Raw genomic sequence first — 139,982 nt, forward strand, 5'->3', positions numbered from 1 at the left:
ACTTACTGTAGGTATAAGAGCTAGAGGCTGTTATTCACTAATAGCATTGGAACAAATACAGCTTTGCATGGAGATGGGTCAGATTTTTGTTCATTTTTCTTTTTATATCTGTGGTCTTTAGTTGTAGCCAGTGTGCTGGGCTGCCTATGGCTGCCTATCGTTCAGAGAGGGGGAATATTGCCTTGGATGTGTGAGCAGCTTCTATTTCTAAACCGCAGCAGTGGTCTTAGCATCTTAGTGTGATTTACTGTAGTGCATGAAGGAGAAATAAAAATGTCAGACAAGATCGAGCTCTTGTCACATCCCATCCCAACACAAGGATGTAGATGAGGGTGTCTGCACAGTGGAAGGGAGTTGTGGGGTCAGGCAGTGGCTGAACCTTGCTTGCCTTCCTCCCCAGCACTGGGACCTGCTCTTGCCCCACTTGGAGTAGTTCAGCAGTACTCTGGCCCTCCTTGCACTTGCAGAGAGTTTTCTTGTCTCCTCCATGGAACTTTGGATGTGGGAACACCTTAATCCTGCTCTGTTTGTCCATCCATCTCTCAGTCCTTTTTTTTTTTTTTTTGGCTGGCCTGGTACTTCTGAGCTTCTATCCAAGGGATTTACTTGATTTCTTAGGAAAACCTGTTTCAACATCCCATGACTCATAACGATTGTACTCACAAACTACTTTCATTTCTTCACTTTTCTGTTTAATCCTTCTTAAGTAGTGACCTTTCCTTGGCTGCCCCTGGAGAGCAGACCAAGAAGGTGTGTTCCTCCCTGTCTCAGTGAATATTGCTGGTTTCTTGGGAGTTTTTTTTTTTTTTTCTTTTCTTTTCTCCATCCGACTTCAGGGAGTTTGCTGTTTGCTCCTGCAGTAAAGGTAAAAGTACTGAGGCAGGCTGGACTGTGTGACAGTGTAACGCTGAGGGCAGGGAAGCCTGCCTTGGGCATGCCCTGGGTGCAAGGGCATTTCTAGCCCCTTGGGCTCTGAGAATACATCTGTCCGGACAGAATCGACCCTAAAGCGCTCCCTCTCTTGAGCCTGAGCCTGGAACCTGTGTACCTTCTCCTGCCGGGGCTGAGGAGCTGGTCCCTCTGCCGCCGACGGCTGGCGGACGCTGGGAAGAGCCTCTTCCCCTGGCTGCAGCTGGATGCGTCCCGGTGCTCCGCAGCTGCACGCCCGCAGCCCGGATCGGCAGCGCTGCGGCTTGGCGGGCGTGCCGGGGAACGAACAGGCTCGGCAAAGCCACCGTGACACAATAGCCGCGCTTGTGCTCGAAATGCTGTGTAGATGACACGGATTAACCCTTTGCTAATGCTCTTAAGAGCTAGCCTGCGGCTGAGGGAGATAAAGGGGCTTATTATTTACAAAATCGATATCCTGCTGGAGTGGGATTTCAGTGCTGCTCCCAGTTCCTGCTTTCCAGAGGCAGACATCTGCATCGAGCTGGGAACCAGAGCAGAGCACCAGGCTGTTCCTGCAGGGAGTGACCCTGGGCTCTGGAGAGGAGCATGTCCATGCCCCAGGTCAGTCCTTTGCTTGTGAGGAAGGCTAAGAGGAAAGAGGAGCTAGTGGGGAAGCTGTCATGGCCATGAGGCTGCAGCTCTCCTGGCTCCACAGTCTTGGCTGGGGTTGTCCACCTTTGTGGTATATTCCCTGTGTGCAATCTCCTTCAAGGGCTGCTCTTCCATCACAGCAGCCTGCAAGGCAATGCTCAGCTGATGGTTTTCAAACTAGCTCAAGTGTCTCTTCTGTTTGCACTCAGATCTCCCTCTGGCTGGTGGGGATGCACTGAGGGATAAAGCTTTCCTGAACAAGACGTGTTTCTCCCTACCTTCACTTGTGCCCCTTTGAACCTTTTAAATTTTCCCTCTGCAAAAGTGTCCCTCTCCCACACTCCCACTACTGAATTCTGAACTACATAGAAATTGTGGATGCCCAGAGAAATTGTGAATGCTCTGTCCCAGGAAGTGTTCAAGGTCAAGTTGCATGGGGTTTGAAGCAACCTGATCTAGTGAAAGGTGTCCCTCTCCATGGGAGGGGGCTTGGAACTAAGTGACACTGAAGGTCCTTTCCAACTCAAATTACTCTATAATTCAATGAACACACAGGTACTAATTTAAAGTCAGTGACCATGGGTAATGCTCTTTGCTTGCAGAAGGTTTTGCAGACAGGATGTAGAGGTGTTTTGTAACTAAATTAGTAATTGCAAGACAGTTGCTTAGTCCTCTTGCTAGTCCATCCTTCATGCAAACCACTAGGGCTAGAGCTATTGAAGAACAAACTGTTCTTCAGAAAGGTGATTGTAGTATTTGGTGTTTTGTTGGGGTTTTTTGCACAAAGTGTCCATGACATGCCTCATCTATACTGCACCGCTTTTATTTCGTAGCCATGAGTTCCCTGTTAACACACCTTTGTTCAACCCCAGTAGCTGGGATTCAGTGCCACAGGTTTGTGGGAGCACTGTGGATAAACCTGCTCTCTCAGCAAGGGGCTTGGCACACCTCAGCAAATCTGCATCTCCCTGGTTAGATGTGCACAGCTCTACATGGAGGGATGCCTCTCATTCAGCTTTAGACATCTTCATCTGCCAGTCACTCTCGCCTGGTTTATAATTTGGGGAAGAATGTGGTGCTAATAACACCAAGACTGTGGGTTAAATCTCTGTATGGGCCATTTACTTAAGAGTTGGACTCGATGATGCTTGTGGGTCCCTTCTAATTCAGAATACTCGGTGAATCTGTCCCACTTAAGACTCCAAATTTAAGGTGCACTGGAGGTTTTGGAGGTACTCACTGAAGACAAAGGGATCTCCTGTATCATTGCAGAATCATAAAGTCAGTTATGTCCCCCTCAGGGGCAAAAACTCACCGAACCTTTACTGTCCATGAGCATTTGGCCAGGTCACTTAACTGACAGCAAGAGATATACCAGACACACAAGGCTAAAGGCAATTGGGATTTTTTTGTTTATTTCCAAAGGCAGGATATTCTAGGCTGAGGCATTTCACATGGACCCCATGAATTTCTACTTTGATATACACATTGTGCTATTTCTTAATCTTCATCTAGGTTCCAGATTATTAACCTTCTGTTGGCCAGAGGTTGGTATTGTTAAACTTTTCATTCCTAACAGGCTTAATGTTCAGGTTTTTGGCTATGTAGGACTTCCCTTCTTGTGTTTTTTATTAAAATCTACAATCTCTTGATACTTTAAAAAGTGAAGTTTTGCAGTGCAGGATTTCCCAGGGGGAGAATATAGTTGTCTGACCATCTTTTTTTGAGGAAAAGGATTGTTGTTGTTTTTATTATAATTTTGTTCCTCTCATCCTGTTCACCTAACACTCTTTTGTGGGGGCAGTTTCACATGCTAGTCTAGGTGACACAGGTGTTGTTATGCACCCATACCTTTTGGATGTTAAACAAGTTTAAATTGTTTAAGAAGCCTTGGTTACTGACTACCTGGGTATCATCTGAAAACAAGGTTATGGCAGGACTGAGGAGTCATTGAACAGATGCTGGGCTGAAATTTGCAGGAAGGAGACTGTATCCTTCATGGAAACCAGGAGATATTGCCAGTGGCTGGTCACTAAGTGTAGGTGATAACATGTTCCTCTCCAAAGGAGTTCTTTGCAATTGTTCTGGAAAGCTCACTGCCTTAGGAAGCCATTAAACAAAATTTAATCTAAGTGGGGGTGGGGTGGCTGGAATGGTTTGATGGAGCATTAGCACCATTAGCTACTTTAATAAAAAGGTAATTATCCTTTGGGCCATCTGATGGTCGTGAGCTAGGATCCTTAGCTATATGGGGATAATCAGATGACCTGAAGTCATCTTCTTTCAATCTTATGTTTTCTATACCTCTTTGGTGTCTTGTTCTGATGACTTGTGTGAAAGGAGAAGCTGCTGCCTTAGTGTTCCAGGAGTCACACCCCCACCCACACAACCCCCCAAGACTACACCAGCAGAGACCAAAATCCCTTCACAGGAAGCAGCTCCATCTGCCAGTGGGTGTTTCTTTCCTCACTCACACACACACACTCTCAGGTGTACTTCCTCCTCATTTGGGCTCAACCATAGGTTTCCTACAAAAGAGTCTGTTCTGGTTTGAAAGCAAAACCAGTGAGAGACTCCAAGACAGAAATACAATTTATTGGGGAAAAAAAAAAGAGACAAAAAAGAGACCACCAACAAAGTCAGAATACAACCTGACACCCCTTTGGCCAGCGTGTTGGTAGCAGTCCAAATTGGAGTGGCTGCAGTCCTCCTGGAGTGGCAGATACGGTTTCTGTTTGAGCAGTGGTCCTGTAGAAAAGGTGTAGTCGGTCCAGTGGAAAACCCCAGCTATGTCCCCTTGGAAACCTGTGGGAAGGCTGCCACCCTACCTAGAAATCCCAGGATAGATCTAGGTGGGAATGCTTAGCTCCTCCCCCCTGGGCGGAGCATCTCACCATGGGCTGATGTCATTCTGAGTCACAGGTGTGTCCTTGATTACAAAACTGGCTCCTGGAGAGTGTTGTCTTTGAGTCATGTGGTAAAGCATTGATGGACCCATTAACAGGAGAGAAGGAAAGCTGCCCAGAGGGCAACTGCTACACAGATGGTACTAGAAACCATCTTGCCTCTCAATCTCGGACAGTCTCAGGCATCAGAATGTATAAAAATAAAGAATTTAATAGAGTGGTACAGCAGCACGTCAGCTTGAGCTGGATGCCTTCAGAGAAGGACCATGAACAAAGAAATCCCCAGGCAATTAAATGCTTAAGATTACACACCTGCCCTTCATGTGCTCTTAATGCAGTGTTTTAGTCCAATGGTGATTTTCAGTCTGGGTCCTTTAATATCTTATTGGACTCTGTCTTCATGCATGTAGGCCATTGCCTTATTTTATTGAGTTGATGGTTTTAGCATTCTTATCTTCTGTTTTGCATTTCTTGTGTACCTGTTCACTGTCAAACATAGGAAACTAAATAAGTGTTAGACTCAGGATAAATATTACAACTAAATAATCAGTGTATTTGCAATATTCTTCTCATCCTAAAGACAAAACACATCACTGTACCAGTCACTAGGAAAATTAACTGTATTTCAGCCAAAAGCATATCTCTATAAAAGTCCACAGCTTGTGGCTCCAGGCTTCAGGAAATCCAGCTGCTCATGCTAAGCAACTAAAGCTAAGCAAGCAGTATTCTAAATCACACAATATTACACCTATAACTCATTCTAGTTCAAATTTATTTAAGCTAAACAACAATATGTCAACACTTGGTGCTTTGTTGCTGCCATAAATAAATTCAGAGTGAAAGCTTCATTCTTTTCAGGCTGTAATCGGAGTATCCTGCAACATGACAATGTTTGTACGTCAGCCAAAATATACAGTAGTTGACATACGAAACAAGTGAAACTATTTAGTAATTGAATGTCCCAAAGATGATGACAAAAATCTTCAAACAGGCCCAACCCACACAAAAAATGCAAGTTGCTGTTGAAACAGTAATGAAGCAACAATTTCCAAGGCTTTGTGGGATGCCTCTCTGATATCTTCCAGCCTCCTTATGGGTAGATGAAGTTCTTCTGACAAGAGTTACTGATTCTCTCATTCCAGGGAAGGGCTGCTTTCCAGATTGATTTGAATGCCGGTCCTCTAATCAGCTGGAGAAAAGGAGTCACTTATATAAGCCAAAGAAAAGGAAATATTTCTGCAGTACAGCTCACATGAACAGCTAGGACTGAGCGTTGTTTGCCTCCTGAAATCCAGCTTCTGCATATTCTCACCCCATTTATTTGGGGCTGTTTTGACTGAAAGGAGTGGCAATTTGGGAGGCTTTCCTCTTTGGACTGGTTCATTTTCAAGGCAGTCAGTGAAGGCAAGCGGGAGGCATGACACCCTCTTCAGACAAAGATATCAACAGGCTAGGTAACCCCAGCTTTGCGGTGAGTCTGCCCTCTGAAGGGTAATTCCTGCAGAAACAGGTGCAAACCCTGTGGAAAGAAGAGAAGGGGAAAGCTGGGGGCTCGGGCTGCTGCAATGATTCTGGTGTGTAGTAAACTTCTATCTCAGCTCTTATTGACAAGACTCTGAGGAATTATTTCCTCGCTATAGCCCCTGCTGCTGCTGCAGGCTCAGCATCCTTTCTGCTCTCTGCCACCCTTTAACTTCTTTTCCCTCCACTATTTCTAAAATGATAATGTGGATGAATGGCAGTGCACGTGTATCTGTACTGAAAAACAGGTGGGCTTATGCCTGTGTTCCTGGGTAAAGCATTTTATGAAATTATTAGAAAAATTACAATAGAATTTTAGCCTAGTAAGGACTCTTTCTTTGTCTTTTTGACCTATTTCCAGTGAGGTGAATTGTTAGAATGGTGGGTGAAGAAGGGATTTGTGTATCAGCTGAGGAGGGCACCCTGTAGAATTATAGACATGTAGTAAAAGCTGTAAATGATGTCGCAGTCCAGGGGTGTGTGGTAGTCTGAGAATGCTGCTAGCTAAAACAGCCATGGGAAAGGTCCTGGGACATGACAGCCCTCTTCCTATCCCAAAGCAGGGGTCACCTCCATTAGAAACTTAAAACTTTGCTTATTTTCTGTCAGCAAGTGTGAAGGAGTGGGGTCCTGCAAACATCTTGCTACCTTGATACAGAAAACCTGTCTGTGCTACCTTGGAGGAAGCATTTAACCTCCTAGTGTACAAGTCCCACATTTCTTGGGTAGCTCTGGGTGAGCTTGCTATCTGCAGTGGAGGTGCTGTGCTAGCTGTGGGCAGAGCCTCAGAGAAGGGCTCAGAGTTAGTTTTCTTTCATTATTTTTAACAGGCTCTCCATTTTAACTTGTTCTGCCATAACACATAATCAGAGTTGTGAATTTTTATGGTTTGAATCACCCAAAAGAAGGTAGAAGACAAAGGTCTTCCACCTGTAGTTCAAGCAGTTCAGTTCCTGACTGCCTTCCTGGTATTTAAGATATGACTGAGGGCCCTTGTGCTGTGTCTGGAGCCTGATACACATGGAAAGTGTACTGGTCCCCTGGATTCATGGGAGCAGTTGGGGGGAGAACCCCCAGCAGTGGTTTCTCTTCCCTGCTCCAGACTGCTCCTGCCTTGTCCTCTCCTGCCAGCATCTCAGCCTCACAGGCTGGCTGAGGTTGGAATGCAGCTCTGCAGATCACCTTCTCCAGAACCCCTCAAGCAGGGTTGTTCAGAGCCAGCTGCCTAGGGCTGTGGCTAGGCAATTTTTTAATATCTCTGAGGATGGAGAATCCACAACCTCTCTAGACGACCTGTGCAGTGCTTGGTCAGTCTTATAGCAAAAAAATGTTTTCAGATTTTAAGATGGTACCTCCTGCATTTCAGTTTGAGTCCGGTGCCTCTGCTCCTTTCTCATCCTGATATCCCCACTCCATCCTTTTCCTGATGAGCCTGAGGGTCAGGCGCTCATGTGATGATCATGAGGGGCTGTTACTGGCACAGGCTCTGCCTGGCTGGAATATGCCTCCTGGTTAATACAGGGAAAATTGCAATGAAAAGAAAGGAGCTTACTGCTGTCTGCCTAGCTTAGCGTTTGTCTACCCATGGTGTTATTCAGGAGTAGTTGTCTCCAAATAACTTTATGCATGGGCAGTCTTAAGTACCTTGCTGTACATTTGTTAATCCATGGCTCAGGCTCTCTTGTTCTGAAATGAAAATATCTGCACAGGGACAACTTTTGCTCTTGAAATTAATGCCTGAGTCCAGTTTGAATTAACTCTGCCTTCACCTATCTATTTTGAAGTATCTGTAATGCTCCCAGTTAGCCTAGGCTGGATAAATACGATGTGTTTGTTAAAGAGGCTTCTCCATTGTAGGAATCCAAGAGCAGGGTCTCAGGCTATAAGCTGATTAAAGTAGTTTATTTGAGGGGTACTGCAGTACAAACAACTTGAGCTGGGTGCCCAGCTTGAGCTGGGAGGGCCCTTGAACAAAGAAATTAATGAGCAATTAATTATACCCTTGGGGAACCTGAGTTCCCCACCCCTCACACAATAGTTCAGATCAATAACAATATTAGGGTCTGGGGTCTTAGGGATTATATGGCCTGTTTTCAACAGTGTCACCTAAAATGGGACTTTGGAGACTCAACCAAGAGAATGCAAACCTGGAGGTTTCAGGCAAATGATTTTGGTAATAATCTGCCACACCTGCAAAATTTACAACAGAATGTGACATTGATTTTATTTTTATATCTCTGTTCCTGACCACAGCACTATCTGTTTGCCTCCACAAGTATGTAGGCCAGGAGTGTTTGCTATTGTGTTGGGTATTTTGGTGTCTTCAGGATCCTGCAGGACTTGAAGGATAAAAAAACAAAACCAAAAAGAAGTTTGGTGGAGACAAACTGATTAAGCTTCTCCAGACAGCAGGTTTCTGTCCCTGCCTGATAGAGCAAGACATCTCAGCCCAGAAAAGCCCTCTGCTGCCAGGGTGCTGAGGACTTGCTGGTTGGAGATGGGCCAATGAAATAAATGCTTTGGGATCTTACTTAGCTTTTGCATCTGGCTTTAAGTGTTGTAGTTTCCCAAGCAGCCTCCTTCCACCCTGTGTGTGTGTGTGTGTGTGTGTGTGTGTGTGTGCGCGTGTGCACAGGGGTCAGAATTGGCTGGAAGAAGACACAGACAACCAGGAAAATTTGTTCAACTTAAAAGCTGTGGCAAATGAAGCAAAACACTACTTTGCTTTCTTTGGCAAAATAAATCTTTATATAAATAAACTCTGAAAGGTATTGAGCTCTCTGGGAGGAGACCTGAGCTTTCCTGGGTAGCAGTTTCAGCCAGATTGTTTGGCATGGATGCTGGGGTTTCCCATCTACTGGTGTCCCTGTGCTTCACCCAGCTCCTCTGGAGGAGCAGGGTTTGCTAGTAGGACAAAAGGCAGATGTCTTTATTGAGGCAGAACCCTGGTAAAGGTGAGCATAAGGAGATTGAAAGAGAAGACCCAGGAAATTAAACATAAAATGTGCTTCTACTCAGTAATTAGTGGTAGCCAGGTGTTTTAGCATATTTTATAAAAATGCTGTTTGGGTGGGCTTGCCGGAAAGTACAGTGACCAGAGGACAGTGCAGCTTTCACTGATAAGCCCACTGCACAATCTTCCTTGCTTCTGGTTGCAGTTTCTTTATCCTTACCTAGATTTTAATGATACTAACACACTTTGGATGTCCCTTTGAGATTGAGACACCCTCTAGCATTTCCTCCTAGACACACCAGCACATACAAAAATTTTCCATATATGTTCTGTGCCTCTGTTTTAATTTCCCTTCCTTGTTTGTTTGTTTGTTTGTTTTTCTGGGTGGCTTTTTTTTTTTTTTTTTTTTTTTTTTTTTTTTTTTTTTTTAATCCATTGCATTGTTGAAAGCTACACAGGAGGTTTTCCTGCCAAACGTGGAGCATGGCTGCAAGAGAAGCAGCTGCTGGGCATCTGCAGGGCCGGGCTGTGGCTAACAAAGTGTCTCTCCTGCTGTCCAGGGTAAACATGGGAGCCACTGCCATTCCTCACCAGCTCAGGCTGCCTGGGGCCCAGAGGAAGGTGGAGGCACTGGCCACAGTGGCACCAAGCTTGGCTACAGTGTCACAGATGTGCCTCCCTGGTATCTGTGCATCCTGCTGGGCATTCAGGTGAGACGGGAAAGCAGGTGGAGGCTGGGAGTAGGTGAAAGTTACATGACTGTTCAGCCACTTAATTGGGGTGAAACATGAATTTGGGAGTGTTTTACTTTAACAGGGCCTGAATGGAGCTCTGAGGCTGGATCTTAGTGAGCTCAAGTCCTTTGGTTCAGATCCTGAGCACTGACTATTATCATCATGGCCACAGCTACACTGCACCCTTTGAAGTGCCAATGGTCACACAGGGTCCTGGGGCTGGGGTCAAGCAGTTAATGAGAACGTTTGGCACCTTGGCTGAAGGTAGCCAGACCTGTAAGGGCTCCTCTGAACTCCTGCCTTCCCATGGCAACAAAAACTCAGCAGCAGGCCACACGCTGTTTTGGGTGGTGTCTGTGCCCAGGTGTGTTAAACGACCCAGTGCCACCAATGCCATGCTGGGTAGGGAGCCTGTGGGAAAAGAGACCTCAGAGTCATTAAGATAAGGATGGACTGTGCTTGGAGGTTGGTGGAATTTTGTACTCTGTTTTCTTAAATGGAAATTTAGAGTGCATAAGCCCAACACATCTGCATCATAATTTTAATAAAACATGCCTGTAATTAATAAAGTGTGTTTCTGAGTGCCACCAGTTCCACCACTGCAGTGCTCTGCTCCAAAGTGAGAGTGAACAACATACATTAATAATTAAAACAAAAAGAGGTTTTAAAAACCGTTTTCAGATTTGGTCATTAGCAACAGGTCATTATAGAAATACGTCTGTGACTCTTCTGACAAGTACAATGCCTAATTCTTCCATTCTTTGGCACTCACCTTTTATAGTTATCCATAATTGTGCTGTGTGAGAAAAGCGACTGATGGCAAAAACGTGTAGCTCCAACTTGCCAGCTTTTTGTCATCCTTTGTGGTGCAAATAAGATAGACTGAAATATTTGCATTCACTTTGCCTGATTGCTCGTTCCCTGTACCTTGGGAGGTCCCCAGCTTCCTGGAGAAGTATGTCCAGCAGTGGCCTGGGAAGTCCACAGCACTACAAAAGGTCTTTGGACACGTAAAGGAGGAGACATTTCAATTGGGTGCATTGCAATTCTTGTAGGTGCTTAGGAATAGCCCCTAACAGAGCATTAAGGCTGCCAAAAAAAAAAAAAAAAAAAAAAAAAAAAAAAAAAAAAAAAAAGAGAGAGAGAGAGAATGGGTAATGCTACTATCACCTAAGCAGAAATCTGTGAGTTCTCTCAACAGCATGGTAATAACACAGAGCCAGTTCTGTGTCCTTCTTCACTCAGTCTTTCTCTGTGGCTCCTAGCACTTCTTGACAGCCATGGGAGGTCTTGTAGCCGTCCCACTGATGCTCTCCGAAGGCCTTTGCCTCCAGCATGATCTACTGACCCAGAGCCACCTGATCAGCACCATCATCTTTGTCTCAGGAATTTGCACCCTGCTGCAAGTCCTCTTTGGAGTAAGGTAGGCCAAATGCAAGAACTGAGGATGGGAGCTAGGCTACCACCCTGTTGTAGAGTTTATCAGTGAGTTATTTGTTACCCTTGGGCAATCAGGGTCCATGCCAAAGCACCCTGAAACTGCTGAGAGCTTTGCAGGGTTACCTTGCTGAATTTTGCATCTCCTGATACTTCATTTAGCTTTTGTTGGGCTTATAAGGAATCTGTCCTCAAAATAATAGAGCATTACAACTTGCAGTAAAAAGTACCTGCTTGACGCTTACTCCAGGGATCTTCCAGCTGAGGCAGGAGCCTTCTGAGTTGGGCCCAGGGTCAAGAGAGCACAAATTCCACAGGAAACTCTAGAGGTGAAGTCAATCTACCACCACTTAGGGACTCAGGGAAGAGTTCAGCAGCACACCCTGTTAGGTGGTGCTACTTCCCATGTTCAGGGATTTGTGGCATAAAAGGTAAATCCTTTGCTGAGGAGCAGCTAGCAGTTAGATGAGCATGGAGTTGCCATTCAGTACCCAGAAAAGGAAGTATTTAATGAGAGAGATGACTGCAAGTACTCACCCTTTCTAGAAAGATCCTATATCTTTGCTGATCTTGAAAAATTTCTTCTGTTCCCCTTGTCATAACTCTGGACTGTCTCTCTCTTTCCACAGGCCATTTTTTCCTCCAGTATGGTGGGAACCCATGTTTTTGCTTCAAAGACAAGTTATGCATTCTTTGGCTTCTGAATCTGAGGGACTCTGGTTAATCACTGGTCAACTGCCAGCTCCACAAAATACTTTTCCTCCTCCTGCTTCATTCACTACTGAAACTTTTCTATCTCTCTCAGTCTTAAAAAGTGTCTGTAGACAAACTTCTTGAAGAGTACTCCCCTTCTCCTACATTGTTACAGGATTAGTGGAGGAAGGAGGAGCACCTTGACCATAAGAAAACAGAGAAACTGGTTTACCAGCTAAATTCAGGCTGGAGTGCATGACCATCACTGCTGGTACAGTTCAGGCATTCTGAGTTCTCCCAGGCACCCTCCAAATGCCACAGTGCATTCCCGAGAGCTGTAATGTCCCCTGCTCTCTGTTAACTGGGGATTAAAGAGTAGCAGAGAGCCTCTCTCCCCCATGGCTGAGCAGCTAACTGAGGTACAACAGATCAAATTAAGTGGCAAGGAGTTGTTCCCATGGGATAAACTTAAAATGGCTTTTGCCGTGCTGAGGGTGCAATTGCCTTATTGCTGACCCCAGCCATAAGGCATGAGGACATTCGTGAAGCAATAGCCAAGGGAAAAGCTGACCCACTGCAACCTGCAGCTCAGTCATGTTACAGAGCATGAAAAAGCAGCAGTGGGTCCCAGACAGTCGCTGGAGGCACTATCAGAGGCGCCTGAGCAGAGACACGGGTCATTTCCCGTTATGGTGAGTCCTGCTTAGTAAATGCTTGGACGTCATATACTGATTATCAAAATCATGGTGTTGCCTTCCCTATTTCTGAAGCTTTCCCTCTTGCAAACCCCACAGGAAAGAATTCAGTGTTCCCCATAAACATCCTCTTGGCACCTCATTTTGCTCTGAGCCTACTTGTGGCAACACTGAGCCCATCCATGCCAACACTGGCTGTGAAATATCTTAGGGACCAACACACCAGGAACTATAAATCTATTGTTAGATTCTAAGTCATGGCCCTGGGCCTTCTTTGTTTCTTTTTGGGTTTTTTTTTTTTTTTTGTGCCTTGCCCAGCAAAATTGTTTCAAAGCTTTGACAGTTGTGCATGACTAGTATAAATATTTTGTTTAGGTGACAGAGACATGGCCTGTTACAGCTACACCATCTCTCATTTCAAGAATGTTAGAAATTCCTCTGTTTCAGGGAAAGCTGTGCCCTGCAAAATCAGTCACCTGAATTGCTGTCCCATGGCTTTTCTGAACAGGTGCCATGAGAGCTCCTGGCACAAGAAGAGGTTACTTTGGGGATTCCTCCAAGGGGTGCTCCCTAAAGGGAGGAAAACAGAGGCACCTTGAAAATTTCCCTTGGCCATTTCAGGGATGTTGTGCACACCCTCAGGCAGTTTAGGATTTTTCAAGCACACAGGAGAACTTGCACTGCAATGGGGGCTTATGTGAGGCTTTGAGGAACCAGTCAGGCCTTTTAGGTGTCTGCCTTCATTTTCTCATGCATGGAAAAGAGGCTGGTGCAGCTCAAAGGAGCATTGCTCTGGTGTATAAATCTCTGGATGAAGCCAGTGCTGAACTCCTCTGGAAATGCAAGCTCCTTGCTAGCCCAAGGGATTCCCAGAGGGAGAGATACTCTAAGCCAGGAGGTGTGTGGTGTGGCAGGAGAGCCAAGGTCTCACCCAGTCAGTGCCCATAGACCCCTCCATGCAGGTTTCCTTTCTAGTTTCAGTGGAAATGCAGAAGAGTAATTGGCATTAAAACTTGGTATATTAAAAGCCAAGTCACTTTTTCTGTCACCCTCAGACTGAGGATTGTTGTGACATGGAGAGTAGTTAGTGCATGCCTTTGTGTGCATGAGCACCTTGTGAAGAAAACCAAAGCAGCCAGAGGGGAGAGAGGAAGCAGCTGGATATTGGCAAGACTGATGCTGAGCTTTTCTTCAGTGTCTCATTGTCTTTCTTCCTTGGTCTTCTTCCCTCCGCCAGAATTTTCCTACTCTGTGCAGGTCTGTGGTCTCATCAGCCATTAGAAGCACTACATTTTTCCTTAACATGGGGTAGCAGGCTTGGACTGTAGCAGCAATGTGCCCCTCCATTGCTGGTATTTGAACCTCAGCTCTTACCCCATGTCATTGCTCTTTCATGCAATGAGCAATTCCTACCCATGGTCAGTGATGGTGACCTGCAACAACAATTCAAAAGATGCTGTCAGAGGCCATGGGCAGACTGATTTTTAAATTTATTTTGCTTTCCTTTCTCTCACCTTTATGGAGAAGAGTTTCCAGCACTCTCACTTTTTATTTTCTCCCTCTGCTTTCCTTCCAGGCTGCCTATTATTCAAGGAGGCACTTTAACATTCCTGACCCCCACCTTGGCAATGCTGTCTCTCCCCAACTGGAAGTGCCCTGCCTGGACAAACAACGCCACCCTGGTGAATACCTCTTCACCAGAATTCATCCAAGTCTGGCAGACACGGATGCGAGAGGTATATTGCATTTTCAGCAGCACCTGCTCTGTATCAGGGCTGTTTGCTTTTAGTAAAGTGCCTGACCATGCCACAGCCATCACAGCTGGAGAAACTTCTATTCCCAGTGAACCTTGCCCTCAAGCTGTTGCAGCGTTCTAAGCATCTATTCTCTATCAAAAAAGTAGGTGCTTCACTGCTGCTGTACAGGGGACATGCAGACCTCCTCATGTGATTTATGGTCCCTGCAAAGTCTCCAATGGTCCAGTCAGATCCCTTCTCTATAAAGTGTGGTTAGCCTAGAAGAAGAAAGGGAGGGAAAATATTTTTGAGGAAAGAACCCTGTCTAAGCACAGGAAACCTAGTAAAAAAATGCTAGGCAAAACCTACTGTAAATATTAAGGAAATGGACATTCTTAGGTAATCAGAAGGGAGGAGGAAAGGTCAGGAGCCTCACTGCCTTATTCTATATTGATTGCCTTTATCAGAGCAAGTGACTAAACTTGCCTCTGTGGATCCATTTGTTGGTGTGTTTTCCAAACCTCTTGGGAAATGTTGAAAGCTCACGTGTGCAGCACAGGTTGCTCTCTGCTGATACACATAAATCTATCACAAGGGCACTGCTGACATCTCAATTCAGCCTGGGTCATTCACCCAGCCCCTCCCTGTGTTTCTCTTCCCTTTGGAGCTGGGGGAAGGAAGGTGCTCAGCATCACAGAGGTTCCAGCCTGAGCTTGTCACCAAATCTGAGGAGGCAGAGAGCAGCTTCGCCCCTGCCTGAAGCTGACACGGAGGTGAGCAGCATTTCAGAATGTAATTGCTGGCTCCTTGGCAGTGATTGTCAAACACTGGGAATTTCAGGATGATAAATGTATTCACAGGGTAAAACTGATAGGGAAAAAAAAGAGGCTGTGATGAGTCACTTGCCTCAGCAGTGTGCTGAAGAGACCCAAGCCCTTCCCAAGGAAGATCAGTGGAGATCATGGTCCTGCTCCTGTTTTTGGGGCAAGAGCTTTTTCCTTCTCTTGGGGGAGCAGGCAGGAGAGTGCAGGGCAGATGATGCATGCTTGGGTGGCCCAAGGGGGCAGGGAGGGGGTTATCTCTGGAACAAAATACACCCTGGTGAGGACTAAATCCATCAGCCAAGGGGGGAGTTGCTGTGCTCCTGCTTTGGTGGTCCTTCCCACATATAATTCTGAGCTAGGTTTTACTCTTGTCAGCAGGAGGCCTCTATGCCAGTCTGTCACTAGAGACTGAGCCTGGCTCTCATACTGGATTTGCACTGACATGAAGAAAAGGCTCAACAGCTGGAGCTCCTTCCAACCTCTGTTTTCATCCTCCATTTTTCCAGGTGCAAGGAACTATCATTGTAACTTCTTGCTTTCAAATTTTTGTTGGATTTTCTGGCCTGCTTGGATTTCTGATGAGGTTCATCGGCCCCCTGACAATTGCCCCCACGATCACCTTGGTTGCACTACCTCTGTTTGAGTCAGCTGGAAATATGGCTGGGCAGCACTGGGGCATAGCATTCCTGTAAGTCTCACATCTCTGTGGAAAAGATGAGAGTACACAAATCACCTGCCTCTAATATGAAACCAAATGTCACAGTCTGTAGCAGAGTTCCCCTGGGTTCAAGGTTTATTTGTTGAGCACCAACATGTGACAGGCTTGTGCAAGGAAGCCATGTGACACAGTCATTCTCCTCCAACCCCCAGGAGGCTAAGCCCTCAGCAACAAAGCAAAACTCAAAAATGAGTTAAAAAACACTGATTTTTGTAAAAATACGGAGTTCATAGGTCAGTAGAAGTACAAGCCTTTCCCATGTGTGTGCAGTCTCTGTTACAGTTGTCTATATACACTGTTTTACACACCCATTATATAAGTTTAAAACACATTCCTAAAATGACCAAGTTGAGCATTCAGGTATTCTATGTTGAAATAGCTGGTGTTTTATGTATTGTCTTCACATGAGTAGGAGGAATTGTTCTCTTCAGAGCTCTAAGGTTGCTGAGCATCTTTGTTTATGCAAATAGACAAAGTGTGCACTCACACAGTCTATCTGGACTCTGTACCATTAGACACCACTAATAGAAACCACTTCCTCCTCAGACTTTCTCCCTCCAGTCATCCAGTGCTTTGAACTGTGTATGTCATGGAGTATTTTTGCAGAGAAGTGAGGATAGAGTTTTCTTTGCACTGTTGAAATTCTGCCTGTCCCTGACTATTGACAAACCTACACTTTGTCACCTTTTCACATGGGGAAAACTAACAGTTTTCCAGTAAAGTCAGTGCACTTCAGCTGGTGCAATTGATTTATCACAATTCCTATCCAGATTAATTCACTCAATGTATAAAATTTAGATTTTTTGTAAAACAATGAGGAGCCCTTCAGAGGCGTGGCTAACCCAAGAAATGTCTATGGTCTTCTACCAGCTCAGCAGTCCAAGTGGGATGCCCAGTTCCTGCCCTCTCTCCACATGTGGTAGCCTCCAGTTTCATCTGGTTGGCTTCTTTGGGCAGAAGGCACATGGGGGGCAGGCTGTGAGTGCACTCAGATGTGCTGCTGTTCCCAGATGTGTCCTACACGAGGGATGGGAGAGGAGCTGCAGCTGCAGTTTCTTCCATCAGTGCAAGCCCTGGGTGCTCCCAGGGACACACTGGAACACCCCTGCCGTGGAGGGCCCCTCCATCACGCAGCCCTCGCAGACAGAGAGCCATGTTCTCCTCTTCTTTGCTGGCTCTGAGGGCACCATGTGCAGCCTTACCATGTTTGTTTATTTTCAAAGCAGGGATTTGCACAATCAAACCAAATCCTCTTCTTTTACTCTGTGTTACAGGAGCTTTTTGCCCCTTGAAGAGCAGCATAGGTAAACCTGAAACCAGGAAACAATAAATCCTGTATTTCTAGTGTATCTGAATGACACAGGCAGAACCTGAACCTTGCATATCTGTCAGGTCTTTCTTCCACTTAGGAGGCATTTTTAACCTTTCTGCGACTGTGTCATGCTCACAGATGCACTGCCTGGGGTGTCAGTCTTGAAACAATAAGGGTAAAAGAGTTATTATGCAGAGCTATCAGTAGAATATGATGGAAAGCTTGTCCCATGTCTGGCTTGGTGGAGTGTGGAGCCACCCTCTACTGCTGAGAACCTGTTTTTATGGGTCCTTTGGAGTCCTGGGTTCTTGGGTAGCAGGTCTTCACTTAATGTTTGGACAGGTGGGCAGCTGGACACCCATTTTGTTTATGGTCTCGTTTTCCCTCCTTCTAGGACTATTTTTTTCATAGTTCTGTTCTCTCAGTACTTGAAAAATGTTGCTGTGCCGCTGCCATCTTATGAGAGAGGCAAGAAGTGCCACTTCCTTCCAATCTACCTCTTCCAGATCTTCCCGGTACGTTTGGGTTCCTGGATAACAGGGAATTGTGTCAGGGACTGGCTCACCCACCCTGGGCTGCCTGGGCTCTTTCCACTCGTGTCCAGATGAGTGAGTGCTTCCCAGCTGAGCCTGTGTAGTAAGGGGTGGAGGGGGAAAAGCTCCCCATGGCCCTGATTATTGGGAGGGAGGGAGAGAAGAAGAGAGGACCACCAGGAGCTCCTGTTGCCTCTCTGCCTCCCTTCCGTGTGCAGGGAAAAGGGTCGGGCGGGGACACATTGTCCACCCCAGCCGTGCTGGAGACGCAGCCATACCCTAACCAGACCCCATGCTGCTTGTGATGGGCAGGTGCTGCTGGGGCTCTCCCTGAGCTGGCTGCTCTGCTACGTGCTGACAGTGACCAGCGTTCTCCCTGAGGCCCCCAGTGCCTACGGCCACCTGGCCCGGACAGACAGCCGTGGGGACGTTCTGTCACAGGCTCCCTGGTTTCGGCTGCCTTACCCAGGTACCACTGCCTCCCCTTCCCCATCCTGCTTGCACCTCCACCTATGGCTTCCAGGAGGAGATGAAAGGTCAAAAATCAGGCGAACACCCACAGGCATTCCTGCTGTTCTTCCTCCCCCGGGGCAGATTTCAGGGCAAATGAAACCCTGAACTTCCACCTAAACCGAGCTCTTTACTTGCAGGCCAGTGGGGAACGCCAACGGTGAGCCTGGCTGGGGTCTTTGGCATCCTAGCCGGGGTGATTTCGTCCATGCTGGAGTCCGTGGGAGATTACTACGCCTGTGCCCGCCTGTGCGGGGCCCCGCCGCCGCCCAAGCACGCCATCAGCCGCGGGATCGGCATGGAGGGCATCGGCTGCCTCCTGGCCGGGGCCTGGGGCACGGGCAGCGGCACCACATCCTACAGCGAGAATGTGGGCGCCCTGGGCATCACCAAGGTGAGCCTCGCTGCAGCGGGCGGCTGCGCTGCTCCCGGAGGGCTCCCCGGCACGGGTGTGTACGGGAGAGCGCTGTGCGCGGGACCTGGGGGGTGATCTCAGCCACCTCCCCAAAGTTTTGTAACTCATTTATAACTTACAGCACGGGAAAATTGTGCCTTGGCACGTTGGGGACCAGCTCAGCGGCACTACAGATGGTTTAACAGAGGTGGGCAGTGCTGCCCTTTCTCTGCTTCTGCCTGCACAGGGAATTAGTGCACTCACTCGTGGCACCTGGCCTAGGTAAGGCTGAAGAGACAATGCCACATCTGAGCTAACCCATACGGGTGAGGAGAGGGAGGGGACAGAAAGGGAAAGGGTGAATATTTAACAGGGCTTCAAATTCCACAACTTCTATAACCCAAGGATGGCAATCATGTGAAAGGTAGATTATTTCTTCAGGATTATAAAATGTGATTGCAAAGGTTTGTGTGTGAGTCCCTTGAGTATATTAATTGCACTTATCAGGGAAAGAAATTTCCAGAGATAAGCTTGCCAATCAGATAAAAGATTTTCACTGAGCTTTGCAACCATAGGATAGGCTGACAGACACTTAGGCTAACTGAACAACATTTTCAAATCATTGCCAATAAGCAATATCATGCCAGAAGAGCTGTGAGTCAGTAAATAAATGCAGCTTCCTTACAGCTTCCACTCTAAAATATTGTTTATTTCACTGGATTTTATAAACTTCACTCACAATAACCATTTTTCACACATTGCTGAGGTTTGGCTGAGGTGGCTGCCTCAAGCACCAAGGGCTGTCTGGATGTCTGCTTGGAGTCCAGTTTAGCCTATCATCCTGTGTGCATTGTCACTAGGAAGTCTGTGCATACTAACCAGCTACCTGGGCCAGTTCTTTCCTGATGTGTAGTTTGCTGCATGCATTGTATGTATGGGATGCTGCCCAAATTCATAATTACCAGATTATAGGACATGTATTCTCACAATGTATGCTAAGTCCTTCAGGAGGACATGCCATCCTTGCTGATTCAGGAGAGATATTTCCCTTGGATCTCATCTCTGCCCACTCTGTCCACACTTGTAAGAGCTGAAAATAGAGTGTCATCTCAGTCAATTTAAATCAGTGTAAACACTCTGGCTGGGACAGATGGGGATGCTGAGAGCACAAGGCAGATTTAATTTATTTTTTTATGTGGGAAACATATTTTTCCATAACAAATGGAAACACAAGGGACTTGTTTCCTCTCTTAAACACAGATGTCCAGCACCACTGGAGAGGTCTTTGGAGATCTGTTACATACAGGAGCAGAAAAGGAGAAGCTGCTATAAGCTGCCAAAATGCAACATCTTACATGGCACCAGGCACCAATGTTTAAACTGCTTGATCAGGCCCAGTATACCAGTACTGAGAACTCCTTTCCAAGAAAAGGTGGATTTTTAAAGAGAAGCAAAGGCCTCAGAGTCACCCCATGTTAGGGAGAACCCTGCAGTTTCTTCAGCCTTAAGAAAGAGAACTGATTTTATTTTTTTCCTGACATAACTGAAACAAACTCCAAACTAGTGGCTTTTAGCAGAATATGGTCACAGTGCTTTCACTGGATTAGGTCTTTTGTCCTTAAGGCCAACTCCATATACATCGTAATTCAACATTTTGGCAAATCGAGACTTTGAATCTTTGTTCTTAATCCTGGAACAAATAGATCTGTTGACTTTTATTAATTAACATTTAGGTGGTAATAGTGTCCCAAGGTTTTAAGCCGAAGAGCATAAAAAGCTATTAAGCACCTGAAGGCAATGCATGATTTTATGCACATAAAGTCCACACCATATCTTTTAAATTTATATTTCTCAATAAAGAAAGACTTAAAATATTTTAAATGGACATGTTTTAAAAATACTTAAAAAGAGACACTATTAGTTACTGAGAATGTTTTTTTTGAAAGCATTCACAAAAAGCCTGTCCTGTAATTAGACATTCTTCAGAGAGTTAAAGGGAGGGATTAAAATATTTAATTGAATTATAAAATGTTTGCAGAGGATTACAGAGCTTCCCTGACACAAATATTGTAAGTTTAGCATCATTCTCTAGGCAGTTCAGGTTTTGGTGTGGGCAAGGCATATCTTGACTTGGAAGTTTAATGAATATTGCTGCTTTCCTTTTCACTTTCCATATAAATGTCTCTTTCAACCCTTTGTTTGGCAGATACTCTTTTTCTTTCCTATTCATATGCTCTAGCAGATGTGAATAAAGGGCATGACTTGGTGCTTCATCCCATCTTTGTTGTAGTGCTCAACCACCCTGACTCATCCTAGCGGAAAAAATGAGAAAAAAAATGTTTTACTGAAGATAGATGGGTGGTGAGAGATAGGATCAGAGCAAAAGACTTCCTTACTAATGATTTATTGACCATAGAAAGAATATATCAGATCCCAGAGTTTAGGATGGAGCAACCAGCCAGCTCTGGTCTCTGAAATCTTGGTCTCCAGGAAATGGAGGGATCATTGTGGGATACATAATTGAAAGCCACTTTTGGATGTCAATCCAAACCCTGGTGGAAGGATTGTCCAGTGAAGTGGCTGGAGGGTTGCAATACCAGGCTTGTATGTATGCCAAGATATTTCTAGGCTAAAGCAAGAACAAGTGGGTATTACTATGCTCCTATTTTTTTTTTTAATTTCAGTTTAATAGCAAACTGTTGAAGTTCTGTCAATAGTAGGAGAGAGGCTAACACTGAGTAAATAGGTGTGGTGCTTTCGGAGTGCTTTTCATGATAAATATTTATGGTGTACAAATACTGATACTTCCCATTCAGTGTCAGCATCCCAGCTCACCAGCAGCTGGATCCAAACCTGTTCCTGAACATGCCATGGAGTGCTAGGGCCAGAGCTGCAACACCTACCTGCAGGTTGGCACTGGTGCCCGCCACCCCTCGCGTTTCTCTGCCGGTCAGTGCATGACTGCCTCCTCTTCCTCTTGCCCCAGGTAGGGAGTCGAATGGTGATCATTGCTGCTGCCTGTGCCATGCTCCTGAGCGGCATCTTCGGGAAGGTTGGGGCAATGCTTGCCAGCATTCCCATCCCTGTGATTGGAGGCATGTTCCTTGTGATGTTCGGAGTTATCGTGGCAGTGGGGATTTCCAATTTACAGGTAACAGCTGTGTGAGCACTGCTTCATCCCTGGTGAAGGGGACTTGATTTCATTGAAACAGAGAATCATAGAATAAGCTGAGCTGGAAGGGACCATCGAGTCCAACTTCTGGCCCTGAGCAGGGCACCCCAAGAGTCACACCCTGTGCCTGAGAACATTGTTCAGACACTTCTTGAGCTTTGTCAATCTGGTGCTGTGACCACTTTCCTGGAGAGTCTGTTCCAGAGCCCAGCCACCCTCTGGGTGAAAAACTTTTTCCTGATACCCAACCTCAACCTCCCCTGAATCATCTTTGTGCCATTTGCTGTCACAGGTCATGAGAGTTAAGAGATCAGTTCTTGCCCCTCTGCTTCCCATCATATGGAAGTTGCAGACTGCAGTGAGGTCTCCCCTCAGCCTCCTTTTCTCCAGGCTGAACAGGCTAAGTGACCTCAGCTGCTCCTCATACAGCTTCTCCTCAAGGTCCTTCACCATCCTTGTGGCCCTCCTTTGGAAACTCACTAATAGCTTTATATCTTATATTGTGGTGCCCAAAACTGCACACAGATCCCTCAGTTTCAAGTCAGTTTCTTACAGACTGTGTCAGCTATAATCACACTGCAGCAAATGGAAACATTTATGTTGGCAGTTCCTCAGGTAAAGATAAGGGGCTGTACCCAGAGGGGCTAAATCACAGTGGGCTGCCCTTACTGGTATGGGCAGGGCTGGCTGGCACTGGGGACTGCAGGCTCACAAATGGCCCCCAGCAGCACCAGGGCTGGGTCCATTCCTGATTTCAGTGTTTGCATACCAACATGTTTAATGAACACAACAGTAATCCACAGTTTTATTAATGTATTTTATGGAATTTCTCTGTGCAGTATACAGATATGAACTCCTCAAGAAACATCTTTATCTTTGGATTTTCTCTATTTGCTGGCCTCACAATTCCCAACTGGGCAAGCAAAAATAGTGCTCTGCTGGAAACAGGTAAGAAGTGACATCAGATGCATTTTCTGTAGCATAAAACTGAAGGAAAGGCTGACCAGAGAAATCTTTTAAAATATAATTTTTCCTGATAAAATGCTGAAACCTGTGCATTGACTATTGTCTGTTTCTTTCTGTGAGGGCTATTTTTGCCTTTTGCTCTGATGCATAGTTCTGGTACAGAAATCTCTGCTTTTGGTCAGTGACTGGGTTCTCAATGAATGAGGCTTTCTTATGTGCTCATACACAATAAAATGCTGTGCTTTCAAAATGCAAGAGCATATTCCTCTGCTAAATTCCATCCAGTTCACTTTATTGAAATTTTCAGTTCCCCAACAGCTGGCCCTTCACTGTGTCTTGTGTGACTAATGTCTTCATCACAAAGGCCAGAGTGTCCTCTCTTAAAGCATACGTGGTGTGCTGGGTGGGCTGATTAAAGAGCTGGGACCACAAACCACATGTTCTATAGATACTCTATCAGATGCTCAGTGCCACTGGGCTTTGCTCATGGCCATCAGCCCTCAAGAGGAAACATCACACCTGATGACCTTGAGGTGAAATCCCATGCTAAATACATTCATATTTCTCTGGGAGCTGAAGCTCATGTTCCTGTAGGCAGCTGTTAGGTGTTATGTTGTGGAAGTGCTGAATGTGTTTGGAGCAGAAAGTGGCTTTTTGTCAGACAGTGCTGGGGTCTGCACTGTTAATAAGCTCTTAGTGTATTTATGAGCCATCTCCTGCCCACTGTGGGTCTGTGAAACTGTAGGTCTGAAACTGGCTGTGAGATCATTCTCCCTTCCACTGCCAAATCTTACGCTCCGCTTTGGATTTGCAAGTCTTGTCCAAGCAAGCATGCAGCTTGCAGCCTCTTGGCACCAGAAATGTTGCTGGTAAGACAGGTAAAATGCTCTTCCTGTGCCATGATCTAAAGTTTTATTTTTCTGCTAGGAATCATCCAGCTTGACCAAGTGATCTTGGTGCTTCTCACCACTGGCATGTTTGTGGGTGGACTTTTGGGCTTTATCCTGGATAACACCATTCCAGGTAAGATTTACTGAAATGAGCTGCTAGTTTGTGCCTGTCCTAGGGTTTGATCCCTGGTACTTTTTGTCTTCATAACTCCTGTTCTGTGGATAGGAGTTGTTCTAGCAACCATGTGTGTGACTGCACTCCTCCTAGAGAGGGGTGAGGAACAGGAGACATCACTGAAATGGTCTCTGGCTGGTAAACAGCAGCTTATCAAAAAATTAAATAATTTTTCAGGAACAACCCAGGCTGAGGAAAAGGTTTATTTAGCAAATATGTCTTTCAGGGAAAATGCCAGCCTAAAACCATATTGCTAGTTAAAAGAAGAGAGGAAAGCAGCTCTAAGAAGTGGAAGGAGCCAATGTGTGCCAGTATGGGAGCTGCTAAAACTGAGGCTGAACTAAAGCCACAGCAGTGGAAAGCAGTAGGAAAGGCTGGTGCTGGCCCTCACAGGCAGCAAAGAGCCTTGGAGTTTCATCTAGCATGGAAAGGGAGAGCATAAGAATAGGAGAGGAGACCCTCTTTTCTGCTGCAGGAAAAGGGTAGGAAGAAAGGATACTCTGTTAACCAGATTCTGTTACTGTCTGAGGCTTCTCAGAAAGCCAGTCTCCTTTTGGCTCATTAATTTTCCTGCAGCCTTCAATCATCAGTTCCTCTGGGCTGAATTTACAGGTGCTCACTCCCTTTCCCAAGAGAGATTTCACTGCCACAGCAGTTACAGGCAGTTAGGAATTCCTTTGGCTAGGGTAAATATCTGTGACTGACTAGTAACTGCTAGCTAAATCTGCTCTGAAGTGTCTGGGCAGTTACCATCCAGCCTTGCTTTCCCAGCACTGCATGAACCTCCCCTTTGAGCAGGTCTTGGATCTCCTATAGCAGGTGTAAACTTCTTGGTATACATGATTCCTGTGGAAAGCACTGGAGAAGGCTGCTTATCTGGAAGCTGTTGCAGGAAAAAGGGTATTGTCTGGAAGCTTATTAGTATTTGTAGAACTCTTTGGAGCTGGAAGGATTTAAGTAGAAGGGATTTGTATTTTGTGCTGGGTCTGCTGGGATTTGAGCAGTGGGTGTGAGGCACACAAAGCAGTCCTATGCTCAAACACCTGCTGTTATAAACACAACAACCTCACTTTGCTGTTGCAGGAACACAGGAGGAGCGGGGGCTCCTGGCATGGAAGCAAAGTCACAAGGGAGGGACGGAGAGCTCTCAGCTCATTTCCAAGGTCTATGATCTTCCATTTGGCGTAGGCACCAGATATTGCAATGTCTCTTGGTTTCGCTATCTCCCTGCTTGCCCCAGAAGACTGTCTTGTGACAAGAGAATGGATGAAATGAAGGTTGCTGGGCAGAAAATCAATGTTAAAGCAAGCTTAGAAAGAAACTCTGAGATTGGTGATGATACAAGGATATAAGCACCTCGCCTGCAAGAGAATTAATCTTAGAAATAGAGGTCTGAAATTGTGTCTGCAGCCCCTATCATCTGAACATGAGCTGGCAGCTGTCAGAGGGGGGAGCAGGAAAAGGATAATGTCTCCCTCTTCCCAGGTCTGCTGACTTGATGGCCTTGAGGAAGTAACTTTTTCCTTCTCTCGACCTGCCTGTTCACTTCTGGGAAGAACCTAATCCCTACTCGGGGAACACCAAAGCCCAAGAAATGCCTAGGAAAGATGTTCCGTTTCCTTCCTTGCACTGACCTGTGGGCACCCTAAGGGGCAGCTGCTCAGCTCAGGCAGAAGGGTTTCCTGTTCCCTGATCTGGCAGCTGAAGGAACTTCCATGTACCACTCTCAGGCATTTCTTGGGTTGGGGTTAATCCTCAGCACCTTTAAGCAGCACTCACCTGTCACCTTGTGTTGTATACCTCATCCTGGCCAAGGTGCCTCTAGGGCATGATTCATCTCATTCCAAATTCCCATAGTTTAGCCAGTTGAATGAATGTTGTTGTAACAGAGGCATCTAAAGTTAATGGGATGGATTGTCTTCTGAACCTGTCTCTTCTGCCTCAAACCACAAAGGGACTCTAGAGACCTTAGGTTCTTGACGTAACAGAAAAAAAACCAGCTTCACTGAAATGTATCCCACCTTTGGAGTGCTGGAGGAGTCTCAGGAGAAACTGTAGGGCACACAACCCTACAAAGATGAAGGAATCCTCATCAAAAATAATGGAAAAAACAGTTCTGGTCACAATCTTACACATCCCTGTGCTACTGCTGTGTCCTGTGTACCCTTGCTGTGTACCTGTTTGGTCTAGTGTGGTGATAAGCACTTCTCTGGAAAACAGGTGTGCAGGTTACTGCTCCTTATTCCCTGTTTTCTTCAACCTGTAGGGCCACATGCAATGTGATCACATGTGGTCCTGTGGTTGCTGGTGATGTGTAATAAAACTGTTGCTGTAGCATAACCTTGTGTTTCCTTCATTGAGATTAATACTTGCTTTTTGTAAGTATAATAAATAATAACATGTACACTCTAATGGTATTTCTCAAGGTGGTTGCTGGAGCGAGTGGTAGGTGCTATTCAAAGAATCACTTGCAGGCCTGCACTCCTGTGAACTATGATCATGCAAGAGGAGGGCCCAAAGTAACATGTTCTTCATCTTCTCCTTAACATCATTACAATGCTTCTAGTCTCAAAGCAATGCCAGCACGTATAAATGAAGCACACTGGAAAGGCCAGGGAATGGCAAGGCTGCACCCTGGAGAACTCTGAGGGCCTCTTAAACCCAAACAGAACCCCTGAAACCCCACTTTCAAGCACAGCAGTGTCAGACATTCATCTGGGGGTGCTACCACAGCCTCAACTGCAGGGACAGAAAGGGCACTGTAGTGTTTGTTCTTCCCTTGTACTTCAGTACTCAGCTCCACGTGTTTCTGCCTGAATGTATCATGCTTTTATACACCAAGGCAATCTGGGCCACAGTCCAAGCCTCTTGGACTCAGTCTAAAAGCTGGCTGCTGAAGTTGGATAGCTAGGCACACCAGCTTTAGTTTAGGTTTTAAAATAAAACTTCCATCCTTTCTGTTTGTGATGGTTGGTAGCATGACCTCAACATAACCAGTCTCAGAATACAATTTGTTCAGGTCTGCAGAGAGTCTTTAATGGCAACTCAGAGATGTGAGGACTTTATTCAATTTCACAGCACTTTTAATTCCAAGACACTATCTGAGCAGTGTTATTCATCCAAGAATGAGATGTGGAAGAAGAGCACAGGGCTGGTCACTTGGCTTTACACACTTTACAAAAGTAAATAATCCAAAGTGAATTACTGTGCCTGCACTTTTCTGGGTGACTGGGGAGTGGGTCACTCCCCAGAAGCTCACTGCTGCTGTACTCATATACAGAAGCCCAAGATGAAAAATTGCAGCAGAAAAGTAATCAATGCCAGGGTGTGACTTTTGCAGGTTGCAGTTTGAGACCTGCATCCTGTGAGAGTGTGCAGATTGCCACTGATCTGGCCTCCCTGCTGCTCTTCCCACACCTTATGCTAGGCAAGGTCACTTAACTGTACAAGCCTCTGTTTCTTTTTGAAGCAAGGCTAAACATTAAATAGCAATAGGTAAAAAGATTAATAAATAAATAACCAAGACCTTAAAAACCTTTACAAAGTATAAATTACTCAACTGATATGTCAAGAAGTACTAATGAGGGAAGGAGAAGTCAATGGTAACAAACCAACACAGTGTCTCCACACTCTGCTTAGAGAGGCTGCTCACTGAAAGAGGTGAAGCCTCCTCCCATGCCTGGTAAAACATTAGTGGAGACACTGTTTAGAAATCTTCATCATCGAAGGTCTCAGTGCACTGCAGCATCACAGTCTCATGATCATAGTGAAGATCTTCTTCCTGAAAGCCCCCCCAAAGTCAAGCAGGATTAAAAAACAGAGGACTTCACTGATTTTCAAATATACAGCGAGTTGGTCAAGAGCTGATGTACCAGAAAATGCAGCATGAGCCCTCCCGCCTCTCTGAGTCAACCATCAGCACTTGGTGAGTTCCTGAGGTGCCTGATGAAGAATAGCTCAAATTTTCTGCCAATTTCCTTCTAAAATCACAGGGCTCCACCCTGTGTCTATTTACATAATCTAGATAGCTATTACTGACTGTGGTAGCAAGTATGTCACATAACAGGCTCTGAAGGTATGAGAGTTTCCTTAACTGCTACCAACTTCAGGCTTTGCTCCACTTTTAGCAACAGAAGGAAAAGGTCTTCTCTTTCACCAGTTAACAGAGAACAAGTGGCTCTTGAGAAATCAAAGTCTGAAAGATAAAAGTATTCATGCCTGCAGTCCATCTATTCCACCTTCTGCATTGATGCAAGACTCCTCAGTGAAATACTGCTTTTAAAAATAGGTGCTGTTTGAAAATATATAGCTTAAGAAGCACTAAATACCACTTGCTTGTCAAGTGACTCATCTAAAACCCATAATTTTAAAAGAAAGTGTGCCTTTGAAGACACAAAGGTGCTCAGTACTATTTAGAAAAAAAAAAAACCCACTGAGTTTCATTTAGGTAAAAACCTTTGGATCTCAGTCTAAATTAACTCTTTACTGCCTTTGCTGCTAAGCTTCTCTTATAATGTGACATTAAGACAACAGCTCTTGAAAAATTACAAGATTGCTTAACTAATCTCATGCTCAGAAATACTCTATCATATACTGTAGAAACGTGCTCCTGTTCTCATTTTGGGGTCCCAGCCCTTTAAAGAGCTCTCCCTTTCCTTGTCCAAATTATTTCCCTCCTTCTCTTGTGTCTTTCTGAAGCTTTTTATTCCAGTGGGGTGCAAGCCCTTGGTAGCCTTGAGAGCCAGGGCAGTGGCTCAAGAGGAGCTGTGCTCGGTAGCTCTGTGACTCTGAAACAGCGACCATCCACAATCCAACAGCTGTAGTTGTAGTTTGTACCTGGACAGTTAACCAGAAATGACAGAACATGGCAGTGGCATGAATGACCAGCAATAAAATCCACCACCTCATCAGTTCTGCAGATGAAAGGAAAGGAGACCATGGACTGCCTTTTGTATTTCAGTGGTATGCCTTACCTTGGTACTTACTGTACTTGCTACCCACCTCTGTATTTCCTACAAGGTGTGTGCACAGTGTACTGGGACACTGCTTTATCCTTGAGATAATTTATGCCAGCACTGCCCAAACTCCTGTGCTAGCATTGCACCAGCACAGGTTCCACATCAAGGGAAGGGGAATGGTCTGCAGAGGTTCAGCCATACCCATAAGGTAAGCAGGACGGGTTCCTTTCCCTGTCCAGTCCAGGAGTCTCTGATGCTCTGAGTAGCCCAATTTCTGGGGTAAGGTGAGTAGCCTATACTGATCTCTCTGTTGCTGCCTGAGTTGGTGTGTTTCAAGCTAGCTGGAACATCTTCTATCCCTGCTCTGCAACCACTTTCATAACTGTCTCAATCTGTTTGCTTTGAGATGGATCCGAATTTCTGCTCTCAAAACAAAAAATATCTTGTCAGTTATATTTTCTTTTTTCTACTCTTTTGCCTCTTGGCAGCACTGTCTAGATATGCTGTTCTGTACTCTAAATCAATATATATTGTGACCTTCATATTATCTAGCCTGGGTGATTTCTTCTCAAAGTCCCTTTTTATTGTCTTATCACAGATAACTAAAAGTTCCTGTGTAAAAAAGCCTGTGCAGCTTTTTATTTCCTTTCAGATCTACACAGTACAGTCAACTGCCAATTTGCAGTACTTTGGGCTCTTTTGCTGCTTGTCTTCCCATCACTCCCATTCTCCTAGTCTTATTTTAAATGTGCCTCTTTAAAACTTGAAAGATACACTATCTCTTCCCATACCACCTCATCTGAAAGTTGTGAGATGGACTTGGGCTCACACATAATGAGACAGCCCCAAGCAGAAGGACATGATGAGACCATGCCAGGCATGACACTCACAAAAGAAATTTAAAACCAGAAAATGCCATATCTTGCCTAAAGCTTTTCTTTCTTTTCTAGGCCTGTGGAGTTCATAGTCATTTACTTAAACACAAGAAGAGCTCTGCTCTTACACAGAACATACCTATTCACAGACAGCTGTGGAGATCAGTGTCTGGTCTCTGACAACAGCCAGCAGGGGAAGTTTAGAAAAAAGTGCAAGAATTGGGCACACAGTGTACTCTGTTTTACAATAAATACTTGTATATTATAGCAAACTGTGCTGTGAGGCCCTTTTGCACTGGAAATTGAATCTGTTCCTTCAGATTTAGTAATTGCCCATGGATTGATGGATTGATAACCCTGGAGTCTAAATGTGGTAATTTGTATGTACAAATATTTTTAATATGTTATTTGTTAATTTTATTTAGTGTTTTATAGACCTTCTGGTGTTACACACATTGAGTAATCATTCTGTGTACTGAATCCACCCCATGTACAAACAAAATGGTCTTGCAGTAACCCTCAGGTTTTTTTTTTTTTTTTTTTTTTTTTTTTTTTTTTTTTTTTTTTGTAGAACAGTCCTACTCTTAACAGTATTCAATGCCTTTTCCTGTGCTTGATGCCATTCTCTGCACCTTCTCTAGTGCTACTATGTCCAGGATGGGGGAACCAAATGGCACGCAGCAGTCTCTCTGTGATGGATTCAGATAGTGCTGCAACACCAGTTTCTGCTTTGTTTTCTGTCACAACTACCCCTCATCACAAACCTATTTTCCTTCAAAGGAGCATCTGCTCAAGTACCAAAGGCCAGGTGGGAACTAGTCAATAGAAACCAGCAAACCAATGGCTAGTGTGGAGGTACCACTGACTCTGAACCAAAACAAGCACGCTCTGGCTGAGGGGTATCTCCCTTTCTGTTCTTTACCCATGTGCAAGCTCTGAGCCACCTCCATGGCAGGGAGGCAAGAAGGGGAGGAAGAACAATGTAAACACAGAGACTTCTTGCTCAGCCAACCTGCAACAATAGGCTGAACTTAGGGGGAAGGTCAGGAGCTTTAATTCAGCTCTTTCAAGAATACAAATATCCTGTTTCTAGGCCTGCCAATGGAGGGCTCGGGGCAGGGAACCTGGCACCCAGACAAGAAGAAGGTGGTTCTAATTCACTCAGAATGAAGCACCTGGGAGTTGATGGAGAGCTGGAAAGTGAGCTTTACCTGCTCAGAGGAGATTCAAGCTTTTCCACAAAGAACTTTAATGCAAACAATAATAATAAAAAAAAATACAATTCCTCATGTCATTTGCCATTTTGAATAATATTCAAATCAGTGTTCACCCACACTTAACCTCTTACAAAGGCAATCCTACTGGCCTTTTGGAATGACATATCTAAAATTATGAATGCCAAGTTCTTTTTGGAGTCATTCTGGACAATATGATCTGAAGCACTGAATCCCTTTCTGACATCTCTCCTGAAATACATTGCTCTGAAATACACTGCTCCTTCCATAAGGAATCCTTTGGCAAGGCTTACCTGGCAAAACTGTGTATTAGTGAAGAAGAGGTGTTTTAGGAAGTCAGTGACCTGTAGATAGAGTCTCTGGTGATCCTCTGGATTTTCAGAAGAGCAGATTGCAAATGCTGAACTGAAAATGGAACCAGATACTGTATTTAATTTTCTGTTCTGGTCTCCTTACCTTCTCTCCTCCATATTTCACTTATAAATAAAAAATATTAAAATTGTTTTCAAGATGGTTTTGATATTAAAGAAAATAGCCAAGCAAGACAGAGAGGAGTTGTGATGGATGCATTGATGAGATACTGTTTGCCAAGCGCAAGGCAGATTTGTAAGAACAGAGAACAGAAATACAAGAAATGGGTGTCACAATAAGGAGATCTGCTGATACATTACAGCATAGTAACACTGGTTTGGGGGAAAGTAAATATCCATTTAAAACAGACAGCAACAATGGTCATTTGGGAGTGTATTTGGTAGGGTTGTTCAGAGGAACAGCTTTAAATTCTGTGAAGTTTTTGAGTGAATACACTAACCTGTATTTAAACCAGGTCATGAAATGACATGTTAGCTATAACTGGCAGATGTGTGCTCAGGTAACTGTGGCACAAAGCTAAGCTTTTCATTCTGGACCTCACCTCTGTATTCTTCCTGGGATTTTACAAAGTTCTGCCATCATACCTCTGTCCAGAATTACAAGGTGCAGAACAACAGGCAAGAAAGAGAAAACAATAAATGTTGACTATTGAAATACCAAACTGATTTGGGACCTAAAACAGATTTTAAAGATTCTAGTAATACTTTGCAGTATTAAGGAATACTTAATCTTATTTTAAAAGCAAATGGGAAATGTGACCTAATAAATGTTATTTAATAAATAAATAATTGTTAGTCTTTTTCTTCAATTCAAGTATATTTTGATCATCAGGCAAAACAACCTTATTTTAATTTATTCCTTTCTGGAAGTGCAACCTGGAATGGTGGTGAAAGGAAGATAAAAGATCACTCTAAATGTTGAGAAATAAGTAGAAAATGGGATTAAAACCCCATAGATTAAAAACACTATTTGCAAAGGAAAACAATCTTAACAAAGACTAAGGAGAAAGAATACATAAATGATGAATCATGTGATTTTCCTCTTGAGGAAAACAATGCTTTTCTTTCTTTGGTCTACTGGAAAAAATCAAAGGCAGTGCCAGTTTTGTATCTGACATGTTCTCTTCTAGGTTACTCATCTGAACTGAAGAGGAAAGAGATGTTATTATTAAAAAGGTCCTTTGTTTCTCTAATGTTACTGTTCAGGTCAAACACACTTTAACCTGATCACCTCCATGTGACTGAATTATGGTAAAACAAGGGAGAAAATGTTGAAAAATTATTGGTTTTGTTTCATTAAATGAGAGTATGGCTTATGATTAGCTGATTTATTAGGGAATGCTTCTTGGTCACAGGCCTGAAAAGTGAGAGAGAAAAAGACAACATGGCAAGTATTGTAAATTGAAAAAACAGAAAGCTGTGCAGAGTGGCAAAGAAAATCAGAAGGACCCCAGTTATCCTGAAGTGATGGGGCTCTTAGTAAGTGATTCTTACTGAATCTGCTATAAATGACCACTAATTGTTTCACTTTTTCCCCTTAAAGGGAAGTATTATTGTGAGCACAGTTGCTGGAGGCTGCTATTCTGACCATTTATTAAAAAAGAGAGCTGTTGTCTTACACCACAGAGCACTTGCCATGGACTGCTGACAGTGGGCTATGAATGTACTGTGTCTACCAAAAGGGAGAGTCTGTAATTTACCTCTGGCTGGACATTCCCTGAGCCTTGCTTCTGTCAAGGAAACCAGCAGCAACATCAAATGCATCTTCAAACATCACCTAGCAGAGAAATCACTTCAGATGTCAGCATATCCAGCCACCTAAAAAGTTTTACCTAGGGCATAACTTTTAATAATGAAATCTTTAAAAGCATGATATTCTTTCTTTACATTTAACAGGTATGCTTACAGCTAGAGTAAGTAAAGAGATTTTGTGGAGACAGGAATAATGTGGAATAACTGTATTTCATGGCTAGGAACAAAAGGTCAATCCACTCCCTTAAGCCTGTGCTTCAACCTCTAGGAATTAGACTTCATATTACATCTCCCAAAAAATCAGTAAAAACCATGGATTGTATCCGTGCTTTAGAGACTTGACTGTGGACTGCTGCTTATGGCTGGAGATCTCAGCTGTATCAGCCAGTCTCTCCAAAACTGACTCCAATTAGACAAAGGAGTTTGGATGCTCCTTGTGCCAGACCACTAAACTCATTAGTTCACTCTGCCATAATGCAGTTCACACACTTTCTGTGCCAGAAATACTGTACAGGGAACATTCCCACAACATTCCTAAGGCAATGAGCAATATTTGACTTGTGTCCTGTGACTCAAAAAGGACGTGCCAATGCCATTTATTTCTATGCTAAAGGTAAACATCTGTCCCTTCCTTGCAGCTAATGAAATTACACATACCTCTTCGAGCAGCTAGTTACTTCAGCAATCAGTGCTCCAGGAACCATTGATAGAACTGGCTGTTATTTACTCAATCTCTTATTAATAAACTCCCATGTCTACTCAGTCACTGACTTCTTGGCTCTGTAGAGGTGCACGGTACAGGCAGTCATTGGCCCTGTACCACTGGGACTGGTCTAAAAATACTTTCTATTTGCTACCAAGTGCTTTGATTAAAAAAACCTCACCCAACCGAAAACACAGCAGGATTTAGCAAATTAGGCATCCCTTCTGGATTTAGATCATCTATGCTCTTTGGAGAGTCTGCAGAGCACAGTAACTGTATAATTCTTGCTCTTGCTCCCTGTCCCTGGAGCAAGGTAGGAGCAAATTTAACTGTTACTTAGCACAGCAACTCCACAAGTCCATGGAGACTTGCAGGATTACTACTACTGCACTTCTATAGCTCACTAGGTATACCAAGAGAAAGTTTGGTGCAGATATTTACTCAAAGACTGCTTATTGTCTCCATTTACACATTCAAGTGATCTGAGAAAATGTAGTTACAACTACTTTATGTTTGCAATTAAAAGCTGCAGAGCCAATTGGCATCTGAAGACCTGGAGTTTCAGAGGCAGACTTTGAATGTTGCTGAGCACTTACTTCCTCTGGTGTGGAGACTGAGGAACCACTGGCTTCCTCACTGTTACCTCCGCTGTCCCTCACACTACCTTCAGTGCAAGCAGGCTCTGGGCAAGCAGCCTTGGGATCCATGAGGAAATCTCTCTGGCTACAGTACTGCAAGATGCTGTCCCTGCTCTCTTCATTAAGCTCTTGCCAGAGATGGGAAATAGCTGTGGAGACCTCAGGAAGAGGAACATCTCCAGTGCAAACAATTCCATGCTCTATCAGCAGGTCCACTGTGTGTTTATAAAAATACAGGTATCTGGAAGGAAAGAAAAGGGAGTATCTCTTAAGAGCAGGCTATAAGGCAGCCATCTACTGAAAATCAGCAGGACACCAGGGAGTAGCTCTGATCCATAAGTATTTCACTGACTCTGCCTCCCAGACTTCATACAATTACTGAATGATGCCCAACACTGATGATTTCACCTGCAAAAAGCAGGCTCCAGCTTCAGCCTCAGCAGGACTGCCTCACAACAGAAGCTCCAGGTTGTATGGGTTGCATGGGCAAACTTCATTCTAGAATTTAATACATTTTCAGTTACTTGCCTTTGTATCCTGAACCTTTTGCACTGCAAGTCACGTTTTATGCATTTGCTGGCATCGCACTACACTTTAAAACCCTGGCTGAGGTCATATCCTGATGCAGTAGGTACTGTACATACAGAAAGAAAGACTCTACCCCAAGTCTGGATGCTCTGACTTATGCATGGGAGCTCCATTTCCTCCATTTTACATCTAAGGAAACACATCCCTAACACTAACTTCTATGCAGTCTGTAGTGAAACTGGTGGTGGAACACAGGGGTCATAACTTCTACCCAGTGACTAAATCTCAGATCAAGCCTGCTTCTTCTGTTAGCACTGTGTGGCATAGTGAACCAAGGATAATGTCTACTTCAGAAAGCAGCACTGAAGGTTATTTTACATTAATTAAATGCTTAGAGAGTCTCAGATGAAAAGAAAAAGATCAAAGGAGTATAAACCAAGAGCTCTATAAACAGCAGTCATTGATACTATGTTTAGGCTTAAAATGATTCCTTGGAAGATGTCCCAAATAAGCATATTTCCTGATTAACTGAACAGTATTGTATGAGAAAGTAACTCAAAAAATTCTTTTTTATTTGTTCCAGCAAATCAATATTAAAAAATATAATTTTGTAGGCAAACATAAACCTGTTTAAACCCAAGTTTCCACACTCCGGAGTATTTTCCACCACTGCTGGAGACAAAATAGCAGAAGGGGAATAAGCATTCTCATGTAAGCTAGTGCACTCACTAAGTTTTCTGGATGTCCAGCTCCCAACAAAGGACCTGGAAGTTCTCAAGCAGAAGAACAGAAACCACCATTAGATTGCTCTGCTAAAGAAATTAAACTTGAAGCACAAGTCAACTATTTCCTTCCCAGCTGGAAGGAGACAACCACATTTTGCACTGGACAGAGTACTGTGAAGTCCTACCAATGTGTCTCCTGCTGCTGAATGTGGGAATAAAACCCAGTCAGTTGAAGCTCAAAGCATTTCTGATGCTTCCCAAATAATGTGATTACATGATCACCAAAAGGTTGTTGCTTTCTTTGCTGAAGAGTCTTTATCGTTTTATGCCTGTTATAAAAGGTAATTTTTTGACAAGAATTAGCTATAAACCAAATGCAATCTGCCCTAGGGCTACGGGATAAGTGTCAGAGTCTACACAGTGCAGGTCCTGGTCTACCTGGCCAGTAAAGAACATTAAAGTCAGGTGTTTATGGCTCTGTCGTGCAGTCTTTGATGAAGCAGATTTTTCTAATCCTGAAAATATTGATTCAGCACATTTCAAGGTCTTCTAAACGATACCTTAACTACAGCTACCTCCAATTCTAACAGGAGCTAAAGCATGAGCAGGAGTGGGAAGCTGGTGCCATCTGCTGGTCCAGCTGCAGTCTCCTTTTGAGGAAAAACCCTGTGATCAAAGGGATTTTTAGAAATACACAGCAGTTCAAAGAAAAAGAGAAGAAGGAACTGCAGAAGTTTTTGGTTGTGGTGGTGATAACATGGAAGAGGATGCTAGCTGTAGCTCTGGATTTTCCTGCACTGCATGTTATTAACTGTGGAATGGTTAGGGTGAAATCGACTGCTTGATGGTACAGGATAGATTACACATGCATCTATTTCTCATATCTTGGCAATCAAATAATCGTTTATCCTGTTGGAAATGCAGGATAAAACCTCTAAGTACCTCTTAGTGTTGTCTGACAGGAAAGGGAAGAACATGGAGTATAATACTTGGTTTTAGGATACCACTAACTTTGGAAAAAAACAGTAATTTTATCATATTTACATTATGACTTCCAAATAAAATACATGGACAACTGACATGATAACAGTAGTCTTTGACTTTTAGGTCCCGCACCATGCATTTAGGAGCTTAAAAGGTTTAAAGACTCACATCCACTAGCCCCAAGTGTAACATACAAGTGTCTAGGTTCCCCCCATTCCCCAGTGTTGCAATTTTGCATTGTTGCAGAATGCCTTCTGATATGTTCCAGACAACCACTATTCTGCAGGCCAGAGGCTGAGGATTATAAGTTCTTACTTGGTTGAATCCAGCCTTACTCTACTCTGATCCTACTGAAAAAGTACTCCAAGCTGTCAGGAGCTAAGGGTCTGCTTCTGGAAGGGGCAACAGTGTTCAAGCTCTCCATAACAAAGCCATTAGAGGAAGGATGAGCATCACTGTGAGGAACAGAATGTGCTTACCTCTGGTTCCTGCACCTCCTTGGAACACATACACATAGACTCTTGGCAAATTCATCTGGTGCAGCAATTCTTACCCTCCTAAATTCTAGCCCAATGGCAGGGATACAGTGGTAAAGTGTGGCAACACAGGGACTGACACACTTGAAAGAAATTTTCTTCTTTTCCTTAAGGAGTGAAAATCCTCAGGGATTTACCAAGGCATGAAAAGCTGGGGGCTGCTACAACTCTAAGAGTCTGTTCATGTGCAGGCTGCAGGGACTTAGGAAGTGATCAGCTTCATCACCAGCAGGGCCAAAGTTGCTGGCACAAGGCTTCTCTGAGGCAGACACAGGCTCCAGCAGGGCTGCATGAACAGCTGTGCCTGGATACACAGTGAAAATGCAAACAAGTTAAATCCCTGAAGCAATGTGAGGTGCACCTACCGTTCAAATTCCACTAGATCTGGGGATAAAGTGTCTGAAACCTGGGTCAATTCTGGCTTCCCATATTCTTCCAGTGTTTGTTTTTCACATTCTTGAAGCAAATACCAGATGGCAGAGTCACTTTCACTCATATCTTCTGAGGCTGATGCAGTGCTGGAAAGAACACAAGGGGAAAAAAGCCATAATAATAGCTTCTCAACTCAATTAATAATGCCCTTGTAATGGTGACTCCAGAGCCTAGGGGAATTCTTCCCAAGCCAGCTTCTTCCTCCTTTTGCTTTTCAGGCAATGAGACATCCTTGCCAGAGATCAGCTACATAGAAGGGAAAAAAAATACAAGCACTCTTTGGAAATGAGACCAACAACATGCTTAAAATGTTTGTGTACTTCATGGGATTACAGTGGTGCAGGTGAGACCTCTTTGTCCTTTCCTCATGAGGAAAAACCTCTGCTTGGAAATACAGTAACAATGACAGAGTTTCAAAGATGCTGGGATGGAAGCAAGTGCAAAATATTATCATCTTTTCTTGACTGGTATAAGCCCTTACCTCTGACTGCCGAATTGCCTCCTGACATATTCCTCCCTGACTTCCTCCAAGCTGGATGGGCTCCCATCCTCCAGACTGCAGCTCGCTGTTGTCAGCAGAAAAGTTACTGTCACATCAACAGCACTTTTGGCTTCTCTCTCACCCTCAGCCCCAACCAAGCAGAATACTGTCAACAACTGGTTCTTCACAAGCCACAGCTTTTCATTAGGCAAAAATGGTGTGAAAGAAGAAACATCTGTTTTCCCTAGAACATAACTAGCATTACTGGGAGTTTATGAACACTGAGGAACTTAGAATCAATACCTTCTTCCTAACATTGATTTTACAGAACTGATGGTGAAAACAACCTGCAAAACTCTGGGCATGCACTAGTCAAAACAGTATTTTTTTTATTATCTTATAAAGAACAAATTGCATGTGGAAAAACCCTGACATCCAGCCTGTGATTCACAAGCAGTATGGATTTTACATATATGCAAGTACATACAAGGGGAAGCTTGCCTCAAACTCCCCTCAACGAGACTCTCTGCTTGTTATCCTTTCAGTTTTGCTCAGTCAAACTATTCTTTCCACCTGTGACTCACTTGTATGGATTATCTAAGGATGTGGGTTCAGATGAGGTTGTTCATGTTAAGCACTGAGACTTCTAATTGATTCAAATTATTGGAGGTGTGAGTCACATGAATAACAGGTTTTTTTCTACCTGACAGGAATGTGGACACTTGAAGGGACAAAAAAAATATGTCCAAAGCCTCTACCCTATCAGCCCCTAGTCCTGCTTGCTGCTAGCAGAGGCAGTGGCCAGCAGCACTAAACAGAAGGCACGTTGGTGGGGGCGTGAGGCCCCGCAGCAGGAGCTGCCACAAGCGCAGGCGGTACCTGCTGGCCAGTGTGACTGAGGTGTCACAGGCTACTGTAAGAGAACAGGGCGTGAGGATGGCCTGCCAAGCTGAAAGAAAACAAAACTGTAGCATCTCTCTTAACCGTTTATATCAGAGTACACTCTTAACCAGGGGCTTCAATCTCCTAACCTAGGAAATCCTTTTACCTCACACCACAGCATGCTGTTGTGCAATCTTAAGCTCTGGCAGGGCTGGGTGCTGGTGACAGCATGTGAGTGGCACTGTGCCACACTGCTGCGGCCAGGAGGAGCACACAGCTCCTGCAGGCTCTGGGTGGGAGCCTAAGAATCCAGCTTGGGGACCCATGCCAGCCTCATACCTGCTGGGATGAAGATGCCAAGGGTACTCAGCCTGAATGGCCTGCTGCCACGGGGTAGCAGGAATTGCTTGTTTCCTCTCTTCACCTAGGCTGGGGAGGGGGTAGGAAAGGCTGAGTCAGAGGGGGATTTCTGAGATACGGTGCTCAGTGGATTGGCAGGCTTCTCACTGTCCCTCACTTATTGCTACAACTAAAGGCACAGCTGGTGCAATGCTTTAATGGGTGTACTTCTATCTCTAACAAATACATAAAATACATAAAAACCAAGTCCAGGCTCTTTGTCCAAGCAAATACTTGCATACAGTTACCTTTCATCTTCAGCAAAGAACACAAGGTTTGCTCCAGCTTCTGGATAGATGTCTTAGCCTTACGCAAAACCTGATACTAAACATAAGAAGAAAACAGAACTGATTGTTCTCTGCTCTAACTAGATTCATGTTTTAACATGCCTTTGTTGCTTTGCTTCTCCTTCATGTTTACCTTCAGCAATTTCCATGTCTCTGTGAAAACAACTGTGTTGCTTCACTAGCTACCCTTATACATATGAAAAGGGAAAAGAATTAATAAAAGAGTAAACTTCAATATAGAATATAAATATTTGGGTATACATTATGCAATACATACACATAACACCCAATCACACAGACATTTGCTACTTAACTCTGATCTTTTTTCATCAGCAAATGGTCTTGTTTGGATCGCTCTCTTCTTGGAGCATGTCCAGAAATACCATGCTGTGAAGTCTTGTTGGATGCCTACCAACTTAAGGCATAAGATTTTACTAATGACTTCCCATGAGACTTTTGCTAGGAGAAGCCTTTGCCATGTTCTACGTTGCTGTAACCTGGATTACAGCAGCATAAAACACGGCAAAGACTTCTCCTAGGAAAAGTCTGGGTTAACAGATTAACTTCAGTGCTGCACATCATTCCTTCATCATCTGTGCCAAGCACTCCTGAAAACATATGGCCAGTGCATTTAAACATACACATCTTCAAAATATTTCAAGATTTTTGTGCATGGTGAGACCATCGATATCTACCTTGCAGAGCTTTCATGCTGGATATTTTAGCCAGGCACCAAGCACTAAGATTACAAGCAACCTTCTGCATTAAGACTTTTTAAGATATTAAAACTTCCTTGGGTCCCAAGAGTCACCCAAGGGGCACAAGACACTATGAAAAAGCAATTCCAAGAGCTGGCATGTGAACACAGTCCCTTTAGACCAGGCAAAGGAAGTAGTTGTTTAGTCTTGGCATCTGAGATCCCGCTGACTTCAGGTTAACTTGTATCTTGCTCAGAACATGGCAAACTGAACTCTTACTTCAACCTACATGAGGGCTAAGGGACTCAGCAGGCACAAGCCACATATAGTGGTATTTAGCATATTCAGGAGACAATTTCTATCCTAAACAATCATTACTCCCTCTACTTTACAAACTGGAAAACTGAAGGTAACTAATGGAACTAAACAAGTCAGTTGCAGAGTTGAGTAGATACTCTTGATGTTTACTCCTCTGCCTTGAGCATGGTAATTTCAGTCTTTTTAGTACTGTTTTGAGTAAATTTCATCTTCATAATTTTGCTTAAATAGTTTCTTCATTTAGAAACCAAAAAAACAGTATTGGTGCTTGATTTTATTCCTGAACTTATTTTTCCACTGTCTTGAAGACAAAGTGCACCTCATAAAGCTAAATGAATTATTCCTTTCCCTCTAACTCCTTCAGTCCCTAAACTCACTGTTCTGATTTCAGAACAAAATACTGTGACATCAGCTTCATCATGGGATCCCTTGGTTTGTTTCCAAAATACTATAAAAGAAAAGGCAAAGCCATAAAAATGCTGTAAAAAGCCAATAAGAAAAGTACAGATAAGGCACATGATAAAGTCATGACCCAGCAACTAGAAACTGGACAACTCACTTAGGCTGAGTTGGCAGCTTTAAAGAGATCCAGGACAGGTGCATACAGTGAAATTACACACATACTGGCACCCATAAAGAAATAATTCTCAGTGATTGAGCCTAAACCTGGTTAAATTTTAACATACTCATGTATTACAATGATGCAGAGAGAAAGAGCCACTGTTCCGCACCTTTGAGGCACAGCTGTCTGACTGGGATAAAACTCTTCCCCGCAAGCTGCTGAAGAGTCTTGCCAGAGGAACCCAGTGGTGTGCCTGTGGCAAGTGCTGCTTTGCCATGCAGTGTTCTACCTCTTGCAGGCGTCTCAGGGGATTGAGACTCACTTTGGCATGTGTCTTCCTACAGTCTCCAGCTGTGCCTGTTGAAAGCTGCAATGCAACATTTGTTTATACTGAATAAATATCTAACTGAAAGGAATCTTACAGCCTGCATAGTGGATAGACAAAAAGAAAAAAAAATCTGTCTGACAGGAGTTTATCTTTCTGTAGAAAATCATGGAGTTGGAAATATTTTCTTTGCCTGAGAGATACCTGCCTGTTAAGTACTTACTAAAACCTAATTTACCACTAACAATTAACAGCAACCCAGCTGAAGCCAGCCTCCCATCTCCTGCACCCTTCCCTACACTGATTTATGTTTCATTTCCATGGAAAACCCAGGGCTTGGCTTCACAAAGCACTAAGACTCCTCTGCTCCCACCGATGTTGCTAAATGACAGGCTTCTTTACAGCATATAGATGTTTTTTTTCCCTCCAATAAACTGTGACACATTGGTGTGGGCAACGATACCAGACATACTCTTACACGAGAGGGCCAGATCCAGGCCCAGCCGGGCCTGGTGCAGCTGCCCCGCCGGCCCGACACAGCCTGAGGCGCCCGCCTGGAAAGCCCTTCCCGGCTTTCCACTGGATTAATGCCCCCTGCCTCGCTACCGATCGCAAGCACAGCCTAGAGGTACGAGTGCCCGCCCCTGCTGCTCCTTCAGCGGTCGGAGGCACGGCGGGCCGGGGGAAGGCCGTGAGGGGCCGCGCCGGGAGCTCTGGATGGTCCGCGGGCTCCGGATCAATCCATCAATCACGGCACCCGCCCCGCCCCGCCGCCCCTCTGCCGCCCGCGCCGAGCAGCACCAGCCGCACGTGGCGCCCGGCCAATCGGCACGCAGCCGGCGCGCGGCGGCGGCCAATCAGAAGGCGGGAAAAACGCGGGCTGGACGCGCCAGCAGGGTGGCAGTGGAGCAGGGACGAGGTAGGCGGGCAAGGCATCTTGGGAGTTGTAGTCCCGCTGGGCCGGGCCGGGCCATCCCCTCCCCGCCCCGCCCGGGGGCGGGCGGAGCCGGCGGCGCCGCGGGTTCCCCATGGCGGCGGCGGCGGAGCGTACGGACGAGCTGGTGCGGGAGTATCTGCTCTTCCGCGGCTTCACCGCCGCCCTGAAGCAGCTGGACGCTGAAATCAAGGCGGACCGGGAGAAGGGTTTCCGGGTGAGCGGCGGCCGCGTCCCCGTTCGCGGGGGGCGCTGGGCGCGGGTGCGCCCCGCGGAGGACGCGCTCCCCGGGCGGGCCGCGGGCGCCTCTTGGCGCTCCCGGGGCTGGGCGAGGGGAGCGGGCCGGGCGGCGGAGGGAGCCCTCGGGGCCTCCGCGCTTCCCCGCTAGAGCGGGCAGGGCTGGGCGCCGGGGCCCGGCCGGCCGCACGGGCGGGACCGCGCATCCCGGAGCCGCCCGGCCCGCCCGCCGCCGCTTAGGGACGCCCGGCAGCCTCTGGCGGGGCCTGTGGCCGCTTGAAGGCTCCGCTCCCGCTCGGCTCCAGGGCGCCGTCAGCGCAGGACTGGGCTCCATCCCCTCGCCTGCCTTCCGAGCCGGGGGCTGCAGCTCCGGCAGCCGCCCCGCGGCGCTGGCCGGCCCGGCCGGCTGCGGACCCCGCGTCCCACCTGTGACCCGCCGGCGGGTTCTGGCTTCGAGGCGAGAGGAGCGGAAGAGAGGGCAGGAAGACATTCCTTTGCCTGCATATTTTCTCCGTCATGGGATATTTATGCAGCGGCTTTACAGCTCCGCGCTTTAGTTTGTATGTCTTGGGTACCAGCTGCCTTGACTAACACGTGGAAATAGGCGCAGAATTTGCAGTTTCAGTCCATTGTGTGAGCTTTGTATTCCTGTAGCAACAGTTTCAAAGCCCTGAATGTAGTGCTTTGAACAGTCAAGATTTTTCTTTGACCAGCAATATAGGCACTACTTTTGTCATTAATAAATCATGTTGCTTTTATTTTTTAAAACATCAGCACTTTGCTGGTGACTTAATCTGAATTTTGTCCAAGAAGGATCTGCTGGGGTCACAAACTTCAGTTTTCTATATCTGTAGGAAGCCACAGAGATAAAAGTTGGGTATGTCCTAAGATACTAAATGGTGAGGGAAGAGCAAACCACATATTAAACAACCTTATTTTAATTTTGTACAGGATGCAGTTTTTTCTTTTTCTAATGTCTGTCTCGGCCATCAGAAACCACTGAACAAAAAATCTATTCCCACACTACCATTCTGCCTTATTCATATTGCAGAAATGACTTCCAAAGAGACATAATGACGAAAAAGTCCTTCTCCAAATTTTTATGCTTGCCTTGTTAGTAGATGATGTTACTAAAGATAAAGGTACTTCAAAAATTGCAGTGGAGCAGAACTGACTTCCTCTTTCTCTTGGCTAAATGCAGGTAGTTTTCCTTTTAGTCTAAAAATAATATTTTTTTTTCAGGTGCTGCACTTGAGTTTTAAACATTTAACCACATTAATATTTTTATTATTATCAATCGACTTTTAAAGGAGGTGGAAAGTTTTGCTTATTTGCAAAAAATCCATCAGTTAGATTCAACCAAATGTGATATTTCTGTCAAAATCTGTTTGGCTATGCTCTGTCATATTTCTTTTTCCTTCATTTACAAAGTGCTGCAGAATGGAAGAATGCTAATGCAAAATGCAGAGTGTTTCCAGGATTAGAAAATAGCTAATGTATAACAATTGTACCGTACTACTTACGCAGTTAAAGCTTCTCAGCACTAAGTTACAGAAAGTCTCGTGCCTCAAGAGCCCTCACATGACTGAAGCCTTCCCTGTTTTGCCCTCTTTAGGTGGATAAGATAGTGGACCAGCTGCAGCAGTTTGTTCAGAGCTACGATCTGGCTGCCTTGCGGGATTACTGGAGTTATCTGGACCGGCGCCTTTTCAGCCGTTTGGAAGACGTGTATCGGCCAACAGTGAACAAGCTGAAAACCAGCTTATTCCGATACTACCTTGTCCATGCTATTCAGGTAGTGTTTGATTTTTAGGCTGTTTTATAAACGTCCTGGTCTCTGAAACCAAAGCAATAAACTACCTTTGTGAGCCCCTGCCAGGCCTGCTGGATTAGGAACAAGCAGTTCATGTGTCATGATCAGCAGGGTAGTATGGAGTTTGATGCAGACTCACATGACAAGCTTGTGTGCAGGATAGGGAAACTCAGGCATTAGGGGAACATGGTTTGCTGCGTGCAAGATATTCACACTCACATAAAGACAGGTTTCCCTCAGAAAGGATGACAGTACTGCTAGCTCAGTCCTGCTCAGTTAACTTAGATACTGGCAGAGAACACAAGGTTCAAACTGGAACAAGGAAATGTGGGAGAGAAAATGAATGTCTTTTTGCTTGCTCTGAATAGGACAGAAAATAATGAGCTTAAAATGAAACAGATTTTTTCTGTTCAAACCCTGAAAAGTCAATGGAGTATGTTCTCCCCTTGATTCTTCTTGGTTCCATTCCCTGACTGAAGATCTGGGTGTTGGTGGAGTCAAAATCTAATACTTCATTCCAGAAGTGTGCATTTTCATGGTTTGTTTTGCCTTGTGCTTACCCTGAGCTGTGGCAGTCCTGTCTGAATAATGTGTCAATGAAAGCCTTTTCCAGCTATAGGTACTGTAGGTACTAAGTAATTTCAATTATACCTTGGTCCTGTGTATGAATGCTCATGCCTCATTTCAGTGCACTGTGTGCTGGTTTAACTGAAATCACTGTGTTTGGTTTCATTGGTCTCGGCCTTTGAACAGGATTGTGGTGACTAGAAAGAAGGTTGTATTAAGTGCATTTGTGAGCTTCTCCTAGTGTATGTGGGATTCTTTTGTTTCCTAGTGAATCTGTAACTTAACCACTCGCTGTGTCAGGGTGGTGAAAATAGTTGTTATTGTGTTTTTAACAAAAAGCAAATATTCCTAGACCTAATCTGGTGGCATTTACAGAAATGTGAGCCCTATTCTTCGTGCTCTGTTTCAGAATGGCCGCAATGACAAGGCGCAGGAGTTCTTCCTCAAGCAGGCCTCAGAGCTCCAGAACCAGGCAGAGTGGAAGGATTGGTTTGTCCTGCCCTTCCTCCCTGCTCCAGACTCCAACCCCACCTTTGCTACCTATTTCTCGCGCCAATGGGCAGATACGTTCATCGTGTCTCTGCACAACTTCCTGAGCGTTTTATTTCAGTGCATGCATATCCTTCTTTGCAACTAATAGTTAAATCTCCCTTGTCCTGGTGTTATACTTTCAACAGTTATGCCAAGGATATAGTACTGTGGAACTTCTTGCTTTCAGGTGATTTTTTTACAGCCAAGACTTAATGGAAAATTGGTGTTTACCAGAGGGTGTTGGAATAGTTACTGCTCAATTATCTGATGTTATGTTGTATTCCCTGGGCAGAACAATTGTGGTTGTTGCTGATGCTGAATCATCCTGATGCTAGTCACTAGAAGTCTTGTGCACATCTTGTTCTCAAATAGTTTTACTCGTTGCTTGACATAGTACAAAAAAGTGATACAACCTTGGGTCATAATCCATAACTGTACTGGCATCTTGTGTTAGATCCTTCTTTGGGTACATTTTGTTCACAACATTGCCTAGTGACAACTCATTGTAATATAGCAGTTGATTTTTGGCAGAATAAGTTTTTAGCCCCATGCTGCAGAGTTCTGTCTTGTTTGGTGATGGGCAGGCTTATGCTGCAGCTGGAATACAGCTCATTTTAAACTGTTTCTTCAGTGTACAGTAAAGGAGTAATAGAATCTGTCTTGCCCTCCACTTCTGACTCTAAAAAGAAATATTCTAAAAATCCTGGCTAAGTCCACATGAAATAGTTTGTGCAACACCAAAATAAAAAGTTAAGTAATTAAGCTATTGCTAATCTTCTGGTCATGCACATACTTTTTGCTAATTGTACGGACTGAGCAGCTTTGTTTGTACAGAGACATGGTCGGTATGGAGTGCTGACTTTTAGAATTAAGCCAGGTGCACACAAGTTATCACCTCGATTTTCTTTAACATTACTTACCAGTTCCAGTCATACTGAACTTTGAAGCTGAATGTCTCAGGACCAGTCTCATACAAGAAGAAAATGAATCATTGCGGCATAAGGTCAGAACTGAGATCACTCTTTAGCTGCTGACTGTGTGATGTGAGTTTTGTAAAATTGATTCCATCCATTCGAGAACATCGTAACTGTTCTGTTTGATGCAGTTATTTTAAGGAAGATTCTTTTAGTCCTTTGTTTTGTTTTGATTTATCTTTCAATTGTTTCCAGCATACTTAGGGTTGTGATTGTATTGTGAAAGATGTGTTTAGGATATTCTTGTCCCTCTGCTGGAGGTGATTGTCTCCCCTCCCTGTGCTGTCTGACAGGTGGCTGAATACTATACAAACTCATTCTCTGTTAGATTGCAAAGTCCAAACAGGTGAAACTGGTGGCAGGTTAAGGATATATGTTTTAGAGTTATAGAATGGGTTGGCTGATTTTGTGAATAGTATTCAGTCACTTCCAGATTTTAGCTGATGCAGGAATATAGAGAAATAGAAGCAATAAAAATGGACAGCAAAGTGACAGAAACTGTTACTTCTGAAATGGCCCCCTCACCATGTTTCGTGTGTACTTAAAGTAATTTAGACCAACTAATGGAAATGTGAATGTCTGTTTCCCAACTCTAGATCTTACAGTAAACCATAAAAAGGATCTGTTAGTTCAGACAAGATGTTGCCCAGCTCCATGTCTTGCATTTGACAGTATCATCAGTAGATACTTATAGAAAGGGTGTAACACGGGTCAGTCATTTCCAGATATAACTTCTGTTAGAGATGTTTGTGAAATCTGCAGTTTGAGAACTTTCTAAACTATAGATCACATGTGGATTATCACATACAAGTAGGAAGGCTTATTCATGTAAGCAGAACTTTTAATTTCGCTTCCTCAAACATACCAAGAAAATCTCCTTCTGTATAAATACTTCAGTAAAGTTTGTACTTTACCTCCTGTGTTACAAAACATTGTTGAATGTTGTGTTTCCTGTTTGTACTGTTTTAATAGCCGTTCAACACTGTCCTAGAAATAGAAGTAAAATAGAATAATTGATTTCAAAAAGGAGGCAGTTTTTGGGGAAAAAATCCAAGATTTGTCACTGTGTACTGTATGGAGTTAGGTCAGTCAAACAGGAGGGTTCTGCAAAGATGGTCAGTGAATAGGGTCTGAGGATGAAGTATGTTTTTCAAGAGAGCTCTTTTATTTCCTCAAATTTTGTATTCTTTACTTTTAGTCATATTAAACCTATAGTTTGTGTTTTGCATGTTGGCTGATATAATTTGCAGTCCAGATAAAAGTTTTCGGTCAAATAGACAGAAGTACAACTAGACTTTCACTTTTAGTCAACTCCTCAGGTCAGAGGGGGAACCAGCTACCTCTAGAATACAGGTTTTATAAAAGGATGTCAATAAATATGGAATTTTATGCTAGCTGAAATTAAGTAGTGATTTTGTTTTATGCTGCTGAAACAATGGAAATACATAAATAGCAAGCTATATTTCTAAAGCTCATTTTTCTTCCTGTGTTTTCTTTCCTTAAATATTGTGTTAAAAAGAAAAGGAAATATATCTGAAAAACAAATGTACAGAAACAGAAAAACCTGAGGAACTCTGTGTAAGAGTCACAGGCATAAACCACATCTGTTCCAGAAAGCTGCATCGTGAGTTTCCTCTCTACTAAAGGGAAAAAGAGATGGTTTTCTTTCTCCGTAATGTGGGGATAAATCTCACTATCATGCTTAGGAAGGAGTTGCAGAGGGTGGATGTATTTCAGGGTGACCTGGTTTCACTGACCTTGTTGCACCCTGCCAGTTCAGCAAGCCCTTGGCTGTGGGAAGATTACCTTCTAGGCTCCGTGCCTGCATTGCCCTGGCCTCAAACCGCCTGCACGGAGAGGGACTGGCGAGCTCTGCCCTGCCCAGCTCTTGTTTCCCAGCACCACTAATGTCCCCACAGCCAGCCCGAGGAGAGGGATGAAGGGTTTTAAGTAGGCTCCAGTTTCATGTGCCTGAAGTACTGATTGTTTTGACTATTTGGACTAATGTGGTGTTCAGCCGGTCAGAGCAACTTTTTTCCTTGCCCGCCCTTCTGGAGCTGTTGAAATAAAAGGAGTAAACAACTTCAGTGAGTGGGAAGGAGGTGGAATTCAGTGACCCTATGCTTACTTGGCTCTTTTCTCCTGTTGTAGCTGTTTGCTCTGCAGGCTGAATCCTCCCGCATGAAGAAAGAGGAACTGGAGGTGGAACAAACAGTTATGCATCACAAGTTGCCTGCGTATGTGGCCAACATGGATCGACTAGGGGACTCTGAGCTGTGAGTGCCTGCGGGAGAAGAGCTGGGGACAGGCTCTGCTGCTTTTGTTGGGTCAGGGAGATTCCTGGAGGGTCATTTCCATGTCTCCTGCCCTGGGATTCAATGCAGAAAGACATCCAGGCTGAAATTATGATGACCTAAGTAGGTGTAATGGAATTCATTACAGGTGTCCCTCCCATCTTTTGGGAGGTTCTTGCAAACCAGTGAGAGCCCAAGCACACATGGAAGTGATTCTGCTCTGCTGTCAGCATTGCACCAAGATGTTCTGGGCATCTAGGGCACTGGTAGCAGTGCAATACCTGCAGTATTGTTCAAATGAAGTGGATTGGCTCTTGATCAGTGCCATAGGTGAATGCCCGTGTTGTTTTGTAGATACTGTTACTGTATGACCCAAAGGGATTCTTGTTACGCAACGATGCTTTCTTGCTTTTGCAAAGGGAAAAAGAGCTTCTCTTCTGTGAGGCTCAGTTATGCACAGATTTCCCCATGAACTTGCTTTAGTTAAAAGTGTGTTTTATGGCTACATCTGTTTTGTGCCTATCTCTGGAAATTAGGCAACATACACATGATACAGCTTCTTTTAACTGTTATTTTTTTTACCCCAGTACAGGACAGGAATAGGATTGATTAAAGTATCCTGTTGCCAGTGACAGATAGAAGTTGTAGCAGGTACTACACACAAAATGTTTTAATCTAAAATTTGTCTGATTAAATAGACTTAAGTGTTTATTGAACTATCTTGGTGACAGCTCTGCAGCCTTTGCACAGTACAGGCTACAGAGTTTAGTTTGTGATATGTTTTTTTTAACTTTGTGGGAAGCCCTAATGCCATATGCATGTATGGAGGAGTGTGACATGAGGGATGGGGTAATTTATTTTTGTCCATTTGAATTAGAAAAAACTTGCCTAAGAAGTGGCATTTCTTGCATGTGCAACTTATCTCTTAGTCTGGGGACCAGTTGCTTATTTTTGGTTCTCTGCCTAACCCAAAGCCCAGCTTTGGTAGAATAGCTCCATCCTTGAAGAGCGGATAGAGACAGTGAAGATTATTGTGTTTCCCTTGCCCTTGCTGCCACTCTGCTCTCAGAGGAAGCTGTAGCAGAGTGAGGTCAGACAGTTATGTTCTGGGAAGCAGCTGCTGCTCTTGGCATTGTGGACTGAGAAGGGAGGTGTTTACAATCATAGAAATGGGCTGTAGCTCTCTTATTTTCTTTGAGTCTGGATTTTGGGATATTGAAGGCTTGTGCCATAAAATTGTTTAACATAACTTGCTGTTTATCAAAGGGTGTTCAGTGAAATATTGGATGCTGAATGTCTTTCAAAGTAGGTCTGTTTTATGCTTTGAATTGGGAATCCTATCTGAATAAATTCTACAGAAATCTGAATTCCCCTGTCTTTCCCTTAGGGTCTTTTTAAACAAGCCAGATGGAGTGGAAGGAGTTTTAGGTGGCTCTACTGGGGATTCAGCAACAGTTTGAGCTCAGTATCTCAGTGGCATCTCTGTGAAGTGAGCTTTTGATTACAGTAACTGTAATGACCTGCTCCAGGCACTAACAGGATATTTTCAAATAGGTTTTTAGTGCACAGTGGTGCACTGGCTTGGAAATGAACATCTGTGTTCCAGTGGTTCAAACAGCTTCCACCTCACTCAGCTGGGTGGTCTTTGGGCATGTTGCCTCACTACACTTTCATACTCTATTTGGTGGTGTTTTGTTTTTTTCATTAGTGATATGACCTGCAATCAGAGAAGTACAGCACATTCTCTTCAGTCTCGGGGAGGCTTTCTGTCCTCTTTTCTCTCCCAAAGTAAAAAAGGCCCTTCCAGACCAACCCATTCAAGTGGAGCTTCTCCAATGCAGACTGGCAGTATGCTGCTAGGGAAGAAAGAACCAACAAATCACCAGGTAATTCTCAACTGAAAGTTGCTCAGTCTCCAAGGAGTTAACTTGCAGCATGGCACTGCTACAAGCTTTTGCTTCCACCTGAAAAAGTAAATGTCCTTTCCTGCCTTGAAAATGTATGCTGAGCCTGAATGCAGCACAAGAGCAGCTTTTGTTATCTAAGAGCTTATCAATATGTGGAGCCCTTGGAGATCCTTGGTTGCTTTGTTGCTTCTTTTTTCTCTTTGTTCTGCAGCCTACTAGAAGCATAACTTTGCCCAATCACTTCTCTGCTTTCCAGAGTGCCAAAGGAAAAGAAGGAACAGTGAGCTGCAAGGATGGGAAGAGCCACTTCAGTGGTTTAGTGGCAGGCGAGTCCAGTTCCCTGCAGCAGCGGCAGAAGCGCTTGCAAGAGCATGGGAAAGAAAGGAAGGAACTGTTGTCCAAAGGGACTTTCCAGGTACTGGTCAGCCCTGCAGGGCTGGGAGGCAGAAGGCTTGTATTTCTGTAAAACTAAGTGGTAAAACAAGTGTAAGTGTTTCCTTTAAGCTTTGGAGTTGCTAGTCAGAAACAACTGTATCAAAGGTTAATGTCTGTAATTAATCAACTCCTTCTGCTCTTAGTTTATTTCTGTGTCCCTTGAAGTTAATCAGTATTGGCATTTCAGGTGGATGAAGAATTGCCTATTTTCTCCATGTTTTTCAACAGCCTGGTCCAGAGCCTTCATTAAGATTTCATTCACTTTCAATGGTTGTGTTCAAATACCTTGTTAAAATCCCCATTCCTCAGTGGTAATGAATTTTGTTCACTCATCCAGCCAAAGTGAGTTCTCTTCCTGTAGGTCCTTATGCTTGATTTATACAAGCTCTGTGTGGGACAATGAAAATTAATATAAAATTTTCCTGGATGGGAATGGAACTTGCTTTCCTAGTAACATTTGCTTTTTGGAGTTTTTTTGTACTTTACTGTTGCAATTTTGCCTGGGAGTGTGTCCTGCTTTAAAATCCAATGAAATTATAAAACTGTGTTCTGGATTTTAACTAGTAAAGGTCAGCACACTGCTTCTGTTCACCTGTGTGTTGTCTGGCTTTCAGCAGCCATGTTGTCAAAAAATACTGAGCACAAACAGCATCTCAGCCGTTGTTATTTTGTCTGTATGAGACATTCTGCCTTGTGGAGAGACAGCGCTGAGGGACTGTTGCCTGTTGGCCAGTGTGTGGCTGTTGTGTGTGTGGGAGTGCTGGTTAAAGAGATGTTACTCTCTCACTCAGCATTCAAGGCCTTGAGAGAACTTTTTTATTCATGGTTCATCTAAAACACTTTCAGCATTGGATGGAAAATTGCAAAGCCTGGTTTCTCAATAAGTTTCCTTTCACTTCCCTTTTTCTACAAGGTTCCAGGTTAAGCCAGTGATTTTTGGGCTGTGTAAAGATTGGTCCTTGTGCTCTTGGGGAAGCTTGATGCTTTTTAACTTTCTCTTGTACTCAAAGTGTGTAAGCAAAAAGGAAACTGAAAGATGGTACTGTTTTCTTTCAAAGGAGTGTCATTCACTGGTTGTTGCCTCCCCACATTAACTATCAGGATAATTCTTGGATTTTTTTCTCAGTCTTTTCCAGCTCTGTGATTTCAGATTATTTGATTATGCACTGCTTGATCCATTGGTCGTGATGTGACGCTACTGTAAATTAGGCAAGCATGTGTTACTTAACAGGAACTCATAACCATCAATACCAATAGCATTTTGGGGACACTTAACTTTCAGAGGGTGGTTTATCAAAAGAATGCTAGCAGATAGTTTACTACTTTATGTGCTGTATCTGCTTCTTGTTCAACTTCTGGTAGCAAGCGAAGACTAAGCTGCTTCCAAATATTTCTGCAGTGCAGATCTTGTCTCATCCAGGTACTGTCACTTCCTAGAACTCCATTTGTTCTGTCTGCCCTGTCAAATTGGGTTTTAAGCTTTTGGACTCATATGCCAGCTCTACTGTTGTCATTAGTCAGTTGGCTGCAGTGGTAGCTCCAGTGAGCACAATCTAAATCTCTGGCAGATGAAGATAATCCATCCACTGGGGCTTGAGAGCCAAGTTTTTGTGCAGGTTTGCTAAACTGCATATTGTACAGACTTAACTTATATTTCTGAATGCAAGAATTCCTTAAAATATGTTGATTTTCTCATTAATCTGTGCTCTAATGGCATGTAAATGGGCCTCTGATATTGGCTGAGGGGTATGCTAGAAAAGTTGCAGTTCTAATTCTTACAGGAAAATATATAGCTGGGCACATGGAGGGGCATATAAGGGACTCAGCAACTAAGGAGGTCATATTAAATAGTGCAATTGTGCAACACATGATCCTTCTACTCAGAAAGATCCCTGGCAGAAGGAGTGTTGGGCTGACAATGCTCCTGTTTTATTGCAGCTTCTTTTTTTTTTTTCTCCCAGCAGGCTGGGGTAGCTGAGGAGCTTGATATGTAGCTGCTTCCTTGTATTTCATACAGGATTTCTTCCTTCAGGGCCAGAGTGCTGAGAAGAAAACAGATACTAGCATAACTGAGGCAGAACCATGCTCAGAGCTGCACGCTGAGCAAACAGAGACTTCAAACAAAATACCTGGTAGCAGTGCAGAGGCTGTGGGAGTTCGGCAGGAACAGCCTTTCATTGTCCTGAGCCAGGAGGAGTATGGGGAGCACCATTCATCCATCATGTACTGCAGGTAATGCGCTAGCAGAAGAGGACTGTCTTGTAGAAGCCTCTGCAGAAGGATCAGCTGTGTCTGGCCTCTTTCTCCCAGCCTCTGTTCTGTCCAGCACGTTGAACAAGTACTCTCAGTTGCTGGGCAGTCAAGTTGGTGTGACTGAAAATAGCATGTAGCTTGTGCTACATGTGAAAAAGGACGGAGATTTTTGGACAGAGATATTTGTGATTGGGCAATGCTAGCCAGGAAGAAACTCCCTTGGAAAGCAGATATTGCTTAAGGGCATTATGCTTTATGTCTGGAGCTTAGTGGGCTTTGTTGTGCCAGTTACTGTGAAGTGAGCAGGAAGTAGTGCAAAGAAGCTCTAATTCCTGCAGAAGGAACTGGTGTGTGGCCAGGAAAGGAAGGATTAGTAGGTTACATCTAAGAATTTGAGGGAGAAAAATAACCCATCAGTTTCATTCTACACACAGGGTTGATTGTTCTGGACGGAGGGTGGCCAGCTTGGATGTGGATGGGGTCATCAAAGTCTGGTCTTTTAACCCCATAATGCAAACGAAAGCTTCATCCATTTCCAAATCTCCATTGCTGTCCCTGGAATGGGCCACCAAGCGTGATCGGCTGGTAAGTAGTCTGTGTGTGGAAGCACAGCAGATAGTTTGGGGCCATCTTGCTACGTGTTGCATGTTCACTTCTAGACAGCTGCACTGTGGATAAGATTGGGGCAGCAGTTAGCTTCCACTTCTAGGGGGAGGGACACAGGGAACCAAAGCCTCTAGGGTCCAAAAAGAACTGGAGTGGGGAGTGTATGCTTTGTGTTGAGCAAGGAGTTCACCACTGCTTGCCCTGAAACAGAAGTTCTGAAGTGCAGTGTGGGTACAGCTGCAGGATAGAAGTAGTGCCTTTGAGAGAAATGCCTGTCTTCACACAGATCACACAGCAACTTGTAAAGACAGGCAGAGGCAACTGAACACAACAGCTTTTGGGAGGTCTGCAGCAGAGAGATGTGGACCTTTACTCATACGCTGAGCCAGCAGCAGAGAAGGGGAAACAGAGTTTTGGGGGTGGCATTTTACTTGTGCATAAAAAGGTGTGAAAAAAGCTCTATGGCCAGTTCTAGACTGGTGTCTTAAGAGCTGAGGGTTTGTGAGTGCATAAGGAGCTTGGAGCTTGTTTAAATAACATGGAAGTTTAAATGTTTCCTATATACCTTTTTCTCTAGTTCTGTTACTAGAGAGGAGCCTCACATTCCTTTGAGTCTTGAGCTGTTTCTTGTGTTTCATGCACTCCCTTAGTAGATACAGGGCTGTATGAGAAGGCTGGCCTGCAAATGAGGCGGTATTTTTCGCATTTTGTCACTGACAATATGTGACTTCCTAACCCTAAAATGCCACCTGTGAAGAGCTTGTGCTACAGCTTGTCTCTTCTTTGGCTTTTAGACAAGAAGTTGTCAATGCAGTTGCTCCTCTTTGTTTGTTGTGATGATGTTGCTTCTGCTTTGTGGAATTAATTTTCTTCTTGCTAACAGAAAGATTCTGCATTCTGAAATACATATCGGATTCACCAGCAAATTAGGCACTGAAGTGACAAAGATCTGGCTTGCTCAGTTTTCTTTTATAATGCATCTCTTCATTACTTAAATTTTAATTGAAATCGTAACACCACTGATAAAGCATGTGTGACCTCTTCTGGATGATTTAATCCTTCCATGGGTGAAAGGAGTTGGATTCCACTTGATTTTCTCTTAAGCACACAGTTAACAATCTTAAGCTTCTCTTTCCTTGGACCCCTAGATATTGAGACTCCATATATGTTTTGCATCCTGTGGGTTGAGCCATGATCTAGAAAGTGGTGTTTATGCCCCCTTGATGCCTATTAGATCTTTTTCTCACTGGGAAGCAGGGCTTTTACTCTGACTTCTGTGGCTTTGGGGTAGTCTTAGTGTGATTGATAGTAAGGATGTACTTAATGGAGTAATATTTAGTCTGAATGCATAAATAGACAAAAAATTACTAAGTCTTGGTGCTTGTTGGCCAGCATCATACTGCTCACTCACACTCTTTCCATCTACTTCCTTGCTGGTTTCAAGCTATTGCTTGGCAGTGGGGTTGGGACAGTTCGTCTTTATGACACTGAAGCAAAGAAGAATCTCTGTGAAATCAGCATTGATGAGGACATGCCCAGGTAACTCTGGAATACTGATTTTTGTATAGAAATAGAAATAAATGGTGTTGGTTTTAATAGTAAACATCTCAATGTTCCTGCTGCTTTTCTGCAACTGCAGAACTGAACTGTCTAGAGGGCAGTCTCTGCCTGAGCAGCATAAAACTGTTCAGGTAAATGGGAGACACTCAAAACCTAAGCACATGAATCCTGCCCTCCTTTACAGTGCACCCTGTCTTGCAGAGTCTTAATGGGAGAGCTTGTGGGTGAGTGTTTTGCTAGAGGCTGCAGGAGAGAGGTGATTCAGACCATCTGCCTGTGTTTCAGGATCCTCTCGCTTGCCTGCAGCCCAAGTGGTGCCTCCTTCGTCTGCTCTGCAGCAGCCCAGAGCCCTGTCTCCCACATTGACTTCTCAGTAATCAACTCCGGGGGCAAAAGCATGAACCAGGTTCCTGGGAAGCTGCTACTGTGGGACACTAAGACGATGAAACAGCAGGTATTTGCTGGGTATCTTTCCTTTCTCAGTCTTGCTGAGAATGAGTGTCTTCTGTTTCAATGTCTAGGAGCGCTCTTTCTAAATCATGCTGACTTTCTTTTCAACACCCTTCTTTTTCCTCCTTCCTCCTTTCCCCTCTGTCACATTCAGGATAAAAATAAATAATGTAAGTAGCTGCTGGATTGGTTGAAGTTTTTTTGTTTTATTGGTGCATTGGGATTTTTCTGAGGAATTCTTCAGAATAGTCCATGGCCTTGTTTCTATCCTGGCTGCACAGTTTGTGATTGGAAGTATCCCAAGTGGATTGAATGATGCTTTGCTGAGGCTTTCTCCAGCTGAGCTGTACTGAAGGGTTTTCGTTGCTGCTGTTTCCCTTGCCTCCCCTGTTTTTAAGTGAAGTGCTGTCCCTGACATGTAGGAGAAAGCAACATACTCAAGCTAATGCCTGCCAGAAGCTGGTTTTGCAACCTTGAGGCCATGGCCAAGAAAGCTGTGTCTTGGCTGAGGTGAATTGCTGGTTTAGTGTCACAGTAAAATGCTGATGCCAGACCTTGAAGTCTGTAATGATTAGAGGTTTAGGGCTCCATACCAGAGTTCTTCTTACTAAATACCATCTTTCTTTCTTCCTTTCTTCCCCTGGAGTTCAGCTCTTCATCATCCCCAGCTCCATTTCTCAGCATTAATGCAGATTTTCCCTTCCAGCTGCAGTTCTCCCTGGAGCCTGAGCCCATTGCTATTAACTGCACAGCCTTCAACCACAATGGCAACCTTCTGGTCACCGGGGCTGCAGATGGGATTGTTCGTCTCTTTGGTACAGTGGAAGGGGACCTGGGGGTATTGGTTGATAGCCAGCTGTGAGGCCAGGTGGCCAAGACTGGCATCTGGGCTTGTATCACAAATAGTGTGGTCAGCAGGATGAGGGGAGGGATTGTCCCCCTGCACCTGGCACTGCTGAGGTTGAACCTCAAACAGCATGTTTGGTTTTGGGCCCCTCACTACATGAAAGACATTGTGGGGCTGGAGCATGTCCAGAGAACAAAACCAAAGCTGGTAAAGGGTCTGGAGCACATGAGGAGTTGGCTGCAGGAGCTGGGGTTCTTCAGCTTAGGGAAAAGGAGACTGAGGGGACACCGTACTGCTTTCTACAACTACCTGAAAGGAGTTTGTAGTCAGGTGGGGGTCAGTCTCTTCTCCCAGGTAACAAGGGATCAAACAGGAGGAAACAGTCTCAAGCAACATCAAGAGAAGTTTAGATTGGATATTAGGAAAACTTCTGTCACCAAAGGGATTGTCAAGCACTGGAGCAGGCTGCCCAGGGAAAGTGCTGGAGTCACCATCCCTGGAAGCATTTAAAAGATGTTAGAGATGTGGCACTTAAGAGTATAGTTTTGTGGCGAGTTGACAGTGTTAAAGTAACAGTTTGGCTTGATTATTTTGGAGGTATTTTATAAATTAAATGTTTCTGTGAAACTGAGTTGTGAGATGGTGCCTAGTTCTCAGCTGGCTGCCCGTAGCAGGGAGGCAGCTATAGGATATGCTTGGAGACCAAGGTGGAAGCTATTGTCTCCACACAAGCTCTCAGAAGTGAATTGACATAGACTTTTTCTGAAGGATGTTGGCTAGAGACCCTGGTAGTGCTGTTAGATTTGTTGTTTCTTTCCTGCTGAAGAAGAGAGTGAATTTGCCCTTAAGCCATGTGGTCTTGTGCTGTGCCAGATAGCAGTACCACTAGAGGCTGAGTCATGAGGAAAGCAATTTATGTGAGACCTTCCATTTAAATGCAAGGGCTTCCCATCATTCCTCCTTTTGGGAGCAATTTGTGTTTCTCAGGTTTTTGTTCTCTTCAGCCTGTCTTTGCAATAAAGGCAGTTCAGGCCTCCTACCTTTGAATGGGGAATCTGCTTCTGGCACAGGTGGAGGCTGCAGTCCCAGGTCTTTGGGAGGACAGAGCTGTCAGCAGCTGGGAGGATGGGCAGGATAACAAGGGGAGGAGGAGTGCCAGTGGTGCTTGGATGCAGAATGCCTGCAGTTGACAGTGAGCATGTGAGCAGTCCTGTAAAGTTGAGTAATTATAGACAATGATATTTGTGGCCTAAGTGAGAGCAGGAGTATAGGCACAGGGTGCTGGGACTGGATTGGGCTCCCTCAGGTGGTTTGGAGGGCTGGCACAGAGACCTCAGGAACATAAAAGGCCTCCTTCTCCTCACCTCAGCTCTGTGTGAGTACGAGAAGTGCTCAGTACTGGTTCTCCCCTCAGATATGCAGCAGCATGAGTGCGCCATGAGCTGGAAGGCACATGATGGGGAGGTCTACTCCGTCGAGTTCAGCTATGATGAGAACACAGTCTACAGCATAGGCGAGGATGGCAAGGTAGGCTATGGATGACCTCCTGCTGGTCAGCTGGCAGAGAGGTCACTTCTGGAGTCTTCTCCATATGGTGGGGACAATTGTAAAAATACACTCAGATTCTGGATGAAATGTGGGCTGCTAACTGCAGTCTTAGGTGTGCAGTACCACCCTGCTCCATGCAATCTGCAGAGAGTATTAATAGTTTAATATGTATTAATAGTTGGAGCTATCTTTGACCTTGCGTGCAAATCATGCTGTTGGTGACATCCCTTTCCTAGATAGTCCATGTGAGGATGACCTTTCTCTGCCCCTGAGATCACCACATTTGAGATCTGGGATGCACAGGAAAGCATATCCTTGACCACTTTGCATAAATCTCATCAGCAGCTCCCCGTTGTTTATAATACACATTTTGATTTCTGCAGTTCTTCAGTCTTCAGCGGTAGAGGTGTGACTCAGGGAGGGACCTTGGCTGGGAAAGCAAATTTTCACCAGAGTACTGCATGCAGTGTGGAAGCATACAAAGGCAGTAGTGTTTGAGGAAGGCAGAGTATATCTTTACCTGGATAGAAGGCACTCTTACAGTCTTTGCAGCCTGTGTTTTATTAATATATCCACTTAGATATAGATGTCAAAATGCCATCTTCTGTTTGTGAGGAATGTCGCTATTTTGCTTAAAAGCAAAAAAAGGCAACTCCACTTGCATCCCAGTTAATTTAATTACAGGCTTTTGTAATCTGTTTTTCTCATTCTAGTTTATTCAGTGGAATATCCATAAAAGTGGCTTGAAGGTGTCCGAGTATGACCTTCCCAGGGAAGCTACAGGTCCTTTTATTCTGTCTGGGTACAGTGGCTACAAGCAAGTCCAATTCCCACGAGGACGGCTTTTTGCTTTTGACTCTGAGGGCAATTACATGTTGACATGTTCTTCTACTGGGGGAGTAATTTTTAAGGTAAGTCTGAGAAGTGATGGGGAGTACCCTTAAGTATCCATACAAGCTTCTGTTAATTACAAGTGTACAGCAGCAGCCCCTGGAAGTACTTAAGCAGTACATATCCATCCTTGCTCTGTCAAAGCTGCTGCTCAGTTTCACGCACTGTGCATTTTAGCAGTGTCTAGTGTACAGCAAGTGTTTGGGTCCTATGTATGTAGCTGAAGTATTTGTGCTCCTTTTTAAAGCTTAGCTTTTTAGTGCCAAGTGACTAGGACAAAATTTTAATTACTGTTTTAATATATGGCTGCATGCCAGTTCAGTGCAAAATGTATGCTTGTTGACTGGTGCTGATGTTCCATCTGCCTTCTGTGCCTGCTGATTCTGTATTAGACCCAGCCTGATCCTCTTCCCTTACTGTGTGCTGAAAGTAAATGAAGAATAAGGCTGAATGGTTCTGAGTGCTCAAATTTCTGTGCTTCAGTAACAAGTGTTACTGATCACATGTTCATGCTCTTGCAAGGCAGATTAGATGGAATTTTTACTTTGCACCTGGGGCACTCAGAGCACTTGAACATGAGCTATAGCTTAGGCTTATGTGCTTCTCATCAGTGTATGCTCTTAGCCTGCCTTGTTCAATTACTGCAGTTCAGGTGATGTCAAAAGTTGAGCTGATTGAGAATACGTGCTTCTGTAGTGAGACTGGAAGCTTCCTTTCATGTGTGTGCTACACACATCTCAGTATCTCTCTGATTTTCTGCTTACTTATGCATGTTCTTAGAGATGAGAGATACAGAGTCTATCAGGCTTTGGCTTGTCTTGTCGGGTGTATTGCCTCCACTGCAGAAACTTACCTCCTTAAAATCTTACACTTTCCTTCGTTTTAGTTAAATGGTGAGGAAAAGGTTCTGGAGAGCTGCCTTTCCCTGGGAGGACACCGAGCTCCTGTTGTCACAGTGGATTGGAGCACAGCCATGGACTGCGGGACCTGCCTCACTGCTTCTATGGATGGGAAAATTAAATTAACAACCTTACTGGCTCAAAAGTCTTAACCTGGACAGTACTGAAGGGGGAAAGAGCAATAGACCTGACAAAACCAGTGTTAACTCACAGGAACAAACTGCATGGGAGAGAAGGCAAAGCAAAGTCCCTCTTCTCATTGTAGCTTTTGCCTCTTGATAAATACATTTGCCAAACCGCTGTGCAACAGAATGCCAGTATGGGACTGGGTCAGTGGTAGCACTGAAAAATGAGTCTCCACTAATCCATTGTGGCAGCTGGACTTCCCTCTCTTAGGGAGTCTTGAGTATAGCACATGGCTAAAAGGCTGTGGTCATGTCAGGGTTCTGCAGAAGAAGGTGAGGCTGGAGGAAGCAAGCATGAGGCAGCACAGTGCATGACAATAAGATGACTCAAACTGGAAAGGCTGATGAGAAACCAGAGTATTCTTTGGGTATAACATTTGTTGTTACAATTTTGTTAATTTGTTTTTATTTGTTGGTTTTTTTTTTTCCCGTTAAAAGAAAATATTCCCTTGCATTTGAATTCTGTGCTTTGTTCATCAGTTGCTGCAAAACATGGAGGGTGGTGAGGGCAGTGATGTGCCAAGTCTTCTATGCAAAAAAGCCCTTGCATTTTCAGCAGGTGCTTCCAGCACCAAACCTGCATACCAGGGTGAACCAGACATCCAGGACCAAAAATAACTGCATTTGCTTGGATGTATTGTGTTACCTTGCCAAAGGTATCTGCTATCAACCAGAGCAGAAATCTTGAGTCAGACTTTTAAATACTTGTGTTAGAGTTCAGAAGCTACATAATGCTTAGCAGCTACCTGATGGTGGATAGGGGGAGGGAGGCCAAGATCAGTCTGGCCCTGTATAGGGCTCTCTGTCACTGAAGCTGTCTCTCCCTCTAAGCCCCCCAACATCAGGGCAAGTGCTGTGCTCAGGTATTGCATAGTCTTTGAATGGACTAAGCAGATACATTCCATCTGCTTACACTTTGCCATGGAGCTTTCTGCTGCTTATGTCCATGGCCTGTGTTGGGAGTTTGTTGGTACTGTTGTTCCTTGGCAGAGCATACACCCTGCTGGAAAATGAAGAGCCATTCATGAGCCATATGGATAGCCATACTCATAGACAGCTGTTCAAGGGCAACACTGCTGGATATTGAAATCCTCACTAGAGGCGTGTTCATGCTACAGGCACCTGTTGTCCATGGAGTAACTTGCTCCTGCTGACTACACTCATCTGATAACCCCACCTTCCATTTTCCAAGATTAACAGGTCCACTGCCAGACCAACATCTAAGTACAGGGTTTCCATCTCAGTGAGATGTGATACTAATGGTGTAGCTGCTCTTCATGCCAGTCTGAGCTAATGTCCCCTCAAAACCAGTGCTGACTTCAAACCGGCTTCAGGAATTCCCAGAGTTGGTCTTAGAGTTTAGAGAGCTCTCAAACGGGAGCCTTTGTTTGCCTCTGAAAAGGCCAAGAATGATTGTGGCTGTATTCCAAACCCTGCAGCATCGACTACATTACATAGGGGTTTTAGAATTTAGAATTGCAAAATTACAAAAAGGTCTGGGTTGGAGAGGACCTAAAGCTCTTCTAGTTCCAACTCTGCAATGAGCATGGCCACCTTCCACTAGACCAGGTTGTCCAAAGCCCCATTGAACCCGGTCTTGAACGTTACCTACCACACGTTGCTTTCTTCCAGATGTTATCTCCCAGCCCTCATAGAGGGTCGATGGAGATTTCTGGAGAAAGACTACTTTCAGGTTTGCTTCATAAGTAGGACTAAAGGCAAAACAAAACTCCCCAAACAGGGAAAGAAAGTATAAAAAACATGCACCAGTCTAAGGCTGCTAGGCAAAATGATGCATTAGCACAACATTGATACTGTGCCAGAAGCCTGGAGGGAAGGAATGAACATGTTGTTTTGCTAGACCAACGCTCAACATGCTGTATTCCCAGAAGGGCTTTCACTCCATCCTTGGCCCAGGCTCCCCTCTCTCCCCGTTTGCCGGCACGAGTCCGCGCCGCTCCGGCGGTGCTGCCCTGCGCGCCCGGGCCTGCAGAGGGCGCCCCGGCAGCGGCGAGCGCGCTCGGGCGGCGCCGTAAGCGGGCGCTCGGGGGCGGCGCGGGGCCCGGCCCGCCAGGCTGCCCCGGGGCTCGGAGCCTGGCGCGCGTCGTTCCAAGCGCGCTGTCTGCTCCGCAGCTGGCCTAGAGCCACGTTTACTCCTTGGCGGAATGTCGTGGGACGAGCGGCCTCGCGGCCTGCCTGCCTGCCTGATCAAACACGGGGCTCTGCCGTGACTTGGGCTTCAGGGCGGCCTGGGGCTGCTTTCCCAGCTGCTCGCACTCCCGGTCGGGCGAGGAAGCAGCCTCGGTGCGACGGGCGGAAGGCGCCCCGGCGGCCCCGCCCCGCCCGGGCATGGCGGCGGGCGCGCGGCGGCGGCAGCTCCCGGCCTGGATGGGGGCGGCGGGGGACGAGCGGGCGGCGGCGGCCCCGGCGCCCAGGGCCCGGCGGCGGCGGGCGGCGGGGCGCAGGTAGCGCCGCTGGGCCGGGGCGGCGGGCCCGGGGGCGAGCCCGGGCGCCGCCCGCGCTGAGCGTCCCCTGTGCACTGCCCAGGCCGGCGGCGCTGTACTGCATGAACGAGGCGGAGCTGGTGGAGGTGGCCCTGGCGATCCTGGCCGAGGTGAGCCGGGGCCTCCGGAGGTGGAGACGCGGCTCTGACTGTACCGGGGCACGGCAGGGCTGCGGAGGACGGGCAGGGAGCGCTGCTGCCCGCGGCTCCCCGGCGGCCCCTCTGTAGGCGGGTCGGAGGCGCTGCCGGGTGCCGCATGCCCTTCCCGGTCCCCTGCTCTCTGTCCCAGCAGCGCGGCTGCCTTTGCACCCTGCCGGGCGCCGCGGAGCTGAACCGCGGGCCCGGGGCCTGGCGAGGCTCAAGGGGATGGTGGGCTGCGCTCCTGCTCCTTATGGTGCTCCCGGCGTGAAGCCATGCACGGCCGGCACTTGTCTTTTTCCCTCTGGTCAGAATCTACAGTGCGAGGAAGGTGACGAGAATGCACGGTCCAGCAGCGAAGAGGAGCAGGAGCTCCCGCCAACACCAAACGAGGCTCCTGGAAGCATGGCCAACAGGAATGGAGACAGTGACCACGGGCCGGCACTTCCATGCCCTCCTGGTGCTGGTGCTGGTGCTGGTGCTGACGCAGAGAGGACAGATAGGAAGAACTCTGAGGACGATGTCCTGAAATATGTCAGGGAGATCTTTTTCAGCTAACATCTTTGACTTCTCAAGAGAAGAGGGTACAATGGGGAGGGTGTCTCCTCCCGCGGCCCTGAGAACCGTGGAAGGAGGACCGTGCATCCATCTGCTGTGTTGGTGCCCTGTGTAGCTGGTAGGATAGCCAGGAAGGCCAGAGGGGGAAAGAAAAGAGGTACTCAGTTCTCCCAATCTATGCTGGGCTCGGTGGGATTTGGCTCCAGATTAGGATGTGTTTGTTTCTGTTTCACATTTCAGAGCATGGACAGATTAAAGAGGACACGTGTGTTTTCTGTGAGTATCCCTTTGGTGTGTTGGGGTTGGGCATGGAGGGGAGCATGGAGCTGCTGACCTGGAAGACCTTTGCTGGCCGAGCTACATGGTCACAGTTCAGCCTTCGGGCTCCCTTGTCCTTGTGGGGACCTCTGTCACAGCTACAGTGGGGCCTGGCAGCCTGTTCCCATTGGGCCTGGTGCTGAGTTTGCCTCCAGACTCCAGCAGTCTTCCAAAGCTGAGGAAGACTTGCAGGAGCAGACTGGCAGGGGCCAGGACCGCCCTGAGGGGGCTGACCCCATGACAGTGTGCATAGGGGTCTAGGAAGGGATGAAGATGGCTCAGTATCCTCTTCCCAGTCTAAAAAGAGGACTGACAAACCATATGAGGCTAGCTGTGAGATGATGTATGGCAGTGAAGAATCAGTCAAATCAGCATCACCAGCCTCATCCCCACCAAGGCAGGAGAACCAAGAGAAAACAGACCCTTATGTCCCTTGAAACACATACACTCAACTGCAAAGAGTATCACTGTTAAGCAGGCATTCTTTATTTATGCAAGTTCTCCCAGGCACTGGATGAATTAATGCAGCTTATACTTACATGGCTGTTACATATTCATTGCACAGAAAAAATCAATAACATAAAACGCCCATTTTGAAAAATTATACGAACCATAGTTTAATATTTCAGTCTTTTCTGCCATCTAATGTCCTTTAGGGGTTGTTACAGCCCCCTGTAAGGGTTTTGGTGGTCATTTAATCGCTCATCACTTGTCCTTTTATTGCACATTCTTAGTTGGTGCATGCTCAGTCTGGTATCTTGTTTTCAAACTCCAAAACTGGTTCTTTCTGTGTTATTTCTGTATTGTCATAAATGGCTTTCTTCACAGCCTTGAAGGCTGGTTGTTGATTGGCTGCTTATTTATTTTAAGTGATATATATCTAGTCTTCTTACAAAGAAATTACCTTTGGTTACATTTTCCTTAACATTTGTTAGTTCCTAGTTAAACATTATCTACAGATCCTGTTTTTAAACTCCCTTTATCTTTGTTATATGGTAGGGCACGGTATTAAAAGCATTTTTTTAGTTAATTACAGATTTAATCACATACTATGAGATACTAGCAACTTTTTTTACTTATACTATGTATGAGCAGAGGGCTGTGTCCACTGCATGCTAGTTCTGCTACCGTCACTGCTCTTTGAGGCCAGAAGTGCTGTCACTTTGATCTGCGCCCCAAACTGAGGGGAGTTACACCCTGTTGTACCTGGGAAGTTTCTGTGCTGTGGCTGTTGGTGTCTGCTGCCAGCTTGATGCAGGAGTGTTGCGCACAGCATCGTGCCAGAGTATGGCTCGACATGAGCCTTTGCACTGGGAATCAGATTTTTGCTAAGGAGTAAAGCTCTGTTTGGATTACTTTTTAAAATAGCTCTTGCATCTTCTTCACTGTCAAATCTTAGGGCCTCCTCAGCTAAATGGTTTTGAATATGTGTTTGTGGTTGGCCCAGCTGAGGTACACAGTGGTAGTGAGAGTCTGGAGCAGTAGCAGAGCCTGAGTCCCAAGCAGTGCCAGGAAGCCTCCAGTGAAATCAGAGGGATGAATCCACTCTGAGGTTTGTAAAATAAACATACCCAGGCCTCCAGACAGCATTATCATATTGATGAAGGGTATGGTGCGGATCATCTTCCATTCTTCTCTCTGCTCTGTGCAAATCACATTTAAAACAAAAGGGAGGTGGAAGAGGATGAAGACCAGGCAGGTATACACACAAACCCTGGCTAGTCCCAGTTGTAGTAGACTGATGCCCATTGCCTGTAGGTGCTTGGCATCCAGGCACTGCAGCTCCCCAGCTGTATCATTCCACAGGCAGAAGTTGTAAAAGCCAATGCATTTGTCAGGGAGGTTCACCAGGTTTCCGGCTTCATACAGCAGTGCATAGGACATCAAGGCCAAAGTCCCAACAGCCTCCAGTAAAATCAGCACGTGGAGCAGGTTCTTGGTGTACCTCTGTTGCAGCAGACCCATCCTGGTGCCTGCATGCTCTCTTGGTACCATGGTAAAAGCTGCTGTGAGGATGCCTGTTGCAAAACATGAAAGGGGGGACCTCCTCAGTTTTTGTCTCTTATGGCATCCTTCCCAAGCTGGGCTCTGAGCCTTATGGCTGGAGTCTAGGGACTCCCCTTGCAAATAGAACAGGAGTGTCTCAGTCCTGCCTAGGACCGTGCTGCACATGTGTTAGTGGGTTGAGGGGGGTGCATTTGGTGCACTTCTGGTCACAGCAAAGGTGGATTAATGGTGTCCCAGTGGACCAGTACTGGGAGGGAGAGTATGACAGCTCCACACATGTCCTTTACATCATGGTCTCACTGGAAAAGAGGCATTTGTCATCAAACTGCAGGGATGGGAGGAGAGAAAAACTGCTGTCTGGTAAGAAGTAGGATAAGAGCTATCTGGTCAGTTTTTATCAGATGAGGACATCCCTTGTGATCTTCGGACTACTGAATATAGTGCAGACATGACAGGATCTGAACTGCAGGGCTTCCCTTGCCTCCCTGTCCTTGTCATATAGCTCTAGAACACCCAGTGCCATTGATACCACCCATTGCCAGTATCTGAGCTTCACATGCAGGTCCTTGCATGCCTATAGATTTCTGAGCACAGCAGGACTGAATACCTGGAGCTCTGCTACCCACTGAGGCTGGTAGACATGGTGTTCCCCTGTCTTGGCTGCCTGGGGACCAGTGCCCAACACAGATAGGCAGGTGCCGGGCTCAGAGAGGCACCCTGGATCCACATGCAGCCACTTGCCTTCCTCTAAGGCCCATTGACATGGGTGCTACTGAGACACACCTGTAATTGCCACCCACCTTGCTCCTCTCTCAGACTGGTTGGCAAACCCGACTGCTCCTCTCCCTGGAATGTGTACTGTCCTCTAGTGCCGTCCTGCAGGCTTCTGCTTCACACTGAAAAACAGGAATGTGTACTGTCCTCTAGTGCCGTCCTGCAGGCTTCTGCTTCACACTGAGAAACAGGAATGTGTACTGTCCTCTAGTGCCGTCCTGCAGGCTTCTGCTTCACACTGAGAAACAGGAATGTGTACTGTCCTCTAGTGCCGTCCTGCAGGCTTCTGCTTCACACTGAAAAACAGGAATGTGTACTGTCCTCTAGTGCCGTCCTGCAGGCTTCTGCTTTACACTGAAAAACAGGGAAGTGTCATTAGGAAAGGCTATCACTGGCTGCAGAGCCACATGGCATTGAAGCACTGTCCACCCAGGTCTGCAGAGAGGCATAAACATAGGACTCAGAGACCTTGGCTTCAATCCCAGCCTCAGGCTTGAGGCTTTGCAATTAACTCTTCCCCCCTCTGACAAGCTTTATCTGCTGAGAATCATTTACCATTTTCCTTTAAGAAGTTCACCTTGGCCATCCTTCCACTGCCTATTACCCAGTGATATATCATTTACTTAAGAATTGGACTCTGGGTCCCTTCCCGTTCAGAATAGACTGTGAATCTGTGATATCCTGGACGTCCCTCTAGACCATCTCCCAAAGCTGATTGTGAATTTGGTACAGCCTCCAAGTTTTTAGAGTGCCAGGAGAGACTCCACTCAATCTGTACTGAGTGCCTGGTGGTGGTGCTGGTGACTAGAGACCTTTCAGTATTCCCCTCCCACTCCTCATCTCTCCCTGGAAATTTGACATGAGGCATCCCTGTTTAATAAGCACAAAGATGAAGCTTCTCAGTCCCAAACTTCTTCCAGGAGAAGCACACACACAGCATGAAAGGAGGCCACAACATCAGACACCAACCTGTCCACTTCCCCTGGTCACTTTCCCCTCACTTCTTGTAGCCTCCCCTGGAGGGCTTCTTCTCAAAAGGCTTCTGGAGAGACTGGAAGGTCACATGGAGGAAAACCTGTTGCCGTGAGAGACCAGCTCCGGGCGGGCGCCGGCGGGACACAGCAAGACGGGGGGAGAGGCGGCGCCGCTTTTCCCCTTCAGCTCTGCGAGGCTCAGTTCTAGCGCGGGAACAGACGAGAGGGCGAAATGGGGCTCGGGTGCAAACACGTGTTTATTGTGGGAGCGTGTTCCCAAGACACCGGGACACCGACCCCGCGGGTTGGTTATACCCCGTGCCGGGGACGGGGGGGGACCTGAGCCACGGCCAGTGCGTATGGGAGGCAGAGGACAGGGGCAGGGAAACCCCCGGGACAGCAACGGGAAATGCTGGGGGGGGGGCAGGGACAGACCACATGGCGAGGGGGAAGAACAACGGGAACGCAGGAACGGGACAAACGACTGCAGGAGGGGGAGGAGGAATGGGGGGGGAAGAAGAGAAAATTACAAACCCCGCAGCTCACTCTTTTTCATTTACATAAAGGAAAGGAAGTTCTGAGGTAAAAACAAATTAGCAATGTTACAAAGAGACATCAGAAAGTGATACACCAATCACAGTTACAATGAATGGGGCAAAAATATTTTCTACATTACAATTTAAGATAAAGGGTACAAAATTATCATAAACACATTCTGTATCAAGGATGAATGCAGGAATCATGACGTGATGCTTGTGGTTTTTAAATTCTAGCAAAGCAGAGGCAGGCAGCGAACAGCGATGTGCTTTCTCCAATTTGATTATTTGATTGTGAAGTTGGCATAGCATTGTGAGCAGTAATTAGAGAGGATGATCTTTCCTTCTATAAGATATAACTCAATCCAAGAAGTTATTTCCAAATTATCACAAGCAAAGGGGAAAACTTGTATTGAAATAATAAGGGAACTTTGGGCAAGGTACATTTAGGAGATGGGATAAAGGGTGAACCTGGGTGCCACTGTTTCAGGTGAAAGAAAACAGTGGAGCTCTGGTCCAGGTTTCCAGCTCCACTCCCTTTGAAGGCCCCCCCCCCCCCCCAGCAAAGGGAAAGCTCTCTTACCAAGGAAGGTCCTCTAATGGAGGGGCCCCTCTGGCGACCCCTCCCATCAGAGGGGGAGCCAGAAGAAGGACTGAGGGATTAGTCCAACCTCACCTCCCCCCCAGTAGGGGCTGGCTCACTGCAGGATGGTTCAGGGCCATTGGGGGAGGGGTGGGCCTGGCGGGAAAACGTGGGTGGAAGAGAAGGGTCAAGGCAGGAAAATGGGATCCCTGTAGCGTGGCCAGCGCCATCTTGGGAGGGGGTGCTGGGTGCACTGCATCTCACCTGGGGAGGCATGGCCAATGCCACCCCTAAGGGAGGATAACAGTGTCCAGCAAGGCGCTTGGGGCGGCTCGGCCGCTGCCATCCCCAAGGCAGGAGGTTTGGGGAAGTCTGTGGGGAAAAGGGAAGGTGAAGATTCGCAGAAGCCAAGGGGGAAAACTACAGGAGAGGGGCCTGACGTGGCTGGAAGCTGACGAAATGCGTGGATGTGAAGGGCCTATCTTAGGATGTTAACAATTCTCCCATAGCTGACGTGTCGCCGTTTACAATTCTGTCCCATTGGTGTCCTTTCGACCCCCCCTGCCCCCATAGCCCAGAATAGGGAGGAGAGGGTAGAAAAGGCAGCTTTCCGAGAAAGAGAAGGAGCTTTCCAGTACGAGTTACCCCCAAAAGACCGATCAAGGTTGTGTCCTCCTCGGAAAAGAAAAAGCCTCCCGGCCGCCAGAAACATGCAAGGCTACAGGTCCAGTCTGGACACAGACTGTGGTTAAAACTCAAAAAAGAAAAAAAGGTAGCCCAACCGCCCGCCAGGGTCCCACCCTGCTCTGACCCAACTTACCCTCCGGGCTCAGGCGGTGAAATCTCTATCTCTCTCCTTGGTGGTGGAAAATCGCGCTGAACTGAGGACGTATTCTTTCGCGGTTTGGCTCTCCCAGAGGCCTGGGTGTTCCTGTTAACCCAGAGCTCGCCCCTGAATCTCTGGGTTCTGCCACTGTGAGCCTCTGGTCTCCATTCAGAAGCCGTTCCCTGACAGGCCACTCTTCGAGCTCAGTCCACTGAGCCACTGCCAAACTCTCCTCTTTGTCCTCGGGTAAATCTACACAGCTCCCGGTCCCTGCAGTCCGGCTGCCCCCGCAGCGCGGCTGCTCCCGGGCAGGTAGAGAGCACGCCGGCGAGGACAGAAGAGGGTCCCGGAGCTTCGGGTTTGTTTTCCACCCGGAAGTCAACTCCTCTTAGCGTGTGCAGAGCTCTTACAGCGGCAGAGTTCCTTTCTCTCTCCCCCTTTTCACAAATTGACGGAAATAGCCATCTTCTGCTACCATTTGTTGCCATGCAAGACTGGCTCTGGGCGGGTGCTGGCAGGACACAGTGGGAGGAGGGGGGAGAGGCAGCGCCGCTTTTCCCCTTCGACTCTGCGAGGCTCAGTTCTAGCACGGGAACAGATGAAATAGCGACACGGGGCTCGGGGGCAGACACGTGTTTATTGTGGGAGCGTGTTCCCGAGACCACCGGGGCACCGACCCCATGGGTCGGTTATACCCCGTGCTGGGGGAGGGGGGAACCTGAGCCACGGCCAGTACGGATGGGAGGTAGGGGCAGGGAAACACCGGGGACAGTGACGGGAAATGCGGGGGGGCAGAGACCGGACCGCGTGGCGAAGGGGAAGGACAAGGGAACGCAGGAATAGGACAAAGGACTATGGGAGGGGGAGGGGGAATGGGGGGGGAAGAAGAGAAAATTACAAACCCCACAATACCCATTGTTCTGAATCTGCAACAAAGACACAAGTAAACAGGAAAATATCTATGCCTGGGCACAGAGTGCTGCAGAATGAGACCTCCGGCAGATGTAATTTCACCATGGTTTGTATTTCCCCTCGTATTGTCCCTTGGCTTGTTTCTCTTACACATGGTCTTCTGCACCCAGGCATAGCTTCTCTCCCTCTCCCTGTTCACAAGGGCTCACACCACTCATTGTTCTTCCTGCTGTCCTGCTTTACCCTCAGAGGAAGAACAAGCTGCACATGGAGCATGGCTGACTGACCAGGTCTCCAGGGATTTCTGTTAGACCTCAGGGCTGGGATCACTGCAGCCCAGCTGACTCTTGGCCCTGACCACCACCAACTCTTACTGTTGTATTTCTTTAGACCAGTTTCCTAAGGAAGGCAGGCTTGTAGAAACATGGCTTTTTGTTCAGTCATCTTATGCTCACTCCCTCAGCATCCATAAAAAGTAAAAGCTATTAAAAATTGTCCTAGTTGCACATGTTTACCAGAGAGGGGACAGAGAACTAAATTCCTATCAGGTTTATGGTAACATCTGGCAGGGGTGGAGGACAACCACCCAGAGACCCTGTGCTGCTGTGTGATCTCTGCATGTATGGAGACCTGGGGAAAGCCCATGGTATCTCTGCCCTCTCCTCTACTTTGAGGCTCGTGTGTAAGGACATATTTTCCTAGTGATATCCCTCTCTTCATGGTCAAATTGCTGGCATCTTTTTCTCCTGCTGCCTCCCCTGCCCAGCCCAACCCAGTAGGTAAATCCCTGTCCCTACATGTGACTGATAGAACCAGAAACATGCCTGGGATGGCCCTGTGCCAGCTGGATAGAGAACTGGCCTGGAGGCAGTGAAGGCTGAGACCTGCCACCCTGCCACAGTGCAGCCACAGACAGGACATTTGTGAGCTCTGCAGCTCATAACTGAGGTAGGTTTGGCAGCAGCCTGGCTGAGAAGCACGGGACAAACATGAAGGAGCTTTTACCCAGTGTACAGCTTGGGTTCTTTCCAGCCAGACAGAGGCAGTCTGGCTGCCTCTAAGGAGTGTCCGTGCCTTTGGATTGGAGACTCTGTGGCTCTTCCTCAAAGGTGCAAGAAAGAGAAACCTGATCATGGCACAGTGAGACCCAGCCTGGAGTCAGCACCTTGTTCCTGGACTGGCATTGATGGAAACACTGGGTTTCACCACAGGGGAGTCTCAGTCTCCCTGGCAGAGAGAGGCCCCATGTGAATGGCTCAGGAGCTCCCTGAGGTCTTTGTGTGGGAGGTAAGGCTCCTAGGCACTCTCTGTGCTTTTGGGACTGCACAGCCCTTTCCTCTGCTGCTCACAGGCAGGTGAGCAACCTTATCAGGCTGGGGCTGTGCCTTCCTCCAGGAAGCAGCTGGCAAAGCACCTGGGTAGAGGGACAGGAAGGGACACAGCTGTGGCACAGGAACTGGCCTCTGTGCAGGGACGAGCATCTCAGTGAGCCACTGGATGCCGCTGCAGTGAGGCTAAGTGCAAAAAGCTCTTCCTTTTGCACTGAAGAGCCCCCAGACAATTTGACTTTCTCGCCTCCCCTGTCCCTGCTGCTGAGGGGAGAAATGCTATACAAGTCTGATGGGAAAGTGTCAAGCTTTGGACATGACACTTCAAGACATCTGTCCTGTCCCTTCACCAGCTCCCCACCCCAGCTATCCGGATCGTGTTTACCCCTAGGGCAGGATTAGCTGCAGAGAAACCACGAGTGAAGAAAGGCCACTGACAAGCTAAGGATTGCTGGCAAACAGAAACCAACCAGCAGCAAATGGAACAGACTGTGGGGGAAGTGCCCTTAAAGTGTCTTAAAGCAGGGGAAGGACCCTCCAAGACATCTGCACCCTGCAACACCACTTCTGGCAGCTCTCCCCAGTGGCAGTGACATTAAAAAAGTGGAGGATAGTCTCAGTGGCGGATACTCACGGGCTGCCCATTTGGGTGGGTGTGGAGCTGAAACACGCTGGAGAGGGGCTGTGGCGCCGTTCTAGGAGCCCAGCGGTTCTGCGGCTGCTGCCGGTCCTGTGCTGGCTGGTGTCACAGCCTGTTTTGTCACGTGCAGATAGTTATCTGCTTTCTCTTTCGTTTCTGAGGGCAGTGCTCTTTCCCGATAGCGAGTCAGCTGCAATGACCAAGAAAACAAGCCCAGCTCCGCAACCTGAGCCAGGGTCAGGCTTGCATTTCCTTTCCTTCTCCCTGCTGCGCTAACCAGCACGAAAAGCTCGCCGGGCTAAGCGCACCCCAGATTGTTGTGCTGTTCGAGTAGCCTGGTTGTCCATGAAAGCTTAGATGAATTTGTTTAGTTTTGTTTGGATACTTCTTTAGAGGTGACTGACCATCCCAGGGTGGATCTCAGTCCCTCAGCACTGCCGGAGTTCACTGCCAAACATGGCCCTTCGTGCACTTAGGACGCTGATCGCTCCCTCCCTCTGCTTCCCAGACACAGCGTCGCCCGAGTTCCTCGCCTGCAGCCACCGAGTTATGTAAGGGGCAAAACTCTCCTTCCTGTAGTCCTCCTGGGCCAGTCTGGGACTGTTTGTCCTACTAGCAGTCTTTGTTAGGAGGGCTGTGTGCTGGGGGTTGATGCATGAAGGACACATAACCGTGAAGCTGTTCACAGATTTTCACCTCATAATTCCATGCTTAGGCATGGTCTGGAACTGCCCATGTGGTACACATGTTGTGAGCCTGTAATACTGGCACTCACATCCAAGAGCAAAAGCAAGTGGAAAGAAATACAGGAGGAAGTCCTAAGAGAAGCTCAGTGGACAGAGGCATGCAAGTGGTGGTGGGGGGGATGCCTTCCTATGTGCCTCTGTGCGTGGAATAACTTCAGCATGGAGAGGGACAAGGGTCTGGATCAAGGGAGTTCAGATCATGGGTGGCTCAGGCAGGGGTTCTGGTGGGTGGGGACATAAATCTTGTAGCAAATGAAGTTCAGCAGTCCAGAGCTGCTGAGTTGAAAGTGGAGAAGGAAGCCTTGGGGCTGAACATGGCCATCTTCTAGCACTGGGGCTGATGGCTAGGAAACTGAGGAATAAGAGACTTCTGAGGCAAGACCTCTGTTGCAGTGCAGTAACATGCTTTGGTAGGAGGCATGTTTCTGCTCCCAGGAAGGGGGGGGGGTCTTGCAGTTTGGCAACATGATGTTAATTTTTCTGTCATTCAGGGAGAAAAAGGGTATATAATTTTGATCTGGTGGTCAACCAGCTCCTTAGCTGATCTCAGCACCACAAGTGAAGCTGCTGTATCACTGCCATGGGCAGAAGGCACAAGCAGCTCCTTCAAAAATATCCTTGCTTTCACACTGGGGTCCTGTTTGCTGGGGTAATCAGGATGACTGCCACACTGAGTCTGCTCTGCCATGCCAGAGCATTTCTCCCTGGAGCCACTGTCCCCCTAGAGGAGCGGCTGTTCCAACACCAGCACTCCATGTAACCTGACATTGCTTCCACTGGGCACACAACCTTCCTTTTTTGGCTTTTTTTCCCCAAGAGAAGATCCCTGTTCAGCCAAGCTGCTCTGCTACCTCATCTGCTTGACTTCCAACATTTTGGAATTGCTGGCTACTGTGCCCTTTAGGAGGTTATGTTTAAAAAGTTTGAATGTTTAAAATACACCATTTGGGAATGCTACTCTTGGAGTGTGACATCTCACTGGCCAGAGCTGGTTGCCTGATTGTGCACCTGTGGCAGAAGCATTTTACAGTTTTTCCTGAGGAGCTCCATGTCTCCTCCCTGGCAGGGTCTCAGTCTCTGCTGCTTTTAATGCCTCCTAGGATACCATAGCTGCAAAAAAGGAGAAGTCCAGTCAAAATTTGACTCAAGACTTGCCCTTGGTCCCAGCTGACTTTCTGATTCTGGAGCCTTCCTTCCACACCTTTGGCTGCTTCTCTAGCAGGTAGTTCCCCTGCCTTCTCCTTCCAGGTATTTGGTCAGGGAAGATTGTGCCCAAAGGCTGGGCAGGATGCAGTAGGCATTTCCATTCTCCTTCCTGGGAACCTTTTACAGGTATGCTCTGACTGCCTTTTGGGCTTTCAGTGCCAAAGTCTGATGATGGAGCAATTGGGGAAGATAAGTATGATGGGTATGAGGTGAGCAGGGGAATGATCAACATGTCTCATGGAGAAAGAATGGGAAGGGGGAGAAGAAAGAGAACAGGGCTTCTACCTGTGTGCCTTGAAGTAGGAGAGACTGGATGAAGTGTTTGGGCTGCTGGGTCCTGTTTTCTGTGGATGGGAAGGAGAGCAGGTTCCAGGAGCCAGCTTCTACTAAATTCCTATGTGAGCGTTGCTTCCTGGAATTGTTTCCTGAAGCGGACATATTTTTTTTGCGTGCATTAAGAAGGTTTATGTGGTTTTAAAATGGAATTAACTGCTCTGCAGTTCTTGATTTCTCCTTGTGCAGTTAAAGCACACTCAGCAGTTTAGTAATATTACTTAGGAAAGCGTGAGATGAACTGGGACTTCACAAAATTTTTTGCTGATTTTACTCTCCTGTTTTAAAAGTAAACTACTACACTTTATCCCACATATGATTCTGTGGGATAATACTCTAGTCTGGCTATAAAACACAGAAACAAAATAATAAAACACAGAAGCAAAATATTAAGAGCCGGGATATTTATTTATTTGTTTAACTTCCTCTAAGCAATGCCAATTCTGGGAAAGCCTAGAAGAATGTTATGAAGATCTGTTATGTTTCTCCCCTTGGTTACAGTACATAATATCTAAGAATGAAATCTGCAGCTGGGGGAGGAAGTGCCAAGCCTGCAAAAAACATTTAAAGAGACATTCTTTATTAATCTCCTCTTTGGCAGGCAAGCTCTTACTGATCATAACACTGCAATGTGCTCAACTGTACCGTTCTTAAATTGTACTTGAACTCTACTAACTGGACTGCCTGTCCCACAGAAGACAATTACAGTTGTAATGGTCTGTGCCCAGACCTAGAGGCTGGGAAAAGGGGCTCACTTTTAAGTTCATCTCTCCCTGCATACTGTGGGTGGCTGATATGTCTTTTTTTCTCAAGAGCTGGATCTCCAGTGCCTTGGCTGGTGTGACAGGCACAGCCCCCACACTGATGGCAGCTGAGGACCACATGTTGTCAAGTGCCCAAATCAGTGCTGCAGGCCAGGTCCCTGGGCTCTCTCTCTCAGCATGACCTGACCCAGCAGATGTGTCTCAGCAGCTGGACATGGGCCAGGTTAGCTGCAGCTGGCTTTAGTGCTGCACTGCAAACACCTCCCCTCACAGAACCACTGGGTGAGGTCCATGACCAACAGGTGAGATGAGCCAGGTCTGACAGTGTATGGGGTGGTGTGTCCCTTGAGAAACAACGAATATTTACAACATTTTTTTAAAACCTTTTATTCTAAGCAAAGAGGTGGATGTTACAGTTGCTACTGAATTTCATTAATAATATTTAACCCAATGAGCACATTATTACAAATGCAAGTGCCCTACTAACAATAGGAGAAAATATTTTTTAACCTCTCTGCAATTTGCCTTGGGTTTATTTTTTCCCCAGTGAAATTGTTGTCAATCAGTAAATCATAGTGTAGTAATGTGATGAAGACAGTTTAAATTACAGAAAAATTAGCTCTTCCAAATGCTGAGATTGAAGGAAATCCAGCCAAAGAACTCCATACTTATCTTTGTGGAACATACTCCTTATTGAGGTTTGAGGTTATATAAAAATGGCTTATTGGTATTTAAAGAATCAAAAAAACTTGTAATATTTACTTTTTTTCACTGGCTGAGGTACTGAATACTGAATACTGAAATATCTTAGGTTGAATATCAGTACCTTGAGTCTGTGAAACAGAGTAGTGCCTTGAGTTTCTGAAAAACAATAGCAAAAGGAATGAATTATTATGACTAACAAGTTCCAAAAGACTGGTTGACAAGAAGGTATTATCTATCAGTCAGCCACTTTAGGGGCTGTTCAGGGAGTGTTCATCAGGCTGGGACAGAGGAATCTTGGTAAGAGTTCAATAACAAATGGGGAAACACTTATCATGTAAAGGCTGGTATTTTTCTTTTGGTGACAAAATTGTTGTGTAAAATTTTTTTTGTGACAAAATTGTTTTGGTGACAATATTGTTTGTATATTTTCATATATCTATCTCCGATCAGAAAAAACCCAACTTCCACAGCATGTTCCTCCTGGGATGAAAAATACAGGTATTTTTGCTTTTATGACTTCTGTTCTTAGCTATGCCGTGAAAATGTTCTCCTGATATTTTAGGGTTTTTTTTATGGTGTCTTGGTAACCATTTTGATTCATAAGGGAATATTACAGTTACAAATTAAAAAAGCCCCATCAAACCAAACCAACAATTGTAAATAAACATGATAATCACAATGCCAGAAGGAGTACATGTAAAAAAGCTGCTCAAGGTTGAATCGGTTATGCTGTTCTTTTCAGCAAATATTTGCGAACCTGGATACAAACATATCATATTGGCAAGGGAGGTCACTTCCTACTCAGTATGGCTTGTTTATTTTTAGTCTGGGAACTGGACAGCTATGCTTTCACAGTAGTATGAATTGCCACTGCTCTGTTTTTCATATGTTTGGGCTTCTGAAAAGAAGAATTGGCATAAAATGCAAAAAGTCGAGAAATGCTGGTCTACCTCTTGAACCAATGAAAGCATTAACAAAGCAGTCAGCATTATAAAGTGTATGTACATAAAAAGAATATTGCCCATTAAAATATCAATGTGACTTCTTTCCAAATAACAGTTTGCTTTCTCCAGGTAACAATAACAGTGCTCCTTGAGGCCATATAGTTTTCTAGGCTGAGCGTCAGCAAAGTGTCATTGAGGGCTACATATAGCTCCAGCATGAATTTCTGTCAAAAATTGTACTGCAGCTGTGATATTCCTTGCTATTCACTTCTTTTCAAATGCCTTTAACAACTTTCATCAGGATCAACGACAGAAATTTTGTTAAGAGTCTTTTGATCTATTAAACTTACTTAGTCACTGAAGGAGATCCACATGGGAAAATGCACATACATAACCATGAGAGGAAGAGAAGAAGTTTCTTGAAGGGATCATGATCAATTTGATAAACTGTTTTACCTGCTTTACACAGTAACAGCATCACCCTGACGCGTTTTGCTTCTGGTACACATCCAGCAAAAGAACTTTATTAATTGCATGAAAGATGAATGAATGCCATCCATACAATTTCATGGCATGAAATATGTTTTCACTCATATTTTAGCACCAAAATGACAGAACAGAACTTAGTGAAGCTCAACCTGAAAAATAGTTTTGCAGTGTATACAGGTGTTTATAGGTCTTGGTAAGCATAGCCTTACAGGGTCAGGCTCTTAGGTGGCCAAAGTGGAGTCCATGTCCTCCTCTGCTAAGTTTTCCCTTTTTCTGTTGTTTATTTATGGTATTCACAAACAGGAAGCAACAATTTACAGGAACTATTATTGTTGGCTAAATTTCATCCCCATGCTTTCTAAAAGTCCTTCACTCACAGGAGTTTGCTTTGCATATCTGTGGGAAACCTCTTGAGTAATTGTATGTCAATCACAAACACCAAATAAACAAACACCAAGTAAACAAGGAGAAAAACATGCTTCAACCCTTTTTATCTCTGCAAAACAAGTAAATATAGATTACAGGAAAATAAAATGTCTCTTAATCCTCCTGTGAAATAACTCTTTTAAATCTGAGGCTACATTTGTCTATGAGTTTAGATGTAGGGAATGGGCCCTTAGTGACACTTTGGTGGCTCTTCTGCATGCGTGAGAGGAGGACACAGCTCCTGAGCACTCTGAACTGGGTGTTACAAAGTACAACTGACACCAAAGTACCGAGCATGATACTTCTTGTGCTTAACGCCCGTACCCTCCCCATCCTACCCTGTGGCTGCTTACTCAGCTGTACTGCAGGAGCTGAAAGGTAAAAGCCACCTTCTCTGGAACAAAAACTGCCTTCTGGATGATCAGGGTTAAGCTACAGGGAAAATGAATACTTCTGGTCTGCACTGCTCATCTGACCTTGTTCTCTGACAATGGATACATCAAGATCGTAGAACCATCACAGAATCACAGAGTGGTCTGGGTTGGAAGAGACCTGAAAGATCACCTAGTTCCACCTCCCCTGCCATGGGTAGGGATACCTTCTACTAGACCAGATTGCTCCAAGTCCCATCCAACCTGCCTTGAACACTTCCAGGGATAAAGCATCAACAGTTTCCCCAGCCAGACTGTTCTGGTGAGTCTTCACCCTCATAGTGAAGAATTTTTTTCCTAATATTTAATCTAAATTTACACACGTGTTAGCATTTCAGCACCAGTTGTGTAGCTCAGATCTTGATTTCTATACTATGGACATCTTAAATTGTATGCTATAGATCCAACCGATTAATGTTTCCCCAAAAGAGAAGCGTACAAAAATTTTATTCCCTAATAAAGGACCATATTAGGGCCACAGCTCTTATAGCACACAATGCTCACCTCTAAATCACCTGCATCTCTGATCTCCCAGTCACTCAGAGTCTACACAGGAGGAGCTGATTGTGTTTAATAGATATATCATTTGATCAGCATACAGATCCTTGCTCTATTGTCAGTTACCCTGAACCTAACCACTTCGGCTAAAAGCAATCAGAATAGTGTCTTCCATGGCTGATGAAATAAGGTTTACACAAAACCAAGTAATACACCTTTTATTGTGCCTAGATTGATCTGCAAAATGTCAGGCTAAAGAAAAATGTATTGATTGGAGTGATGCAATAGACCAAGCTCTGTATCAATACAGGTTTTTCCTCCTCAGAAAGGCCACCTTCCCGTAAACTGCCTATTAAGGTTTGACTATAAGGTTTGTGCAATCTTTTAAAAAAGTGTTAAATTGAATAGCATGACCCTTGAAAGTCTAGTTTAGTAACATTTCTGACATTTATTCTGGCATTTTTTTATGCGATACAGAGAAGATATAATAAATTGTGGCATATCTGAATAGTTCTAAGTTACCTGGAATTCCAGTTTAACACATCAGAATTCAGGACCTTGGAATTTACCCTGTCTTGCTGTTTCACTACCTTCTCATGTTCCTTCAGGCATAGATAATAATAAGAAATACCGCAAATTTAGTTTATTGCTTAGAGAAAGCCATTATCAAATTTATTATTGCTATAAACCTACAGATTATTATCTTTTTCACAACTGGACTAATGAGGCAGGAGAAAAGGCCTAGGGGAAGCTTCCTTTACCTGCTTGTTATTTACACGGTAGTCCAAGAATTCATTGTGGAAATACTGTCCTATGGACTCCAAGTCTTTCCTATTGAAAGGGTGTTTTGTATGCAGCCTGAAGCATCAGCCTCCTGTAAGTTAGGGATCTACAGGCTAAAACATTCATTTGAAAGAGCACAAACATTATATAAAACAGGCTGTAACAAGATGAAAAACATTAAATGTACTAATTCTCACACTGACTTTCTGCTCAAGAGTACTTTTTGTGTTAATTTGTTATAGAAGTTAAACTGGAGAGGTTTAGTTTACTGGTTTAGGGTTTAGTTTAATACCAGAAGGTTTAATTATATCCATCAATGTCTTTGTGAGTGGAAGTCTGCACAAGAAATGAAAGCCATTTGTAGCAAAACATACAGCAAACTTGGCAATCTTTGCTGTCAAAAGGACATCTGGGATCTATTCTGAACCTAACTTCATTCTTGAAAGTGGTTGCATGCCAGAAAAAAGGAAAATGAAATAAATAAGGAATTCAATAAGTAAATTTTTGCAGAGGACATGGGGAGAAATATGCTGAAAATGTCTTGAAGAAAACTATTTTTCTTTGAAGATATTACCAGAAAGGAGAAAATATATTAAAGAAAAACCTGCACAATACAGAAGAAAAAAATAACCCATTCTGAAAAGAAACAACCTAAAAAAGCAGTCAGAAAGTTTTGGGTGCAGTGCAAAGATGTTAAAAATACCAAAACAATAAGGGGCATAGAGACATCAAACTAACAAAGGTATAGTGGAAAGGAGAATAGGGTGTTCTAAAGGGAAAGAAAATGAGATTACCTTTTGACCATGCTTTGGTTATACCAGATGGAAGGGGAACTTTTCTTCATTATAGATCTGTATTTGAAGTACAGCTCCTGTCCTGTTAAAATGCAGTGGTGATTTCCCACAATCAAACCACCTGGATTCAACGTAGGTACTGCTTTCAAGACAAAACTGTCCTGCAGGAGTTGAGCTTTGCTTGAATCAACAAGAATGAAATCCATAAAGCCCTTTGTTATCCAGGAATTCTTAGTTTCTCTTGGATGCATGCTCACTGTCAGTATCGCAGCCTTCTGTTCAGTGTCCTTGCCACTTTTGGAGGGAGGTAGTGTTGGTGATAGTTAAAATATACACTGTGTTTCACAGTGAGTGGTATAAGATGTGAATCTTGCAGAATTTAGACACCACTGGACCTTTAGAGATGGCCACAGGGTACTCCTGCAAGTTGTTGTGGGTTTAAGGATAGTAGTGGGCAAAGTAGCAGGTGTCTTGGTCAGGGAACTGGAACATCCAAGTGAGTGAGAAATAGTAATGTCTGTCTTGCCTCACACTGTTATTGCAATACTTGATTTATTTCCAGTCCTTTACCAGCCATTTCTTATGCTGTTCCTTAGCACTGTTTTCTGAGTACAGCAGTGGCCACAAGCCATGTTTATACAGGCTGTTTACTTGCTAAAGTTGTCAGCAGTTAAGCAGTAAAACATCCCTGCCTACAAATTGCTTTCTTGGCAGTAGTACCACTGTGTGTGTCTGTGCTTGTGTGGAGGTTGGTGTGGGGTCAGCCATACTCAAATACAGAATTAGTAGGCAGAGAGCAGACAAACAGTGTGATGCTGGTTAGCTCTGTAGCATGAGGTAGTGTCAGATAATGTGCTAGATCTGCAGCCTGCAGTGAATCAGGTGTGAATCTGATTCACAGTGTTATAAATCAAAGTCTAAGCAACTGCTGGGAGAAGATGCCTAATCTCATCAAGCATGCCAATAATGCAGCTGGTGTCTTGATTAGAACTCTTAGTAATTAAATAGAGCTTCTTAGAACATTCTCCACACTATGCTTTAAAAGGAGGTGCTTAAGAAATGTGTTGAGTTTGTGTGTATGGTTATCACCTAGAGAACACATTCAGTGCCAAGCAAGCACCCATGTTCTACTGCAGCTTGATGCTTGCTCTCCCAAGAATTACTAACTGCATGTCATTCCTCAGGAGCAGGAGGGACAACTGGCCACACTTCAAGGCAGCAGTTTTCTTTTCCTTGGTTGGAAAGTTTCATTAATGAAGGCTGAGAATCACAATACCACAACACCCACTTTGCTGGAGAGATGTACAGGCTGAAATAAGAATCACTTCCAGTTGCTTGTGTGACACTGTTGAGGCAGGACGGGAATGAAAAGACTCTGACTCAGAAGGTTGTGAGAGTAAAACTCCGATTTATTCAAAATTCACTTCTCTTTTATACAGGGCATCATGAGGACCAACTCCATTGGTCTTGAAGTGAAAACAATCACATCATTGGTGCAGAGTGCTTGATGCACAGTGATAGAACTTGGCTATAAACAATGTGAACAACAAAAGAGATAAAAAATTATTTACATTATTTTCCAACAGATTCCCAGGTTTCTGCCTGGTTAGAAACTCTCCATTTCTCTCTTTGACTGAATCTGAGACCCACACTTGTGCACAAAGTTCAAGTTAGTAATTCATTAATGGAAAGTTGCATTTTTAAAGAACAGCAACTAAAAGACGGTCCTTGTTTGCAAAAAGGACAGCTTCCTCTGTTGTCCATGAAGGCATGTACTCATGAGGAACAATTCAGAGCACTGAATTTTGGATCTACTTGGGTTTGCTCTCTGGAAGACCTGCTTTTCCTCCACTGTTATAGAGGCACCAGTGGTGAGTTCCTTGGCTGACACAGGAGTGCAGGTTGATTATGTGTGAAGATACATCCCCAGGATTTCTCTGCCTTGCAGGTAGACATGACTGTCCAGCCCCTTGGACCTTGTCCAAAGCAAGTCACAAAGGGGATGTGTGGCCCCAGAAGGGGCTGTGGGTGATGTGTGGTCTTGATCATGGATGTAGCAGAAAACCTATGAACTGCACAAACAGTCTCCAGCACTAAACAGTCATGGGAGTTCTGCTGTTTGCTGCCACAAGGTGAATGCCATGACATCTGTATCAGGAGTTATATTTGTTATGGTTGTATCAGTTTGTACATGACAAGAGGGACTGACACAGTGATTCTTCATACACCTAAGAACGTTTCCTCCTCCCTGTCATAATCACACTCCACATATGGTTATACAACCCCCTCTAGAGTCAGACTCTGCACCTTCAGCACTGGAAAGCAATGGATGAGTTTCTCTCTCTGTAGGGAAGATGGTCTTGAGAGGCAGGTATGATTTCCAGAATTGCTTTTTTCTTTTCCCAAAATGCCAATTGAATGATCAGATTTACTTCCCTTGTATAAACAATATTTTCTGTAATCTAATCACAAACCAAATAAACGAAGTCATATGCTCTTATTTCAATTATCCAATTTTATTTCTATCATCATGATACAAAAAAAAAAAAAAAAAAAAAAAAATCATCATCTCAATCAAAATAACGTGTAAAGTGCAGTGCTTTGCTAGGAGTCCACCCTTTGTTTAGAGAGGTGAACAGGAGAGGCAGGGAGGGCAGGGATAGGAGGTAGGATTGGCTGCCCAGAGTTTGGAGTGGAAGAATTGCCAATGAAAACTATGTCGTAAATCTGTCTTGCCCACTGGGCAGCATTATCCCTTACATGAACTCTAAAGTTTACTGCTGGCAGGGAGAACTTCACAGCCTAAACTTTAGTCTGGGATCCCCAGGAAATTGGGTACCTCTGGTGAGAATTTTTGTATTCTTTCTTGTAAAAAAAATGCTTGTGTTGGTAGCAGCTTGATTTAAAATGTTTTCTTGAAGCTTTATATTGCAAACTGGTTTTCTCTCTAAATCATAATTTGTTTCTGATTGAATCAAGGATGACAGGAATTCAGGATGAGTGCACTAAAGCTTTATTTGATATTGAAGAAATTGTTCTTCACAAATTATTAATTCTTCTAAATGATCTGTTTTATATTTTCTTAAAATAATTTTATTTATTTTTGCAAAATGAAGTGATAGGTGCTATTTTCAGATCCTTGTGTAAACTTTATGAAAAATGTTCTGGATGCATTTTTCTTTAACCTTGTTCTTTCTACAGTGCCAAAGTGCACCTAAAATGCTTTGGATTTGCTGCTTCTTTTCCAAAAAATAATTTATTTCTAGTAGAACAGATAAGAGGACAGGGGAAACAGAACTGGCTTTTTAAGAGGTCGGGTGCTGTTGCCAACAGGGAGAACAAGAATGGCCACGAGATGGTAGCAGTCTGTCAGAGAAGGCCAGGAGATGGATCTCAGCTTCTTTTCTTGATCCAGGGAGGCAAATGCACCCCATGTGCCTAGTACCATACAGTGGAACATTGGCAGTGTACAAGCAGAGCTATTTTAGAACATTCTTTTGAATTATTTAACTCTGAGGTGATCTCATGGGAGGTAAAGTAATAAAGAGTAGCACCATAGATTGGTGTGCCATGGCTCAAGCAAGGATGCCAAGTGCAAATCCATTTTAAAACTGCCAGCATAAGCTGACATCTGGGATTGTGTCCTGCTGTGAGGCCTTGGCTGGCTCATTCCATCCTCCTTTTTGGGCTGTCCTCGTGGCATCCAGGATGGCACAGCCCCAGGCTGCAGGGTGTTGACCTGCCACACACCCCTTCTGCATTCTCGGATCCTTCAGAGTAATACAAGGGGTTAACTTCATACTGCTTGGCATCGGGAGAGATCAGGTGTCATCCACTCTCCCCTGGCTGACATAAACTTCATGTTAACAGAAAACGACAGGGAAAACTCCATCATGTGCCTTGTCTGGTTTGACAGAAATGCAGTCATATGCCCACATGTGATCAGGATTAAACTTGTGCTGCAGAGTGATCTGGCAGTATGCAAACCCCTATTAACGTGCGCAAACACACAGATTTGGGGGGCAAAAAGAGAAAGTTTTTACTTCTGTTGTAAGATAAAAGAAAAGGGGAGCTTCTAACAGACTGCTGGGGCAGAGAACTGTGGGACTAATTTTGGTCTGGGTTGCTATTACCAGAAAAGATACAGGAGATTTTTCTGTAAACCACTTCACTGTGAATTCCAGCAGAATTTAATCCTTTTCTGATGCATGGAGTTTATGGGAAGGTGTGTGAAGGCTGGCAGCACTTACCTATCTTGTGTCTGTTCTACAGCATGCTTGAGTGAGGTTATTGTGTGTCAGCAGGACTTAACATAAAGGCAACATTCAACTTACAACATTCCAAAGTTAATTTGACTCTGCAGTGAAGACCAGCCCTGCTCTTCTTGCATTTCTATGCACAAATGCTAGTTGTGCTGCAAATAGCAACAGTTTCATTTAGGCATGATGCTCAGATGTGAATGCTCAAACACCTTCTATCATGCAGTTTAAATATTTCAAAGCCAGCAAAACAGTATCAGTGTTTGTATTGAACCAACTTTCATGATTTGATCATCTGGTTACTGAGACCATAACCAACAGTCTGAACAGCCTTTTCCTCTGTGAAGTCCAAGTTTCGTGTAAGTTTTTCTCCTCAGTGCTAATGATGTAAATACCTATTCATTACTCAGTAATACTCTCTCCCTGTAGGCAAAGGAGGAGTCTAAATGTCACTTCATGTCACAAAAATGAAGACTTGGTTTGTCTGAGGTGCCTTTCACCCCGTGCAATCATGCACACATGCTTTAGATTTCTCTCGGTTTCCATAGGACTATTTTTAGCAGCACAGTGAAACATGGTTATGTTAAACATGCTACAGAGAAGGTTCAAAATAAATCATGTCTCAAATTGACCTGATTATCTTCTTTGCTATTTTCTTTTGGATATTATATAGCTCGCAAAGGGATAAAATGCTGCACTGAAAGTAACAGTTTCATTTGTTTCTCTCTGATGCAACTGTTGACACATTTTTCTATTTCTGATTTAATTTCCATGCTTTCCTTTGATTGCACAATTCTCAAAGGTTCATCCTCCATTTTACAGAAAGCAAACTGGTTTAAGAATATATATATATTACAGATACTTCTAGCTAAATAAAAGTAATATACTCTCTGGATACTTACACAACTGGCTCACTTAAATTCAGCAAATCTCTATGAATTTTTACAGGTATTCAAGAAGCTCCACATCAAGCAAGCTCCTTTAAATCTGGTTATTTCTGCTTTTTATTTTTTTCTGTTCTTTACAGACATTTTTTTCTCTTAGGCCATCTCACAGCATCACATCCCTGTGAATCAGCAGCCAATACTGATTCTTGTGTCCATGCTTAGGGTTTTTTTTCAGTTTTTTTCGGCTTTTTTTTTTGACTTTGACTTTTGACTTTTTTTTTCCAGTTCCATCTTTAATAAGCCTCCTGGGTTTTCTTTGAAGATTTCATTTGCAACTGCAAAGAAACCCTTGTGTATTATGAATCTTCTATGTGGATTAAAAATGTTTTAAAAGACTTTATTTTAAAGACTGAACATAAAAGTTCTTGAAGATATGTGGAGCTGGGTACTTGACACACACCTGAACTCAAACCTAGTACACAGAAAAAGTAAAAAATGTGTAAAATATTTTTCTGCTTTCCTTCACAAGTTGCTTTGCTTTGAGCCTGTAGCAATGTTTAAATTCCTTCCTGTGTTCACAGAGACATAAAGGAGGTCTGTAAATATGTATAAATTAATATAATATAATATAATATAATATAATATAATATAATATAATATAATAGTATAGTATAGTATAGTATAGTATAGTATAGTATAGTATAATTAATATAATATAATTAATATAATATAATTGTATAATATTGTATTATTGTATAATAACTTATTTTCTTCCAAATGTTCTGGTTTTTGTATATATGCAGAAGTTTCTCCACATACTTGGGGAATAATTCTAATATTTTTCTTAAATCTCTTTTAACATCTTGTCTGAAGTTCTTGAGACATGTGGAAACAACCTGAGATCATCTAAAAGAAAATCTGAAATGTCATGGTACAAACCTGGCCTTGCAATGTCAGAAAGTTTGCAAACAATAATATATGCCTTTTTCTGAGGCAACTCTGTTTTAACAAAAATGCTTGCCCAAATCATGTTACTGTTCCAGCACATTCCCTTGAGAGAAATGGGCAATGCTGAGAAACTTTTGGGAATGGCTGGGGAAAAAAAAGAGTCACAGAAAATGGATGATGGCCACATGTGGATCTTACTGCTCCTGCACATGATCTTAAGAGGTCAGGAGGGTCTTTTTATTATGGTTGTGCAATGCTTAGCACAGCAAAGCTTTGAACCCTGCTAAAGGTTTTAGGATGCTATGGGAATACCAGTAAATATTGTGCTATTTAACCAATGGTTATTGTAGTGCTTTCAGAATTTGTTTTGTTCCCACAGGTTTTATTTTTATCCACATTCCTCAGCTATGTGTTGCTGTGACTGTCACTGTCATTGTTTTGCCATGATTGGTCTTCATTGCATTCTAGCCTACTTTATTTTTGATTTCTGAATATGGCACTGACCTCTAATCAAATGCAATGTCCCTGTCTGAGCTAGGCACTTTAGTGTTTTTCCCTTGCTCGTGAAGGGTTAATCAGCATAGCTGAGATAGAGCACAGCTCATGTCATGCTGCAGCAGATGCCTGTGCTTGGTTGGATGAATACATCCTTCAGCTCCAGTGGTTTTATTGACTCCATCACCCTTGGCAGTCATGCTATAGATACCTAAAGCCAGGAGAGGTGAAACCCGTCCTTGGGGATGTACCATGCTGCCTGTGTAACTAAGCATGGGAAGATGATGTGTGGAGGGTGCTTAACCCAATCCCCATCAGAGGGCTGGGGGCTGCAGGGGTTGTCCCCCAGCCCAGCAAAGGGGCTCCTCTCAATTTTTCCTGTTCTGTGAATCTGTCATAACCACGTCCACAGAGCTGGCCACATCTAGGGCAGAACATGAGCTCCAGATAACAATTTCTCTCCCTGTCCTCCTTCTGCTACATCTGCCCCTATCCTCCTCTTCGGCTGATCCCTGCTGCTGTTCCCAGTTCTATTCTTGTGCCCATCTGGAGTGATTAGGGCCTGGTGGAAGGCCATTGGTAGCAGGGCTGATGAATTTCAGTGCTGGTACAGAGTCTGAGTTTGTGACTTGCAGCAAAGTTTGCCTGTGATTTAATACTCAGCCATCCAGGATGTGGATGCCCTGGGATAATCAGACTGTGAAGGGTCTTGTGTCTTAGAAAGACCTCTGTAAGATACAGTGCAGCCAGAAGTCTTCTTAATTCAGAGACTACACCCCAAAGTTGTAGAATGCAGGCTGACTGTGAGCAGCAATATGACACCAGTTCTGGGAGGAAGAATGGCACAGAAATGAGGGGGAAGTGAGAAAATTAATGGAGAAGATGCTTTAGGGTGTGAAAAGTTTTGTTTTACAGAAGTGAAGGTGAGCAGACAGTATGTGCCTACTGATGGCAAGCTCTGATCCTACGGCACTGCATCAATAAGCAGAAGCATTTTAGAGATCAGCTGTCCTAATTGTGTAGCCTGTTAACATTTCCACAGCACAAGAGATGGAAAAATATTTTGTTATTTTCTCTTTTACTTCTCTGTGGAAACATGTTGTCTAGAGGTGATGTGGTCTGTGTGAAATACTCCACAGAATAGTATAGTGATTTTGGGAGTAGCACATGGATGTTCTCTCTGTATTTCATAGCTCAGATGTACTGGGCTAGCTCCAGTTAGAGCTGCCATACCTGAGCAGTGCTGTGCTGAGGTAGCAGTCTGAACCTAGAGAGCAGCACAGTAGTTTCACTGGTGATCCATTTCTCTGCAGGAGAATTAGCTGACCAGGCTGCTGTGCTGAGGTGTTAGGCTGTTTCTCAAGGTAGAACTATTTTGCTGGGCATTAACTCTGCAACCTTTGCATCAGGCTCTGTTGCCTGTTTCTGCACCAGACAGAGCTGTGATATAACAGACAACATGACAAATACTAACACAGCTGAGGTTATTTTAGTCTCTCTGCAAGATAGCTGTACCCAGATTAGGACAATATGGAGTAGATCTGATGATGCTTAATAAGTCAAGAAGATCTGGGGCTGGCTGTGTAAACCAGCATAACAGATCTATAATGCAATATACAAAAAATTCAATAATGTTCCTACTTTAAAGGTAAGAGCAAAGCCTCTTGGCTCACTGAAATGACAGCAGCTCAAATAAAGTACCACATAAAAGGTAATGAAACCACTGCACTAGCTTTAGGCTATCTGGTATGGATGCTGCTGAGAAAATTGGTGCAGCAGCAAGAATTCTGCATGGATTGCAAAATGCTGCTTAGAAGCTATATAAAATCACCATAGCATAGGTTCACATTTCAGCTAGTTGAAACACAGTCCAGAAACTAGTATGTATGAAACAAGTTTCTGCTCTTCCTGGACTTTTCTACACTTCCTCCAACCTTGTATTATTTCTTCTGTCTTTTCCCTAAACATTTATTTATTTTTTTTCTAATGGAGTGACCATGAAATCAAAGCATAGTGACAAGCATCTTGCTTGCTTTGATTGTTTGTGCTGGATTCTTTAGAAATAGTTAATGAAGTCCCTGCAGATTGTAGACCACAGACTGAAAATAATTTAATAATTCTCTTTGCATGTGCCTTGCAGGTTCCTGGGACACAGCATGCCCTTCAGCAGAAAAAAATCAGGGTCATGCCTCACAAATACTTTAGTAGGTTTTTTGAGACAGAAGGTGTGGTTTTTATGTCAAGACAGAGGAGTATGTATGGCAAAAAGAACCTGATAGACAACAAAAAGGCTAAGTGACGTTTAGAGTATGATAATTCATTATGTTCTTAATTTCTTTTTGCATTCAAAAATTTTCCTTTCGAGGTGAGAGGTAAGTGCATTTGTAGAGTAGAAAACACTAGTTAGAGTTCCTCTGCTGTGGCTAGGTTGGGTTTTTTTTAATGTTAAATTTGGGTTAGGAACAGTGTGTGACTGTTACTTTATTCTTCAGTTATTGTTCTAATTTTTGGCAAAGTCTTGAAGATGTTTATTTTTATAGATTTCAGAAAACAAAATAAATAAAAACAAGCTATTTGTATCTCTTTGTGCTTGTATAATTCAATGTCATGACTATGACTTCCTCTAGTCAAAATCAGGACCTAGCAGCTGTTTACTTCTGCAGCTGTGGAGAACTCAAATAATACTTGATAGTGTTAAAGGTACAAAAATTTTCAAAAAAAACTCCATTGTCTTTGCTTCCAGTAAGAGAAAGTTATTTATGCAACCAGCTGCCAAAAGATGAAACTCATGTTATAACACTGCATTTTTCCAAGCAAGCCCATCCCAGCAGCTGGGCAGGGGCTTACTACTCATTTTCCTACTGTAGGAAATACTTCCATGTAGGGAAAATTTATTCTGAGACACAAAGACATCATTGTGGATGAGCATCCTGGACCCTTCTGTGCTGTCCTGGCCCCAGGTACTGTGGTATTGCTCCCCTCCTGCATGACAGGGTGGGTTGTGGGAGGCAGCTGGACTCCTTATGCTCTGCAGGTATTACTGATCCTAAGATTCCTCCTCCATCAGCTTTGGAAAAACTTGTAAATGTCTCTATGGGTGGGGAACTTCCATGTGTTTCAGAGTCAGGAATGGGAAGCTCTGAAGGGTCTTCACTTGGCACAGCCTCACTCAGAATGATTTTGCCTCAAGGTCTGAGAAGCAGGAGCTAGTATGGCAGAGGTTTTAGGGCTCAGTTTTTGCAGAGACTCTTAAAGAATGCCATTGCCAATAAAGGAGCTCTAAAAAGTCCAATAAAAATTTAAGTGGGAAAACATACCAAAGTCACCCTTATTTTCTGTATTTACAGCTCCAGTTCTCCCAATAAACCAGAGACATTACTGTCTAACCATACAAGGCTGCATCCTCAGTAAGGAGATCTGTGCTGACATCTCCTGAAGTCTGGCATGGCCAGGAGCTGAGCACCCAGCCCTGTGTGCAGAGGGGAAGCCAGGCACAGTGACCCTTGCAGGAGCAGCAGGCAGAGCCAGCACAAGCACCCGGAGCCCCACGAGAGCAGGACATGTTTGGCAGCCACTGTCACCATCCTCCAAAGGGAGCTTAAGGGAGGCAGCTGAGTACAGGGCATGGGGAAGGACTGGGGAGGCTGCCCCCTCCCACTCGTGCAGCCTTGCCAACTCTAGCACTGGAACAGGAGCTCTTGCCACATCTGTGCATGCTACTGCTGACTGCAAATCTAAGACATGGCCTTGCTTCTGCAGCTGGATTTTGCTCTGAGGCAATAGGGGTGCCCTGGATACCCTCTTGTTAATGAAATGTGAAATTGGCTATGAATAAGTTAGTAGCATCTTTCTGTTTTGAATCCCTTGGGAATCTGCAGTACTCCCTCTGCTTCTGCTCTATCAAGCATGGACCCTACCTGCTGGGCACAGCACCTGCTGGGTTGATCACCCAGTTTCTGTCCTAAGTGTGTCCTGCCAGCTTTCCTGAGGCAATAATTCCCCTTAGCTTTGCTTTGAGTAACCCAGGAAATGTAATATGCTCAGTTAAGGTATTAGTGAGCATGAGTCAGTCTCCTCTGATTTGCCATAGATGGCTAAAATATTAAACCAACAGCTACCTCATCTTCTCTAAAATGTTCCTTCTTGCTAATTATTTAATGAAGGCTAAGAACTTTATTTCTTTCCACAGTAAAGCCCTCAGCCCCATTGCTGCAATGAGCCTAAATGGATTTTACTGCTGGGATCAGCTGTCAATACTCTGGAGAAGCTGGAGGCTGACACTTGGAATGGTGATGCCTCAAAAACAAAATGTGGAAAGAGACTACTTGCTGGAAGAAAACACCATTCCTTGAAACAGTGCACACAAGACCACCTGAGCTTCTCCAAGGACCCAGAAAAGCTGGTCTTGGGGCCAGCTGCAGTGAATGTATGGTGACTTATGGGAACTTATGGGAATTGACTAAAGGTCAATTTTCAGCAGCTGTGGTTCTGATCCTGTGTGTAGAGAATGGCAGTGAAGTGTATTTTTTTAATCTTGAAACTACTGCTAGAACACAGTAATTGTAAAGATTATTTTATCTGCCCACAGGAAATTTACTTAACCAGCTTCCAGTAACTTCTACTTATCTTCACCATGTCCTATCTGAATTCTTTAAATACTGCTCCTAAGTAACACTGACTTAAAAACCACCCTCCCCCATATTTAAATTCAGAAGTTGTCCTAACCTCTCTAGGTAAGAAATAACATGGAGTTTTAATAGTTTTCAAGTAACAAGATTCTAAATTGGAACCCAGCAATTGCACTTGATGATCACTGGCCAAAAAAATGAATGATCACAATATCCTCTTCCTGGGAGCACCAAAATTAATAGGAATAGGGTACTTTTGTCAATGTAGTACTCTTGTCTCTTCCAAGGGAAGCACTGAGGAAACTTGAAGGTGGCATCAAGGAAAATGAGTTGGGGTTTTTTATGCATTCTGAGAGAGAAAGGCCACAGATCTATTAATTTATTTTTTTTTAGGTATGAATGTTTATCGTGTGAACTCCTTAGCTAAGGGTAGCATAGATTGTAAAGGTTTCTCTAAGTTCAGAAAGTGTTTGTACTGCATCATGAAGGAAAAATTCACCAAGTGTTATTGTACACAAAGACATCATCTCTGGCTCAGGATGTCCTTGAGTGCAAATCACTGGAAGCTACCAGATATGTTAATGACATGCTGTAATATATGTAATTTGTATCTCGTCCTTTGCAACAATTACTGGCTACAGCTGGAAACAAAGTACTGGGTCTGAAGGACTTTTTTTCTGATTTGGCAGAGAGTTTTAACTCTTGTGCTTTTCTGCACATTTCTAATTTTAATTAGACACAGCAGACAGCAGTGAAGACCTATTTTGCCTGTTCTGTAGCAATAGGCTCAAAAATTTGCAGTGTCTGTGTCAGGCTCAGTGGCATCAGTTTAACATACATGCCAATCTCCAATCTTCCAAGTGCTTTTTTATGAGTACACAGGTTACTGAATTCAAACCCAGCTCTTGCTCATGGAATCCCACCTGTGCACCAGTGGGTAAGCATGGGTACTAGACTGTCAAATATAGCTGGCATCATCCTAATGACATCCTGTACAGTTCTGACTTGAAAGCTTCTCCAGTGGTTCTTCGCAAGAGCTCTGAAATGCTTGGGCCACAGATATTGCCCTCAGCATATCTATCCACCTTCCTGTCACACACTCTTGATTTGAACATCATGTGGAAAATTGTTTCTGAGTTTCATTATTTCCTCTGTGAGAAATTAGCAATGTGGTTCTTATCTGAATTTGCCAAACCAGCCACTAGATATGATTTTACGTTTCTGCTGCATGTAAGAAAGACTCATCTCTTATCAGAAATACGTTCCCATGAAGACATTTCTGGGTCTGATTAAATGGCCTTTTGGTCATCTCTTTAGTAAACTAAAGAAGGGTTAAGGACCTCTGATGAAAAATAGCAAAACTGTTTTGGGTTAATGAGTACTGTTCAGCAGCTGAGCTGTAGCAATGAGTTATTCTTGTGCTCTGAGCTTGCTGCAAGCAGAGACAGTATGTGCAAGCCTAAGTCACCATGAACTGTATTTTATTTTTCAATTGGAGCAGCCAAAGAGGTCACCTTATCTTACCCAGTCAGTGAGCAGCAACCCCCTTGACTTGGATTTGTGTCGGAGCTGTGGACTGATTTATCCTCTTTGTGTACATTCAGTGCCTTGTCACAAAGCTCAGGGGACTGAAGTGACTATGATACAGATTTCTCATTTTTAAATAAAGTCAAAGTGAAGACATGGGAAGGGCAGAGAATAGATTTTGCACTATTATGTACCTCCCAGCCACAATTACAGTTTGAAAACAAGCCAGAGGATTTGTACTATTGGGAATACTTGGGACATTTATTTGAGGTTTAGAGAGAAATTCCAGGTGGTTCCCACAGTATGACTTTTCTCAGACCTTTGAAAGAGGTGATTTAAAATGTCCTCTGTAATTAAATAATTATAACTAGAAACAACTTCCCCTTGTTTGCAATTTAGTTATATTAAATTTGTCTCTATCATTTTAGTCTGAAGGAACTGGGAATCCACTTCATTATTGGCTTATTTGGAGAGATCAAGAAATAATGTTCTTCTGAGAGCTGGCACCCAAAAGCTCCAAGCTTCTCATGTTCTATCACCGTATCAGCCCTGAGCCAGGGTAGTGAAGGTAATATTTCTTCCTGAAGAGTTTATCAACAGCATCTCACCATCAGGGAAGCTAATTATTCTGGATAAATGCTGCTTGAAGTTCTGGAGTTCTTATGAGTGCAGATTTTACATACATAGAAAAGCTACCGTAAGAGGATATAAAATAATAAAGCCTTTTCAATCAGGTAGGTCACTGGTTTGCAGCAGGTTGGGGTTTTTTTTTGGAGATTGACCTGATCCAAAACTTATAGAAGTCAGTGCAAAAACTCCAAAGAGAATCCTGGCTTTAATTCAAGGAATTAAGTTGTATTCCTTAATGCCATAGGATATTATTGCACTAAAGAGCTTATTAAGATTAAAATGGGATTAGGCATTACTATGAATGAATGCAAAATGTTTACATGGCTGGGATAAAGCTTCAAAGCTTTATTCCACATTTCAGGGAAATGGTTCCAGATTGAAGCAAAGAAAAATATGTCGCATATCATAGTATTACACACAACTCAGTGCATGTTGTGCCTTCTAAAGTGAGAAACCTGGCACTAATGGTAGGACGTAGAACAAAAATCTTACTGTATTTTTCAAAGAAACAGTTCTTACTGAAGAGTGAAATGAAAATGTCTAATGTGCTTCAATGTTCTTTGTTTTGAGCTTGAGATTTTTGCTGTTTTTTTTAATAAGTATTTTTTCAGCAGCTGAAAACGCAGCATCTTGTTATCAGAAGCTTACAGATGGCTGTTAAACAGAGCTTCCTATATATTTAGCTTTGATATTGTAATGCTGAACATGAGCTGAGCATGAGCATGAAATTAATATGAAAAGAAAACTTACTTTCTATACATCACTACTGTATAGCTTGAGAGACAACAGCAATGGAGGTGGCCCAGCGTGACTGCCCTGACTCCTGGCAGCAGCTATGCCTGTTCTGTACCAGATGTTCTCTGCAGGGGATTCTTGGATGCTTTCTACAGCACGGTCACAAATGTACTATCAGAGCCTTCCCAGTTCCCATGGGGCCCATGTTTTTCCAAGGAAGGTATTTGTCAGGACTTCTTGATAACAGCTATTTAATATTTTGATGTTATTTTCAGACTGTTTTCCCTTGTTTCATCCTCGCTAATATTTGTCCTCCTTTGTTATCTATACCCTGCAGCTACCTCCAGGTGGGAATCATAACTACACTTGACTATTTCAGGGGGCTGAGCAGCTTCCTTGATGCCTGTGAAGTCCTTACTCCTCCTTTCTTCATTTTTGTCTACTCTTCATTCCCCTTCTACATGAGTTCAAAATACAGAACAGTTTATCAGATTCTGTCCTTAAAATGCCTAGAACTGAATGGAGCCTTGTGGATGGGGATGCAATGGTGTTAAAATCCCCTCAGATTTATCATACTGTAGCTCCTCATGGTACTCTTTCAGTACAGGCAGCTTTAGTTCAAAATTGCCTCCTTTGCTGACCATATTTCATTCCAATGTAATTGTTGCCTTGCTTTTCCTTTGCTCTTGTCTAAGACCAGTGCTTACCAGATCATCTAGCTTAAGGTTTGTGTTTGAAAGGACTTTCCCCAATGCCTCCATCTGCATGTTCCTCATCCCAGCTGTCTGTGGGTGACCTGGCCATGTACTGACATTTTCAAGACTGACTATGCTGCACCTTTGCAGTGGCCCCTATTAGTGAAGTTCAGTATCCTCAGGCTGGAGTAATGCACTTGCTTGGAGACCAGGGTTATAACTAATTCATTCTTTCACAGTGATGTACTTAAAAAGTGCCTAGCATGGAAAGAGCTTGATCCCAGTGAATGTTTCTGGTAAAACTGCAGTTGCTAAAGCCAGATTTCATACAACTTGTTGTTTTCCACATGTTTGGCCTTCTGTTATTTTATTTCCCTTACTTTCAGACCTGTAGCCAGTTCCTTGGTGCAGACAGATGCAAGATCGCTATGCCCATGCCAGCAGCTGTCTGGATTATACAGATTTGAGCTGGCTTGAATCCAGATAGCTTTTGTAAGATGAGCAAATGCATTTGCCTTCTGCCTGTGCCTAGAGAAACCAATGTGGTGTTTTGATCAAGCAATGGGAGTTTGTGCCTCAGGACACTGGTGGGGCAGAAACCTCTGTATGGCTGAGGAATTGGCCTTGCCTTCCATCTGCCTATAGCCTGTTTGTCCCTCTAGAGCCTCTGTAAACCTGCCTAGGTCATACTTCCAAGAGATGTGTTCCAGCAGCCTTCAATGGTGAGGGTTTTAACGATCCTGGGATTTCTATCTGTTGCTCCTTTTGGTGTCCTGTCCTCCTCCAGAGGTGAGGAGAAGTAAAACAAGGGTTTATCAAGTTCTCCTAATAATGCAAGACACAGATTTTCCCACTGATGTTATTCCTGCATACCTACTCTGTCACCCATGATTACAGGGTCAGTATGGTGGTAGTCTGGAGCTCCCACCCTTTGATGCGTTTTTCTCCAAGCTATCTTGGATAGACAACTGCACAGCCTTCCTGGATGGTTGTGCAGCCACTGCCTCCCAGAGAGAGCAAGGTCTTTTGTAAGGGACCAAGTTCAACTTGCTCAGTGCTTTATAAATTATTTGTGCCTTGTGTGGATGCTCTTCTTCAGTATCATAACAGGTTCCGAATTCCTTCAAGTGCTCCTTGGCCAGCTACTATACCCTCCCTGTCTGGCAGAGACCACAGGGCAAAGCCTGTATACAGTTTTGGCAAACAGCTTTCTGGGGCTTCACCACATTCCTTCCCTGTGTTTTCCATGTTCTTGAAGGTAGCTTTCCTTCCTGTGGATTTTTCCTGTGCTGACCACTGTCCTGACCAAGGTCTCAGGGTGCCAAAAGCATTCTTCATTCTCAGTGCCTTGCTGTCTAAAGTCCTCACTCTTCACAGTGCACTGTAGTTCATCTATTTCTGTCATATCCCTCGTCTGCTCTGACATCTGGACAGTCTGTTGTATGCTGAGTATGTGCTGGTGATTGCTATGCTCAGCCACTTCATTTACAGCCTCAGGAATGTGAGAGGCCCTCAGAAAAATGCCAGAGGCAAGAATGTGTTTGAAAATTCCTGAAGGCTTTGATAGAGAAGGTATTATTTTCACCCAGGAGGAGCAGCAACAACAAAATTCTCACCATAGTTATGCTAAACTTCAAGAAGAGGAATAACATAAAATGTGAGAGCACATGTTAAAGGTAAGTTGAAAGTTGCAGCTGACAGAATTCAATTGTTATGTACCCCCAGCAGAGAGCCTTCAGCCATCCCACTCCCTCCAGGTGGATCACAGTTGGTGTGGAAAAAGCTCAGAGCCATAAATCCTCCGTGCCTTGGGCTGTCAGGACAAACTTTGGAGGTGCAAGTGCCTAAAATTAGGGTACTAAGCTGATTCCAGCTTCAAAAACCCTGACAGCACTATGGGGACTGGGAATATGGCTTCAAAGTTAAGCAGTCTGGTATGAGGAAGTTCCAGACTTGAGCACATTTATAAGCATGTGATACGATCTTTTATTTTAATTGCATAATCTTATGGTTTTTTTTTTTGTTTGTTTGGTTTTTTTTTTTTTTTGTTTTTTTTGTTTTTTTTTAATTTCAAATCTGCCTGGATTTGCATCACAGTGGTGTGGTGATGCTGAAACAGACTGTTGGCTGGAATAACCTGCCCACCCTATGGAGCATTACATAAATGCTCTCAAAAATAGACTTCTTGTTCCTCAGATCTCCAGGCTGAGGCCCTGGATCTCACTGTCTGAGTGAGATCTGACTCAGAGAGAATGAGATTCACTAATGAGTACTTACAGCTGCAACCACAACTAATGACAGCTGCATTTTAAACTTCAAGATAAAATGTTAAGTACTCTGAAAAATCAAGTATTGAAGACTTAAAGGTGATGGGTGCTCTCAATTTACCTAACTCTCAAAATCCCATTTATAAAATAGAAAAATACCCCACAAAACACAGAGTGGTATTTCCAGGGTTCATTTTTTAGCCTACTCCTTAGTGATCAATACCATAGGAAGATGTGACAGTGGCTTGATACTGAATGAGGTGCTGATTTGAAAACTGTTGGAGGGTGGTAATTTTGCACTAGTGGTCTTCAGATCTCCTGAGGAATTCAGCTTACACTGAGGGTTTGTTTTATTTTTTTAATTTTTATTTATTTTTAACTGAGATTTCTGAGGTGATTTAGATTGGAGGAGGGGAGGGCTGAGGGAGGGAGAGGGAAGCAAGACAAGTGCTTCTCACTTTTCACAAGGTTCATTCTTCTTTTCTTACAGAGATTTGGGTTTAATTAACTTTTTCACTAGAGTCAGAAACTGGGGTCAGCAATGATGGGACTCAAAATTTGGTTACGGCTTTAAGTAGACATAATTATGTGAGAAGATGCTTTTCTGTCTTTCAAAATGTGGTTGGAAAGGGGTTTATAAAAAGCTTTCACAGAGGGAGTCCTGGACAACTCATACTCACAGGATAGAGAACATTCAAAGACAAAAGACTTCCAATTGGACACCCAGTAATGAGTTGCAAGAAAAAAACTCCAAAGGTGGTACAAAAGAAAACACTTCTAAAGCTGAGATTTGACAGCATAACACAAGAAGGCAATTAGACTTGACCATCTTGAAACCCCTGTGGACACCTAGAAAGTTCAGCAACAGAAAGAAACAAGAGGAGATGAGCGTTTGCAGCTCTGTCTTGGCAATGAGAAGGAACTAAGTGGCATTCACATCTCAGCAATTTTTTGCTATAGGGTAGAAAACATGCTGACATTAATTTGCACAGAGTCCTAGAAGATGTAACTGGCCAAAAGACTTCAGCCTGAAGAGAATCATGTGCAGCACTTTTGGGAGAATATACCAGTCATCACTCAGGAAAAAACTAGTGCTCAGATGATATCACAGCCAGTCTTTATTGCCTATTGTTCGGGGATAAATAGCTGGTTATCTCTAATGAGAGGTGATAAGTGACTTTCGGAGCTTTCCCCAGGAAAGGAAAGGATTTCAGAAGGAAAATCCAAGTCATCTGCCTTTCCCTGGCTGTATTTTTTAAGCAAGTCAGACTACATTATTGAGATTTTTAAAACATTTTTTATTAATTTTTATTCCTTTTTATATGTTTTTATAGTAAAATAACAGAGAATAACATATTACAATGCATATAGACTGAAGTCCTTCAACAAACTGCTTTAACACATTTGCTTTCTTGCACCATAGCCATCTCTCACTGGAAAATGGAAATTTCAGGAATTATGGCTCATTAGAAAAAAACTCAGAACCTCAGACAAAACAACTGTGAGTGTGTTTTAAGACTCTTATTCTAATCCTCAAAATTCCTTACAAGTAAGGGAATGAATGTGATTCCTATTAATGAATAGAAATTATTCTTAAAATAACTAACATATTTGTTGGCTCAAAACATCCATCTTCTGATACAGCTCATCAGCCAGGTAGGTATGAGAGCTGGGTTATGTGTACATTCTTGTTGGACTCCTGTAGGAAGGAGAACTGAGAAGTTCTCTGATGGGAACAGGGGCTATGGCAATCAGATGTGGAACTACACCAGGATCTTCTGATTTGCTAAAACTTCAGTCCCTGGACTAAGGAGAATTTTGCTTGTACCCCAGTATTTTCTGACAAAGTATCTCACTGTCTGTGGACTGTTTTCCCAAGGTCTGGGAAGAAGAGGGAACAAAAGGATGAATTAAAATTTCCTTATCTTTTTTTTTTTTTGTCATGCTTAAAAAAGCTTTAAAAAGGGAAAACTCCATTAAAATAGAGGCATCCAGCTTGAAGGATTCAAGACTGGATCTAATGGGTCTTTTCCCAGAGAGAAGAAGACAGACTGAGAAGGTGGAATAAGGATCATATGTAACAGGATGGCATAATGGGAGGGAGAGGATAAGAGTATTTCCATACAAACATTCACATTTAACTGCAGAAGGAGAAGGCTAGTACATGGGCTTAAAAAAAAAAAAATCAGTTCCCTATCATAAAAGCTAAATAAAATGTCATTTATATAAAGAACACTTAGGGAAAGAAGAAAAGCATTAAAAGGTGAGAAAGGCAGGAAAAGCTGGAATAAGTGGAAAGGACAGACTGCCTCTGCCCAAGGAAATAGCTGTGGGCTGCAATTAACTAAATGGTACACGACTTCTGCACTGTGAGAGTGCTGCAGTTCTGAACCACTCCTCGGCTTACTGCTGTGTCTAATGGCAGGAGTGCTGAATAATAAAAGCTGTACTCTGGACTGCCAACAGGAATTAATTTCCTTTAGCTTTTGGTGCTCAAGCTATATTTTAACTGAAAATTGCTAGCTTTTATTTCTGGAATAACAGTAACAGATAACTATGGCACCGCCATGGATTTATAGCAATGCTTTATGCGTGGGGATCAATTGTTTAGACAGGATTTGCTCTCCTTGCCACAATCACTCCCTGCTCCCATGAACATGTTCAGCATAGGAGATAAGATAGGGGGAGGCAGTTCTTATGCAATGAGGCTTCTTAAGCTAAAGGCGATGACTCCTTTTCTGAATATTATATATTCACATAATACACCTCCTCTTATGAATATTATGTAGCTACAATAAACTTGCTCCTTGCCTGCAAACAAGCCAGAAGCCTTTCCTTAATGCCAGGGCCACAGGGAATCTGGGTGCCTTCCCTGAACATTTAAGTGGTTGTGGGTGCCTCACCACTCAGCTGCCAGACACCAGCAGACACAGATCGATGGGGTTAAGTGGATTCGCTCTGTGCTTGCCTGCATGTACACATTCTACCCTTCCCTGCCTCCCCCCTTGCTCTGCTGTTACTTCTCTCTGGGGACACCGTTTGCCTGCTTGTCCAAACAAGTTCCAGAGCTTGAAATTGCCAGGGAGTGAACAGACAAAAGCCTTCTTACTTATGAGGGGCAGGGTTAAGGGAGACTTGTCCTATGCTAAATACAGGGAAGAGGGAGCAATTACTGCAATATCATTTTCTGTTGCATGTGGCAGGACCGCTGGCACAGTCTGGTGACAGAGCATAAGGATTCTCTGTCTTAATAAGCAGCAAGCATGTCCTGGGGAAGCAAATGTCTCATGTAAATATGTATTGGCATGGGGACAAGTGTCACACAGGGCTTCCCATCAAAGGAGAGGAAATGCAGCATCATTTGGGGGGCTGCTTCTTTGGAACTGCAACCACAAAGGAATGAATAATAGAATTAATTCACTTAGCTATTGATCTCAGACACACACATTTTCATTTGACATTATGAGAACAGCCAGACTCTCGTGGTTCATAGCCTGTGGGCAGTACAGCAGAGACAGCATTTGCAAGCCCTTTTTTCCCTATTTGCTGATGAGGTAAATCTTAGCAGCATGTTCCTTATGGTGAGCTGCTGGGGAAGGATCTCCTATGGAAAGCAGCCTAATGTCTGGGACTAGTGACTCTAATGCTGTTCTCTACAGATGTACTCTGAGCAAATAATTGGTGGCCCAAATAACACAGGGATCTAGCCATGGAAATTCTATATAAAAAGCTGAAGAAAGGGAGGGAAGGAAGAAAACAGACTGATTTCATTAGGTCTGGACATACATGCACACAATATCTCAGCTAATCAGGGAAAAAGTTCAGATACAACCTCTCTGTATCACCATAAATATTGAGGATCTATGACAGTGAGAGAAGAAAGAATATGGTGCAGGGAGACATTAAGACATTTTTCAGTAGTTTCATCACATAGAACATTATGTCTGTTCAGGGTCCCAATAACTTCTTCACCAAATTAATCTGCAAAGTTAAGTTTCTCATAGTTAGCTCTTACAAAACCACCCTGCCCATAAGCAAGTGGACACAAGGGCCAAAAGTAAGTGTCAAAGGTGGTAAAGACCATGCTGGGATCTGTGGAGTCACCAGGTGACATGAGTAGAGATGCTGACACCTTAGATGATCCCAAACTGGGCCAGCTCATGCAGTTCCAGATGGCTGAAAGCTTCCCATGGGCAAATCACGGTGATATCTGCAAAAGAGGGAAAATGACAAATGTGCTCTCGTAGTCCAATGCACTCCTTGGATTTATTTTTTGTTAATGGAAAGGCTGATTTACTCAGGAAATGTTAAGAAGAATGAAATTCCTTTTGAAGGTTAAATGGGCAGATGAGCATTTCCAATCTGGTACTACCTGTCAGACCAAACCAGATCAGTGTACTTTCTCTCTGTGAGCAAAAGCAAGCCAGCAGTTCCTAGTCTCTTCAGAGACTATGTAAACTTGTGTAAAAGTTAATTCCAGTTATGTGGTTTCTCCTGTTCTTACAAAGTACCTGCAGCCAAACTGTGATCACCTTGAAGACATTTGCAGTTTTAGATCAGATGCTGAATAATTTGACCTACAATATTCAGGATCTGTAACTCTACCAATTCTTCAAAGTTCTGACTGGCTACAGCTTATCCAGTGCATGTTTCTCAATCCCAGATGGGTACATAAAATTCTTAAAATTAGGATTCTGATGACCACACAAATACTTCACCATCTGGAATTTAGTTTCTGTGATTTTTTGGTATTAATAGCTTAGCATTTAACATTTATTTGAGAATCTCATGCTGCAGAAATTCTTAGCCAGAGTATTAGCAGAAAACAAACAAGCACTTCTGAAGCCCAATGTAGACATAGTCTGAAGCTGAAGCATACATAAATATGTAGTGTATGTAAGCATAAGCATGAATGTGGCAGCTTGGGGAGGCAGAACTAGTGTTCCCTGTGACCCTGAGAGCTGCAGACAGGCCAGGGAAACAGAGGCACCCCAGAATCCTCTCCCATGATCAAGTCTGTCTGTGCTAGTACTAAAGCAGCACATGACAACAACATCCTGCAGAACTTACCTGTGCCCAACCCCTCCATGCCTGGGATGTCATCTCCAAACCTAGGAGAGAAAAGAGCAGGTAAGGAGTGAGTTTGGGGCAGCAGAAAGGAAAGGGGAGATGCCCTAAACCCCCAGCCAAGGAAGAAGAATTGTGGGTAGGGGATAGAAGAGAAGCAGCTCCAGGCTGGAGAGCTGAGGGGGCAGGGGAGGAGCCCCTTCTGGCTCCTTGCCCAAGGGAAGACACACAGAAGCACAATGTTGCAGTGAGGAGCTACTCAACTAGCACGGTTTCTTTTCTTTCCAAAATTCCCTTACCCTCTTACTCCTTTTTTGGGGGGCTTGCTCTTGAACTGCCTTGTCTGTCTCTGCTTGAACTTGGGAGGACCCTTGCGCGGTGTTGTGGGGCCGGTTGGAGCATCTCCAGTGTTGAGGTTGGCGGCTGGGGTCTCACTCATCGCTGGGCTGTGTGCAGCAGGCACGTGCCTCTCTCAGATCCCTCTGTCTGCAAGATAACAGCAAGGACTGGCACAACGCTCTCCTTATCTTTTCTAGGTATCAGTAGTCAGATGACAGAATTATGGAAAATATAATTGTGACAGGATTAAAGATAATGGTATTAAAGATAAAGAAAGATTGTAATCTGTACAAATTAGGCAGGATAGAGCTGCCTTTCATCTGGCATGCTAGAGTTAAGATGCCAAACAAAGAGCATTTGAGCCAAGGCCAAAAAGACATTTACCTCATGGTGCAATGTCTTGCAGAGTCATGAAGACTGATACCTTCATTTGTCTCAAACACAGTTGCACTCTTGGACACAGGCTGCTGCAGAAGCTTGCCCCACAATTTAGGTAAAATAGAAGTTTCATGCCAATGTTGGGTTTTTTTTCCCAGCTAGCCTTAGAATAGCATTGCTGAGGTTTTTGCATACTGGTTCATGAACCGGACTACTACAGGAGCCACAAAGACACACGCATGGCTTAGAGAAATATCCTGTCCTTGGGAATCACCATGATATACTTCACCTATTCTCATACTTGTGCCTAAGCATTACCTTTAGGACACTGATGGACATGGGATGCTGGGCTAGATGGGTCCTTTGGCTGGAGCTGCAATTAGGGCCCAATGTTTGTCAATACCAAACTTGTGGGAAATAGCATAAGATCATTGCAAGATTACACAGAAGGCCAAGGCAATGCACTAGAGACAATCTTTTAATCAGAAGTTAATTTCACACATTTCTCAGGATATTTTGTCAATACCAAACTTGTGGGAAATAGCACAAGATCATTGCAAGATTACACAGAAGGCCAAGGCAATGCACTAGAGACAATCTTTTAATCAGAAGTTAATTTCACACATTTCTCAGGATTTAGAGGAGTGAAGCCTGTAACTTTCTCCAGGATGTGCCCACTTTTGTATTTTTGAGCATTATATTACATGTGCTGACCCCTCTTCACCACACTGTATGAGCCAAACTCCACAGGAGATAAATAGTTATCAGGGAGCAATTTCTGTTTGGGAGGTATGTCTCCTGTCTTGGAAGAACTCTGCACTCTGAGCTTTTTGCTTCCTTCCCAGAGAGGACAGCTATAACTCTCACCAGTGCCCAAAGGGAAGCTTCCAGCCCTTCATCAAATTTTGTGCTAATTAGTATGCCATTAGTATTATAATGGTCTGAACAAGTGAATTTATGAATAAAAATAAATGCAACTTCTTTCTTTCTTCCTTGAAGTCATGTTCTTTGCCATGACTGTTATATATCTCCTATCTCCAGGTGTTCATCCCCGTGCATCCAGGCTGATGTAATCGCTGATGGAATTAACTTCAGGATTTGGTTCTAAAGGCTAATCTCATTAGGTCACCATAGTACTCTGGCTTAATCCCTAACATCACCTGCCATGACACTCTGGATTTCTAATCTCGGAACTATAAATACCATCAAAGATTTTTTTTCCTTAGTCTAAAGAGAGTTCATTCCTTTGTCCTGAAATAGGCAGAGCATTGGAAAGCAAATCCTTATATACAAGGAGAAAGATCATCTGAGCAAGTCTCCTATGTCACTTCCACATCTATACAAGGTGAAGAGCCATATTTCTGTATCTGTGGCAGTCTTGAAATATTTCATCCAGGGCATCTTTCCATCTGTGGTGGCAGTAGGATGGTTCCAAATGATAGCACCTAGAGGCAGGCTAGTTCTTCTGTCGCTTGTGGTCAGGCTTCTGTCTCAGCTGTAATATCCCAAGCAGGAGACTGGACAGGTTCCAGCAGCCCCAAATGGAGCAGCAGATGGTTATGTCTGAAGCTGAAGTATGCACAGATGCTATTCCCCCGCGTGTAACACAACGCTTCCTAAGCACACACTGTGCCCACAAACACAAGGATCAGCTCAAACTGTGGAAGTTACTTATTTGGCTGCCATCTCTGCAGCGCCTGAACAGTTGCCCAGTATTTACAGCTTTCTCTTTTTCCTCACAGCATGGTGGCAGAACAGGCAAACACTGTCACCTTCTTCTTTTACAGCATGAGAATTGAAATGCAGTGATAGGTATGACCTGTACTGCACTGCTGGGAGGAGAGATGAAATCTTTTGACTCACAGATTTTTTTGGGCCAGACTGAGAGATGAAGGCATTTTGCTTCCAAAACAAAGACAGAATTTGGTCCCTCTCTGTTACTCAGGATGGGGAAAAATTCAGATGATACTGCCCTACTACAGAAATGCTTTGCATCAGAAAGCTGCTCCCCACCATGTCTGCTAATGTGCCAAAATCTATTATAATGTTTGCCTCAGGTGCAATTTTCATCAGTAAGTTGTCTATCTCAGTGTTAGACCCCCACTTCTGAACTAAAAGAGATGTGCATCCACTTTAAAGCACCATGTTAATCCAAGTTACTTGGCACTCCTCTTGAGGGCTAGTCCCAAAAGTACAGCAGAGAAAACAATCTAGCTAACAGATTTCCACCCCTTGGGACTGACATACAAAACTTGAAAGATGCATTTGACCTCCGTCTCCAACTGAATTCCTGCCTGCTTCAATAATCTTTACTATGCACTGGCATGTTACCTTAACAGCACGACTTTGAAGGTCAAAACATCTTAAATCCTTGAGTCCACATTTTGCCCCTGACTTCACTCAATAGAGGAATATCTAATGGAAAGATTCAGCCATTGAATTTTCTTTTTTCCCCAGTCTGAAGTAGTTGTATCCATTTCCCAGATATTCAATAACCCAGGATTTGGTAGGAAAAAGGATCTGCACAAATCGTACTTCTCTCACCTGCATGAATTCAATAAAGAGCACTGAATGAAACTATTAGCTAGGAACTTTTTCAACATTGGGGACAATTCTAATTTCTTCATTACTAATCTGCTTCTGTATTCTCCATGCATCACTAAAAAACAACAGAGAATGGAAAGCAACCCTAATGTCACATAACAACTTTCCTCTTGCCACTGAAATCAAGCTATCTTTCCACCATGGAGCTGGTGGGTCTTGTTTGCCATCATTAGAGTCAAAGAATTCTCCGTGCTGGAGTGGGCCCAGCCCCACAGCATGGAACCTGCCCCAGTTCCCACACCTTGGGAACAAACTGCTCATACACACAGCCAGACAAGCACCCCAGGATCACAGATAAGAAAGAAATGCCAGTAGCAGCTTCTTCCCATGGGAATTTCACAGCCTTTTGTCTTACCATACCTGGTTACTTGGATAGTCCTTGGTACCAGATCAAACAGGTGGCTTGATAAATGTTTTGAGTCTCCTCTAGATCTCTGCAAGAGCTATGCTGCCTTCTCCCAGTGTTTCCTGGTCTGCCAGAGCTCTTTTGCTTCTGCCAGCACCAGCTGGCAGCTCCTGGGCAAGAGCTGATGTCTGTGGATACAAAGACTGTTGAGGCATAAGATCCTATGCCATGTACTTCCTCTGCTCCCTCCTCTGATGAGGTGTTACCTAATTGCCCCTGACAGCATTTCTGCTCAGTCAAGGGCTTAATCCTCTAGGTAAGAGCTTTGCTTGCCTCTGAATGCTAATTATACCTAATACACATTAATGGGCTTATCTCAGTTGCGTCAGAAATCCCACCTCGGGGTTGTTGGCCAGGTTAATCATCCTTCTTTTAGTTTTATTTAAATTTAAAGGGGCTTGAATACTACTGACAAATGCTGACTCTTTAATCTGCCCCATCCTTAATATCTAACTCTCTGTGGAAAATGACCCTGGCAGATAATGTAGACGCCTCACTTGATCTTCTTTTCAGACCATATTGGTGTAGGAACTCATCTCCCCCGTCCCAAGCTTTCAAACATACAGAATCCTCCATGTGAGCTTGTCATGCGCTGCCTCAGGGTGTCAGACACAGAAACTCTGTAAGCCATGGCCCTCCATGCAGATATTCTTGCAGAGACATACATCCTTGTGCTTGCGTTGTTTTTATGAGTTTTTTGCATGCTCAGCTCTTGGCCTCGGGAGAGCCAGTAGCATCATATCCTTTCAGGCTTTTGTCAGGCAGTATCAAATCCAGGGCCTCTGAGGAGTCTCACAGCTCCAGTCTCAATTGCTTGAGGTGGCTAATCATAGTGATGGGGAAACGTCCATGCAGGTTCAGCCCTTTCTGCTCCTGTGTCTTACACAGGATTTCAAATCCTTCATCCTGGCAGCAGTTTTAAGACCAAGAACAGGTGAAAGAGGATGCACTCTAAGAGACAGAAACTCATTTCCAGTAGAACTGTATTCCCAAATGGGGATCACTGGAAAGACTATCCACATTGAAAGAAGGGATTCAGTAACAGCAGAGGTACAGCATCAGGTTATAAATTCCTCATTGGTGTGCCCTGCAGGTGTGGCTGGGCACGGGGGCAGGAAACACCAGCTGCCCGTCCCAGCTGCTCCTCAGTGCTGCTCTCATGCACACTCAGCCAGCTGAGGACACAAGGCAAGGGGGTTCCGGGGAGCCCCAGCCGAGGGGTGACCAGCATGAGGAACTGAGCAGCCCCTGCTTGTGCAGCTGGGGAACTTTGATACAAATCACTGCAGCAGCACCTGCCCTAATTATACGGGAAGAAGAAAACAACCACGCAAGAATCATAACTCCTTCTCCCAGCTACTGGATCTGTTCACTATCTCCAAGTACAAACATCCAAATTTTTCCCCCATGGAGTTTTACTTGGACTTTTCTCTCCCCTGGGTTTTTCAGCTAGTTTCTTTTTCATCCCCCTCTCCCCCCTTGCTAATGCTTTGAGCTCCTGGGGAACACTTACAGTGCCAAGGGCTCCTCTTGTAAATCATTCAACTCCCGACCTCCAGCCTGCGTAGAAAGAGTCTCGAAGTGTCGTTTGTCCTCCAGATATACCCTGCCACCAGGTGACATCAGGGCATCAGTTGTGGGCGGGCATCCACATGGCAGGGGTGAAATGAGGGGAGCACGGTGAGACCAGAGCTGTACAGGCACAGCTCCAGCAAGGTCTGAAGGAGCAGCAGAGCCTCAGCACATGCCTGAGGGGTGACGTGCCCCTTTCTGCAAGAAGGTTGTGTCTTCTCTGGAGCTTCTGGGGGGACATCTCTGGAGAAGCAAAGAGAAATAAAGAAATAACCTGCCCTTTGAGTGGTGCTGCTTCTTAGGAACATACGTGTGTGCACATGTCAGGGAAGGGGAGATTCCCAATCCCTCTCCTGTGCTGGTGAATGCCCTGAGGGGTTTCCAGTAAACTTCCCAGAGGTGCTTCAGGGGCAAAGACACACCTTACAGAGTGATGCACACAGCTAGCCCAGTGTTAACAGGGCTGAGTCCACTCAAGGAAGTCATAGGGAATGCTGCTGGGACACTGCCAGGGCTCTAGTGAAACTGATGGGAAGGCAGGGAGAGAATGGGAACATCTGTGTTGCACATGGGTGGCCAAACAGTCCCTCCTGAGACCCAAGGTGTTGGGCTGAGGTAACAGCTAGGTCTCATCTGGCTACCAGTAGCATTGCTACTGTGAGTGCCCCCAGAGGTAGAGCTCAGCCCATACTCCAGCCCATCACAACTCCATGTGTGGTAATGCTTACTATTTTATACCCAGTCCTTGGTATCTCCCATGTGTTTTAATAGCCTGTTGTAACTGCCTGGAAGATCAGTGTCAGAAATGTGGAAAGAGTTGGTGGAGTCTCAGGGTGAAAAGAGAAGGTCCAGAGTCCTGCAAAAAGGTGCTGGAAGATCATCCTCATCCTCAGCTGCAGCAGTGCCTCAGCCATGGCCTGTAACTTGTTGGAGGTAAAACCACAAGGTTAACAACCCTCAGGGGCTCTTGGCTCTAGTGAAGCACCTCACACTTACCCTTGCTGAGCATCCACCTCACTGCACAAGATCAGGGCTGGCAGGACTGAGAATAACCCCTGTAAATGGAGGAGCAGCAGGAGAATCAGAGAAACACAAGGGCAGAAGAAAACAAATGTGTGGGTTTGTTTATGATGGATGGGATTTGCCTTTGGGTGGGGTTGGAGGAGGGGATTTTGCAGCAGCCAAGCCAGCCAGGGGTGTGACTGTGTGGACCAAGAGGGGACAGTCTCTCACTGATGGGACAGACCCTGGCAAGGAACACCAGTCCAGCACTGCACTGGTGCTGAGCAAGGGTCCCATAGCTGAGGCATCTGACCTTTCAGATGGCTGAAGTTAGACAAGATAAATCCTTCAGTGAGACTCTTAGCTTACATTGGAAAAATCAATAAGGTCCTAGCCCTTGAGTGGGCACTGAGAGGCTGGGAAGTAAATCCTAGATGTAGCTGAGAGGCTTTCCATCTAGCAGAGAAGGAGCAAACACACATTCCCGCACATTTAAGACAATCACACAGCTTTCAGAGGCTTGTGCAGTAATTTCTGGGCACAGGAAAGAGAACGGGGGCAGCATCTTGTTGTCATTCTCTCTTTCCCTGTGATGACTAGAACTTGTATACAATGTGTGGAGATTGATTGCACTCATCCTCATCTGACAGCAGAAGTGATTACTGTGGGCAGGGACCTGCTTGTGTAGATATAGAGGTGCAGCCTGCTGGCAGCAGACTCACTCCCATCCCTGCTGCTCATTCCCATGCCTCCATCTGCTGCAGATAGGTTTCCAGGGACTCCCCCTCCCCTTCTGCCCTTTTCTATGCAGGTGAAGTTGCTGGGGAAATCAGCTGTACAGCCTTGTACTGCTCTTTCTTGAGGCTTAAAAATTTACATATGTTCAGGCTGTTTGTTTTCAAAATACTCCCTTTGTTTTCCTGTTTTTCCAATGAAATCTGTCTTGCTTCCTTTTTACAAAAAGTGGACTGTGGGAAAAAAAATTTTCATGGTATCACATGAAGTTATTTTTTTTACCACTGACAAAACATGACAGAAACTCCCTAAATGGCCCCACTGCTCATGTTCTTTCTTATCTCCTAGGATTATCAGTCCTCTCTCTCCATCCATACTCTTTCTATCCCTTTCCCTCACAACGTGGGTGACATTTACTTTGCAGAGTGTGGGTGCACAGCTTCCTATCAGAGCAGGAGGCACCTGCTTCATGTTTGTGTCTGGCTGCTGCACCAGATGGATGACAAGTCCTGCCCAGGGACTGAGAACCCAATCCCTGTCCCTCCCTGCCCAGGCTTTTCTTCCCCAGAAAAGCCAGTGCCAACTTTTTTGGCCACAACTGTTGCCATTCGATCCAGAGCAGAGCTGCAGCAGAAACCATGTGGTGGTAGCAGGAATGCAGTCCTCATGGCCTCAAAGGAAAACTCTGGAGCTTCATCACCTCCAGCCAGATTATATTCTGTTCCTAAGAATCACTTAAAAAACATCTCCAAGGTTTCTGACCCTATTTATGAGCTGGTGTAGCCATGGAAACCGTAGTTATGCCAGAAATAGCAGCTCACTTGAATGACAAAGAAAACACAAGTTTACAAGGCAGTGATTTTTCCAGAGGCTGACTGAGCTCATGGGACTGTGGGAGGAAATCCCAGCTGAGGCACAGACTCAGGGATGCAGCTGATAAGGGCTGTGGTTGGTGTGGGCCACAATAACTTTTGAAATGTGTCTCGACAAACTTGTGCCACATACTTGGGAGACTTTGTGCCTTATTGATAGAGATTTATCACTTACCACAAAGATACCTAACTGGAGGTAAGCAGAGATTAATCAGGCAGTAAAATGTTGGTTTCCCTTTGGAAGACAGGCAGCCCACCAAGTGCCTCTGGATCCCTGGTGAAGGAACTATGGTAGGACCTGGATTTAGAATGGGATTGTCTATTGGTCTCATAGAAGATCAGTGAGTTTGTCATGTCAACAGTGTTTTGGTGAGAAACTCAGTGTAGTAAGGTGCCTGCAAATGAGGACTCACATGCTGTAGTCCTCCTCCTGCAGTGCTGACCATGTTCCTAAGCCTCATGTCATTTGTGCTAGTGCAGAAAAGAGAAACAGATACAGGGGATTGGGCTTTCCCTGGCACACATATTTGGTTGTTTGAATATATGCAAATCAGTCCATTAAAAATGCAGAGAAGAAGGCACGCTCTGAAGAGTTTTATCATTTTTCCTTCAGGAAATCTTGCACAGTTATTTTGGTGTCAGGATGAAGCATCTATAACAGCCTGCAATAAACTGGGTGTGCTGACTTTGGGAATCTGTGCCTGCTGCTGGATACAAAATTTGTGTTCAGTGTCACTGAGCTCAGCTTGCAGAAGAGACTGATCTTGATACTCATTTCTACTCATACCCTGGAGACTTCTCTGGGAATAGGGCAGCAAGGAAAGAGGCTGAGGTCTGTTTTTCCACCACAAGAGCTGGAGAGGGAGAGTTCCATGACCAACCTGTAGGAAAGGATCCTTTGAGGAAATACAAATCAAGTGATAGGATTTTGCTGAACTATCAGCAATGGCCCTGTCTGTGATACAAATTGGGTATTGGGGACATAACTAAGTCCTCAAGCCAAATGGCCTTTGCAAAAGCTTCTTCAGGAAAAATGAAGCCCCTGCTTTTCTTATTCAGTCAAGGCTGCTCTACTTGCACATGTCAGAACACCACTACAGGCCCCAGGCTTCCAGGCACAAATGCTTCAGGACATTCTGGTGCTTTTTATAGCAGATGATATAAAACCATGTAGTCTATCCTACACTTCATTAGTTACCAGAGTTATATTTTCCTCTCAGTAATAAGTCTGGCCTTTCTTGGAAGAGATAACGAATCTTAGCATCTCACACTTACAAGACTGCTATGTTAGCATGATTTTAGTAACTTAAAGAAATGTTTCCCTGATTGGTATAAATCAGGAAAAGGAAAACCAAAAGAAATCTCTCTCTCTTTTTTATTTTTTTTTAATATCCTTTTTCACCATCAGATCTCAAGAGAGAGAACTACATTTTTATCGTTCTTATTTGTAAATATAGAAGGGATGGTGGAGAGAAAATTCATAGACCTGCAGATGAGACTCAGCCATGCAGGCATCTGCTGAGGAGACTGATGTTCTCGGCCATGCAGCACAAAAAGCTCAGTCATTTCTAATTACTTTGTGATTAATTGTTTAAGAGCATCCCTATGCTCATTGCAGAGCTGTCCCAAGAGAAAGCAATATCATTAGTGAGCGTCCTTTCTGTGCACTAAGTTTGCTTAATGTCTGCATCCAGGCTCCTGGTAACGACACAATAGGACTGACTTTGTTAGATAATTTTAAAAAGAATCCTTTCTTTCTTGTTTTTACTCTGCCTACAATTAAAATTTTAATTTATAAGATTTTTTAATTTATAAGATTATTTTTCTCCTGAATAATGTTAACAGTACAAGCTCAACATTCATATCTTGAACTTAGCATTTTTCTCTTTTTTATCAAACCCAGGTAGTTAATCTGGTTATCAATGTGACTGCTATAAATCAGAGCCTGTGGTTGCCCTTAAAAAAAGCACAGTTTCCCCAGTATTGTCTCAAGAGTCTTACTCAGATTTTACTTTCTCATAATTGATTCCTTCTGTATGAATTACATGCCATGTACCTGTGAACAGTGATTAAATGGTACACTAGCACTCTCTAAAATCATGCATTGAATTAAACAGAGAAGTAAAAGTGCCTTGTTAAAAAAACAAAAAAAAGTATATTTTTATTTAAACAGAAATCAGAAAATCAGATAGTTCCAGAGCTTTATTCAGTTTAAAACAGTGAAGCAAAAGATTCAGTGTCACTGGGCTACAAAGAAGAAACTGTATACAAGTCAACTCCAGATGTCTTCTTTCCTGACAGCTCCTTTTCTCATCTTTTTTTTTTTTCCTTCTTTTTGAATGATTGATTCTTTCTCCTTGGCAACAGCAGACCAATAAAGGAAGGCCTCCCTAAACATTTTGGTAAAATGTTTCTTACTTCTTCTTAAGGGGGCACATATCTTCCCATGGCTTTCACACTTTGCAACAGACACTCTTCCTTCCTCCTCCTACCACATAAAAGCACTGCTGTGCAATCTCATTCAGTTCAGCCCTTTGCCACCATTATTATGATTTTTTTTAATGTAACAGTTGAGGCTTTCAGAAAGAAATGATTGCTTCTGGGGAGCATCTCACACTCTCCTTGGGAACATTTGACTAATGGGCAGAGGAGGCAGCTCTTCCAGCTCCATTATCTTGTCTCTTGGGTTGCTACTCACCTCCCAGACACATGGATGCTAAATGCTCTAGCTGCCATGTGATAGCAGATCCCTAGTGGAAATAACTGTGGAAGGGAAAAAGGCAGGGAATGAAAATCTGAATAAATTAAAAAAAAAATATTTTCTCCTTTTTATTACTTAGGTGTACTACTAGTAGCAACCCTTCTGTTTTCCCCACAGGATCTTGCACAACTGTAGAGCTTAATGTTGTAAAATTTGTCTGTTTGTTCATTTGTTTTTGTTTTTTAATGCTCTTTCACTGTCAGATTCCAACCTTTTTATTTTAGATCCTCTACACTAGTTTCCTACTGGAGGTACATACCTACAAATTGCTTTGAAGCTTCTTGCTGGGAGGCTGCTAAGGATATTTCTGTGCCAAGGATCTGGAATTCCATCTTGCTTTCTGGTCCAGTCAAGCATCATAAACACACCATAGACAAAGCAAATTGTTTAGTAGTCATCTTTGCATGTGGAGCATGCACAAATTGCACAAAGGATGTTCTGACCATTTTGTATTACATGAAGATTTATTTGTGGGACACTGACAGCTGATGGTGTATTTTGACTGTAATGCTGAAAATTATTTCTAGAAAGAAAAAGAAAATAGAGGAAAAGAAGAGAGGAAAATGGGGAATTTTCCCCCACTGACCAGCTGTGGAGGGCAATGATGGGGTTCCATAGGAACATCCTCTGAGGACTCTCTCCAGTGCTGCAGATGATGACAGTCAAAATGACCAGTATGATGATTTCTTGCCATGCTTTCTCTTGGTATGATACAATTTTCATCAAGACCCACTTAAACTCCTATGGGTTATTTCTGGGTCTGTTAGATCTGGGAGGAGAACGCTCATCATGCGCAAATGTTGTGCATTCATTGCTTGTTAATCTGTGAATATATAAAACTGGATAAAACTTACTGAGAATTTAATAGCCAATGGCTCTTCTGTTGAACACCACATTTGTTTTTCTCCTTTATACACTGAAGTCTGCAATATAAAAGAAAGAGAAGGAGTGGGAGGAACAGCAATTCTCACACCAGTTCTTCCATGAGAATCCACCATAATAACACTGTGGGGGTTTACGGAGGCAGGGCTGTGAGAGCAATAATATGTGAACAGCACAAGCGCAATAAAGGAAAAACATTGCCATAGAGAGGCTGCTAATTATTGTCTCATGGCTTTGAGAGATGTTATATAGCTGCAAGCAGCACGCCCTGAGCTACACGGATATAAGGCACCTAAGAGCTAGCCAGAGGCTGGACACAACCTGACTGGAAGCCATAAATTCTGGTATGCAATCAACTTCATTGTTGAGAGTATTATTTAGCACAGGAATGTCAGGGTGCAGCTGGCAAGGGAGATTTCCCAAGGTCAGCAGAGGAGGAGAGGATGCCACAGCTCTCCTAATTTAGTCCCAGTTTCAGCTCTGGCTGTTTAAGAAGAAAGTCACAACACAGGGAGGAATGCTTGAATAAATAACCCCTAACACCCTGTTGGTGATCAGCTTAGAACTGAGATTTGATTACACTTGCTGAGATTTGACCTTACATAACCACCTGTTTTCTGAGAGGTCCTAAAATAATCCAGTCCCCTTTTAAATCCAGCTCTGGTGAGTGACTTCTCTAGGACACCTTCACCTGCAGAACACTGACTTCTGCCTCAGCACCAAGTGAGGGATGAAGAACAAAAGCTGCTTTCCTGCATGCTAGGCTCTGGAGTGCAGGGGATGCAGAGAATTCATCCCTGCTCCCCTATGACAGGGACCACCTTCCCTTCACCAAGCCCTGTCCTCTCACTCACCCCCTCCCACAAGCTCCCTCTCTCTCCTTCACGGAGCTGCTCTGTCCATCCTCAGCCTTCCTCAGGCTAGACTCTGAGTGAAACTGGCTGTTTTGCCCCTACCCTCTCTCTCATCCCCACAAAATCCTTTTCCTTCCTCTGTCTTCCTGTTTCCCTTGCTTCCCCAGGGGATTGTGAAGTGACACGTGAAGTCTTTGCACACCTTCAGGCTTGTGACAGGGGTTATGGGATTAGCACTTTAACAAGCCTGAAAGCTGCTTAGACAAGTATTAAATCCCCAATCTACATCTTTCAAAGAAATCACTTCTGGAGGAGCTGGAGAGACGGAGCACAGTCATGTCTTCAGGGGTCATCTTGTCATCCAGCTGAGAGCCCTCAAGTCCAGTGGCTAGGTGGTTTGAAGGTATTCTCATATGACTTGGGGTTGGAAAACCCAGTTAAACCCTTAACATGGGCTTTGTGTTGGCACCTCAAAGTGCCTTCTCTCTCTTTGCTCTTCATGCTGAACACTTGCCTGACATTTTATCTAGCCTCCATCCCTTTCTTATCTTCCCACCCCAAGGGCTGTGCACTCCTTTGCAGCACTTCAGGTGTGAGTAACCACAAGTAAGAAGAAAATAGGCACCTGTGTCCTAGGCACAACAGGACCAACCTTACGATCCTGACTTCTAAAGCCAATCCCAGGGCAATTTATGCCTGTGTTTTATTCAGAGGAGATGAATTCATGCTTCATTGGCTGTTTATCCCACTTAACTGCGAGTCAGAGAAGGCAGTGCTGGGATTGCCAGAGTTGGGTGGCACCTTGTGGTGCAGTGAATGCTCCCCCATATGGCAGGGAAAGCTCATGTCGGAGCTCCCCGACCTGTCACCTTGCCCATTCCCATCCCCTCGTGACTGCATCAGGACCGGATTACCTCCTCCCATCTCTGCAGGGAAGAAGATCTCTGCATGTAGTCAGGGACACCATCTGAGGACACCATCTAGGGGACACTCATGGCCAAAACTGACGCTTACCTTGCTGCACCTGCTGACGTGAATTTGCTGAACTGTGAGGTCGTCTTCCCAGCGTGTCACCTGTATACTTCCTGGAGACTGTAAAAAGCTTGAGGAGGAGCCAAAGCTCATGGCAGTGACAGCATTCAGCAACATTATTCATTAGAGAGAAATCAATGTTAGTAACACTATGTACCGAGTTCACTGAAAATGCAAATTAGTAGTTTCAAAACAAATCACTTTACAAGAGAAGCATTAAATAGCATTACTCTGTTGAGCCTCTTAAAATTACAGACATGGATTCCCTACCTGGACTTAAATTTCATTTTTCCCCACAGAGCTTTCAGCCTGGGAAATTTCAGCTCCAAATTAGACAGTTTTGGAAATTACGTGTAGGTGAAAATAAGATATTCTAACAGGTGAAATTTTTCATGATTAGTCACTTTTAAAGGTCATAAAGTAGCTGTGTTCCTCAAATGTAGTGAGTGACCTGCTCCACAGAAGATGGAGATGACATTTAGCAGCACAAAGCTGCAATGTACCACCACTGTAAAAAGTTCAAATCTAGAAATACTGGATACCTAATGGCAGCAATCCAAATTCAAACAGGAAAATAAATGCCCTATTTTTTTAATCTTAGAGTTTTTAAAAAAGTCAAATTTATTGTTTCCAATAGGGTGCTGCAGACATATATGCCTATTGAGAGTACAGGCTGTGTAGTTGAAGGATATGCGTTTAAAATTTTGCACAAACTTTTTGAAATAACTTAGACATTAGTGGTTGATCACACCTATTATTTTGGTCTACTAATTGTACAATCAGCTGTTATCAGTGGGGTAAAATAAGTAAGACCTAATCAAAATATTTTAAGTAAAAAATATTATTTTCCAGCTAAGAACACATTTGAAATTTTACCATGTTTTTTGCAAAAAACCAGGTATACTTTAGCTGTTGGCCCTGCCTCCTTCTGTCACAGACAAAAGAACTGGCTGTGGTTGGACAATGTCTGCCAAGAGATGATCTTCATGGCATGGAATCAGTTTGTCAAAGATGAAACACTCGGTGGTAGAGATTTGCTTTCAGTGATGTCCTGCTCCATTGTGGTTCAAACCTTTCCTTTCTTCCAGCAGAGCAGTGACGTGCTTCCCCAGCAGGATGCTGGATATCCTGACCCAAAGGATCATGCCTGGCTTCTAAGTTCCCATCTGCTTGGCATGGTGCAATTCCAACATCTACATCTCTTTCTCACACTGCTTATGAATAGGAAGAGGAAGCACAGAGCAATTACATGATGTCCCTGCGATTGCATACTGACTAATTTCTAATTTAGGAGTAAAATCTGTTTCCTCTGCATGCTAGGCAGATGAACCTGTGTAGGTTGAACATACATACATATGGTGGCACAGAGCTACACATCCCTATACCTTTATGAATATCTGTGGATAAACTGATCTTAATTTATGCTCACATGTGTTTAGAAATAATGTGTAAATAGCTGCACAAAGGCACATGCAGTCTGGTGTTTAACTAAAAAGAAACTCACAAAAGAGACCAAGCTAAGCTCCATTATTCCTCAGCAAGAATGAATGCAATAACACTACTTACAATTGCACTGTACACAGTGGCTAAAACCTAGGAAATTTCAAACCAAGCCATGAGTGAGCAGTAACCTCAACCCACACCTCCTCCCAGCTGTGTTCAGTTTCTAAACTGAAATCAGAGACTTTGTCCAGACAGCAAAGAAACCAAGACAAGAAGCTGTTGTACAATACACAGGGGCTTCCTTAAATCTTTCCATAGTTAACACATCCAACTCTTCACAGCTTTCCCAGGCCAGGACTGCTTACATGAACAATATGAGCTGCCATAAAGTGGCACTGTAGTTGAAAGAATTTGCTCTGTCCTTTCCTCATCCCCATCCCACTCAGCCACTGGTGCTGGCATAGAGGTTTAACCACATTTGTCCATTATAAACAAGTATGGGGAAACTTACCTGGGTTGAAAACTCACCAATATATACTTACACATTTGCTTACATGTTTTTTTTTCCTTGGTACCATTTGAACTCATTTATCTACTGTATTCAAGTCAGGTCCCTTGTGCTGGCCCAGGGGAAGGGTTAGTGTGTAGCAGTGAAAAATAGTGGCAGAGAACAAAGTAATTTTTCTTGCTGGTGGAACTAATTAATGGAAGCTTGAAATGTTTCTGAGGCTATAGCCCCTGATAAATGGGAATCCATTGTCAGACAGATATATGCTCTGTTTTTCCCTTGAAATTTATGAGGTAAGGATCATTGTGCTACCCATAACCTAAACAAAAGCAATATCTGCCTGGAAAAATCATTCCCCCTCTTCTGAGATCTTTAATCCCTGATGAAGATTCCTTTCCCTCCGTTGTTTACAACCTTTAAAAATTTGTGTACAATAAACACTTTTAATGGACGTGTGGATCCGAGGCAGTGAATGTAAGCCCATTAGCAATAGATATGCTTTACTTATTTTGCTGTTGGAAATGCATTAAGAGCAGTCTGTCAGTCATTGCAGGCCCAGATTTGTTGTTTGCAAACCAATGATCTACTTGTTGTGCACTGATGACTATCTACATGAAGGATTTATGTGACTGGTGAACTGGGCACTCCATGAGAGGCAAAGAAAGAGGAATTCTGCTGATATTTCACAGAGTAAGAGGTGTAAAATCGTTTCGATCATATAAGCAACCCTGGGAAATGAGAGCTTTTTCTTCCTGAGGTAGCTGATCTTTGAAACTGCTTGTGTGAGAACGGCTGGGAATTGGGAACAATAAGCTGATTAAGTGCAGCAGGTAGCAGGAAAAATGAGGTTCATAAGAACCTCCTTTTGCAATACTGCTTATCTTCTCACGTACGCGGGAATACACAACCTGATTCTCCGCATATTTTAATCGGTATAAATCAGCGCCAGTTTTTGAAATCGACCGCAATTACACCAGGAAAATAAACAAAATAAAAGCCTGGGGGGAAAAACAAAGCTATCGCCCCCCTCGCTCCCAGGCACAGCAGCCCGAAGCCGCGCACGGCGAGCACTCCCGCGTCCCTGGCCGGGCTCAGCTTCGCAGACAAAGCCCTGTGCCCCTCTGCGCAAAAAGAGCGCAGCGCGGCGCCGGGCGGGCGCAGACAAAGCGGGGCAGGCGGCGGAGCGCCGCAGCATGCGGGACCGCGCAGGGCTTCCTCTGCGGGTGGGCTGCTGCCGCCGCTCTTTCTTTTTTTTTCGCTGCGTGTGAGTGTTATTTTTTTTTTTTCTCCTCTCTTCACCAACTTCCTTCCTGCTCCAACTGCCAAAGCTGAGGCTGAGCGCTGACAGCAGAGGAGGACCCCGGCCGCAGCGCCGCTCCGCCGGTGAGTGCGGGCGCAGCCGGGCAGGAGAGCGGAGCGGGCGCGCCCCGGCTCGCTCCGCGCTGCCGCCGCGCAGCTCCGCGCCTTCGCTCCGCGGCCGCCGGTGCCCGCTCCTGCCCGGGGAGACGGGCAGAGCCTGCCTGCGCCCCGGGGGAAGTCGGGCTCCGCGCTGCGCTGGGGCGGAGGGCAGGGGAAGGAAGGGAAGAGGGCCCCGCGGTGCCCGGCTGGCGGCGGGTGCATCCCTGCGGCGTGCTACCCGGGCAATGGGCCACCCTTGTGTCCCCGCACCCCGGGGCTCGGCATGGGGAGGCCAGGGCTGGGGGCGCTGCTGAGTGCGGTGTGTTTCTCCCCCTCGCGGAAAATTACTTCCTCCCTGCTAAACCCGCTTCCTGGAGATAAGCCCCCGGCCAGGGGTTGGTTTGGAGGAGTGATGAACAGTCGGAGGGCAGGTAAAATGCTGCCCCTCCGACAGCCCTTTTTGTGCCCCGTGAAGGCATGGGGGGGGCGAGGAGGTGCCTACCCTCCACCTTGTCACTGCCCCCTCCCGCTGCAGGTGCGAGGGCAGCTGTCTATCCACGGCGCAGGCAGAACCCAGCTGCGAGACTCGCACCTCTCGCCAAGGCACGATTCCTTGTTTGCCTCCTGCAGCCATCTCTCTAACAGGGATCCCTAACCCTGCCCTTGCCCCCTCCCTGCTGTTTCATGGGTACTGCCAGGCCTCAGGGGTGCAGGTGACACAGGACTGTGGGCTAGAGCAATGTAGGGTTAATTTTCTCATTTTAGTGAGGCTCTTGGTCTGAATGGGGGACTCAGTATTAGCCTTTGGCCTGGACAGTGGCACAGAAACTCAGGAACCCCAACAGCAACATGGTGTCTCTGGGGAAGCAGTGGTGCCTGAGTTCAGGAATGTGTCTCAGCTTGCAGTGGGCACCAGCAAGCAGGGGCAGGAGCTGCTGAGATGGGAGCTTTCCTCTTGGTCACCACCTGCCTTGGAATTTGGCAGGAAGGCAGCATCAGGTCCTTGGCTTGGGGAAAAATGCCAGAACTTGATCTGATCGGTGCCATCCTGAGGCGCCTGTGAGCCAGAGGTTGTTCATCCCAGACAGCCTGGCTGGTCTTGTTCCCTGCAGGATCTCACTATTGGCATGGCAGGTTGTCTGTCCACCTTTCTGGGTGGTTTTCAGAACCTAAAAGCATTCCCCCTCAAGTGAGCCACCCCCACAGGCTGGCAGGGACGGTCTCTGCGGCATGTGTGGTGCAAAGGGAAGGTCTGAGGGATGAGGAGCAGCCAGCTGGTCCACTCCTGACTCTGCCTTTTCTCTGCATGTGGGCAGAGATGCCTCTTTTCATCTCCTGTGCTAAACTGCAAGAAGTGGACATGGGAGGCTGGGGGCGGGCAGGCAGCTGTGGTCTATGCTTGCATTGGCAGCAGATGCAGCCTGGTATTGTGAGAGAGCTCAGGTCAGTGCTCAGACCTGCAGCTCGAGCCCAAGTGGAAGGCAAGACTTGGCAGTGGCTGTCGGCTAATCACAGCCTCCTCCTGTGGAATGGCACTGAGGGGATTGTGAGGCTTTTGAAGGGGACTCTGCCACAGAGTGGTGGGGCATGTGTAATTGCTGCTTTCAGGAGGAAGCTTTTGGTTTCCTTTCTTGTGAGGACAAGCTCAAGGGCCTTTCCTATGGTATTTGGGTACTTCAGACTCCTAGAGCTGGGCATGAGCCAGGGTTATTCAGCTGCTGGGACCTGGTTTTTTTCCTATTTGTTTGGGTTGAGATTCCCTTTTATTTCCCATCTGCCCATTCTGTACTAGTTCCTCATTCACCACAAAATTGCAAAGTCGTCTTGCAATGGCTATGTTCAGTTAGAATACTTGACTGAATCTTCTTGTTTGTGTGCTGGTCAGTTCTACTCTGTCCCTTTGCAGCATGCCAATGTACCACTCCTTGATTATTTTTCTTCCCTGGACTGGAATTGCTCTGAGAGGTCTACATACTAGTCAGAGTTGCATGACGCCACTTGATGATTCACCTTAAACAGTTGTTCTTTCTTTTTTAATTCTTTTTTTTTGGTGTGTGTGTTTCTTTTCTATTTTAATAAATGAAAAAAAACTATCCCATTAGCTCCCAGTTTAACTTTTGGGAGCAGGGACAAATGTTAAGGCCACAGCTGCAGAAAAAGACAAATGGTTTGTTTGGAAAATTGCAAATAAGCAAGCAAAAGGGGACTTTTTAGTAGAGACAGTCTCAAAGAAGTATAAGTGAAGATGAACTGAATGATCTGTGTAGCTTGACCAAATCGTCTTGCTGCCAAAGAACAAGGAATGGCTTGGCCATTTGTGACAATTGCCACTGTACCAGGACACTGCTCTGTTATTCAGCCTTTCTCTGAAGAGTGTGAAGGTGGCTAGGACCATATGGCTGCCTCCTCGAGGCGGGCAGCTGACTAAGGGGCACCTGGCACATCATTGCTTACCTCTCCTGCCTGTCCCCTGTTCCCCCACCCCATGCTCTGGCTGCCCATTGGTTGCTATTTCCCTGCTCAGGCTTCCATTTGGGATGCCACCCAAGCAGTTTTGCTGCCCTGGTGCCATTCAGCGGTGCGTGACCCAGCACTGCTGACTGCGGCTCGGCTCTCCTGCCTCTCCGCCCCAAGAGCACCACTGGAGCAGCACGGTTAGGCCTGGCTCTTCTGGGGTCACCATCACGCTTCCTTCCTCAGTGGGAAGGAGTCCTGGTGGGCGCCTGCAGTGAGCTGTTAGTGGGAGCACACGGAATGCCAGCAGACAGGCTATGTTGCCCGCTTCCTTGAGAGCTTCAGCTGACTTGCTAATCTAAGGAAGTGGCTGTCAGGTGTTCGATCTTTCTGTGAAATGTGGCTTTTAACCCATTAGGAGAGGGTGAACGAAACATCTGTCCTTGGCTTTATTCGTGTTTCCCTGTGCTCTGGTGTGTGGCAGCGGCTCTTTGTGCGAGACAGCCGGCGAGCACTGAAGCCTTGTGCGATGGCTTGTAATTGCAGGGTTGCCGGCCGCAACTGCGCTGCAGAGTGGCTGTAAATCACTCTGGTTTCAGCCTCTGCTCCTGCACCTCCTCCCTGGGAGGGAAGAATGGAGTAGGTCTGCGTGTGCGCGTGGTGCCTGCAGGGAGAGAGGAGCGGGGGTAGAGGGGGATTGTGTTTGAGCCAGAGTATCAGCACAGCAGTGTCTGGATTGCAGCCGATCACCGTCGCCATTTGCCTGTAGGAATCCCGCTGCCTTCGGCCTTTGGCACTGGGTGCGTGCCTGCCTGTCAGGGGCATTGGGCCACACTGTGCTCAGAGTGAGTGCCCCCATACTCCCAATCCACAGCAATCTCACTGACTGCCCCCTCCTCTGTCACCCAGACCAAGTGACCATGACTGAGAAGACGCAAGAACCTCATGTGGAGGATGATGATGATGAGCTGGATGGGAAGCTCAATTACAAACCTCCTCCCCAGAAAACACTGCAGGAGCTGCAAGAGTTGGACAAGGATGATGAAAGCCTCGCTAAGTACAAGAAGTCCCTGCTGGGAGATGGACCTGTGGTAGTAGGTAGGCTGGGGAACACTGATAGGGAGGGACTGGGGAGATGTGCTGCAACAGTGTGCTGTTGCTTCAAAGAAGATGGACCTTCTTTGGCCAGGGACATACACTGCTTGTGCTGGAGCACTGGGGATGGGCAGGTGGAAAGCTGCAGATAAAGGAAGCACAGAAGATGCTCTGAGTGTTGGGAATTAGGAAGATTACTGGAGAGTGCTGGCATCAGAAAAGGACTTGTGGGAGATGTGTCAGTCTCAGAGGAGTTTTGGGGGTTATGAAGGGATCAGCCTATGCTGAAAGGTGGTCTTGTTGCTCAGAAGGATTCTAAGAAGGAAATTTTCTGCAGTGGAAATACCACCTCTAGGTATTCTGATGAAGGCCAGAGGGATCCATGTGGAAGGTCTGGGTAGACATGTGGTCCTGTTGTGCTAAGGAAGCCTGGCATTACTGGGTGTTTCATGAAATGCAGTTTCTGTGTGGCACGGCATCCCTGTTTCTTCAGTGTCATTCCCCTCTGATTGCATTTGATTTTGCAAGCTGACAGCTTCCCCCTGACTTTTCCTACCTGCAGACCCAACAGCTCCCAATGTGGTGGTCACCCGACTCACTCTGGTATGTGACTCCGCTCCAGGACCAATCACTATGGACCTTACAGGTAGGCACAGGCTCTGCCCTTGGCCACAGAGGGGAACAAGCAAAAGCCCTGGCATGCTCCAAGTTAAAAGAGAGTTTGTCCTTGGGATGCTACAGTGGGTTTTAGAGGAATTCTGAAGTCATCTTAGCTTTGTTTCTTATTTTAAGGTATACATATATGAATAAAAAAGAAGGAGATGTAACAGAGGAAAATACTGAGAGTTTTTCCTTCATCTAGACTGCTCTAGGAGCTCCTGGGTTTCTCTTAACCATCTCTGCTTGCTTCCTTTCAATGACACTTCATGAGCAAAAGGGATGTGCATGCATTTGGGTAACAGGCTGTATTGAAACTTCAGAATCGAGCAATACTGCAGTTCCGGCTCCTGGGGGCACGGGGAGAGAACCTTATAAGGGCTTTTCTGCAGAGAGAGGAAGCTGGGCCTGGAGAGGCAGAGAGGCTTCCTGTTTGCCCAAAACCACACAGAGCCCTGCGGGGCCCAGGCAACCTTCCAGGATGGGCAGGAGCTGTGGAACACACTCCTCTCACCCAAGCCAGGCTTGGGCATGGATGGAGCTTACACACACTCCTGCGAATGCTCAGCAACAAGTCTGTGCATAAACATCTTTGTGTATATGTACTTAGACCTGTGTTTGTTGAGGCATTATCTTCTGTGGGCACAGATACATACGAACACCCAGGAATTTCTGTGTATTTGGTCACACAACACGATCTTACACAGATGCCTCTGTACTCATTTTACAGGTGTCCTCCTTTGAAGGGATGCTCATCTCTGACAGCAGCCCCACCCCCATCTTCCCCTCAGTGCCTGGTCTCTCCTGGCTGTGACATCCCTAGCTGACAGCTTGATTCTCTTCTTGCAGGTGACCTCGAAGCACTCAAGAAAGAGACCTTCGTATTAAAGGAAGGGGTGGAATACAGAGTTAAGATCCACTTCAGAGTGAGTTGTTTTCCTTCCAGTTGCTTCTTATCAGTTGCTAAGGCCAGTCAGTGGCAGTCAGTCTATCAGATAACTAGAGCCAGACAGAATGCCTTCCCAAAAGCTGAATGCTTGCAAAGCTCCCCTACCTTCAGGTGTTGTTCTACCCAACAAGGGATGAAGTATCTCCAGGAAATCACTTCTGCTTGTTCACCCCTTGGAGGAAGTTGGTTTCTGTTTGCTCACACTGATAAACAACAAGTGTTTTAAAAGCCAGATGGGTAGTTTTGGCTGAGTTTGGTTTTGCTTTTTAGCCACTGAAAAATCTTTACTTCACATTAAGTGGAAATGAACAGGGAGAAAAAAGAGAAGAGAGAAGAGAAGAGAAGAGAAGAGAAGAGAAGAGAAGAGAAGAGAAGAGAAGAGAAGAGAGAATGGCTATGTATGAAGCCAGTAATACTGGGCTTCATGTACACATTAAAAAAAAAATGAAATATTGTAGCATTTGGCTGAAGATACCTGAATTCTTCAGGTCGTGATACACCTAAATGGGCTCATATCTCCCTCACTCCCATTAATCAGTGTGTCAGCCATTTCTTCTGTTTACAGCTGAAAATGAAACTTGACCATCCTGCAGTGTGGCATCCAGCACTGAACCGATCATCTCTGCAAGTGCTTGCTTCAAAGCAGGGCTTGGAAGAGAAGGCAAAAAAGGAAGAAAGATAATTCTCCTGAGACAGATGAGGGAAGGTGTTAATACTGTGGGTTCTGTAGGGCGGATTTCCCTTCTTCTCTGAGGCTTGCTGTCTCAGAGAAGAATGTCCCCAAATGCTCTCCCCTGAGACACCTCCAGCTCTCTTTTGTGCTGTGAAATATTTCCATCTGTATTTGTGCCTTGTTGACCAGAGATACCTGAAACCAGACAAATTATTCTAATTCCTTCCCTCAGTTCCATGGCTTGTAAGGCTTATACTGTGTGAATTCTACCCTGGTATGTAAAAGGATCTGTCCATCTTGTTTTCAGATTGAGTAGTGTACACTGTGGGATGGCAGTGTGTGCTGGAGGGGAGCAGCAGTGGATACATTCAAGCTATCCATGGGAGATTTGAGAAAAGATTATGAAAACTCTCCCTCTGTCTTTTGAGAAGAAACTTGCCAGCTCCCCATGGAGCTTAGAGGACACCTGGAAGCTGCCGACCCATTGGGGCTGAAGGGATGACTCTAGTCACCCATGTATTGTTATCAGTATGAAAATTATTAAACAGGAACTCCCTGCTTCACTTTTCTTTCTCCTCATCAGCATGTCCTGAGAACCTTACTGATGTGCTCCAGTCAGCTTCAAGGTTGAGCAAAGGATGGGGAAGTGCAGGAGATGCACAGAGGATGCTAAAGGTCTTTGGGTACCTATGGAGAAGATGTTTTAGGGACTTGTACGATGTGCCCTGTGCTGAGGCTCCCTTGGGTAGGGAGCCAAGATGGGTATGTCCCTAAGGAGGGGGAAAATCAACAGATACAGAACCAAAACTCTTCTCTTGACACTTCTGGTTGCTTCCTGCAGGTAAACAGGGACATTGTGTCAGGACTGAAATATGTGCAGCACACCTACCGGACAGGGGTGAAGGGTGAGTAAGAGCCCTGCATGCCATGCACAACACTGCTCCTACCTGTGTGTTCCCTCTTCTGGAACAAGTGTTCCTGCAGGCCTGGACTGGGACACAGGCTCCCTTGGTGCCAAGTCCCACCCTGGGCTAACACTCAGGAGGTGGCTTCTCAGCAGAATGTGTAAGCCTGCTTCACCCAGGACCGTGGTTTCTTGTTTTGTGTGAGCTCAGTATAAGCCAGCTCTGATATCTGTATGCTACACCCCTGTCTGCAGCAGTGAAGTCCACAGAGACTCTGCCTGGACAGTGCTTGCCACAGATTGCCTCTCCATACAGAGCTCTTCTCTTCCCCTCCACCTGCTGTGCAGTGGCTCAGCCTGTGTGGAGCTTCCCACCCTCTGAAAGCTCTTCAGAAGTACTTGGTGAAATTCAGACCTGCTCTATGAAACTTCCATTGTGTGCAGGGCCCTGTATTTGCCTGTGGGTTCTCCTCAGTGCTGCTCTTGGACAAGGCAGAGAAAGCCCCATTATGCACACACACCCCCCACATGCATTTTTGTGCAACCACCTCTGAGGCTTCAGCATCCTGTTCAGCACACGTAACTGGTATCTTCTCACCAGGAAGGAGAAGTAGTGGGAAGTCAAAGTAGATCTTGAGCCATATACTGGGTGTACTCATGCCCTTTTAGTAGCCAAAATGTTCTGTTTTCTCTCAAATTTGTCTCAAACCAGGACAAGTGCATGCATGTGAGAGTGTACAAAATGAGTTGCCTGCCCATCTGTGTTATCCTTCCAGCTGTCCTTATGCTTCACTAATCCACTGATTTTTCCTCTCCTTTGCTGACACGGGCTGTTCCTTTTCCCCCCATCTCCTTTCTGCTCTTTTACTCATGGCTTCCTCTCTCCCTTATCACTCCCCATCTGAGGGGCTTATTCCCTGTGGATTATTTTCTCCTAGTGGACAAAGCCACGTTCATGGTTGGCAGCTATGGGCCGCGGCCAGAGGAGTACGAGTTCCTGACGCCTATTGAAGAGGCTCCTAAGGGTATGCTGGCTCGAGGCACCTATCACAACAAATCCTTCTTCACGGATGATGACAAGCACGACCATCTCACCTGGGAGTGGAACCTGTCCATCAAGAAGGAATGGACAGAATGAGTTCACCCAGTTTGCCTTCCCCCATCCCCTTGCCTCCTGCACCAATCTCCAGGCCTTTGCTGCTTCTTCTGATACACTGAAAACAACCCAACAGTTCTCACCACCACCCCATCATGACACCATAATGGGTTAAATTGGGAAACATCTCTCTCCCTCTCCCCCAGTACTTCCTCCTGTTGTCCCCAACTCTTCCATACCAACTCCAGTCCTGGAAGTGCCTTTTTGAGGAAACAAGATCACCTGGCAGGGGTGGACTGGTCCTTGGAAAATCCCTATCTTGAATTACACTTGCCATGTGCTCTGACTCATTGTAAAGAGTTACTTACAATGGTCTCCTGGTCTGTATCTGGTGCCCTACCCTGTTAAAATCCATCCTTGTGCAGGCAAAGCCAGTCAGGGGGAATGCAGCTAGATGTCGTAACAAGACTTCAGTGTCTGAGAATAAAACCAGTTTCTTTCTTCTTTTCTGCATGAGTGTCACATTCTTTTCTAGAGCATGTTTCTCAGTGATGTGTGTGTGAAGAATGCAGTATGGGAAGGCTTATGAGTGTATTTCAGCAGGGAAATAGCCCTCCTCCTTCAAAGCAGCAGCCTTACTCTATAAGCAAATTATTTCAGAACAGTTTCCTTCAGGGATTCCATTAATCCTTTGAAGCCCAAAGTCTGGCCTGTGATGGGGGTAGACTCCAGGGGTAGACAGCCCCCACCTCTCCCAGATGGCAGCTGAATCAGCCAGGGAGCTATAACATACCCCTCTCATGTTTAGCACTTACCATAGCAGCTGTTCCCCAGAGCTAATGTAAGAGTTGCATGTCCTCGTGACTAGCCTGCTGGCCAAGCACAAGGGAACATCAGCCTCTGGAATCCAGCACCTGGAGAGGGATGTTCTTAACCTAGCTGGGGTGTCTGGTCACAAAGGTGCAGGGCAGCTGCGAAGTCCAGTGCTGTGGGTGAGGACACACCACGGCGGTGTTGGTGCAGCTCTCCAAGGCCGATTCCTGCACGGCAGGGAGGGGCTTTCTCCAGCCAGGCAGTTATCTCAGGAGCTGAAGGCTTTGCTCTGGGCCAGCTGCTCCCTTCCCACCACCCCAGGAAGGTTGTGGGTCCCCACAGCAGCTGACGTGTCTCTCGCCGAGGAGAGGACCAGAGCAGGGTGGCATGGTGAGGAGAAGGCAAGCTGGTACCATGGGCACATCTGTCTTCCCGTGTCTCTTTGTTATCCTGCTTACCAGATGCTCCCCAGCAGGGTGTGCTGAAGGGAGTGACTCTGCGTCCCACAGTAAGTGAGCTTTTTCCTGCCTTGGGGAAAATCTGGGAGTCCTCCTTATCCAAGGTATGCTGCACAAATGTGTTGAACTTGCAAGAGAGGTATGTGGGTGAGCTTGTAGGGTCGGGATGCTTGTGTGTGTGTGTTGGGGGGATCCTCTTTGAGCTGGTCGTTGTGTACACTCTGCCCAAACCTGGCCTTTGCTCTGCAGGCACAGCCAGCGCCACAGACAAACCCATCCTGTTAAACAAGATCCCAGATGCTGAAGCCTTCATCAGTGGTGCAGAGGTGGCAGTCATTGGATTTTTCCAGGTTTGTTCACAGCACCTCCCCTCTGCCAGTTTTGAGTTCTATCCCACTCTTATATGAGCATGAGGCTGGATGTGGTGTAAAATAAACCAAAGCAGCAGTTGTCCCAAAAGATGCTGGGGCTGTGACAGGCATGTGGAGGGATTAGGTGATGGGACACAGAGAAAGCACAGGGATTTTGGTCTGTGCATGGAAAAGGAGATAGAGCAAGGGATGAAGATGAAGGAGGTTGTAGGAGCCCTGGAGCAGAAGAGAAGGAAATGCTGCAAGGGAAGAAACAAAGAAACGTGCATGGTAGAGAAACAGTGTTGATGAGGGGTGAATGGAAACGTCAGTGCATGCTGTAGTCAGCAAAGGCAGAGTACGGCACTGCCTGTGTGATAGGGATGAGGAAGCCAAGTCTCAGGGAGTGATAGTGCAGGTCCACTGAAGTCAGAGAGGGTTTGGGCTCAGGCTGCAGACTCTTTGTAGGGAGGATGTAGGCATGGTCTCTGTTTCACTTCTTTGTTTCTCAGTGTAGATACCCTTGAGATCTGTCTCTTTTTATCTAAATTCCACTGAATTCAAAAATGAGTGACAGATTTGAGTCCCTTACCACCCCCCCCCCCCCCCCAAATAGCATGAGTATTTTTCCTTAGAAAATAAAAGGAATATATTTATTCAGCTACAGCAGCACTGTAAAACAGAAGCGTGTTTAACAGGATCCTTATTACTTTAAAGTCCCCAAGTTGCACCTTTTTCCATGTTTTTTTTGACCTCTGTTCTAGTTTTCTGCTGTCCACACACTACCTCATGTCAGAGAAGGATTCAGACTTTCAAAAACCGGTCCTTCTGCAAGCACCTTCCTCCTTCTGCCCTGTGCCTGGGGCTGGAGGGCAGTCTAGGGAGGGCGTCATGCTCTTGGTACAGGGCAAGGACATCTCACAGCCCACCACAGAGTGAGGACCGATGGTGCTGCCTTTGCAGTGCGAGCATCAACCAGTCTGTGAGTGCAGAAGGCTTATGCCCCGGAGGCCTTGTAAGCACTGATCACAGAGCACCAGCCGCCTCGACTTTGCTGCCTGCAGGCAATAGGAGCTCCTTGGGGGCTGCTCTTGCAGCGATAAAGCTGTGCAAAGCAGCCAGGCAATATGCAGACGCAGAATGAAAGTGCTGAGACGCCTCCTTCCCCAGGGTAGCTGGCTGGGCTTGCAGCAGAGCTGTACCCAGAGCCTCCTCCTGAGCTGAGCAGGGACACGGCTCCTTTTGTCTTGTGCCACAGTGACCTCCCTCTGCAGGACTGCATTCTTCAGAGCCAGACAGGAGGCTGCTGCCGAGCAGCCCCAGCTGCCAGGAGCACGAGGCAGTAGCCAGCCACATCTCGGGCATTCAGTGCCTGAAGCATAACCGGGCTGCATTTAACAGTAGATGAAGATGTATGTGTGCCATGAAGGCTTGGCTCTAGGCCTGAAAGGATATTCATCCAAATAAAAGCCCATGTTCTCTGCTCACCGTAAATTATTTCTCTGCTACAGCCTTTCAGTTCACTGCAGTATGTGGCTCGGCAAACTTCCTGTATAATGAGCACGGCGTCCCTGACTGGGAGCAGCATGCCGTGATGGAAACAGAGCACACTGCTCCAGAAACCCCGCGTGTCTCTGAGAAAGAGCCATGCTCAGCCTGATTAAACCCCAGGTTTCCCAGGAATGCTCCAAAACTCAGCGAGATTATTACCACCCTAGGCTTTAGCACTCTCACCAGAGCAATGTTGATGTGCTGGCATTTCCAAAACAGGTCATGAGAGATGTTTTTCTTTGGAATGAACAAAGAATTTTGTTTTCCATTCTCTCTGGGCTCACAAACAGCTGAGCTGACCGTTCAAACTAAAAAGAAAAACAAACCAATTTCCAAGCAGAGACCATGTCTTGAGAATTTATATCCAATGAATAGATGTATCAAAAATACATCAGTAAAAAGTTAAGAATGGGAACAGCAAGAAAGGCATTAATACAGGCAAAGGATAGTAGTAGTTAATGCTCTCTGCAAGAAAGAGAATGGACCTCAAAATATGAGAAATTGCACATTTCTCACCTTCGATGTACCTGAATTAGCTACTTTTTACAAGACTTACCTAAGATATCCTTTTAAAAGGAGCCACCGTACTGATAATATAAGGCGTTCAAAATTGCACCCCCCTGACTCTAGAATCAATGTTAGCATAAAAATGGCAACGTTTATATATATGTATATATTTTATAAACACACACTTACATACACACGCACATACATGTATGCACATATTACACCTATGTTCTGATGAGTGCCCAGGGGCTCAGCACCATCCTGGCGGGTTCCGGGATCCCGGAGCAGCCCGCCCGCGCGGGAGGCGGCGGCGGCGGCCGCTCCGGCGGGACCGAGCGGCCGGCAGGTGTCGCGCCCGTGCCGCCCGTGCCGGTGCCGGTATCCGTGCCCGTGCCGGTGCCCGTGCCGCCCGTGCCGGTGCCGGTGCCGGTGCCGGTGCCGGTGCCGGTGCCGGTATCCGTGCCCGTGCCCGTGCCCGTGCCGCCGGTGCCGGTGCCGGTGCCGGTATCCGTGCCCGTGCCCGTGCCCGTGCCGCCGGTGCCGGTGCCGGTATCCGTGCCCGTGCCCGTGCCCGTGCCGCCGGTGCCGGTGCCGGTGCCGGTGCCGGTGCCGGTATCCGTGCCCGTGCCGGTGCCCGTGCCGCCGGTGCCGGTGCCGGTATCCATGCCCGTGTCCGTATCCGCGCCCGGGCGGCCGCCGGGGCCCCGTTCAGGCTCGGCCTCTCATCCGCTTGCCCCCTCACCTCCCTCCTCTGCCCCGCAGGACCCGCAGAGCCCCGAAGCGGAGAAGTTTCGCCTGGCGGCCGGACAGGTCCCGGAGGTGCCCTTCGGCCTCAGCAGCAGCGCCGCCGTGCTGTCCCACTACGGCGCCGCGGAGAACACGGTCGCGCTGTTCCGCACGGTGCGTGGGCCCGCGGCGAGCCTGTGTTTCTACATGATCTGCCTGGAGCTTGGCATTAACTTGGATGAGGTTTCTGTGGTTTTGGAAAGGGTCCTGAGACACATGAAAAGCGTCTAGAGTTCATGTCACAATGGATCAACACAGCAGGCTTGATACCAAAACTTGGCAAGTGTCACTTCAGGCAGGCAAAGCCGTCTCCTAGGGTACAAAACTTTTCCCTCATGACAGAAGACACATCCAGACTAGGTCTCTGCAGTTTAGAGCTACTGTACCAACCTACACTGTGGTTTGCAGCCTCATTTCCTAAAGATGCTTTAGGCATTAGAAATCTTGCTTGTGAGTTTCTTAGGGATGGATGCTGTGCTAGATCATATCTCTTTGATCTAAGCTCTAAGTGCAGGTAGCTCAATGTAGCCTCAATGTAGCTATATGTGCTGAAATTTAAGGAGATGATGATGGGAAGAGCCATGTACTTGCTGCAAAAGTACCAAGAAAAGCTAAGAGCAAGTATTCTACTGGTTACATCAATTTCCCCACGTTGTTCCTTCTCGCACAAGCATGGCAGTTGGAAACTGCAGAGGTAGGTGCGTCTGAAGAAGACCAGGGCCCCAGGCAGCACAAGATGTCCTAAAAGCCAGTGACGTGTTGTGACACCAGACCTCTAAGTTCTTGAGGTGGGGAGAAATGGGTACACACCACATGTTCTAAGGAAACTAAATATGGCAGCTTGGCCAAGTTCTAGATCCACCTTGTACAAAGATTGGACAGTTTGTTCTCTTTTTCCCCCTCATCATTTCCTGCACCATGTTTACCACTGATATTGTCCAAATAATTAAAAAAGAATGATCTAAGAGTGAGCAATAGTTAGGCAGGTCCTTTTATTTAACCTTTTATTTGCTAGATGTTGCAATTTGAAGCAACACCCATTTCAATTTTGGTTCTTAGTCATTGTGGTTTTCTTCCAAAAATATTGAAAAGATCCTTTGTTTTTGCACTGTGGCAGATAGTGAGAATGACTGCACTGGGAGAGAGTTTGATAAAATAAATTGTTTGGATTGTTGGAATTTGTATTATATTGAATATTCTTTGTTTGGAGTCAAGCTTTTGCAACTGAACTCTTCTTTAATATGGAAAAAAACCCAGCCAAGAATACATTAGTCAGGTTAAAATATGGCTGACAATTCACTTGTCTGATTGTCAGTTTTTCTTAAATTATCAGACACATTATTTTTTCTTTTATTCTGTGCTGTATAATGTGTAGGAGTAAGAGGTCAGAGATAAAAAGGAATTTTAAAAGAACGGATACAGGAACTTGGAATCAAATACTCATTTGAAGGATACAAAATGCGTCACCAGGATAGAAGTGAATCAGAGGCATACATTAAATTTTTTCTTTGCCTTTGCAGTGTATGAAACACAATGCTTAGAAATTTAAACCATAATTACAGCAGTAGGAGGGACTGTATCCACTGGTGAGACTTCTTTGTATATAGGGGAAAGAAAACAATTTACTCGAGTAAGGAATCCTGATATACCTAAAAAGAACATAGTTAACAGATGCTAACAACCTAATTATATGGAGTGATAAAGACATTTTGACTAGAGCTTCAACTATTAAATTCAGGCTATTTTCCAGCCTTATTTTCTTAAAAACATAAATGTTGAGTGCTGATTAAAGATGTTATTATCCCCAAATGGAAGTCAGTGGTTTCCAGAAACCCATGAAAGCCAAGAGAAGACTTTCTGTAGAGTCCAGGCTGCTTTAGATTGGTTCTCAAGGCCTGTCTGATCTCACCTACCCAGGTGTTAGACTGTCCGGATCTTACTTACTTGAGCAGAGCTGCCCTTTCATCTTATGCAGGAGGAAAACCTGTGAGACTAATCAGGCCACACTGTCTGAAAATCACCAGCTTGTGTTGTCAGACAGGGCGGGTGACTGGTATCAAAGACCTTGCCAATGACCACAGAAGAGCAAAAATTACTTTAGATGTCTGCACACCACTGGAAAAACTAACACAAGAACTTTCAGAGGTTGTCCAGATGCAGAGAATAAAATCTGGGGTGTGCATGTGGACTGCTCCTCAGCCCCAAGAACCTAATTCAACATGCGTATCAATGGCTTTCAAATTCCAAACTTTGATCCTACTTCATGTCAGAGACCACTGCTCCCATGGCTTAACCCAGTCACATCCTGTGGTGGTACTGTACAGGAACTCTGCCCTTAAACTTTAGTGCATTGCTATCATTCAGTTGTTGCCTGCTTTTTTTCTGTTTATTAGGTCATGAAAATCTCAATAAAATCAGATCATTTTGAGGGGATGAAGTGTAGGGAGATGTGTGGCAGGATGAATTTTCCTCTGAAGCTGAAATATGCTGGGCTTAATTGTTTTTCTTTTTTTCCTTTTTTTTTCCTTTCCTGCTGTACTGGAAGAAAAATCCTCTTTTTATTGGAGAGATTTCCTGCTTGCACAATGTTTCCAGGAATTCCATACTGGGCGATGCCAATGTTTATTACTTGTAGAAGAAACAGAATAAGCAGATGAAGATTTTTAAAAGGGATGTAAAGCCAGTATTGATGTGAGGACTTAGACTATTTAATGACCTCTCTCCACAATGCCTAGAATAGTTTGTCAGATAATTCTCACTGTCTCCAGTGTATCAAGAGCTGGTAGTGTAGGGATGTCTGGAATCCTAAGAGATTTCTGTTATACCATGAGTTTGTCTTGTCCTTGGGAGGCTGGTGAAGGCTGGGAGATCCTTATCTCAAAGTGCAGGCTTGTTCCTGTAGGTTCTAGACCTCCAGAAGTGGTGATGGGAAGAGGTGGGGATTGTGTAGTGGTGGGGAGAGGATGGTGGTGTCCCAGGGGTTGGGTGTCTCTGTGAGTGAGTGCAATCAGTACCTCTGGAGGAGGTGCTGAGAGGAGAGGACAGCTGTGACTGTAGGTGTCTTTGCCTGTCTTCAGGTAGACAGTGACCGGCGGGATCTGAATATGAACAACAGAGAGGTTGATACCAAGGACCTGACTCGCTTTGTTCGGATGAATGAGCTCCGTCTGGTGACAGAGTACAACCCTGTGGTAATGACCAACTCCTTTCAGTCCTCACCCTTGTGCTTGGCCTTCTTCACATGGAATCCTCTGGCCCCAATTTGCATATCCAGATGTATGCGAGGGTCAGAGCAATGGTGTAGATGGGATTGAGGAAGCCACACAGCTCTTCACTGCTGCTCCGCACTTGGACTGGAAGTAGATTTGCTGGGGTATAAGTGTGGTGGGAGGAAGGGGCTCATCACAGTTCCTTTGGCTTTCCATTATATTTGGGATGCTGAGGGACCAAAGAACTCCATTTCTTACTACTCTGCAGGCAGTGCTGCTTCCTCCCATAGACATTTGCCACACTGTACCATGCCTGCAGAGCCAGCTCAGCCAGAATGCCCTGTCTTTGTCAAGCCTTGAGAAACATGGAAGCTCAAACTGCTCTCAGAAGGCAGGATTTCTGTGTCACTCAGCACATAGGGCTTGATGTAAGCCCAGATGCATATTCAAGAGTGGGTTAGGAACTTCCCAAGTAAAATTGTTCCTCCAGAATTCATGAGTTCAAAAACTACCACCACCAAACCAACCAACCAAACAAAAACCCAAACAAACAAACCACACACAAAATCAGGCTTAGAATGCTTCCATGTTTGCCATCTTCATCACCTCACCCATCTGACTGGCAGTGGTAGGGTGCCAGCTCTCCTCTCTGCTGTAGAGGTTTACCAAGGATTTAGGTTCCTCTGAAATCTCAGCAGTTCCCTGGTCTCATTGCTGTGGAGGCAGGAGGTCTAAGAAGCCACAGTTCCTGCAAGGCTGAAATTGTATCATTGCTGATGGGATATTTTGTGGCCTTCTGGATAGTTACAACAGTGCTGACCAGGCTCAGCTTGTGCCAGAGAAGAATGGTCCAAGGTGTTGCAGGGCTATACCTTTTCAAGATAAACTCAAGGATCATCTAAGAGAACCGATGCATTCAGTCAGTTCAGTTGCAACCCACCAGTAGGAGAGTATTTTGTTTTGAAATTTAAGATTTTTTACCCACAGTGAAATATGGTAGAATTTGGGTTTTTTTTTCTGTAACAACAAAAATGTTTTTGTTTTTTCATCTTCAAAAGGGAAAATTACATTTTGAAATCATAAAATATTGCTGGGGACTGCTATATCCTGCTCTACTGGCCTAACAGCCCTTTAAAAATACCCAAGTCACATCAGCAGGGATGATGTTCTCATCTTTGTAATTTCCCAGACCTTCTGAAACCTTGGAGTCCCTATTAGGTCCTTCTGCAATTCATGGGACAATGTCTCTTCTTTAAGCATTTCTGTTGATGCTTTGGGTTCTCACTGCATGGTGTCCTGTTAGGCACCCAGGCTGTCTCCCTGACTGAGAATTCCTCAGCTGTTCAGCTGGTCCTCTCCACCCTGATTGTCAGTACAGATGTTGTTGAAGTTTTTTTTTTCCAGATGCTCTGGAGCTCTATCGAGGTGCTGCATTTAACAGTGCCTCTTGCAGTCTCTGGCCCAAAGCCCTCCCAGCTTCCCTAAGGTAGCTTGGTTTTTCATAAATATTTATTCCCAGCATATGCTGTTTGCATCCAAAAATGCTGCAGGTCAGCAGATAATGGGGTCACATGGCTCGCACCAAGTGCTGCCAAGAGTTTCTCTCCCCATTCTGGGGCCCTTACTGTTTCTCCCACATACTTTAGGAACTTTTAGGCAATGTTTACCCTGTGGGCTTTTCAGGAGAGTCAGATGTGATCCAGCCCTGCTGATTGCTCTTACACAAGGCTGTGTGGACAAGCACACCTTTGTGCGGAGCTGCTGGAGGAACCACTGCTCCCGCTTGTCCGCTCTCATCCCAGCCTTGTCAAGGGGCTTGGTGCTGGCTGGCTTCACCCTCACCTTCAGCCTCATCCTCTCCCATGAGGTCCTCTAACATTTTCCAGCTTAGCTTGCAACCCCTCTACTGTCCCCCGCCTCAGCTGCACACCATCAGAAAAGTGAAGGGATACAAAATATCTGATAAACATTAAGCTAACAGCAGAGCCCCATCTGCCAAAAGCTAGATGCTCTGTTGTTATTCATGGTCCTTGCCAGCATGCACTCCCTGACCTTTCCTTGTTACTCCTGGAACATGTGGAAACTTCTGCTCCCACTGGCGGGGAGCTGCACAGTCTGTGCCTCTGTGGTTTTGGTGGCACTAGGGAGGCAGCAGGTCTGGCCCCACTGCTGTTTAATTTGAGGGAGAGGCTGCAGACCTGCCGGAAGCAGACAGAAGAAGTGAGATGAGGAATGAGTGAGTTCATGGAGATGGTGCTGTGGCTTCTTGGGCAGTGCCAGCTCTGATTCCTCACAGAGGGCCACTGTGTAGTGCCCGCCTGGCCTTTGCCCAGGGTCTTCTCTCACTGTGGGACAGCAGAGACAATTTTAACCCTCAGCACTCAGGAGTGTCCCGGCCACCAGGTTGCTGAAAATGTAGACTCATCCCCATCCTACATACAGTATAACACTAAATAAAGAAAACAAGGACAAACACCAACCTTGACACCACAAATCCTTCCCACGTTCTTGCTTGTATTTCACACAGGTGCTGGACCTCAGCAATTTAGGACATCCTTATATTCAGTGTTTGCTGGCCTTGCCCTTCACATCTTTCCTTTAGTCTTCAGCATCCTGTATTCTGCCATACTCCTACTCCTCTTGCTTAGTCACTAACTATCTTAAGACCAGAGATGGACCTTTGTGGTCTTCAGACTCTTGTCTGGGAAATAAGCAAAGCCAGGAGTTTAAGAGCTTTTGCAAAGAACCCAGATTGGATCCCCCCTGCTTTAAAGAAATCTGTCCTGCTTGTGATGCTGATTTGCAAAGAAACCACAGCCGAGCCATGTGGATTTATATCCCACTGACACTGCATCTAATGCCAACTGAGCACTCTCAATCTCCTTGCCCGTGTTTCTCTCTCTGTGCTGGGCAGACAGCAATAGGTGTGATGCAGAGCTCACTCCAGTTTAACCTCCTCCTGATCACAGACAAGATGTCTCCAAAGCACCCTGAGCGAATGCGCAAGTTTCGGGCGGTGGCAGAGCTCTACAAGGGGAAGGTAAGTCCAAACAAAGAAAGAGGGGCTGTTAGGGAGGAAAAAATCCAGTGGTTTCTGCCATGAATGGGGAGGGAATAATCTCCTCTGTGAATTATGAGAGCAAAGGTCAAGTAGCAGGAAAAGAGGATAATCTGGATAATTAAATGGATGGGTTGGTTCTGTTCACCTTTTGCCAGTTTGCCACCTCACGGGGAAAATACCCTCTGTATGGCGCTCTCTGCTCTCCTGGTGAAACATCGCATACTTTGTTGCTTTTAATCCAGTTTTGTTCCCTTGTACTGGGAGAGGATACACAGCTGCTGCTCTTCAGTCTGGCCACAGTTGCACTCCACTGATGTGAGAGGTGAATTTGTATCTACAGCCTGCAGAATGCCAAGGAGCCTTATATAAGTGACCAGAGAGCAAATAATGTCAGTGCTTCTTAACCCATACACTTCTGGAAATGGTTATTTTAAAGGCACTGCAAACTGATTGCTTAGATTTCCCACACTAAGGTGATGAAATAGATGAGGTGTTTCAGAGACATTTTGCCTGAATCTCATCCCTCTGGGAATAGAGCTCCCCAAATAGTAAATCATCTGATGTCTGCTTCCCTGCCAGCAACTGGATTACAGTGGAATTTTTGTCCAAGCAACAGAGAAATGAACTTGGAAGCAGAGGAGGACTGGGAGCAACAGGAAAGCCTTTGTGGCAAGGGAGAAGGGTAGATGGGAGGGGACAGAATATCACAGAAGTGGGGAAGGATGAGCTGAGAGGCATAAAGAGGTCTTCCTCTATGAGAAGTGTGGAGCTGGAAAGATTTGGAATCTGATAACTAGAATATCTGCATGCATCTGGTTTTGGTACTGAAGGAACAGATTATAAATCAAATATACCCTCAACTTCGAATTCAGGGACCACCTCAGAACCATGCAATCTCAGAAGTCTTGAGACTTGCTTATGGCAGGACTACTTTACAGGAACCTTTCCATCTTTCCTCACCATTGGCAAGAGACTAGGCAGAAACTATGCATCAAAATCAAAAGCAAACTCATTTATCTGTAAAATTCCATTTATCTATTTTGAGATGTGTGTTTAAGTGACACCATTACCACTGTTCTCCATGAGCAGAGTCTGATACAGATGTCCACCTAGCAGCTATTTCTTCTAACACAATGCTGTTTAGTATCACTATCCTTTGCTGATGCAGCTGCATTTAGTTTTCATGTGACTTGCCTAGATCTGAATAAATAGCTATAATTTTCCTAGAAAAACTTTACAAAACATTGGATAAAATGTTGTAATGAAGTTCAGACAATTTATGAATTCTCAGCAAGCCAAATCTATTTTTTTTTAAATTTGCGTAGGCAAGTTTCCAACTAAATCAGTCAACAAGTTTGCCAGAGTAAAATATAAACATTAAAGATGTGGGGATTTGACTAATTATTTCCACTTTACTGCTGTGGTACTTGAGGATACAGAGATGAAGTGACCTAGAGTCTAATAAGTTATTTTTCCTGATGGAGTGGCACTCTGAGGAGTAAACTGTGTTTTGGGCTGCCCTCCTAGAAAGCAGCAGGAGAGAGCTAAGATCCCTCTGCTTGAATTTTAGGTCTGGATAGTAAGGAGTAAGCAGAGTGACATGCCCACTTAGGTTCGTCCCCATTGCTCTGTCATATAGAAAGACCTGAATTAGTTTGGGTATCAATGGCAGCCACTGCACAATGCCATGAAGATCTCTGCTAGCTAATTTTCCTTTGTGAAGTTATGTGTTGTTGGAACTACCAAGTTAATTGAGGTTTGCTTCAAAATAATTATTGATTAGATTTTACCTTCCAGTGGCTCACAGATAGTCTGAGAATAAATGAAAGATTCTTGACTTGAATTTTGTTCAGGATTGCCAGTGAATAATTCCTGTCCTGTTGAACAGTGGTGAAACAAGTTAGTGCTACCAGTGGTTTGAGCAAGGAATCATTGCTGTGCAGTGCAG

General features: G+C 45.1%; 8 protein-coding genes across 12 annotated transcripts in view; 5 read left to right on the forward strand and 3 right to left on the reverse strand.

Moving 5' to 3' along the window:
• The first annotated feature begins 5,783 nt into the window (after positions 1–5,783).
• Positions 5,784–26,123, forward strand: LOC110483136 (solute carrier family 23 member 1). The gene is made up of 12 exons (XM_077783579.1): positions 5,784–5,919; positions 9,483–9,632; positions 10,922–11,079; positions 14,058–14,217; positions 15,548–15,729; positions 17,466–17,586; positions 17,917–18,073; positions 18,255–18,508; positions 21,495–21,659; positions 22,520–22,628; positions 23,574–23,669; positions 24,795–26,123. Exons 1-12 carry the CDS (start codon positions 5,866–5,868, stop codon positions 25,061–25,063), a joined length of 1,875 nt encoding a protein of 624 aa, XP_077639705.1. The 5' UTR covers positions 5,784–5,865; the 3' UTR covers positions 25,064–26,123.
• Positions 26,124–27,417: 1,294 nt separating this feature from the next.
• Positions 27,418–41,424, reverse strand: STRA8 (stimulated by retinoic acid 8). The gene is made up of 8 exons (XM_031503697.2): positions 41,245–41,424; positions 39,459–39,534; positions 37,930–38,014; positions 37,382–37,534; positions 34,202–34,484; positions 32,851–32,927; positions 31,073–31,184; positions 27,418–27,492 (listed from the first exon to the last, which is right to left on the reverse strand). Exons 1-8 carry the CDS (start codon positions 41,350–41,352, stop codon positions 27,418–27,420), a joined length of 969 nt encoding a protein of 322 aa, XP_031359557.2. The 5' UTR covers positions 41,353–41,424.
• Positions 41,425–42,412: 988 nt separating this feature from the next.
• Positions 42,413–60,791, forward strand: WDR91 (WD repeat domain 91). 2 transcript variants are annotated; one of them, XM_077783580.1, is made up of 15 exons: positions 42,413–42,551; positions 44,187–44,366; positions 45,361–45,567; positions 46,402–46,485; positions 48,608–48,732; positions 50,459–50,636; positions 50,914–51,072; positions 53,110–53,324; positions 53,780–53,930; positions 55,396–55,490; positions 55,797–55,965; positions 56,668–56,776; positions 58,223–58,335; positions 59,070–59,267; positions 60,134–60,791. In XM_077783580.1, exons 1-15 carry the CDS (start codon positions 42,429–42,431, stop codon positions 60,296–60,298), a joined length of 2,271 nt encoding a protein of 756 aa, XP_077639706.1. In that variant the 5' UTR covers positions 42,413–42,428; the 3' UTR covers positions 60,299–60,791. The 2 variants fall into 2 exon arrangements, with proteins under 2 accessions (XP_077639706.1, XP_077639707.1); XM_077783581.1 differs by having other exon boundaries at positions 53,125–53,324.
• Positions 60,792–62,680: 1,889 nt separating this feature from the next.
• On the forward strand, positions 62,681–63,813 carry CYREN (cell cycle regulator of NHEJ). The gene is made up of 3 exons (XM_021552812.3): positions 62,681–62,796; positions 62,879–62,945; positions 63,285–63,813. Exons 1-3 carry the CDS (start codon positions 62,681–62,683, stop codon positions 63,528–63,530), a joined length of 429 nt encoding a protein of 142 aa, XP_021408487.3. The 3' UTR covers positions 63,531–63,813.
• A 499-nt stretch (positions 63,814–64,312) lies between these two features.
• On the reverse strand, positions 64,313–72,560 carry LOC110483120 (transmembrane protein 140). 3 transcript variants are annotated; one of them, XM_077783583.1, is made up of 5 exons: positions 72,423–72,560; positions 69,543–70,131; positions 67,599–67,807; positions 66,656–66,925; positions 64,313–65,866 (listed from the first exon to the last, which is right to left on the reverse strand). In XM_077783583.1, the coding sequence occupies exon 5, from the start codon at positions 65,841–65,843 to the stop codon at positions 65,259–65,261; it is 585 nt and encodes a 194-aa protein (XP_077639709.1). In that variant the 5' UTR covers positions 65,844–65,866; positions 66,656–66,925; positions 67,599–67,807; positions 69,543–70,131; positions 72,423–72,560; the 3' UTR covers positions 64,313–65,258. The 3 variants fall into 3 exon arrangements, with proteins under 3 accessions (XP_077639709.1, XP_077639708.1, XP_077639710.1); XM_077783582.1 differs by having other exon boundaries at positions 66,656–66,983; XM_077783584.1 differs by lacking the exons at positions 67,599–67,807; positions 69,543–70,131; positions 72,423–72,560 and adding an exon at positions 67,185–67,229 and having other exon boundaries at positions 66,656–66,983.
• Positions 72,561–101,169: 28,609 nt separating this feature from the next.
• Positions 101,170–107,986, reverse strand: PDE6H (phosphodiesterase 6H). Of its 2 annotated transcripts, none has more exons than XM_021552740.3 (4): positions 107,926–107,986; positions 102,985–103,171; positions 102,689–102,729; positions 101,170–101,828 (listed from the first exon to the last, which is right to left on the reverse strand). In XM_021552740.3, the coding sequence occupies exons 2-4, from the start codon at positions 103,122–103,124 to the stop codon at positions 101,752–101,754; spliced, it is 258 nt and encodes an 85-aa protein (XP_021408415.1). In that variant the 5' UTR covers positions 103,125–103,171; positions 107,926–107,986; the 3' UTR covers positions 101,170–101,751. The 2 variants fall into 2 exon arrangements, with proteins under 2 accessions (XP_021408415.1, XP_077639256.1); XM_077783130.1 differs by lacking the exon at positions 107,926–107,986 and adding an exon at positions 106,367–106,567 and having other exon boundaries at positions 101,291–101,828.
• Positions 107,987–119,354: 11,368 nt separating this feature from the next.
• ARHGDIB (Rho GDP dissociation inhibitor beta) lies at positions 119,355–127,614 on the forward strand. Its single transcript, XM_021552748.3, has 6 exons — positions 119,355–119,456; positions 122,835–123,023; positions 123,583–123,666; positions 124,527–124,603; positions 126,141–126,204; positions 127,142–127,614. Exons 2-6 carry the CDS (start codon positions 122,846–122,848, stop codon positions 127,339–127,341), a joined length of 603 nt encoding a protein of 200 aa, XP_021408423.2. The 5' UTR covers positions 119,355–119,456; positions 122,835–122,845; the 3' UTR covers positions 127,342–127,614.
• A 402-nt stretch (positions 127,615–128,016) lies between these two features.
• ERP27 (endoplasmic reticulum protein 27) overlaps positions 128,017–139,982 on the forward strand; it is a 17,474-nt gene continuing 5,508 nt past the window's right edge. The window contains exons 1-5 of the mRNA XM_031503696.2: positions 128,017–128,620; positions 128,820–128,920; positions 131,741–131,878; positions 134,842–134,955; positions 137,888–138,013. Coding sequence (XP_031359556.1) covers positions 128,500–128,620; positions 128,820–128,920; positions 131,741–131,878; positions 134,842–134,955; positions 137,888–138,013 — 600 coding nt within the window. The 5' untranslated portion in view covers positions 128,017–128,499. The remainder of the gene's footprint in view (positions 128,621–128,819; positions 128,921–131,740; positions 131,879–134,841; positions 134,956–137,887; positions 138,014–139,982) is intronic.

Source organism: Lonchura striata, chromosome 5 (genome assembly GCF_046129695.1).
Source record: "Lonchura striata isolate bLonStr1 chromosome 5, bLonStr1.mat, whole genome shotgun sequence".
NCBI classification, from domain to species: domain Eukaryota; kingdom Metazoa; phylum Chordata; class Aves; order Passeriformes; family Estrildidae; genus Lonchura; species Lonchura striata.

Excerpts from the sequence above, each read along its gene's own strand:
- PDE6H (XM_021552740.3), bottom strand. The coding sequence starts at position 103,124 with ATGAGTGAGACCCCAGCCGCCAACCTCAACACTGGAGATGCTCCAACC. Across the intron at positions 102,730-102,984 it reads CCCAAAAAAGGAGTAAGAGG|GTTTGGAGATGACATCCCAG; the intron begins GTAAGGGAATTT and ends TTTCTCTCCTAG. Across the intron at positions 101,829-102,688 it reads CATGGAGGGGTTGGGCACAG|ATATCACCGTGATTTGCCCA; the intron begins GTAAGTTCTGCA and ends CCTCTTTTGCAG.
- LOC110483136 (XM_077783579.1), top strand. The coding sequence starts at position 5,866 with ATGACACCCTCTTCAGACAAAGATATCAACAGGCTAGGTAACCCCAGC. Across the intron at positions 5,920-9,482 it reads TAGGTAACCCCAGCTTTGCG|GGTAAACATGGGAGCCACTG; the intron begins GTGAGTCTGCCC and ends CCTGCTGTCCAG. Across the intron at positions 22,629-23,573 it reads TAGTGCTCTGCTGGAAACAG|GAATCATCCAGCTTGACCAA; the intron begins GTAAGAAGTGAC and ends TTTTTCTGCTAG.
- LOC110483120 (XM_077783583.1), bottom strand. The coding sequence starts at position 65,843 with ATGGTACCAAGAGAGCATGCAGGCACCAGGATGGGTCTGCTGCAACAG.
- WDR91 (XM_077783580.1), top strand. The coding sequence starts at position 42,429 with ATGGCGGCGGCGGCGGAGCGTACGGACGAGCTGGTGCGGGAGTATCTG. Across the intron at positions 42,552-44,186 it reads ACCGGGAGAAGGGTTTCCGG|GTGGATAAGATAGTGGACCA; the intron begins GTGAGCGGCGGC and ends TGCCCTCTTTAG. Across the intron at positions 50,637-50,913 it reads AAGAACCAACAAATCACCAG|AGTGCCAAAGGAAAAGAAGG; the intron begins GTAATTCTCAAC and ends TCTGCTTTCCAG.
- ARHGDIB (XM_021552748.3), top strand. The coding sequence starts at position 122,846 with ATGACTGAGAAGACGCAAGAACCTCATGTGGAGGATGATGATGATGAG. Across the intron at positions 123,667-124,526 it reads AATCACTATGGACCTTACAG|GTGACCTCGAAGCACTCAAG; the intron begins GTAGGCACAGGC and ends CTCTTCTTGCAG. Across the intron at positions 124,604-126,140 it reads GAGTTAAGATCCACTTCAGA|GTAAACAGGGACATTGTGTC; the intron begins GTGAGTTGTTTT and ends TGCTTCCTGCAG.
- CYREN (XM_021552812.3), top strand. The coding sequence starts at position 62,681 with ATGGCGGCGGGCGCGCGGCGGCGGCAGCTCCCGGCCTGGATGGGGGCG. Across the intron at positions 62,797-62,878 it reads CGGCGGGCGGCGGGGCGCAG|GCCGGCGGCGCTGTACTGCA; the intron begins GTAGCGCCGCTG and ends TGCACTGCCCAG. Across the intron at positions 62,946-63,284 it reads CCCTGGCGATCCTGGCCGAG|AATCTACAGTGCGAGGAAGG; the intron begins GTGAGCCGGGGC and ends CCCTCTGGTCAG.
- STRA8 (XM_031503697.2), bottom strand. The coding sequence starts at position 41,352 with ATGGCAAAGCAGCACTTGCCACAGGCACACCACTGGGTTCCTCTGGCA. Across the intron at positions 32,928-34,201 it reads CAGTCTCCACACCAGAGGAA|GTGATGTTTGAAGATGCATT; the intron begins GTAAGTGCTCAG and ends TTTCTCTGCTAG. Across the intron at positions 31,185-32,850 it reads CAGGGAATGTCCAGCCAGAG|TTCAGCATTTGCAATCTGCT; the intron begins GTAAATTACAGA and ends TTCCATTTTCAG.